Here is a 144,179-nt window from a genome sequence, read left to right as displayed (position 1 = left end):
TTAATAATGTCATGTAGGACTGAATAAGGCACTGTTAAGCAGTTGTAAATGTGTTTTTGTGACAGTAAACAGCAGGTACATGCAGCTAAAAGACATGTACAACTTGCAGTACACTTGAAATGCCTTTCTTTGGTAATCCTGCTGATGTCATTCATTGTGACATACCTTTGGGGAAGAAGTACTTTAGTAATGTCTGTGGTGCATACTATAACTGTGTACTAGTGTAGTGCAAGATATATAGTTAGGTAAGGGTTCAAATACCAAATATGACGTGTGTGTGTGTGTGTGTGTGTGTGTGTGTGTGTGTGTGTGTGTGTGTGTGTGTGTGTGTGTGTGTGCGTGTGTGTGCGTGTGTGTGTGACTTGTATCCTCTGTAGTGGTGGTTGTGTGTGTGACATCTGTGGGCAATGTGGAGGGGGTTTTGCATATATTTTATGTTGGCCGTACTCTGTATCACAATGTCAACCATACAGGGATAACAGATGTACATTCACTGTGAGGCTGGAGTGCAAAGCCATACCCATACATGTGACATCAAGGCCAGTCAATCACAGTTAGCAACCACACTATTACCCAGAGCACACACTCACCCATGTGTCATACACAGACACATACCTAGGCAACAGCCAATATGTGGGTAGTACACTGCATATTGGCCACTGATAGTAACTATGCAGTGATAGCTGTGGGCTACAGAAGGCATGTCATCCTAGCCATCTGTCCAATATGCACGTACATGCACACAGTGCACCTCCACCGTGTTCCCCAATAGACACCTGCACCACCTATGGTGCCTTCACATGTGACTCAACGGACATACCATGTCTGACAACATGCTTACAACCGCTTTACAGTGCCTTAATCACTCTGTATCCATTGGCCCTTGTTCTGCCTAGCAACAAAATAACCAACCTCTGCCAGGCTTGAACCTAGGACCATGCATACCATAGCAAATGGGGTTTATCTCTAAGCCACCTCTGATATGCATAACCCTGCTGAATTCACAAACATATCATCCGTCCCAGTCAATCAACAGTACAGAGTATGTATTCTAACATGCAGATGTATGTGTGTGTGAAAATCTATTAATGTTTACACAGATACAAATTTATGTATATGTATATATATATATATATATATATATATATATATATATATATGTATTTATATATATATATATATATATATATATATATATATATATATATATATATATATGCGAGAGAGAGCAAGAAAGGGAGAGATATATAGATAGCTATATATATGTGTAAGCAGATATTTATATCTATATAGGTATATATGGACATACATCTGTAGATAAGGTGAGAACATAGCAGAAACATATAGTGTGTCCTGTAACAGTGTGATACTGCAGTGTGATAAGCTAGTTTGGTCGGTGTTCTAATCCCAGACTTGCCAACTGTCTGTGTCTGTCTGTCTGAGAAGAAAACAATGCATTTTTAGAGTATACACACTCCTTACAATTCATATACTCAACTTTGGCAAGGCTGCTGATGTCACCCACCTAGAAATACAGCTGTGGGACTGCCATAACCTAGAAATCTCTGTAGTGCGCCCTGCAACTGCATAATGCTGTAGTATGATAAACTAGTTTGGTAGGTGTTTTAATCCCAGACTTGACAAGTTTGTGTGTGTGCATCTGTCTGTCTGCTGGGGAAGGGAACAATGCTTTTTAGTAGTACTCACACTCCTTACAATTCATATACTCAACTTTGGCAAGGCTGCTGATGTCACCCACCTAGAAATACACCTTGGGAATTCTGTAACCCAGTAATCTCTGTAGCATGTCAGGTAACTGCGTACTGCTGGACTGTGATTTAGAACTGTGGTAGGGTTCCATTCACAACCGTGGCAGTTATGTGTGTTTCAATTTCTGTGTAGGGAGAAATGCATTATAGCCTACTCACTCACAGTACATTTACAAGGCCCTACTTTCGTAATCCTGTTGATTTCATTCCTTGTCAAATACACCTCTGGGAAACAACTTCCCTACTAATCCTCCTGGTGCATCCTATAACTTCTCCATGCAGTAATATGATGTAGATCTTGGTCATGGATTCTATACCCACACATGTCAGTTGTGGATGTTTTGTGTGTGTCTCACTGTCTGTTTTGTGAGCAATGCATTTTGGGCTACTCACTTGCAGGAAATTTGAAATGCCCTACTTTTGTAAACCTGCTGATGCCATTCCTTCTGAAATACACCTTTGGGGATGTGCTAGACCAGTAATCTCCCTAACACATGCTACAACTGCGTAATGCTGTAGTGTGATAAACTAGTTAGGTAGGAGTTCTATTCCAAGACATGGCAGGTTTGTGTGCGACTGTTAGTCAGATCCTGTGTGGATGTGGCTGTGAGTGTCTAGTCACTGGACATGTTGAGGAGTGGGTTTTGTAGTTACCCTATATGGTGGCCATATTATATGTCACAATGTCCACCTCACGAAGAATACAGATTTCAATTAGTCAAGAGACTGGGGTGGCAAGCCATTCCCCTACATCTGGCAAAAGGCCTGGTGAACAAAGTAAGCAACCCTACTATTACCCAGAATATGGTCTGAACCCATGTGGCATACACAATCACACTTGTCTAGAAATATCCCGCTATGTTGCTAGTATCCTGCACATTGTTGACAGATAGTAAGCATGGTGTGATTGCAGTGGGCTGCAGAGGGCTGTCCGCCAGTACAATAGGCACATAATTGCAGACAATGCACCTTCACTATGTTCCCCACTGGATGCCTGCAACATATGTGGTGCCATCAAATGTGATCCACAAAAGACATACAATGCCTTACACACATGCCCTGTATGGACAGATGCCACTGACACCAGGGAATCCCTTTAGCATTCTAACAATGCAGGTCATGGTCAACCTGCTGTCTATTAGCAGGTCCTGCCACACCAGGCCAGGATTGGCACATCTGATGATAACAGTCTGTGTACATAACATGTGCTAGGCATACCAGGTACACTTAAACATGTCACTGTACATTCATGTGGAACGTACACATCCCAGGCAATGTCCATGTCAAGGACTAGCAAAAACAGACACAATAGTAACCAGGATGACAGGATGGTTAATACAATACCCATCTGTGTGGGACATTGCAGACACTACACCCTTGAACCACACTGCAGACCATTGTCAGGTGGCCTGATGCCAAGGATTACCTCTCACCCAGCCTTGTACAGCCATCTTACACAGCCAACCATTACACACACATGAAGCAATGCACACATGCATGTCAGTATTTGCACCTTGTGTCTGTGTGTGGGGTATGATGTTCCCAACCACAGTCACACCCAGTATAACTACCATTGGCATACTGATTGATGTCAGACACGTTCACATGCCCTAGCCCATAGAACCTCAGGATAACCCCTGTGGTGCATGTAATACCTGTGCATTACTGTTGTGTGGCAAATTAAGTAGTTAGGAAGTGTATTTGTGAGCCTGCCAAAGTGTGCCAATGTGTCTGAGTCCCTTATTCAGTGTGGCTGTGTTGACAATGACATCTGTTCATGTGGACAGCCATGTGTGCTACACCTAATGTATGTCTACTATATCTCTATTGCAGATGTCGCTCACCAGCACACATATATGTTCTTACAGCATGCCATGTCAGCTATGTGGCACATGGAGTAACTGCATGCACTTGTAATAGTAATGGATAGTCATTCAGGGGTTTGAACCCCTGTATAAGTAGGTGTGTGACAGAAGATGCTTAGGATTTAGTCTCCTAGCCCTCCTCTGATGTACTTTGCCTCTGTCTGTCCCTCCCACACACTCTCTGGTGGATGTGGAGATGTACACCTGCTCAGCAGCAGCTTGTGTTTTGTAAGTGATGGTCATGATCAGGTAATGGCCTCTGCACCTATTGCAGTCCTCCTCTAGCTGATTACATGTGGAACAGCTGTGGTGACATTCCAATAGACAATTGCATGGAAACACAGTACATTATCTAGGAACATCATGTTGGGGTTTGCCCATGACATCGCTGTTAGTGGAACCTTGATCTGGTGTTTGGTAAATAGCATCACAGATGAAATCTGGATATTCCTCAAACAACATACACAGTGGAAAATAGCTTAAAGACAGGCGGGTGATGTGTCAGACATAACTACAGCATGTGAGTGTAGCTATGCTTCATTCAGACTACTGCCAGTTTAACAGGTTGTGTGTGGTAATGGCTAGTCTGCATGTTTTAATAACTGACAAGACAGTGCTTTATTTGTGAGGAAACCCCCATCTGTAGGGTTATCTCTGGACTGGTCAGTGTATGGAACTATTTGTTTCTTGTGTTACTCACAGAACACATATCTGTGAACTGCAGAAGCATAGTGTGAGGATTGCAGTCAGTACACGGTGACAGTGATGAGAGTTATTGCCATCGCATCCCTGACTGGACATACGTAACATGAAACAGTGGTATGACAGTCATTGTCTGAGGTTATCACAGTGACATGCCAATAATGGGCCACTGTTCATAGCTGCAGTCACAAGTCATCTACGCTTTGGATAGATGTCATGCAGTATATATGCATATGTTGTGGTCCCTCTGCAAATGTGTGTCATCTATTGTCTTGGGTTGATGGTAATATCTATGCAAGCTGTTATAAGTTCATAGGTTCATAGGTTCATAGGTAGGTCCTAGGCTATTGGCCCTGGGGCCTATACAAGCCCAGCCAAAAAGGTACCCTGGCTTTTGCTACCGAAGAAAATAATTTTCCTGTGCTACTGTCGAGCAGAGCCACAGAGGTGATCCCTGGGGTGAATTTCCTATTTCCCATCCAATCATCAAGATTTTTCTTGAAGAGTGCTAATGAGGAGCTTTGTTTGATATAGATAGGTAGTTTATTCCAGAGTATGGGAAGTCTCTAGGACAGGAATCTATCCCTCCGGCATGTTCTGTTTATTGTGGTGACAAGGTTTAGGTCCCTAGAGCATGTAGCTTGGAGGGATTGGGATTTCTTTAAGTGGAGCATGTCCAACAGCTCTGGGTTTGACATAGCTTTGTATGTTAGGCAGAGATCACCTCTGAGTAGGCAATATACGAAGGAGTAAAGCTGGAGTTTTTTGAAACGGTCTGCGTAGGGCATCTGTTTGTGGCTGGTAATCCTCTTTGTGAGGTATTTCTGCGGCCTTTCCAGTTGTTGTAGATATCATGTGAGGTACATACCAAAAGGGGTGTTGTACTCTATAATGGGTCTAATGAGTGATGAGTAGAGGGGAACAATGCCCTCTTTTTTTCTGGATGAGAAACCTTTTGCGATGAGGTGTGCCATGTAGAAGGATTTCCTGACTACTGTGGCGATGTGATTATCAAAGGAGAGACTACTGTCCACCTGTGTCCCAAGGTCTCTTATCACACTTTCGGTGTTAAGTATACTACCGCCTATGCTGTAGTTCATGGGTACAGAGTTTTTACCAAAGGGGATGACAATGCACTTTTTGGCATTGATCTTGAGGCCATGGCTTTGACACCAGGCATCTGTCTCAGTGAGGCCCTTTTGTAGGATGTCCACATTGTTAGGAATTTTGATTATGGCACCTAGTTTGCAGTCATCTGAGAACTTCATTAGGCAAAGACCTTCTGTGTTAGCCTGTACTTCAGAGAAGTAGATACCAAACAGGAGAGGACCCAGGACTGAACCCTGTGGTACTCCACTTGTCACTGGTCTGAAGTCGGATTTGGAGTCTGCTACTTTCACAGTGTGGGTTCTGTCAGTGAGCCAGTTGGCAACTCATCTTGTGACATAGGGATTTATACCTAGTTTAGTGAGTTTATCTATAATTCCAGAGTAGGGGTTGGTGTCAAAAGCCTTGGCAAGATCTAGATAGGCTGTGTGTACCACCTTACCCTTGCCTACGGCTTTGGTGACTGCTTCAAAGAAGTCTGTCAGGTTTAGGAGACATGATCTGCCTTTTACAAACCCGAACTGGGTGGGGTCCAGAGTTTGGAGATTACCAATGTCTTTGTTTATAAGTTCCATGATGATACATTCCATGGCCTTGCAGACCAGGCTTGTAATGCTAATGGGGTGGTAGTTCCCAGGGTCTGTGGTGACTCCCCCCTTTTGGAGTGGGATAACCATCACTGTGCACCATTCAGCAGGCACAAAGCCTGAGGTGAGGCTATGATTGAACATTGTACTTGGGTGGTGTGCCAGTTCATTCTGTAAGTAATCCTGAATGCTGCTGGCTATTACTAAGCCTTATCTGTGTTAAAACTGCAACACCATAGGCTGTATGGGATTGGAGGTCCCGGCGGAACCACCTGTCCCACTTCAGCTGGGCATGGCACCGGGCACCTGCATGTCTGGGGCCCAGCCTTGGACCTCCACCTCTGTTGGCTCTGCACTACCTTCAGGTGGAACCACCACTGAGGATGTGGCTTGCCCCTACTGGGAGCAGGTCCAGACAGGAACTTGTCAGCCATTGTACGGTCCAGGCTGTGGTGCACAGGGAGATCAGTAAGGGGTTTCAAGGCCAGCTACGCCAGCTCGAGGGCAGAATGGCACATTTGGAGGGTGAGCCTGCCCCTTCTAGACAGCCCCCAGCACAGCCACCTTTGGGGCTGTGAAGGTGCAGTGGTGGCTGCCCATGGGTGGGGACCTTTGTCCCACGGTTTCCATTTGGGGGCTCATAGGCTTGTGACTGCCAAACACCCCTCCCTGTCCAAGATGTTCTCCCCCACATGTGTCATATACCACCCATGTATGCTGTCTTGTCTGTCATCCTACCCAGCCTATCATCCATGAGCATACCTACTCTCCTTCCCCAACATCCCACTCTCACCTTACAAAACTGGAAACAAAAGGCCAATCTGTTCCCAGAACAATTTCTGCCCCATACATAGCTGTCCATTTCACACACGTGTCGATTGGACACATGTAACCTTTTTATTTGCATCACAACATGCTACTGTTGTCCTCACCCCTCTCTCAGGCACACGATCCTGGTATGCACATGACTCCTAAATGTTCCAAGTACACGTAATGCAGATGAATCCAGTGTACACACAACACTACTGGTCCCTCTATGGTTACCCCATTTAACTTTTTAATGATGATGTTGCATACAGCACCTTGCAAGAGTACTGTTCTCACATAATACTTGGACAGGAACTGCTTTGTTAATGTAAATAAAATGCTCAAAGTAATGTATTTGGGCAATGTACAAATGTTTGCGTGTATTAATGACACATGTCTGTCTGAGGGAGTCTTGATATTATATAGGACACCACTACATAATAAAGGAGTTGTTGGTGTTTTCCTTTTTATTTTTTTTTAATGCTTTGTTGTCACATGGTATGTTCTTGATATATCTATATATATATCTATATCTATGTATGTATATATATCTGAACATAAACACACACACATACATCTACATAATGAAATGCATTTCCTATACTGTTGAATGACTGTGCTGGATGATATGTTTGTGATAACATCCGATGTCTGTATATCTGCCATGGCGTAGTGGTAAATCACATTGGCTCTGGTGTGCAGGGTCCTTGTTTCGAGCCTTGCAGAGGCCATTTATTTTGTTGCAGGGCAGAACAAGGGCCATTGGATATGAAATGATTTAGGCACTTTTAAGCAGTTGTGAGCAGGTGTGCACAGGTTTGCGTGATGGTAAGCAGTGTTTACTTTTGGTTATAGTTACTTACACTCAGTCACCTTCTTGATTGCTTAACCTGTGTAGGCAGTGCTTACCCCATGCAAACAGGTTGAACCCCGCTCACTGCTGCTTAAAAGTGCTTACTCCCACTTACCCCCGTGCTAATTTGTTTAAAAGAAAAGAAAAAAGGGATGATAGGAAAGTGGTGAAAAAGGGGAATAAAGACGGAAAGACAGTAGGCAAGGTAGCTTGGGATGTGCAGGAAGGGTGTAGGGAAGGTCCATAGCTGTCCATTTCTTCTACAGCAACGGCTGTGCATATGCAATAAATTTGGCGGTACATTTGGACACTCACAACCCTGAGAGAGGGGTGAGGACAACAATAGTATGTTGTGATGCCAGTTAAAAATGTTTACATGTGTCCAGTGGACACGTGTGCGAAATGGACAGCTATGTATGGGGCATGTTTTTTTGCAGGAACAGGTTGCCCTTTTTTTCTTTTATGTTTAGGTGAGAGTGGGATGTTGGCGAAGGAGAGTAGGTATGATCAGGGAGGATAGGTTGGGTAGGATGACAGACAAGACAAACAAGACGCATACAGGGGCGGTATATGACACATGTGGGGGGGACACCTTGAACAGGGAGGGGTGTTTGGAAGTCGCAAGCTCATGAGCCCACAAATGGATAAAGTGGGACTGAAGTCCCCACCCATGGGCAGTCACCACTGCACCTTCACAGCCCAGAAGGTGGCTGTGCTGGGGGCTGTGTAGAAGGGGCAGGCTCATCATCTAGTTGCGCCACTCAGCCCTCAAGCTGGTATAGGTGGTCTCAAATTTCTCTGTCAAGCTCCCTATACACCATGGCCTGGACTGTACCATGGGTGACAGGTTCCTGTCCGCTCCCGGGGGGGGGGGCAAGCCCCATCCCCTGCGGTGGTTCCACCTGAAGGTGGTGCAGGGCCAACGGACAAGGAGGTCCCAAGCTGGGACCCAGATGTGTTGGTGACCGGTGCCATGGCCAGCTGAGGTGGAACAAGTGGGTCCACTGGGACCGGCCTTCCAATACATGCTATGTTTTAGCATGTTTAACACAGATATGGGTTAGTAATAGTTAACAGCATTCATGATTAGTTATAACAGCATGCATAGATATTCCCATTATCCGGGTCACCAGATATAAAATAGCTGCTGAGCAGGCAGAACACATGCATATATGGGTAAACAGTGGCCATTACAACAACATGCAGGTTTCACTGATGACAACAGGCCACCAATATGGGAGTATTTTAACATGGCACATGCATAGAAACAGATGTGAATATTTAAATACCAATAGGACATATGTCCCAACAAAGGTTAAGAGTGCAGACATAGCAAATGAGTTGTGTAAATTGATTATTTTTGCACATATGCTAGGGGTGAGAGAGAGAGAGTTCAATTAACAACTAATAAATCATTGTAGTTTTCACAACATTCATATTCACTGCAGTGGTCTGTCCCTTACATGTATTATTACACTACCCAATGGCGTTATATTTTACAATGGTATGTTTGTAGATTAGCATGTACGGGACCTGTGTCTTACGTACAGGCTTGACAAGATGCAGTTGTTAAAGCAACATGTTTTGAGACTGCTGTCATACACTTTGGGTTTTTCCTATCATAGCTGTATATCTGTGTATATCCACGCACACTCACACACACACATATATATATATATATATATATGTGTATATATATATATATATATATATATATATATATATATATATATATATATATATATATATGTCTGTGTCTGTAACCTCTGGTTACAGTTTCTTACACTCAGTTAGCTTCTACTTTGCTTAATCTGTGTAGGCAATGCATACCCCCCTGCAAACGCACATAAACATGCTTACTGGTGCTTATATATGCTTACTACTGCTTATGCTTAAACCTGCTTACTAGTGCCTTATTCATTATGACACTGACACTTCACTCCAGTTCACTTTTAATTGATATTATGCGGGTTATACAGCAGACAGATGTCAAAATATGTTCATATACAGATTACCAATGGAAAATGGTATGTGCTGCAGTGGGATTCAGAACGGGAATGTCTGTTCGTTATGTGGATGCTCTAACCACTACACTATTACTGTGCTGCTTCACTTGCATATATACCCATATACCCATGGATCCTAGTTCCCCAAACACCCACCCCAACACTTCACTGACACAGCATTCATCCATTTTCCAGTTGGATACATGGTGTATCCACACCACTACATATTGGCCACTCCCTATTCATGTACACCCATCCCATGGGTTGACTCACTCCACGTATCCTCAGACATCCCAAACTTTTGTCCACAAACATGGGTGAAATGAATGACCAATAGGACACTATTCACAATTTTTGGGTTGTCCCACCTGGGACACACAAGTCTTTATTTCAAGATTAGACTCTATACTTCTTGCATCATTACTGTCATTAACAAGACACTACAAATAAATTAATAACTATGACTATGTGGTAACACACATGTTACACATGAGAGCTATTAATGTACGAGTTTGGCGAAATTATATTACAAATAGGACCGGTTTAGTTAATTGTGTTGCCGTAGCAGTCAGATCACAGGAATGATTCCACTATTTCATAGTGAGAAAGCCCTCACATTTTATTTTTAGAGAACAGCACTGACTTCGGACAAAGTACACACTTATGCATTTTTGTAGATTAATCCCTTCCCTCTTATGCACAACCTATTATTCTATCTACTGTCAAGGTTTGTAGGGGCACATTCATGTTATTTATGGCTGCAAAAGGAATGAATGTGTTACAAGGAATGTACATCTACATATAGATGTATGCATGTGTGTATGCATATATACTTTTAACAAACTCGCTGACCTCCACGAGGCAGTCCAGTTAGAACCAGGCCAATAAAACCCTGACATGCCTGGATCCATAATTTCATACCCATGGTTCCTCCATCCCACCCGAGTTCGACATACACGCAAACCATCCATTCTCTGTTTGCTAGCACGGCCATAACACACCTCCACACATTGCCCTCTCCTCAGCGTTAGGGACCCTACACATATGTTGTCCCAACCCATGTATCATCAGGCTCTCCCACCATTTGGTCCTTGAACATACTTGCCCTTGTTTGTGTAATGGTCAGAAGTCCACACCACCTAGCAATTTTTGGGTAATCCCACCAGGGACTACTTTGTGACTGTTTGTAAAGTAGACTTAGCAGATCGACAATGTTCCTCCCACTGGAAGTATCCTGCCTGTGGTGTGAGTAGCAGTGATTTGCTCACCCCTGCCCAGCTTGATATGACATAAGCTGATGACACTAAATAATACTGGAGTTGCTGTTGATTTCCTTCTCATTCTTTTTGTATGCTTTATTGTCACTGTGTTCATTCTTCATATATATATATATATATATATATATATATATATACATATATATATATATATATATATATATATATATATATATATATATATATATATGTGTGTATATTATATATCTGTACCTATGCATGCACATACATCTACATAATTATATACATTTCCTATGCTGTTGCATGACTGTACTGGATGGTATGTTTGTGATAACATCAGATTTATGCATATCTGCCATAGCTTAGTGATAAATCACATTGGCTGTGGTGTGAAGTGTCATGGGTTTGACCTTTGCAGAGGCCATTTATTTTGTTGCTGGCCAGAACAAGGGCCATTGGATAAAGTGTGATTAAAGCACTTTTAAGTGATTGTGAGAGGGTGTGTGCGTGTGCTATCTTCAAATTAGAGTTTCTTAAATTCAGTTAGCTTTTACTATGCTTAATGTGTGTGGACACTGCTTACACCCACTCAAACGCACTTAGACTTGCTTAATGGTACTTCTATATGTTTACTATTGCTTATTTGTGCTTACACCTACTTACTAGTGCCTTATTCATTATGACACTACCATTTTGATTGAATGACATTAGTTAAACATTTCATGCAGTACTCCAGTTCACATTTACATGTTATTATGTAGTTATACAGCAAAAAGATGTATAAATATGTGAATATACACATTCCACATGGAAAATGATATGTGTTATAGTGGAACTTGAACCATGAATGTTTGCTTGTTAGGCAGATGCTCTAACCACTACGCTATTGACGTTAACGTTGTTTCTGCATGTTTTTTACTATTAGGATGATTTTGATGTGTAAGCTATGCTAAGCAGAGGGCAATGACGTGCAAATATGCTGTGCTTCGCTTACACTTTCAATAATGAAGCAATACAAATTTAAAATAGGGACTCGGAGAATCTAATTGTGATAGTTTTAGGGACGGGGCTCAACATTCCATTATATGCTTGTGTGTTTACTACTTTGATTTTATTTCAGTATTCGTGGACACTCTTGTATGCTTAGCATACATTTCAGTATCCACGGACACCGAATTAATTGCTTACTATTAGAGGCTGGCTCTAATTGTAAGCATTGTAGGTTGTGCATCTGTGGGGGTATGTTTAAGCCTCCATAGAGCACTTAAACACACCCCCTGCACTCGCACACATTTCCTGTGCACGTCAAGCGTGCGGCAGCGCGCCCTCATAAATATTCATATGGTGCTACTGCACCATCTGTAAGGAGGATGCTCGGCACAAGGCTAAAACCGTCCTTGCATCGAGCTTCATGAATCCTGGGGACAGAAAATGTTAGGTGTAACTTAGCAAAAATGGGAATATTAACCATTGTATGTCTACAATGGAAAGAACAAGTATATAAAATTATAACATTATATGTTTCTACTAATTGTAAAGAAAGAGAAGGCTTATTTAATCAGATTTTTAGACTATGCAGTGATAAATATGAAAATTACAAAAACAGAAAACTTTAATTGTGATTTAAGAAGCAAGCATCAAAAGAAAGGAAATGATATAACAAAAATGTTAGAAGTTATAGGATGTGGTTAAGTTAAAATGTTAGGCAAAAATTCATGAAAGTACAAAAGGGTATGTATAGAATTGAAATTGATTGTTTTATAGTGTCAGAAGGTTTTGTTTAAGAGAAAGGGAGGTAGTTGAAAAGAGATTATCTGACCATCTTGCAACATGGCTAAAGATAAAGGAAAAGGAGGAATATATAAAAATAGGCAAGGGAATAAAAAGGATAAATGAGAAAGCATGGAATGAAAAAGAAAGGAGATTAATTATACAGTTATGGAAAGACCATATTACTATGATCATATTTTATAAAAAATGGTCTGAATGGTGGATGATATTTATGGAAAAATATAAAAAAATGTTTTGCAGTGGCAATATGATGTGAGAAAACTAGAGGAAGAAAATATAAAAGAACATATGATGTATTGGAAGATTTAGAAAATAATGAATGAATGTGCTTTGACAGAGAAAAAGAAAGACATAAAAGAAATCAAGAACAAATTCTACAAATATTATATAAGCAAAGATATTTTTACAAGGAAAAAAGAGAAGTATTGAGTTACTTACACAGATTAGCAAAGGAAGATGGTAGTGTAATGAGAGAGAGAAAAATGTAAAAGGAGAAATAGAAAGAACTCAGGAAAAGATTAGTGGAGTGTAGAACAAAATGTACAAGAAATATTTAAAGGAAAAAAAGAATGTAGTAAAAAAACATGGAAAGTAAAAAAGTTAACAGAGGAAAGAGAATAAAGAGTTGGAAAAGGAGATTTCTTTAAATGAGCTAAATAAAGTATTAGGACAAGTAAATGTAGATGTCGCTGCATGCCCAGATGCAATAGGGTATGAAATCTTTGAAATGTAAACAAGTGGCAAAAATATTTTTACGATTTTGAATGAATGGTTAAATGAAGGTTTTATTTACAAATAATTATGTAGTGGAATACTTCATTTCATATGGAAGAAGGAAGATAGAAGAGAATTAAAAAAAAAACTGGAGAACAATAGTACTGACTACCAATGATTATAAGATCTTTACAAAAATAATACAAAAGGGATTTGAAACTAAAATGGAAAATATGGAAGATACCATTGATAGTATAAACAGGAAGGGCTGTCAAGTATTATTAATGATAGAGAAACTGTGGATAATATTATGAACAGAAAGGATGAAGCAAAAATCATGATAGGAGACCTTAATAATGCATTTGACAGAAATGGACATGAATCTTAATGGTAGTAATGAAAGAATATAAGTGGGAGAGAGAGAGAGAGAGAGAGAGAGAGAGAGAGAGAGGAAATTATGCATGTCATTGTATAGTAAAATACTTGTAAATAGCTGGTTAAGTCAAGAGGTGCATATGAAAAGTCATGTAAGACAAGGATGTCCAATGAATTGTGTACTCTGCATTAGTTATGAATGTGACGGTATGTGAAGTAAATTACAAAATGAAGGAGGCGAGACATATAACACCTTAAGGAGTAAGAATTCCAGTTCTGTTAATATATGCAGATGACATTATAATAACTGAAAAAAAAGAAACAAAATTTAGATAAGGGAAGTAATAATTTGCTTGTAATAATCCTGTAACATTGCTGCTTAATGCTAATTTATAATGACAATTGTATAATATGTTGGAGCTTTTCTCCCTGGGCCTCCACTGAAAAAGGGCTCTTTGGCTCAGTCGGACAATCCTGGTCAACAAATGTAAAAGAAATAAATAAATAATTTGCATAAATGAGTGTCTAGGGATGATATCAATAACTTTAAATAAAGAGAAAAGTAAAGGTTTAGGTTATGTTGTAAAGATCAGGGGTATATGTTTTTCAATAAATGAAATTTCTGTGTTAGGTATAATATTTGGGAATAAAGATGTAAGCATTTTTTTTTGTGGAGAAAATGAACATTTAATTAATGAATGTGATAAACAAAGATATTTCATTTGTGCAAAAGTGGGGCATGATACAAAAGATATGATTTCAAATGTTTTAAATTAGAGAAGTCAGGAGATGTATGGATTGATTGCAAGCAAAATATAGAAGAATATAAAACAGGAGAAGAGAGAGACCTAGAATTTGATAAAGAAACTAATCAAAATGAAGCAATAGAAATAAAACAAGAAAAAGTGGAAGAAAATCAAGTAAATAAGAATGAGATAAAGAAAGTACTAGAACTAAGGAAAGAAAAAGTGATAAGCAAGGAAGTGGAAGGATGTCAGATATAAATGAAGAAGAAAAAAATAATTGGAGAGCAATGAAAGGTAGGACAAATTCAACTGGAAAAAAGTAAAAGATAGGAAAAGAAAATTTCTAGAGGTAAGCATAAAATAGAGTTAGAAAGGAAAAGGGTAGTTTTTTTTTAAGAGAGTGCAAATATTATAAAAATGTATCACTGGTAATATTAGCAGTACATTTTAATAGCATTAATAATATAAATCATTGAATAGGTGTATTAGAATGGTGTGCTAAATTAGATATGAATATATCATATTAGAAGCCATAAGAATATTGTCAGAAAATGAGAGACTACAAACAGAAAGGTTGTGTGGGGTGAAATCATCTGGAATATAGGTATAGAGATATGTTCAGGTATAATAGTATTATGTAAGTCATCAATCAAAGTGTTGGATTTTATAGTGATAATGGGGAAAATAATAGTTATAGATGTAAGATAGGAAAGGCAGGTGTATAGAATTCTTGCTATATATGCATCTGTTAAATGAAAGCAAGAGAAGAAACCTTTATTTTTTATTATGTAAGTGCCATTACAGACATAATGATGGTAGGTAATATCAATTCTGATATAAGGAAAAAGGGGAAGGGAGAGTGGATGTAAAAGCATTACTGGAAGTAATAAAAAAGAAAGTTGTATGTATAGAAGAAAAATCTATGGACATATGAAAAAAAATAAGTTTAAGGCAGAAATAAATTATTTCATAATTTCAGACAGCTTTAGTATCATACAAGAAGGTACAAACATTTGAAGTTTTTCTGATTATTTAACAATTTGGTTATAAATTAAAAAAAGGATTATATAAAATTTGGAAAAAGGTATAAAGAGAGTAAATGAAAACAAATAGATGAAGAAGGGGGTCAAATGATTAATTAGTTGTGAACAGATGATGTAGAAATGAGAGATTTATCTGAAGTGGACAGCATGGTGGACACATTTCAAAATCCAAAATGTTTTGTGGAATGGTAAAAAGTGAAACGATTAGAGGGAAAGAAAAAAGTATAACAAAGTAAGGATGCAAATGGAGAAGATAAGAAGTAATAAGAAAGAATTGTATAAAGAGAAATATGTGAGTTAAATAAACAAAGATTAAAGAACATTTATATAAACAAACAAACTTCTTACAAGGGAAGAAAGAAGATGTGGCACCATGTTTGGGTGGGTTAATAAGAGAGGAACATACAGTAATGAGAGAGTTAAAAAATAAGAAAGGAGAGAAAGTAAGGAGTCAAAAGGTGAATGCAGTAAAGCAGTATATAGAACAGAATATTAAAAAATATAAGACAGATTGAATATATATGTGAGAGATTAGGGTCCATATCATTTCAGTGAAAAATCAGTTCAGCAAATAGCATTTTCATTCTACTTACATCAAACATGCCATTTGTTGAACTGTTCATACTGAGATTACGGTATAGTGAGGATAGGGAAATTTGCCCTTTCCCCACTGTAGTACGATCTTGGAGTTGGTATATATAATTAGTGGGGGGTGGGGGGGCACAGACCACCACATGTGCGGAATACGATGAATGGCATTTCTGATGAAATGATACTCATTGAAGTGTCACTTCGATGAAATGATATAGACCCAGAAGGTTAAAAAATTAGCTGAACAAGATAATACAGCAATAGAAAAAGCTGCAACAATGGAAGAATTTAATAATGTGTTAAGAATGGTAAATTTAGAATATGCAATGAGTTTAGATGGGATATAATATCATATGTATAAAGATATGAAGGATTCCAAAAAGAAGTATTTATACAAGTGTTAAATGAATGGTTAGAAGAAGGATTTAGGGAAGAGGAGATATGTATTAGAGTGATGAAATTTATGTGGAAGAAAGGGACTCAAGATGATATAAGAAATTGGAGGTCAATAATACTTAATAAACTGGATTATAAAATATCTATGAAAATATTACAGATAAGACTGGATACGAAAGTTGATAATATTATCAGAAGATACTATATTTGGATGGAAATGGAAAAGAATTCAAGAATTATTAATGATAATAAAAGAAATTGTACATGACATTTGTTATAGAAAAGTGGAAGCAAAAAGTATGGTAAGTGACCTAAATAAAACATTTGATAAGATACAGCATGACATATTATGCAAAATAATGAAAGAATATCAAGTAAGTGAGAGACTTCTTAATATTTTTAAGACATCATATAAAAACAATAAGGTAAAAGTGTTACTGAATGGAAGGTTAAGTCAAGAAGTATATATAAAAACTGGGCTAAGGCAAGGATGTCCTATGAGCAATATTTTATTTGCATTAGTTATGAAAGCAATAGTTAGTAATATAAATATGGCATTGGAAGAATTAGAATATAAGACCATAGAAGATATAAGGATACCAAAAATGCTTACTTGTGCAGATGATATAATCATAGCATTAAAGAATAAACAAGAGATAGAAAAACTGATTAACAGACTTAAAGGAAAGTTAAAAAGTATAGGAATAACTATAAACAGATACAAAAGCACAGGACTTGTTGAAGAAGTTAAGACATAGGACATTAAGTTTAACATGAAAGAAATAGCATTATTAGGAATAAAATTTGGAGATGACATAGTAAAGAATAAACAATGGGAAGACACAAATTTGAGAAATACATGTCTATTTTTAAAGAAGCATTGGATGTCTTATAAGAAAAAGGTGTATTTATTAAATGCTCCTGGGGATTCAATAAACTCTGTGTAGACTTTGTGCAAAATGTACAGAGTTTATATATTTGTGTGATGAGCAGCAGTGCTAATCACTGGTGCATGCTGACCATCAGACTTACACAAATGCAAGCAACGTTTCATGGCTAGGAAACCATGCAGGGAACATGTATAAAAGTTTGCCTGTGCCAATTTTGCTTTGTGAGATTGCTCTGACAACCTCAATGACTACCAAGGGTGAAATTACTGCAATGACTGCAGTAAAAGCACTACCAAAAAATGTACTCAGTGCAATGTACACTACAACAAGTTTTTGCATAATGAAATATTGGTTGTTGGGGTGATCAGCAGCGGCAAATACAGTCCAACATTAATACACTAGGCAGGGAAAGTGTGCTGATTAAAATGGCCACCGACATAAATGATAGGAATGAAGAAACAGGAAGAGAGCATATGAAATATGGCATTGTATACAATATAGGATATGTCAATGTATGTATGCTTCCAAGACAAGTCAGTAGCATAACATTAAGCACATATATACATAACACAGTATGTACTGCTGTTCACAACTCCTGAGCAAGTATATTCATATCATCACACATGATAGTATTATATGTGATTCCCACACAAGGGTACATGTCAATGTAGATGAATGATTGTGATATAAACATTACTGACATGCTCACTAGAAAGGAATTTAACAAGTATGTTATATGCAATAAGGGTTTTTTGCATGTTGTGAAGATCTGCAAAATGATTTGCTTGAATATGACTATAATGTCAGCATACCTCACAAACAATCATAGAGAAATAGGCATGGACAACTGCTGACAGAAGCAAGCAGAATCAGAAACAATTTTAAAATATTAAAAACATCATTCTGTGATATTGCCAGAATATGTGAGTTTATGTTATTATGCAAGTTCTGCAGGAACAGATGTGTACAATTATAATGATTGCCAGTATTCTACAAGGGGAAATTACCACACCTTTTCCAAAAAATAAACTGTCTTTGGAGGGGTTAAGTGGGACAGTGTTACACCTGGAGTTGAAATCAGAGACAATCCTGACCATTTCAGAAGTTTGCATGACACACAATTCACAAGCCACACATGCACGAATTAAACCTATGCCAAGAATGTTGTCAATCACCCCTGTATTTACTGGGTGTAGCACATAAATACATATTACACCTTCATCTTGTATGACACCTTAAATGGAAGTCTGCACGTCAATTCGTAATCGGAATACATCCCAAAAAAAAAGTTCTGTACGGGCAACAAGATGTGCGTAAGCTTACTGTGCCAAATGTAATAGACATGTCTAAAACATCCCTGGCTAACATAGGTATTGACCATAAGGATAACAACACTTACAAACAGCACACCATTATGAGTGGATTCCATACACACAGCTGGGTATTGCATGCATCTGCCACATGTAATAGCAATGGATATTGTTTCAAGCATCTTGCAATTGATGAGTGAATTAAGCAGTAGTGTGTTATTATGAATTGTACAGCAGTATGTGAGACTGATGGTAATGCATAAACTATGGCCATGTGCACAGAAGATACAGTAATACAAAGTCTAGTGTTAATGAGCAAGGAAGCTGTCGCTGTGATATTGTTCACATACTAAATAATGCATGGAGCACAATGTATAAGTACATGTCAAACCTCAATACATGTGCCACATGATCACTGTCCCCCTGACATTGTCAGTGAACATTTTATACTGGCATGAAATCCTAACATGCATGCATATGTGTTCATGAAACCTATCTTGTGGTAATACTGATGTGGTATACTGTTACAACTATGATGCAGTACAGTCATACTATAACTGTACCTAGCTTACAATTGGACTTCATAGGTTCATAGTACCATAGAAGAGTACTAGGCTAATGTTCCAAGATGACATAAAATCCTAGCCATATTTTACATGAGTTTCACAATTTTAAATAGCTATGTGAACAAAGTTCACACAGTTATGAGTCTATGCTATGTTATCTAAGGCCAACTGTCTCTGTCCATGAGGGACTTAGGTGTAACACCATGAGTGCAATTGCCGTTAATCATCCATTGATGTAGATTGCACATGAATAGGGTCAGGAAAGTCCGGTGCTTTATGTGAATAGGAAGCTTGTTCCAGATAAGGTATAGTGTCCGAGAGATGTTTCTGTCTGTCCAACATGATTTATTATGTCAGAGGGCTAGGTTAAAATCCTTGGAATAAAGGATTCTCTTGCAGTTTGCTTTAACAATGTGTAACATTTCCATCAGGGCCGGATTATAGTATGCCCTGTAGAGCAAACAGAAATAATTTCTCAGTAGTCTATAGGCAACAGAATACAGTAATATGGCTTTCAAACTTTCCCCATAGGAATTGTCTTTTATACCCTGTATCTTCACTGTGCAAAATCTCTGGTGTTGCTCCACCTGTTGCATTTGTCTGGTGAGTTACATGCAAAAGGGTGCATTGTTCTCAATTACTGTTGTTATAAAGGCTGAGTACAATGAAATTATAATGTCCTTTGATCTGGGTGACATACCCATGTTTATTAGTTGTGCCACATAGAAGGGATTTGTCACCACCGTGGACGCATGATGGTCGAACCTCCAGTTACTATTTGAGTATGCAGATCATGTGCCATTGGGTCCACTCACTGGGGTGTGCTGTCTATATTGTAATTAGCTTGGATATTTGTTTTAGAAAAGGGAATACTTATGCTTTTTTGGACATTTTAGAGTGTCTCCATGGCTCTGGCACTAATCATTTGTGTTAGTTAATACTTTCTGCAGTATATCAATACCATTACTGGATTCAAGGATTGTCCACAATTTGCAGTCATCTGCAAATATGGTTGGACAAAGGCTGTCTTTCTTTCCCCTGACTTTTGTGAATTGAACATCAAGCAGATAAAGGCCTAGTATAGCAGTACACTGTGGTAATGCACTGGTCACTGGCCACTTGGTAGAGGTGAATTCACACTCTTTGACTGTGTCCTGTTGGTGATACATTATGCTACCCATTTGATGATGTAGTGGTTTACGGCCATTTGAGACAGTTTCTCTGTGATACCTGAGTGTGGAATTGTGTCAAGTACTTTAGCCAGGTCAGGTTAGGTAGGATGCTCATTCTGTCCCTCATCCATGGCTTTGTTGACCTTCTTGAAGAAGTAAACAAGATTTACCAGACATGATCTAGCTTCAAAAAATAAAAAAATAGGTTGGTTACACAGCTGAGAGATTATCTATGTCCTTGTTGATAAGGTCCATAATGATTCTTTCTATTGGCTTACACAAGAGGCTAGTCAGGCTTATGGGTCTATAATTACCTGTGTTGGGTGATGAACCACACCCCTGTTCAGACAGATGACTGTTGCTGTCCACCATTCAGCAGAAAATAGCCTGTTTGGAGGCTGTGGTTAAGTAGGGATACAACTGTGTCTGTTAGGTCATTTTTTTAAATTTATTAATAAGGCAAACTGTGGGGCGGCCATGGTGGTGCAGCGGTTAGCGTTGCCGCCTCACAGCAAGAGGTTCTCCGGTTAGATCATCAGCTGGGGTGCCTTCTGTGCAGAGTCTGCATGTCCTCCCTGTGCTGTAGGTGGATTGGACACTCTAAAATTGGCCCTAGGCATGAGTGTGTGTGTGTGTGTGTGTGTGTGTGTGTGTGTGTGTGTGCCTTCTGTAGAAGGTTGGGCACCAGACTGGCAACTCAAAACTGAAAAACTCCACTGCCAATCATGAGCAGACAGGTGATCCGCTGTGGTGACCCCTAACCGGGAAAAGTCGAATGATGAAGAAGAAGAATAAGGCAAACAATAATGTGGTCTGGTCTCATTGATGCCATATGTTTTTAGCCTTAGAGAGTACACAGATGAGAAGCTCTCTTGAGAAAATATGCTGAGTAATGTGTGAATGCATACACTGGGTGATGAGCAGTGGGGTCAATGGGTGAAGTTTGATCCAAATCCGTCAGATAGCAGGTTGAGTATTGGTAGTGTCATACACAACCACACATGTGTATAACTGTGTATTCCCCTTAAGATTTTGTACTTACTTAACAAAAAAGATTTGTGATAACACCTCCAAATACAACCTTGGGTATGCATCACATGACACAAAGTGGAACTGTTAACACAGTCGTACAACTCTACTTAGTTCATGTCATCAGTTGTATATCATATGCCTATATGTTTAACATTGGAAAGGTATGTGCGGGACTCTGATACCATATACGAGCACATTACAAATGAGAGGGAAATGGTCCATGCAGAACAGTTAATGATACAAATGCTGACAGCCACACAATGCTGTAGTGCAACACTTGAATAATTCTTGTGACTAGCAATGCAATTGTGCATACAATGAATTCCCCAAGGTTGCAAGTGAATCTGACCTGGTTATATGTTTGTGTATGCAACTTTACAATATATGGATGAAACAAGGCATATGCTCCCATGTAATCAGTATGATGTAATCATCTCATGATGGTAGGTATATACATGCACACATGTAGCATACTGAAAGTGTCACTGTGATGGCTGAATGAGAAATGTGTAGAATGTTTATATGCTCCATCAGCATCATCCCATGTCAATGGTTTTCAAGAGGTACATTACTACAGGTGTTATGGAAGGAACATGTAATAAAATGGCAGTAGTGTCCATCAATACATTACCTTAAATCATAGACTGGAATAGACTGTTGTAGGGCTACCATCCATCCAGAGATCAACACAGGACATGTGGATGACAGCAACATTGACACGTGCAATCTTCATAGTGTTATATGACAGTATATGTCTAATGGCTAATATCACATAAAATTCTAGCCATTATTATAGCATTTAAACCAAGATTGCCATATCTATATGATGGTAGATAGTAGGATTACATGCATATGGGTGTATATGTGGGATTGTATTACATATTACCTCTGTCCATATGTGATATGTGCACCATCTCATGACAGAATTAGCAATCACACATCCAGTGGTCTGCAGATAGCTTTCAGAGGGACCTAGAAGGTCTGTGCTTCATGATGCATGTATGCCTCTATGAGATGATGACATCATCCATGGTTCTGCTGGAAGCATGTCATATTGACAGAAGGAGTTATGGTATCTTAGATTCATGGGTCTATGTTAAAAGTTCTCCTGAGTGGGACTCAAATGAAAAGAGATTCAAAAAATCACACACTTGCAGAAATATACCGCCAACCAAATGCACAGCAGTTGAATGAGGTCAGATTTGAATACTTGACCTGTGTTGGCATAGATATTGGATTCCATATGACACAGCAGTAACACCACCACAGATGTCTGGCTTTACATTTTTACAGTGCACTTTATATAGGATTACAGCATCATTGTATGCTGAGAAGAAGATGAGAGGAGTAGTCACATAGATGTAGATTCAAATCTTGGTGTAAAGTTGTCTCCCACTAATGTTCAAATGAACACACACACATGTTTTCTGCTGTGAGATTAGAACCACAAACTATCTACCTACACAAGCTAGAGAACACAGTAGTTAATGCTCATGCCAACACAGATGTCTATGTGTATTACTGTCTATGTGAGCTTTAGAGGGGATCACATCATAAGTGTATGTTGGTAATAAGAAGTGGACAGGAGTGCATAACATAGCTGTAGTCTCACATGCAGTTTTAAAATTGTCTCTGGACTGATAGCAGTATTAGCATACACACACAGGTTGACCTTAGTGAGATTAGAACCTCTGCTTAGTTATTTACACTAGCTACAGAACATAGTACTTAACACAAGTGCCACAGCACAAGCTTGGCTTTTCTATTGTCAGACAACACTTTATAACAGACGACATCATCAGTGTCTGGTGAGAAAAAGATTGTAGCACGAGTGTCTCAAATGCTATTCTAAAATGGTCACCAGAATGATAGCTAACTGGACACAAACACAGACACAAGTTAACCGCAGTGAGATTAGAACCCCTACCTAGCTATCTGCACTAACTGTAGAACACAGTACTTAATACAAGAGCCACAGCACAAGCCTGACTTTCATACTGTTAGACAACACTTTAGCAGATGACATCATCAGTGTCTGATGAGAAGAAGATGGTAGTAGCAGTGTCTCACATGCTGCTCTAAAATGGTCTCCAAAATGAGAGTTAACTGAATGCACACACACAAGTTGACTGTATTGAGATTAGAAACCCAATCTTAGCCTTACTACAGGATATGTACCCAAAGAGTGGCGTACAGCAACAGTGGTCCCTCTCCACAAAGGTGGTGCCTCAACGAATCCTGGAAACTATCGCCCCATAAGCCTGACTAGCTTGGTCTGCAAAGCTATGGAAAGGATCATCATGGACCTCATAAATAAAGATATTGGGGACCTACAGACACTGGATCCTACCCAGTTCGGCTTTGTTAAGGGCAGATCCTGCCTCTTAAACCTGGTCGATTTCTTTGAAACAGTCACCAAGGCCATTGACGAGGGGAAGGTGGTCCACACAGTCTACCTGGACCTCGCAAAAGCCTTCGATACAATACCCCACTCGGGCAGTATAGATAAGCTCACCAGCTTAAATATAAACCCCTGTGTCACTAGATGGGTTGCAAACTGGCTCAAGGACAGAACCCACATGGTTAGAATTGCTGGAGCCATGTCAGACTCCAAACCAGTTACAAGTGGCATCCCACAAGGCTCAGTCCTGGGACCTCTCTTGTTTGGTATATATTTCTCAGAGGTACAGGCCAACACGGAAGGACTGTGGCTGACCAAGTTCGCAGATGACTGCAAACTAGGCACCATAATCGACTCTCCAGCTGACACAAGCATCCTACAAAAGGGCCTCATAGAAAAAGACAACTGGTGCCAAAGCCATGGCCTCAAGCTAAATGCCAAAAAGTGTATAGTCATCCCCTTTGGCAAAAACAAAGTGCCCACAAATGACCACATAGGTGGTAATCCATTAAGTACGGAAGAAGTAATTAGGGACCTGGGGACCCAAGTTGATAGCAATCTCTCATTTGAAAACCACTTGGCCAAAGTGGTTAGAAAAACATTTTATATAGCCCACCTAATCATAAAGGTATTCACATCTAGATCAGGGAAGGTCACCGTGCCTCTTTACTCATCCCTCATCAGGCCCATAATTGAGTACAATGCCCCTTTTGGGATGTACCTTACCAGACACCTGCAGTAACTGGAAAGACCCCAAAAGTACCTCACCAAGAGGATCAAAGGGCTCAAACAGATGCCATATGCTGCCCGGTTAAAGAAACTCCAGCTCTACTCAGTGGCATACCGCCTGCTCAGAGGCGATCTGTGCCTAACGTATAAAGCCATGTCCAACCCAGAATTAATGGACATGCTGCACCTCAGAAAATCCAAATCCCATCGAGCTACGTGCTCGAGAGACTTGAACCTCAGCACTGAAATAAATAGGACATGCTGGAGGGACAGATTCATAACCCAGAGGCTGCCATCACTCTGGAATAAAATCCCAGTCCAGGTTAGGCAGAGTCCCTCATTGACTCTCTTCAAGAGGAATCCTGATGAGTGGATGGGAGATCGTAGGCTTACCCCGGGTATCACTTCTGTGTCACTGTTAGACAGAGGCACAGTATACTAACCTCGAAAAAGGGCATAGCAAAATTCATTTAAAATGGGTGGTGAAAGCCAAACACACTCTGGCTAGGCTTGTAAATGCCCTAGGGCAGACAGCCTAGTATGAACCTATGAACCTAGCTATCTACAGTAACAACAGAACACAATACTTAAATAAAGCACCACAGCACAAGTCTGACTATTATACTGTTGCAGATCTCTTTATAGCAGATGACATCATCAGTGTAAGCTGGGAAGAAGATGTTGGGAGGGATGTATGAACCTGCTGTTTAGTCACATATGACTGTAAAGCTATTTTATCAATGAGATCTAAGTGATGTTAGTAGGACACAGATTAATGCTGTTCTGCCAATGAGCACACATGCACACAAGTTGCCTGCAGTGAGATTAGAACCCCTACCTAGCAGGTTGCACAAGTTAGAGAACACAGTACTTAATGCAGGTACCATAGCACAAGTCTAACATTTATACTGTCATCAAACACTTTACAGCAGATGACATCATTGGTGTATGTTGGGAAGAAGAAGTCGGGAGGGCTGTATGAACGTGCTGTGTAGTCATGTATGAATGTAAGGACATTTTCTCAATGAGACCTATGAGATATCAGTAGGACACAGATTCATTCTTTTCCACACAGGTCATCCAACAAAAGTGAAAGTGTTTTCCTTCCAATTAGTGATATTGCGTGTTACGGCCAGTGTGCAACCATGCACAACCATGCCAACCACATTTGCTTAATGTTAACAGAGAGCATCATTGTCAAACAAAGTGGAATGTGGTTTATGAAATATGAAGGACAATGTGATAGTTGGCATTAATTTATGTCTTGTCTGCTGCTATACCTGACACAAGTTTGTCCAGTAGTCAGTGGTGATATGTTAAATGACTTGACTTTTAAGACCTGAATTGAGGGATTGGTTTTATGACTTGACACATATTTTGTGGGGTCTTACACACTGATGAAAATAATTTGTACAATGTGGAATTCAAGCCTATGTAAAAGGGAAAATGCATATACATGCACAAAGCTGTTTTTTCTCTCATTTCCACAGAAAAAGTGTTTGTCAAACATGGTCATTATAATATGTACACATTAAAGAGTGAGTGGTGCTATACTTCAATTAACCATGTATGTGTGAGACCTAACAAAGTCACAGTTTATGTATTCTCAGGTGTGATGCAGGAATAATGTATAGCAATATATTGGAAATGCATATACTTATATTACATTCAAAGCAGATTTCTGAGTTCTCAGTCAGATCACACAATAAATTCTGTTTAGAGCTATACTTGTGTTATATGAGTTGTATAGATGACTGTCAATGAAGTATGAAGTTCATCCCAGGGCAGAAAAAAATTAATTACAGAGCTGTAATTGTCATGCTACCCACACATACAATTCATATGGCTACCCACACATACAATTCATATGATATCATGCATATGCTCAATTAGCCTATTATTATTGTTATGCATAATTATCTTTATATTGATATTTTCAATATAAATTACAGTGGAACACTATTTAAAAAAAAAATTGGAGTGTGCTGGTGCCACAGAGAATGCAAGGCAGCAGGTGTATTTTTTTGTACTCAGTACTATCCAGAGTGCTTACCACCGCACAATGCCACTTTGCTTGTTTGCGCAAAGGAAGGAGAAACAAGTAATTATGTAAAATAGTTGCAAGCAACAATGTTTCTTTTTTGTCTGCAGCAGTGAACCATGTTTATGCACAGGTTAGCAACACGCAAATACTACATGTAAAAGCTACTATACATAATTTTGTAAAGGATGTTTATGATCATTTATCAGTAAAAAAAATGTAAGACTTGAACCACAGTCTACCAATCTTAAGTATAGGTTCATAGGTTCATAGGTATGTGCTAGGCTAATGGCCCTGGAGCCTATATAAACCTAGCCCAAGAAGATTCCCTGATATCATGCCACCCAAAGTTAGTTCCCAGTGCCCCTGTCAAGCAAGGCCACTGAAGTGATCCCCAGGGTGAACTTTCTATTGCCCATCCACTCGTCAAGATTACTCTTAAAGAGGGCCAGTGAAGTACTTAGGTTGACGTGAATGGGAAATTTGTTCCAGAGTATGGAGAGTCTCTGGGTTAGGAACCTGTCCCTCCAGCATGTTCTGTTTATTGTGGTAATGAGGTTTAGGTCCCTGGAGCATGTGGCATGGACAGATTGGGATTTCTTTAGGAGTAGCATATCCAACAGCTCTGGGTCAGACATGGCTTTGTAGGTCAAGCAGAGATTGCCTCTAAGTAGGCGATAAGAGACAGAGTATAGCTGGAGTTTTTTGAGTCTGTCCATATAGGGCATGTGTCTAAGGCCTAAGATCCTCTTAGTGAGGCATTTTTGTGGTCTTTCCAGTTGTTGTAGGTGTCTAGTGAGGTACACACCAAATGGGGCATTGTATTCTATAATAGGTCTAATGAGGGATGAGTAGAGAGGGATTATGACCTCTTTTTTCCTGGATAAGAAACCTTTGGTAATGAGATGTGCCACATAGAAGGACTTTCTGACTACAGTGACAATGACTACAGTTATCAAAGGAGAGGTTGCTGTCAACCTGTGTCACCAAGTCTCTTATCACACCTTCAGTGTTTAGTTGACTACCACCTATGTGGTAGTTCATGGACAGCGAATTTTCCCCAAAGGGAATGACAATGCACTTTTTCACATTGAGCATAAGGCCATGGTTCTGGCACCAGTCACTGGTCTCAGTGAGGCCTTTTTGTAGAATGTCTACATCAGTTGGAGAATCGATAATGGCTCCCAATTTACAATCATCTGCAAACTTGGTCAGCCAGAGCCCCTTTGTGTTGGCTTGAACTTCAGAGAAGTAGATGCCAAACAGGAGAGGACCTAGGACCGATCCCTGTGCGTCACCACTTGTAAATAGTCGGTAGTCAGACTTGGAGTCCGCTACTTTCACAGTGTGGTTCTATCAGTGAGCCAGTTGGCAACTCATCTTATGACATAGGGGTCTATGCCTAGTTTAGTGAGTTTTTCTATGATTCCTGATTGAGGGATGGTGTCAAAGGCCTTGGCAAGATCAAGGTAGGCTGTATAAAATACCTTGCCCTCACCCACAGCACTGGTGACAGACTCAAAGAAGTCTGTCAGGGTGAGCAGGCATGATCTACCTTTCACAAACCCAAACTGCATGGGGTCCAGAGTTTGGAGATTCCCTATGTCCCTATTTATAAGATCCATGATGATGCGCTCCATAGCCTTACATATCAGACTCATCGAGCTAATGGGGCAGTAGTTCTCAGGGTCTGTAGCTGCTCTTCTTTTGTGGAGTGGGATGACCATAGCAGCGCACCATTCCGTAAGAACAAAGCCTGAAATGAGGCTATGATTGAACAGGGTACTCAGGTGTGGTGCCAGTTCACTTTGTAATTCATGTAGAACACAGCTAGGGATATCATCAGGTCCCATGGAAGCTGTATTCTTGGCTTTGGACAGTGCAGTTTTCACGTGTGTAGCTGTGATAATAGGGACTTGGCATTCCTCAGGTATTGTGATAGGCCCTTTAGGGGGTGATAGGGAGGTAAAGTTTGCACTGAACCTGTCGGCCAATATGTTGGCAATATTAGTTGGTTCTGTATATGTATTGCCATTGTGCTGTACTCAGAGCAGATCTGCATATTGCCATGTAGATTCTTGACATAACTATAGAATGCCTTGTAGTTGTCTTTAGAATCTGCAGCAATTTTGTTTTCATAGCTAGCTTTAGAGGATTTGATGAAGGATCCCAGTTTTTTGCTGAGGCTAACAAGGGAGTTTTTCCAGTCTTGGGACTTCAACCTTTTCTGAAACAGTTTTTTCGTTCTATTGTAGAGTTTGTTTATGGTAGGGGACCACCAGATTGGCTTCCTTTTTTTGGAGGAGAGTGTCTTGGTTCTGTTTGGTATGGTCGGTTCCATGCACTTGTGTATGTGCTCATACAGTGCATTGGTGTATGATTCAGCAGTCATGCACCTATTTTCCATTTGCATGGGTGTCATGAAGTTAGCCACCTCTGTTTTTAGTAGCCCAAAATTGGCTTTGGAAAAGTTTTTTATGGTGGTTTCCTTTGGGGGGGGGTGAGAGTGGGATGTGGATATCCATGGTGGTTAGCTTGTGATCAGATCTGACCAGGGAGGAGTTGATTACTGATGTAGAGCAACAATCGCCCATGTTAGTAATGACCAGGTCAAGGATGTTTCTACCCCTGGTGGGGATAAGAATGAATTGGTCTAGGGCATTGGAATTAGTGAATTCCAGAAAACATTGAGCAAGTGTGTTGGTACATGAGTAATTTTCCCAGTTAATGGAGGGGTAGTTAAAGTCTCCCAGTATAAGGGTATTGGGTTGTACCCTAATATTTTCCAGTGTGTTTAGGAATGTGGAGTGGGAGTCTTGGGACATGGTGGGGGATCTATAGCAGGCTACAACCTGGATTTCAGTTTTACCCAGTGTTAGTTGTACCTGAAATATCTCTGGTGTGTTATGTTGGATATCTTATGCCTCAATGTCTTTACAAGGTGTGCTACATACACAGTTGGTTCATAGGCATAATTTATGCTGTCATTATCTTAGATGATGATTGCCATGCAATGCCTCTAAAAGCAGGATTGTGCTTTGCAAGTCAACTGCCATTAATTTTTGAATATTTACATGTTTTACCATGTGCATGCTAAGCCATATGCTATGCAAATATTAATAACAGAAAAAAAGCAGTTTAACACATGGTAAGGAATTACACAGCTCTGGATTTGATTTCACCTATCATAGTAATGAAATTTCATAACACAGTGGGAGTGTGTTATCTTTCTTTTCCACAGACATAATTTTGCAACAACAATCAAACCATGTGCTGCAAGCAATTCACATTTCCTCTACAGTATTAACAGGACATACACTTGTAATTCTCAATTGGTTGTACATATGTGCCTTACATATTTAGTGTAATGAATGATCACGCAAACATTTATGAATATGTTTGCACAACTGCAGCTCTGTCTTCTCTTTGTACTGTGTTCATTCGTCCATTATCTCTGCTGCAGTCTCAGACATGCAGTCTATAGTGCATTGCATATCATTCTTCTTTAACTGTATGATAAAAATACATAACAGTGAAACACGGTTTTCAGTAGGCAGTAGAGTTTGCCTATTATTGAACAAAATGATAAATGTGTGCTGTATTGCTTCATTTAAAAGCTTGCTGAAGCTAGTTCCACACATTGTAAGTGTATCCTCACTGACACACCTACTGCTGGGAAGGTTGTCTGAATTGCTGCTGTTTTTTGCATTGTCTTACACTAATCATTCACAATTGCAAGCCATTAGCAACTAACAGTGGCACAGAGCCTGCACTCTGGTATTCAGCAATTCTAATGATTTGACACTTTATTTGCATCTTCACCATACTCAGACAGCTGAATCTACACTATGAAAAGGTAACCGTGTAGCTAGGGAACTTGAATTGGAAGATACTTGTGTTTTTGGACAGAACAGAAGATTGGTATTCCTTTGAAGATGATTTATCTTTATAGAAAGCTTCTAATTTGGCTAAGGTATGCTTGTATTATTCAAGTACATTTTAGATTTAGTAAAATGTTACAACTCTATTTTATATATCCAGGGGGACAATGGAACTTTTATCTGTATGCACTTCTTAATACTTCACTGTTGGTATATGTATTTTTAGCAGACATTTACATCTCACAGATAGACAGGTTATAAACTTTCATCACCAGTATTATTTTTACAATTTGATTTCACAATATAACCACAAGCAATCCTCAGCGTGTTTTTATTTTTAAATAAATTGTACTACATTTATGATAACTTGGCAGCATTTCAATTATAATTTGATTTCAGAGTATTCTATGCTATTGGAGAGAAATGTAATGTACGTGTCACTGATACATGTGTTATGCTTCTCAAATGAACAACAGCCACCTCCAGGAGAGTGGTGGGCACAGTGAGAAGTAGCTGCCAATCATAAATTAGCTTTTCTGTCATAAATGTGATCATCCATATAATTGTATGGAAAGCATACATACAATTAATTCTGTGGTATTCCTTGGTTTGGACGAAACTTCATTAGTTTGTTATTTTGGGGGTTATTCTGTATTGCAAGAACAAAAGTGTGCTTCAAGTGCTTGTCTGCTGAAAATGTGTAGGCATCCTGATATTTCAATGTGAAACATAATACATTACTTAAGTGGTATTCCTTGATTTAGTCAGTCCTTGGATTGTGGGAAGGTGGGACAACCACATGACCTTCAGTTTTACTAAATGGAAAGTGTATTTCCAGTGCTTAATGTTGACAAATGTGTATGCAACCACAACACTAGTTATGTGATATTTATTTTATTTATCCTTCTCTGTTTTACATCACAATAGATTATGGCACTCAAGCCTACAAATCTACATAAACCCCCTTTCAGTGACTGTGAAAATGAAGTGATAATTCAGGCTTTTAGACACCATGGGGGCTTTCTGTTTGAGAGATAATGCGGGGATATGGCTGCCAGAATGCAGATTAGGAACTAGTTAGTAAATGATGTCAATACAGTAGGAGTTCACAGCAGGAATTATGATCAGGTGCATCATTGAGCCACTGATATGATTTCATCAGCCTGGAGGAGAGAGGCTTGATTTTACCAAGGACAGCTGACTATGGGGGGGGGGATCCTGTTACCAAGTCCCACTGACAACAAATGAAGAGCTCCTGTACACTGTCAGAGATCCAGACAGCTCAGTGGAAACTGCACACCATGTGCTTGATATCGGTGCTGATATGGCTGGGCAGACAAGTGTGTCCCAAGAGCAGTACCATGTAAGCCTACATATGGCTTGCTTTATATTTGCTTGCATACTATTTTTTTTCTGTACCTATTGATAAGTTAATAGAGTTATATGATACAGATGTTCACTACACATCGGGGTGGGTTGATGTATCAGACAAGTTTCAGTTTTAGGTATTTCTTACAGGACATATAGGCGATTGTGTATTTATTGACTGTCTGTGTTATTCCCATTGTGATTGTTAATTGCCATCCTTTCCTTGCTTCATTTCTTCCAGCACTATCCTCTCAATAAAGTGTGGAGACATCTGCACATGGTAAGGAAATGTTTATTTGCTTATTAATGACCATTCTTTAGATATATAAATGATCTCTATGTGTGAGGTGGGTGTATTGAGTGTCTGCATTGCTGTACCATTTGTGACTCTGTGACCAGTGTTACTTTGTTAACATATAAATTGGTTTAATATTTAGTGCAGTAGCAATTTTTTTCCTGTATTTATTTCTTATTATCACAGGTGATCATGACAGTGGAAGAGTAGGACTACTACCACTTGATGTTGGGATATCAGTAGGCTTTGATGATGGTGGTGAAACACAGGCAAGGTTGGGTGGCACAGAGGTTGAATCTGACACTGACATTGTGACTCACCCATTCCCTGTATTTTCTTCAGACAGTCAGTATGCCTGTGCATACCCATTCTACTGAGTCCTCAGATATTGGACAGGTTGAGGGTGACACACCTGATAGGGTCAGTGTAGTTAATGAGGCTTCAGTGTCTGTTGACTCTGGCCATAGCTAAAGTGTGGGCAAGGTGGCGTGCAGGAGGGTTGGTAGGTGTGCTCAAAAGAGGCCTGCTGCCAATCATCCACCTAATCCTGATGCCATTACTTGCCACTCGATGTATGTTTAGGGCCATCAAGGAGACACAGGCATGTTCCACTAGGGCCTCCGAGAACATCTATATGTGGCACAGGCTGACGTGAGAATTTAGAGAATAATACAAGATACAACTAAATGAATGGCAAACAAACTCCAGCAATTAAACAAACTGCCACACATGTCCAGTACCCCAAAAGAAAACCTTTCTCACATTAGTTAAGAGCTTTCAGTCTTGTGTTATGCTAGGAACTTCAACAGAACCAAATAAAGACAAATACCACTCTCCTTTAAAAATGTTTCATATGAACATATTTATGATATTTGGAAGTGAAATTTGAATAATGCACTATATAAGCACACAATTGTTTGTGAACACTTTCAGTCATTCAGAGTTAGGGTCTTAGAAAAGGTAACATCAAATCCCAGTGGTGGTCCTTGGGAAACAATTTTAGAAACTAGGGAATTGCAGTGGCAACTCCATTTAAACTCAAAAGACCCACCTGATCTGAAGAAAAATGTTTCAATTGTAAGTATATCAAAGCTTAGAGCTATGAATTTATAGGCTTATTTAATAGGTCTATATATTGTTTTTATGTAGTATGTTTTATATATACTAAAATGTTCCAATGTGATTTTATTAATTTCGTTATTATGAATATTTAATACTTATTTATGGATACATTTTTAATGTTATTTAGTTATGCAGGTATTGGTAATATGCCATTAAGATAATTGTATGACTGTTGAGAAAAAAGTTTTAAAAGGAGGGTGATGTTTGTCTTTATTTCATTCTGATGAAATTATTAATACAACACAATAATGAAAGGAGTACTGGACATGTATGGCTGTTGTTTAATAATACAAGATAGTATTATGATATGAAAAAATTAATATATAAAAGAAATTAAGAAAAAATACATCATTACTGTTTAGGCAGAAATATTATTTGTAAGGGAGAATTTAGGAGATATCTGCATATTTGGGTAACATAGTAAAGGAGGATATTAGTATAATGAGAGAAATTAAAAATAAAAGGAGAAGTATAAAGAACACAAGAACAAATTATGAAGATTGTAGTACAGCATGTGGAAAACATGTATAAGAGCAAAAAGGAAGAAAACAAGATGGAATGAAAAGTAAAACAATTCTCAGAATGAGTTAAGTAAAACAATGAAAAATATATTACTATTAGTGAATTTGGATGAAGTACTTATAGAAGTAAATACTAATTCAGTATCAGACCCAGATGGTATAGGGTATAGAATGTACAAGAAATTAATGGATTATCTAAGAGAGTATTTTGTAAATGTTCTGAATTTATGGTTGAAGGATCTGGTTATGAAGACTTATGTAGTGTGATATTACAATTTATATGGAAGAAAGATGAGAAGTGGTGCAGTGGTTAGCTTTGTCACTACACAGCAAGAGGTTCTTCAGTTCGATCCTTGCCTGGGATGCCTTCTGTGCAGAGTCTGCATGTCCTCCCTGTGTTTGTGAGGGTCTCCTCTGGGCACTCTGGTTTCCTCCCACATTCTAAAGACATGTGTCTGGAGCATTTGTCCCCAGGCCTCTGCTGAAAATGGTTTCTATCCTGGTCAGACTTTTTCTGTAAACAAATGTTAGATAAATAAAAAAGTAAAAAAAAAAATGGAGGCCCATTACATTAATAATGCATATTATATTTTAATAGGTAATAGAAGTAGGAGTGTGTATCTCAGCATATTAAAATTATAAAGTGAGTGTGTTAGTGAATGGGTGTCTCAGTTAATAAATATACATTGTGTTTTATAACACGAAGATATCTCATGAGCAGAATATTGTTTGCGTTAGTAATGAATGTGACAGTGAAGTAGCTTATAAAATAAAGTATGCTAGATGTGTGATGCAGAAGGAGGTGGTGATACCAGTAATTTTGACATACACAAATGATAAATTTCTAGTTGCTAAAAACAAACTATTGATGAGGGAAGTGTCGGTTTGTCTAAATAGATGTTAAAAGGAAATGGGAATGACCTTGAATAAAAATGGAAGTAAGGGTTTGGGTGATGTGTTGAAAACTGGGTTGCACATTTTTCAGTGAATGAAATGTCTTTGCTAGGGATAAAGTACTGGAAAAAATATGTAGTTATGATGCAATGGGAGAGTTTGATGAAAGAAATGAAAGACATATGTTTTCTTTGGATGATATATAAATCTGCATTCAAGAAAAAGGTTTATCTGGTCAATTCTGTATTAATAGGAAAAAATAGCACATATATTAAATGTTTATATTATCCCAGAAAAATATGAAAGAAACATTGTGCAACTGGTGTTTTCTTTCTTATGGTGTTTAAGATTAAATCCAGTAAAACGAGTTGTGTTGCATATGAGTGAAGTGAAGGGGGATTGGGGTTCTGTTTCTTTAAACTTAAAGTGGGTAAATGAAGAGAATGATAAATTAATGAGAGTGTTTAAATATAAGTACAAAAAGTTCTACAAGATTATAAAAATAAGGAAGAAAAGAAGAATATGTAAATGAAGAAATTAAAACTTATCAAGAAGAAATACTAATATGGAAAATAAAAATTAATATAGAGAAAGAAAGAAGAATATTGTAAAATAATGTGATAAAACAATATTATTATATAAATCCATGGAAATGTTACCAGAAAAAGTAATTAAAGCCATTAACATTTGGAAAAAGTGGTGTACCATGATAATAGAGCATCTGGATTTCATATGGTGACTGCTGATAAATAAGTTACTTGTAAAGGGGCATATGCTATATAAAAAGAAACTTGAAACAGTGTATTCATTTAGGAGGAGACAATAGGGCATATTTTTTAAATGCAAAAGACTGTGAAACTCTGGAAAAAGTTATATGAAGAAAAATGTTGTGAGAATATTATTAATATGGATATTATAACCCAGCCACTGAGGATGCATAAGCCAGTGCATTTCTTTGTGCTGGTCCCAAGCCCAGATAAATGGGGAGGATTGTGTCAGGAAGGGTATCCAGCGTAAAACCTCTGCCAAATGACTTATGCGGAGAACATTTCATATTTCCATACCGGATCGGTGGAGGCCCAGGTTAACACGACTGCCACCAGTACTGTTAGCCAACAGGGTGCTGGCGGAAATTGGGCTACTGTTGGCCGAAGGAGAAGAGGAGGGGGAAGGCATGCCCGAAGGCAGGAAGAGAGGAAGATGGTTAGGAGTGTAGTAGTGAGGGTAGGAAATTTGAATGTTGGCAGTATGACTGGTATAGGGAGAGAGATAGCTGATATGATGTAGAAAAGGAATGTTGATATATTGTGCATGCAAGAGACCAGATGGAAGGGAAGTAAGGCAAGGTGTATAGGAGGTGGTTTCAAATTGTTCTATCATGGTGTGGATGGCAGGAGAAATGGGGCAGGGGTTATCCTAAAGGAACTGTATGCCAAGAGTATTTTGGAGGTGAAGAGAGTGTCTGATAGAGTGATGTTTATGAAGCTTGAAATTGATGGTGTAATGATGAATGTTGTTAGTGCATATGCTCCACAAGTTGGGTGTGCGATGGATGAGAAAGAAAATTTTTGGAGTGAGTTGGATGAAGTGTTGGTGAGTGTACCCAAGGGTGAGAGACTAGTGATTGGAGCGGACTTCAATGGGCATGTTGGTGAAGTGAACAGAGGGGATGAGGAAGTGATGGGTAGGTATGGTGTTAAGGAGAGGAATGCAGAAGGTCAGATGATTGTGGATTTTGCGAAAAGGATGGACATGGCTGTGGTGAATACGTATTTTAAGAAGAGGGAGGAGCATAGGGTGACGTACAAGAGTGGAAGAAGATGCACACAGGTGGATTATATCCTATGTAGGAGGGCCAGTCTGAAGGAGATTGGAAACTGTAAAGTGGTGACAGGGGAAAGTGTAGTTAAGCAGTATAGAATGGAGGTTTGTAGGATGACGTTGATCAAGAAGAGGAAGAGGAGTGTGAAAGCAGTGCCAAGGATTAAATGGTGGAAGTTAAAAAAGGGTGATTGTGAGGTGGAGTTCAGGGAACAGTTAAGACAGGCACTGGGAGGCAGTGAAGAGTTACTGAATAGCTGGGTAACTACAGCAGAGCTAGTAAGGGAGACTGCTAGAAAGGTGCTTGGTGTGACATTTGGACAGAGGAAGGAGGACAAGGAGACCTGGTGGTGGAATGAGGAAGTACAGGAGAGTATACAGAGGAAAAGGCTGGTGAAGAAGAAGTGGGATTGTCAAAGAAATGAAGAAAGTAGACATGAGTATAAGGAGATGAGGCGCATGGCAAAGACAGAGGTGGTGAAGGCTAAGGATAAGGCATATGGAGAGTTGTATGAGAGATTGGACACTAAAGAGGGAGAAAAGGACCTGTACCATTTGGTTAGACAGAGGGACAGAGCTGGTAAAGATGTGCAGCAGGTAAGGGTGATAAAGGATAGTGAGGGAAACGTACTCACAAGCGGGGAGAGTGTGCTGAGTAGATGGGAAGAGTACTTTGAAGGGCTGATGAATGAAGAGAATGAGAGAGAAAGAGAAGGTTGGATGATGTGGGGATAGTGAATCAGAAAGTGAAACAGATTAGCAAGGAGGAAGTAAGGACAGCTATGAAGAGGATGAAGAATGGAAAGGCTGTTGGCCCAGATGACATACCAGTGGAAGCATGGATGTGCTTAGGAGAAATAGCAGTGGAATTGTTAACCAGATTGTTTAATGAAATTTTGGAAAGTCAGAGGATGCCTGAGGAGTGGAGAAAAGTGTTTTGGTACCTATATTTAAGAATAAGGGAGATGTGCAGAGCTGCAGTAAATACAGAGGGATAAAACTGATCAGTCACAGCTTGAAGTTATGGGAAAGAGTAGTGGAAGCTAGGTTAAGAAGGGAGGTGATGATTAGTGATCAGCAGTATGGTTTCATGCAGGAAAGAGCATTAAAGATGCATTGTTTGCTCTGAGAGTGTTGTTGGAGAAATACAGAGAAGGTCAGAAGGAGTTGCATTGTGTCTTTGTGGACTTGGAGAAAGCATATGACAGGGTACCTAGAGAGGAGTTGTGGTATTGTATGAGGACGTCAGGAGTGGCAGAGAAGTATGTAAGAATGGTACAGGATATGTACAAGGGTAGTGTGACATTGGTGAGGACTGCAGTGGGAGTGACAGATACATTTAAGGTGGAGGTGGGATTACATCAAGGATCAGGTCTGAGCCCTTTCTTATTTGCAGTGGTGATGGACAGGTTGACAGATGAGATCAGACAGAAGGCCCCGTGGACTATGATGTTTGTAGATGACACTGGATATGTAGTGAGAGTAGGGACTAGGTTGAGGAGACCCTGGAGAGTTGGAGATATGCTTTAGAGAGGAGAGGAATGAAGGTCAGCAGGGCTAAAACAGAATATATGTGTGTAAATGAGAGGGAGGGTAGAGGAATGGTGAGGATGCAGGGAGTAGAGTTGGTAAAGGTGGATGAGTTTAAGTTCTTGGGATCAACAGTTCAGAGTAATGGTGAGTGTGGAAGAGAGGTGAAGAAGAGAGTACAGGAAGAGTGGAATGGGTGGAGAAGCATGTCAGGAGTGATTTGTGACAGACGGGTACCAGTAAGAGTGAAAGGAAAGGTCTACAAGAGGGTAGTGAGACCAGCTATGTTATATGGGTTGGAGATGGTGGCATTGACAAAAAAGCAGGAGTCAGAGCAGGATGTGGCAGAGTTAAAGATGTTAAGATTTGCACTGGGTGTGACTAGGATGGACAGGATTAGGAATCAGTATATTAGAGGGTCAGCTCAGTTGGACAGTTTGGAGACAAAGCAAGAGAGGCGAGATTGAGTTGGTTTGGACATGTGCTGAGGAGGGATGCTGGGTATATTGGGAAAAGGATGCTAAGGATGGAGCTGCCAGGTAAGAGGAAAAGAGGAAGGCCTACGATAAGGTTTATGGATATGGTGAGAGAGGACATGCAGGCAGCTGGTGTGAAAGAGCATGATGCAGAGAACAGGAAGAAATGGAATCAGATGATCTGCTGTGGCGACCCCTAATGGGAACAGCTGAAAGAAGATGATGATTAATATGGATATTATAAGAACAAGAAGAAAGACTGTAAGAATGGTAGATAAGAATTTATTTTATGTACTATGGGTTATTTGGAATGAAAGATTGAATGGGATTTTGTTTAATTGGGAAATGATTTGGCCAGATATAGTGCAAGTGATTAGATTAAGGTTGTGGAAAAAGGATTGTGGGCAGTTATGGAAGAATAACAATGAGGATGTTATAAAAAAATGATTATATATGTGTGTGTAAATATGTACATTTTGTAAATATATGAATAATGCTTTTATTTTGTGTTAAATAAAGGACCCCTACACTTTTCAATAAGATCTGTGAGGTTGAGGATTTCCAGGATGGCTGCAGATTGATCAACAGGTTAATATCAGCTCTCCCTTTGTAAAAACAGAAACTGAGAATCTGTAGCCAGTGATACTGTCAGCTTGAGTAAAATACAGTTATTGGCTAGTAAGCACACTGTGTGGATCCCAGCAAAGAAGAAACTAAAATATCCTGAAAGCAAATCAACTAGAAAAGGTAAGGAGAAAACACTGATTGGAAAGAATTTTGCAGCTATTCTGCAAACAAGCAGTTCAAGCTCCAGGTTTGGTGTAAAACATGGCTTCCAGTAATCTAAAAGAAAAAATAAGTCAAATATGCTCATAGCTGATTAAAATAGACAAAACACTAAAGGAGTATATCACCTCAAATAGCAAAAGGCTGGAAAATGGAAGGAGCTTTAAACAGATTCAGATGAGCTGATAAAAGTGCAAAAAACAGAAGTCAAAATGAAGAAACGACTGGCTGAGTATGAAACTCTTCAAGAAGAGATGTTTCAAAAATGGTAGAATTAGAGAACAGAGCACAAAGGGAAAACCTGACATTTTCTGTTGTATAAGAGAAACTAGAAGAAACAGACTGCATTAATTTAATTAAGAAACAAATAAGCAACTGGACTGGTATTCAACAGCAGGAATTGATAATTGAAAGGGCACACCATGTGTATGTTCCAAATCTGGCCATGAGAAAGCAATTAAGACCTTCATTATTAAAGATGTAAACCTACTAACAGAAAGACGTGATCCTGACAAAACCATGGGAAAAGTGCAAAGCATTAAAAGTTGGAGACAGTAGAGTGTTTATGGAAAATGATTATTCACTGTAAACCAGGCTGAGGAGAAACACATTTTCCAGTAATCAGAGAATGTTGATAAGAGCAACAGTGAGATTCAAGCTGCTGCATCTAGCTTTCTGCAGAATATTTTTTTTCCTGGAGGATCAAAGTAATTTTTGAAGTAGAACAGGCTAAGGAAGAAATGCAAAAGCTTGTCTAACAAAAAATGAGTCATCAAGCAGAAGGGGACTCTGCTTCTCATTCTTCTGATAATAAAGCATATAGAGAAATTTTACCAGTGAAACATTTTCCATTGTTCTAAAGGAAAATGCTTGAGAGACAGATAACAGCATAGGAATTCACCAGAAGAGCCAAAAGTGCCTTGGAATTAAATTGGAATCTGGAGTTGTGAGAATATCATCAACATAGAAATTGGTGAACAAATGTGAGACTGCAAAGCATCACTTGTATTTGTGAAATATGGCTTTATAAGAATAAGTGGAAAGAGTGGACTTTTGTTGACTTTCTTAAACTTGTGGGGAAGTGAAAATTATTTGCTTCATTTCATGTCATTAATGTTTGGAAGTACTCTGAGGGGAGGGAAGAAAAAGGAAAAAGGTAACTGTATATAAACATTTCTGTTCTTAACAGTATTTTTATGAAACTTTTCACAATACAAATGGCATATTTTATAGTAAAGTATTTTAGTTGTTCTTGTATGTGATAAAAACACTAAAGAGATGCCTGTTTTTTTTTTGTTCCTCTTCTCTTTCTTTCTTCTTTTTTGTTATTAAGAGATGAAAGCATTACAGTGCAAAAGCTAGACAAAAGCATATTTAAGTTAGCAGGTTGTAATGTTGGATATAAAAGTACACAGATCATAATATATGTAGAGCTGTTATTTTTCCCTTTTGCACAGGTGAACGTATGGATTAATAACACATTTTAAGTGGAAACAAGGAAATATGAAAACACTGAATATAACGAAAAGATTTCCTTAACAACAAAAGCTTCAACTTGTCTTTTAGGCTGCATCAGAGGACTACATTTTCCTTTCTTCTCTTACATCTCCATGGAGACAAGCTAATAATAAAACATAAAAGACAGAACATTGGTTTCTTCAAGGCAATAAGTTAATGATTTCTGAAAGTATGCAAGTTGTTTTCACATCAGGGAGTTACTAAAGAGAAAAAAGGCACAAACACCAATTATTGTAAGTAGAACCACAGGCAATAACATGTGTTAGCATATGGATGACCTCAGTTTCAGATTAATTAGGTCCTGTGTTAGCAGCTGTCTATTTGGTAGAAATTCATTTTAGGAGAGTTAAAAATTTTATTATTTGAAGATGTAAATAGTTGTGTGTGTTTGTATTAAGTTATCAGATTATGGGGGTTTCTGTAGGTATATTTTTCTGAGGGTTTATATTAAAACAAAAAGACTCATAAAATGTGACATGGGTTCTGATGCTGATGATAAGAAAAAAATGTACAAAGGATTAACCTGCCAAACATTAATGGGTGCATGTACCATAAAGGCCAAAAATAGACATTTAAAAAAGCTGTCATATATAATAGATGGGAATAATGACTTCTTACAATAATGGTGACACCTTCCATATTATTGTGGAATGTGAATGGCCTCACAGGTATAGACAAAAAGGAAAGAATACTTAATTATATTAAGAAATACAGAGTACAAATAGCAATGTTACAGGTGATAGAGTTGGAAATGGCTGAGTATGTGGATTTGATAAAGAAAGCATTTCAGGATGGATATTCTGCAGAATATAAGGGACAAAGGAAACAAGCAGTACTTATATTAATTGCTAGAGGAGCTCTGGTAGTGATAGAAGAGGGGGAAATATAATAATGCCAGATTTGTGGTAGCTAGGGGCTGCTGGTAAAGGGTGAGGATTACACCTGCATATATTTATATTCCACCTAAAACCACTATTATGGAGCTTTAAAAATTGGGAGAAGTAATCACCTTTCAGAAGAGAATATTACTTAAAGGAGGGGACTCGAATTTGATTTGCATCAATGAGGATGTATTTGGGGGTCTAGAAGGAAAATATAATAAAAAGGGTAGATTTCTGAAGCAATTTATGGAAATATGTGCTATGAAAGATGTGAATTCAGAAGTATGAAATTTGAGAGAATTTACATTTTTTTTCACAAAGGTACAATAACTGGGTTAGATTAAAGAGAAAATATATTTCATAGGAAAACATAGATTGAATTAAGGACATTGACACACACTCAATCACTGTTTCAGATCATGTGCCAATAATTACTAAGATAAAAATGTACAGTAATGAAGTAAAATGAGGCACTAGCACTTTACCACCTACCTGTTAAAAAGAGAGGAATTTAAGGAATGAGTAGAGGAAATTATCTGGGGGCTATTAGGGAAGATAGAAAGTACTCCAGAAGTTATAGCTAATGAGTGGGATAAAATGAAACTGGAGTTTAAACATGTGGAAGAAATAAAAGAAAAAGAGATCTGGTTAAGAAGTAATATGAATTATTTAGAGGGCCTGACAAAAGTTAAAGTATTACAAATTAAGGGGAATCTCACAGAACAAGAAGAGGCACAACTGCAGTGTTCTAGAGAGAAAATAAGTGAGTACCTGGATAACATGCATGAGTTTAGAAAGATTGCTGTTAAGCAACTGTTTTTTTTAGCTTGTTTGTTTGTTTTTTGTTTTGATAATATCTCCAGAGCACAAATATTTTTATTACAATGACATAGGCAACAGAAAGTAGAATGGGTTGTTACCAAACTTGACACTATATAACAAGAAAAAAAAAACAACTAGGGGTCCTATAGATGTAATAGAGATATGTTGGACATTTTATGAAAATTTGTATAAAGCAAAGACTTTGGAAAAGCAAGAAAAAGGACAAATGGAAATATTTATGGAATACGAGATAAAAATTGTGATTATATAACAAATCTGCAAGAAAGTCTCCATGAGTAGATAGTATTTCTGTGGAAGCTTGGAATCTAGGAAGGAAGAAAGTGATAATAATCTGAAAGATTTTGTTTAATGGTATTTTAAAAAGAGGAGAAGCACAAACATCCTGGAAAAAAAGATGTGGTGACTGTAATACTTAAATATGGTAAAGTTCCATCTTATCCAGCTTCATATGAGTCCATTTAAATTTTAAACCTTGATTGTAAGGTGTTTGTGTCTATAATGGCTATAGGAATGTCAAAGATGATGCCAAATTGATCGATATGGAAAAGTGTTTTTTGGAGGGGAGGTAAACATTTGAAAGCATTAATGGACCAATGATGATCCAGAGGGAAGCAGAGTATGGGAGAATACCACTGTTGTTGGTGTGTCTTGATTTGGAAAGAGCATTCAACAGAGTGGACTGGGATTTTGTGAGTGGATAGTGGGAGCCATTTACATGCCTTCATACAATAGGGAGATATATTGGATGGATGTGGGAGGTAGGAGTCAAGGTAGGAGAGTTCCTGTCTGGTGAGCTGGATCTCAACAGAGGAATCAAGCAGGGGTGTCCTCTTTCTCCTTTGTTATTTGCATTATATTTGGAACCATTGGTGGAGAAGATAGGAGACTCAGGGATTCGAGGATATAGTTGGTGTGGAGTTCAAGAAAACGTGGCTTTATTTGCAGATGATATTATTTTGCACCTGATGGAACCAGAAAGGATGCCTCAGTATTGTGGAATATTCTGAGAAAGTTCTGTTTTTTTTTTTTTTTTTTTGGTATATGAAATTAATGAAGATAAAAGAAAAGTTATAGCCATAAATGTATATCCACACATGAATTGGTTTAGCAATACACATATTTATGGGAACGTCACATGATAAAATTAAGTATTTATGAGTATGGATTAAAAATATTCTGTTACGGCAGCTAAGGATATGTGGGATGAGACTAAACAAAAGGTAATATAAAAACTGAGAATCTTGAAGTACTTGGCTATGGATATGGATAGCAAGATACAAACTTTACAAATGTTTTAAGTCACTTTAATTTTGTACACAGGTCAGGCATATTTTATCTAATAGAGGAGAAGTTGTGGATAGTAATTAATAAAGAGTTGAATGACTTTATTTAGGAGGGGAAGAGAGCAAGAGTCAAGAGAGATAAGTTGATCATCCCAGCAGAACAAGGAGGTTTAAGATTACCTGAACTGAAGGAATATTTTACAGCTACACAGTTAAGGCTCCTATATACAATGCAAGTAGAAAGCTACAATTCAAAATGGAAAGGGATGATGAAGCAGCAAGGGGTTAATTTAAGGAATAAGGAAAGAATGGGATTTTGAACACAGATCCTTAAGGAGAATAACAACAATCATGCAGAATATTATATTCATAAAGTAGCAAAAGTATACTAAGAACTAAGCCAACATGGGAGTGGAGAAAGGGGATACTGCAGATCAGGATGACTGCAATTAGGGGAACAAAGACTAGGCAAGGAGGGCCTGTAATTTACTGGAAGAAACTGGCAAAGGAACCAAGGTATTGGGAACAAATAATTAGAGATAGAAAGGTAATAGGATGGGGAGAGACCAAGAAGACATTTGGATGGCAGGTTAGCAACTGCCTTTCTTATAGACAGACAAAGATGGATGGGGAACCCTAAATGAAAGACCTGCACTTGTTGAGTGTTTAACTGAGTCTAGAACAGAAGCTGCTGTTAAAAAGGCACAATAAAAATAGGAATCAATCAGAAGAGGTCTGAAAAGATTGAAAAGAGAGATTAGATATGAAATTCAAGAAGAAACAATGGGAGGACACATGTATGGCTCCCAAATATGAAACTACATCTAGAAGATTTAAGATTTTTCCCTGGAAGTGTTTGCATAGATACTTTTATACCTCAAGCAGACACTGAAGAATTTTCCTCAGGTAGATGACAAATATATGTGTAATGGGGAAGAAAAAGATACATATAAGCATATGTTCTTGGAGAGTAATGAGTTGGCAGACTTTAAAAGTTCCATACATAGTACTCAGTCATGAACACTGGGAGAACAGATGAGTATAAATAAGGAAATTCCTGTTTTTTAGCTGGGATAAGGGATCAGAATTACCAAGACATAGTAAGGCTGCCAAAAAAACAAACAAAAAAAAAACAAAGAAAAACAATTATTACAAAATGGAAATCAAACTCTAAGCTTATACTTGAAGTAGTGAATATTGTAAAAGTGATAATTAGAAAAGGGTAGAAGTAAATTACATAGAAAAAAATAGCAATTGTGGGAATAATACATACAGAAAATATTTTGGAGGAGGAATGAGGTTTAAGAGAAGACATGAATTAAAACATTTTTGTAATATTGCTTTGACTATATGATATATGTGATGTATGATATTTGTAAATGTGAATTTGTTAATATGGTTTATTTCATGTAAATGTAAATTTGATTATGTCACAAGTGAGAATTCAATAAAGGTGTATAAAAAAAGATCTGTGGAATCATTAAAATTTACCTAAAGTGCCACCAACTCAGGCAGATGGGGCCTCAATTTAAACTCTCATCAGAAATATGGCATAATCAGGAGTGCAGTACACTCCTATTCCACAATGCAGCATTGAATAGTGGATCAGTCTAGTTGGTGTGAATTTAGAACTCACAGTCTTTTGTACCAAAAGCAAGTATGCTCCCTCTGCTACTGAGACTTGCGCGCGCATGCACACACACACACACACACACACACACACACACACACACACACACACACACACACACACACACACACACACACATATAGATATTAAATATATTTTCATGTATTTTTTAAAAATGGAAGTCACCTAGTATGGCTCTAAGTGACTACCTCCCCAGCATACAAAAAGATTTGTCTTCATTAGGAAAAAAAATGGAACTGGTGACAATAATCGTGTATATGAGCCTCATATAAACAGACACTGTAATCCTTTATGCCAAATAGGAAAAGATTAGTCTTTCATAATGTATTTCAGGAAATAAGTGCCCCAGAAAAGCGGGCATAGCCTCTCATATTACAAATGATACAAACAATGATAAGAACAAGTAAACTGTAAAATGGTCTGTAATAATATTTTCATAATTTATTTCAAGGAATATGAGCCCCAAAAAGGCAGACACAGCCTCTCATATTACATGTGATACAAACTAATAAATTCTGATGATAGCTGTGACAAAAGGAGGTACTGCCAGTGCAGCTAACAGCTGGAATTTTGTAAATTATTATATGTCATTTGTGAATATCAAACTAATTTATATAAGATACTTGTGTTACAAATGGATTAGAATTGTATGTCATGTGTATATCAAACTGCTCTGTACAGATGTTTGTGTTGATAAGGAATTTGTAACAGTGTTGTGTTTAAAATGCATCCACAGTGTTCCCTACTTGAAAAGAACATAAATGTACATGCACTATTGTAACTGTTTAAATGTATATATTTTAACAGTGGAAATGTATACAGGCGGTTAACCTCAGTCCAGTAAACTTTAGAAAAATATATGAAATTAAATCACTTTACATGCTATGCCATAAAGAGGGTATCTCTCAAGTTTTCAATGCAGCCAGAGACACAAATTATGTACTAGAAAGCTTTCTGTATTGTCCATGGAGTGAACTAATTGCTACATTTGAAGCATGAAGGAATGCAATTGTTTTATGACTTCCATCATCTGCCAAAGATCTGAGTAAAAACCCTTGTCTTTATATTTTTACAGGGAGATGATAAATGCTACCAGCTTCTAGCAATGGGGGGTTTGGCCTGGGAACTAGAAGTCAGATGACCAGAAATTATGTCATTCTGCAAGCTATCCCAGCAGTAATATTATAGATACTAATTTGAGAAGTCTCTTAGTGAGACAGACCATTCTGTATTCTGTCTTGGACCTGACAAACAAGAAGACCCATTCACCATACATCTGTCTTGCTCTAATGAAGTAAGTTTCTAGGGAGTAGTTTAATTCTCTTAGATTCAGTCAGGAATATAGTGAAGTTTAGTTTAGATATTTTTCTTTATTTGTGTGAGACTGTACTGCAATGTTATTTTAAATATTTCCTGTGGTTTTCAACTGTGATGTCACTATGAATATATATCCAGTATTGTCTTGCACTTGCGTTATTTATTATTAAATATATTTAAATATTTAATTGTGGCTGATCTGTGTAAAGATATTTAAGCTTTGAGAGTACTTGAATATTTATTTGGTGACACTGTGTGGGTCACTCCTAATAGCCTTGCTGTAGGTCAAACAACCATTTGTATTTATATTAATATTACACAGTAAAATTGGTCACACTTTGTTAAGGGCCTTAACATAGCTGATAAGAAGTGACTGGTGGCAGTGGTAACTACCTTACAGTCTAGGCAGAAGGGGGGCATAGATAGTAAACCTGTGCCGCCTTTCCCAGGTGTGTGTGTGTGTGTGTGTGTGTGTGTGTGTGTGTGTGTGTGTGTGTGTGTGTGTGTGTGTGTGTGTTTGTGTGTGTGTGTGTAAATCAAACCTCTAAGAGTGACTGTGTCAGCTTTTTAGGCAGAGCCATGAAGCACTGGCTGGACAGTAAGGGTGCTGGAGGTCTTGGCTTGGTCACTCGGCTGAGATCTCAACTCAATAGCTGTACCAGTGGAGAGTCTTATTGGGGATCTGAAGAATGGAGAACCAGCCCAAGACTGACTGTGGTCTCTGTGTGCTCTTGAGGGAAATTGCACTTGATGCAGAGAGCTACATCTGGAAATAATGTGCGTGTACCTGCCATCGTCTCAATGAACGTATTCCACTGTTGCCAGTGGTGAGCAAAGAGGCTCCTTAATTACTGGTCCAGTGGAGGGTCATTACAATAGCCTCATAAAAGAAAGCTTTTTCAATGATCAAACTGTAAACTACTCTATAAATCACTCTTTTAGTGCTACCTGATGAAGGTCAGACAAAACTGCTTTGTTAAATATAGCCCTACCGAGGTAGCTCATGGTGTGTTGTCATTATTTGGTTGACGACAATAAAAATAAAAAGAAAAAGAAAAAGAAAAACCTTTTAACTAAGAATGAGGTTCCACAAGGTGCTGAGATGATAATCCCTCAAAGGTCCTTCAGGAATATTCAAATAACGGACTAACCTCTAAGCTTTGGGATTGGCCCAATTTTCCATCTCCCAAATTTTCCTCCAATCAGCTTTCTTGGACCCACCTGTTGTCTGTAACTGCCTTTAAATAACTGACCTGCTGAATGTAATGTATTTGACAAGAACACTCATCCCTCTACCTACTTAACTGAATAAACTACTTGAGACTTCTACAAGGTGTTTTTATTGCTCACACTGGGAAGCATCATAGAGAGAGAGATAATTGTCTAGATCTGCTAGCTAAAGTGATTTTATCTGGACTAATCCTTTGTAGTATGATCCTGAATATAGTGAAATGAGTAGCAGAAAATGAATATACATGTGTGTGTGTGTGTGTGTGTGTGTGTGTGTGTCTGTGTGTGTGTGTGTGTGTGTGTGTGTGTGTGTGTGTGTGTGTGTGTGTGTGTGTGGGTGTATACCTATTTCTATCATATATATATATATATATATATATATATATATATATATATATAAATATATGTATATGGATCTAGGAATTTTGATTGAAAGATCAAAAGCCCAAATCCATTACCACCAAACACACTAACAAAAATGCTTTAATCAAAAAAGCAGTTTCGTTAAAGTATGTAAAAAAAAAAACAAAACACAAAATCTACTTGAATGCAGGTGGTCAAGCCCCCCTGCACCCCCGATGTAGGGGGCAAGGCCCCACACCCCCTCACTTTAATATTCTCACTCTGAGGTCATTCTACAGTGGGAAAAAGGGAATTTTCCCTTACCGCACCGTAGTACGACCGGAACAACAAGCATACTTACGCAAAAGTGTTGCTTCGGTGAACAGAACTTTCGCGCAAGTATGCTCACCAAATTGGGATTCGGTGAAAGATGCAGTCGAGTATCTGTACGGATCCCATATATGTATATATATATATATATATATATATATATATATATATATATATATATATATATATATATATATATAGGTCTACTTCAGTAGACCAACAGGTCACTTACCCGACACCCAGTTGCTGAGGACGACAAGACTGACACTTTCAGAAGACTGACATCCGGAAGACTAACGTTTCATGAGAGGTAAGTAACCGCTTGGCCATCCTGTTGAGCTTTGCCCCTTACCCCCGGGTTAGTGAGTTCTCGGAGTTGATATATTTAGAATGAACAGAGAGATCCCAGCAGCAAACCACTAACAAACCAGCAAAGATATGGAAAATACACTAAATACCCAGTCAAGCAGAAGAAATGCACATAATTGTAAAAAAAACAAATAAATGTTTTTAATGAAATGTGAGCGCTTTCGCAATAGTTAGTATTGCTTCATCAGACCTGGTCTTGTCATCTTTGGCAACTGGTTGTCTGGTAAGTGAGCAGTCGATCTACTGAAATAGACCCATATGTGTGTATGTATATATATATATATATATATATATATATATATATATATATATATATACACACACACACACACACACACACACACACACACACACACACACACACACACATATATATAATGGTTATATGACAGAATGAAACATCTAAACACTGACAGCCTAAATGTTAAAAAAAATGTCTAAAGTTCAAAATATCAACAGTGAAAATATCTAAACACAAAATACTGACAAAACTGAATTTACACCAGGGAAAGGCACATATGCTCCTTCCCCACTTATGTAGAACCTCAGAGTTGGTATATATAATTAGCAGGGGTGTTGGAGGGGTAGAATGCCAGTTTGACCCCCTATAAAAAACATTGATTTGAGATGTGGTTCAGTTTTGTCAAAATTTTACATTTAGATATTTTAACTGTCAATATTTTGAACATTAGATACTTTTGTCAATATTTAGACTGTCGATATTTAGGTGTTTCAGTCAGTTGTCATACACCCATATTTATTATATATATATATATATATATATATATATATATATATATATATATCTGGGTCTATATTACAAATGTGAAAAACTGTATGAGCGAATACGGAGACGTCGACATGTATTGCGCAAAGTATGGAAATCCCGAACGTACAAATCCACGAATTCCGAAATGTCGAATTGTTTTGGTTGGCCAATCTGCAGTATAGCTCCGTAAGGTAAGTGTGCGATAGATAGGACTTTTGTGTTAGGATTTGGGTTAAAGTAAGTATATAGATAGGTAATGTATGTAAGGTTTAGTGTAGTGTTAGAAGTAGGGTTATTTTAAGTGTATGTATGTGTATTGTTTATTTTGTTTTGGTATATGTCTGTAGGGGAAGTGTGCGGTAGTTACGGACCTTAGGTTTAGGGAGGGGTTAATGATAGTGCATAGATGGTTGTGTTTGTGGGGTTTGGTGTAGTGTTGGAGGTAGGGTTTTGTTAAATGTATGTATGTGGGTTATTTATTTTGTTTAGGTGTATGTGTGTAGGGGACGTGTGCGGTAGTTACGGACCTTAGGGTTAGGGAGAGGTTAAGGATAGTGCATAGTTAGTTGTGTATGTGGGATTTAGTGTAGGGTTAAAGGTAGGGTTTTTGGTGCTTTACCTTAGGTTAGAAGTAGGGTTTGGTTAGTGTATGTGTGTGGTTTATTTATTTTCTTTGGGTAAGTAGTATGTAGCGGGTGGTGGGGTTGGCCAACTATGACAGTTCGATATTTTTTTTTCGCGGTTTAGTGCATTCAGGATTTTCACAGTTCGTGGTATAGGTGTTGACGTTTAGGTATTTGGGAATAGGGTTTTTTGCTTTGGTAATATAGACCCATTTTATATATATATATATATATATATATATATATATATATATATATATATATATATACAGAGAGAGAGAGAGAGATTTTACATATAACACACTCCAAATTATGTATGAGTAATGCCTGCCTTTAAATAACTAACACATACACACACACACACACACACACACACACACACACACACACACACGATAGATGAGTGTGCAGTACAGATCCTTATAGTAGTCGGTCAGTCAGTAACTCCCCCACAAGTGCCTAACATGCCAGAACCTTGAGTAAAATTATCTTATTATTTTAAAGTTCTCAATCATCTCACTGCAGCAATTTTTTTATAGCAAGGTTCTTACATATCATCCTCACTGTTATAATTTTTTTTAATTGGCACTGTCTGAAGGACACCATTCAGTAACAAACTACATCCTCAAAAACAAGTAGGATGTTTAAAAGCTGTAAAACTCTTCACTATGGCACACTTGTATGACATGCAAAAAACAAAGTGCATTCATTCATACATTCATTTTTGGATTTGGAGACTCACAGAACCAGTCTACAATTCTAAGAACGTATTAGATGCAGAGCCTATAGCACAGTTTGTGCTGCCTCAGGCATAATATTTAGATCCAAAGACATCTGTGCAGCTTGAATTATTAAACAAAAGTTGATGCAAACTAGTAGAATAATACATCACAGAGCATCAACTTTAAAGGCACTAATAAAACTGGTCTAGAAAATAAAACAAATGGAAAAGCCTAAACTTATCAGAGTTACTCAGATTTACAGAAAGGTGTAAGACACCTGGATACACAGAGTACTGTCAATTAACATTCAGTTAACAGTATGTTGCAAAATATTAAGATGGTCTGTCTCTTCATTACCAGTACAAGTTATGCACTTACCAGCACTTGTTAGGTATTCTCCAAAAAGAGGTAAAAAAGTTGACCTACTAAGCTTTCCTGTTGAAGTGATTTTTTTTTTTGTGTATTTTCTTTTCTCATGTGCCTGCTAACCATCAAACCCCCTCTCAATCAGGTAATACTGTCTGAGAGGAGAGGGCTGTCATCATACCTTTCAACCTCTTAGCACAAAAAATCTGGCCAAAAATAATGGGGGGGGGGGTCATAGGGACAATTTTTAAATAGTGCTCCTATAAAACTAGAAAGTTGATAGGATGACAGCGTTTGCATTAGTATGCATTTTCTGAAGGATTGAAGTCTGAAACTCAAACTTTTGTCATTATTTAGTGACTTTAATCCTCAATGATTTTCCAGAACACCTCAGATTTTATGAGGAACAGACCAAAGATATGAGGCAAAAAGTCGGACATTCTGCAGAAATCTGGACATTTGAGAGGTATGGGTGTCATCCAGTCAGCCATAAGAGTGCTTTGTGCTCTTACTGGCATCCCAACTAGAGTGTTTTTCTTTTTGACCTAATCCTATTCCTGATAGTAATATAAGCACTTGTGTCACCACAGGGGTGCCTTTTTCCCCTTGTCTAATCTTGCCTGCTTCTCCACATGCTCCGACAGAGGCTAGCATTACCTCTTTAAACAGCCATGCCCTTGTCTTTCACATCATCAGGACCCCACATCATGATGGACCTCTAATCTCCAGCAGAGCCCTTTCATTAGACCAATAGTAAAAGCTGGGCAACACTAATATCTCTCCCTCAAAAGATGGGCTCAGACATTCTCTCTGCTTCCATTGTAAAGATGCAGAGCTGATGACTACATTGAGGTCACCTGGGCTGTATTAAGGGATTCATCTCTCTATTGCAGTGGTGCAGACTTGAGGTGATTTTCTTGATCTATTTAGTGAAACACAGAGACACAATAAACTGATTATGATCATAACCCTGACTACAATTTCGTTATATGTTGACTGTCTACTCAGAGGTGATCTCTGCTTAACATACAAGGCCATGTCAAACCCTGAGCTGTTGCACATGCTCCACTTAAAGAAATCCCAGTGCCTCAGAGCCACATGCTTCAGGGATCTAAACCTTGTCATCACAACCAACAAAACATGCTGGAGGGATAGGCTCCTGACCCAGAGACTCCCCATACTCTGCAACAGACTGCCCATACATGTCAAGCAGAGCGCCTCCTTGGCCCTCTTCAAAAGGACCCTTGATGATTGGATGGGAGATAGGAAATTCACCCCGGGGATCATGGTAGTCGCTCTGCTAGACAGGGGTCCAGGGATGTAAATATTGTGTGAAGAAATATCCAGGGAATTGTTATGGCTAGGCTTGTATAGGCCCTAGGGCCAATAGCCTAGTACCAATCTATGAACCTATGAACCTATGAACCATTATAGAAATGCATTGCTTCATTATTAACCCGAAGACTGCAAAAATTTCTAAGGAAGTTCTTTTAAAATGGGGTTTCAACCTGCATCCAAAAGTTTGGGATCTGCAGCCCCCACTTGCACTAATTTATGCTCTAAGATCAGTGTATACGTGGCTAAGGAAAAATCGCCAAATTGCCACAATCTCAATGTATTAGTACAATTCACAGATTCACGCATTAGTAATCATACATATCAGAGTGTCCATCACTAATGTAGCACATGTATGCCTAGCACCTTTCTCTTGGTCTTTATATGGCTTAGATTCTGTTATGCTGTGCACAGTTATAGAGCATTATAACCCCCCCAACACATAATGTGATATGAACAAATAGGACAGGCAGGTTGCTGTGCTATATATCATGATACCCCCTCCCCCTCCCCAGACAACCCTATCCTTGTTGATCATCTGTAGAGGATGTACATGCCCACCATTCCTTGTATCAGTGATGCTCAGCAGAAGTTTACATCAGCAATGCATAATGCTGCTATTCTGTGCTCTGTTCATTTCACTGTGGTTTGGAGTGAGCACCACAGAAAGGTGAAATGAACATATTTCAGTGATCTGGAGAAGATACTGTTTACATTATGACTACATTAAAATATGAGCTGCATATTTAAATCTAGATGGTTGCTGCTAAATCTCACTCAAGACAACTAATCTGAAACTGAATGCAAGAGCAGCATGATATTTGTCATCCCAAAGAAATACATCCATCATGTGCACAGCATAAAAGTAGGAATGTAAACCTATAATATGCATGTAATCATTCTTGCTGCATTTCAGATCTCTGTTGTTTGCAATCCCTGCATAAATGGAAAGGAAATGTTTAGGGTCTTACTTCCCTGTCCCCATTATGTAGAAGCCCAAGATTCAAAACTGAATTTAGGTTTGAACCGCAGTCCTGTTTTGAGAGTCAAACACAAATGTAAATACAAAGCATGCCAAGAACAATCAAAAAGTAGCAGGGGCATCTGAAGCAAGAACAATAGTTCTAGAAATAAAATCTACTGATTAAAAGAAGAAAAAATGCATACTTGAAAATAGATACCACAGGCATGATATGTGTCTGTCTGAATTTCCAGAAAGAACAAAGATCAGATGCCTTCAATTTAACTTGGACCATTAGCAAGACAATGCCCTCTTAAAATATCTAAGACTGTATGAAATTTAAAAAATGCTTCCTGCTGTTACTGCACAACAAAAGGCTCTGAGGTAAGAATTATGTTTACAAAGTTTCTTTAAGAAGTAACAGATCTGTAAAAAAGCACAGCCTGATATCTCAAGGATTATGGTCTACATAGAGACAATATTATGTTCTTAACATGTCAGTCATGATTGCACAACAAAAAAGCATTTCTATCTGAAAAAAAAAACAAAAAGAAAAATGTAAGGACAAACATTATTGTTTTATACATAAGGAACTTTGGCATCCAGACTAATACATTTTATGGCTTTTTAATCTGTGGAAGAAATCTAATAATGTTTGTATAAAAACAAAACTCGTACCTTGTTGAAAAAAGTCAGAAATATATCTCACTAGAAGGAAAAATGTACACCAGTCTACATGCAAGTCCTAGCTATCCTAAGTGATTTTAAAAAATAAACACTCTGAGGCTTTGCAAGACATTTGATTATCTGCATGTAGGTATCTAGCTATATGTGTATCTAGGTTCCTTCAGAATTATTGAATGCTTGCTTTGCTGACAGTTTTTCGAGTTATTCCATTTGGTTGGAAGATCAGTTGACCAATATTACTTGTATGAGACCTCCATGACAGCAGGGTTGGGGAATATGACTTTTCCATGCTAGTGTGCAGTTAGAGAGTTCTTATCTATAAAATAGCAGGGGGTGGGTGTCCCAACATCCCCATGGGAGGTACCCCCCATAAAATTCTATATTTTGTGATTTGCATTCTCCAGCTTTATGTCTTAGAGCATGCATAGTTTGTTGTCTGCATTTTGATGTTCAATAAACTGTGGTCGATATTTGGTGCTACAATGTTTTGCAGCACACTGATTATTTGACTTTATAGATAGATAGATTCAGGTATACAAAATGGGTATTCTAAATAAGATACATATTACAAAAAGTAGACATGAAAACATTTCTCTGAACCTGTTAGAGCTAAATATCTGTACAAAGCCCAAAATAATGGATGGTAAAGACCCAAAAATAGGGACAGATTTTAAATATTGGTCTTACAAGATTAGAAAATTGCTAGAGTAGTTATGCATTAGCATACATTTTCTGAAGGATTTGAAGTCTGAAACTCAGATGTCTTATTTAGTGACTTTGATCCTCAATAGTTTGCCAGAAAAACACAAATTTTACAATGTTCAGACCAAAAATATGAGTCAAAAATCTGGAAATTCAGTGGAAATCTGGACAGTTGAGAGGTATGAACATATATTGAAAAAAAAACTGAAAAAAAACATCAACAGCTCACAGTGCAGACTCCGAGACATAAATATAAACAATGAAACAAAGCTTTTGCAGGGAATAAGTCACTGTACACCCCATGTTAAGTAACTATATCAGCTCTTAGGCTGCACAGTAGGAAAGGGCATAGGCATATTCCCCAACCCAGTAATAATGGGGTTCTTTTTTATCTATCTACAACTTTCTTGTCAAACAAATTAAGTTGTCAACTAAATCTTATTTAGACAAATTTAAGGGCTCCTATTTATATAAATATACTATGTGTGTGTGTGTGTGTGTGTGTGTGTGTGTGTGTGTGTGTGTGTGTGTGTGTGTGTGTGTGGGTGTGTATAAATAGATAGACAGATATGGGTTATTTATAGTTGGTCACGTTACTCTCCTAAGGGTCAGTTTTTGAGACAGAAAAAGTCATCACTTAGCATTATTAAATTATGCTATAATGAGCCACAACATAATTCTTAGTATTATTTATATATAAGTAGATAGATAGATATGTGTGTATACAGGTCTACTTTTACTCACCGAATTTAAACTTCTTTGAATCGTAGTTGGCCAACTCCACTTCAGCGAAACAGTATTCCACTGAAAGCACGGACTACTGAACTTCTTCCCTGGGATACAAACTACTTGGCCACCAGGGTGAACTTTGCCCTTTTTCCCAGTGTAGTGTTATCTCAGAGTTGGCATATTTAGTTAGGGGGGTGGGGGATGAAGCCCCCCACTTGGGTGGGTTTAGTTTCTTTTCTTTGAGGTTTTGTCCCCTGGTGGTGAAGTGGTTTGTTTGCCAAGGGAAGAAGTTCGGTAGTCCATGCTTTCAGTGAAATGCTGCTTCGCTGAAGTGGATTTGGCCAACTATAATTCTAAGAAGTATAAATTCGTTGAGTAAAAGTAGACCTGTGTATACATATAACTAGATTGATGTGTGTGTGTGTGTGTGTGTGTGTGTGTGTGTGTGTGTGTGTGTGTGTGTGTGTGTGTGTGTGTGTGTGTGTGTATCACAGCAAAACAGCAAGCATAAGAAGCAAAAACCTAAGGAACTAAGATGAGTTTATGAATTTCTGCCTATTTGTGATTCTGGCATGAAGCTTCTTTACAAAAGCGGAAGAATTTAAAGCTCCCGTTCACCAGATAGTCTCCATTTGAAGATGAAATTGAAACTAGTATGTCATTCCTTTTTATTTTATAAATGTTTAAGAGTAAACAATCCAGTGGAATGATAAATCGCAGAAGTCATTGGCATCTACCTGATACAGTGCAAGACCTTTCAACAGTGGCAGTAAAGGAGTAAATCAGTAAGAAAATAACAGAGGGTTACTAGTATACATTTTATTAAAAAATAGGTGGTAGGTGGTCTCTGTAGAGGAAGAACCCTCCTCCCCCCAATACAGCAATCCCACGGTGTTTTTTTAATTGTTAAGGGACTGCAGAGGGCACATTCCACTTTAAAACAATGTGGGAATGCCTTATATTTACACCATCCCAATGAATATATTTAAAGGTTGCCAGTCGGAGACCCATTTTAGCCATTTTAACACATCCAGCACTCTCTAGAGCTGCATATCACCAATATTGTATGGGTGTTGTCATTAAACTACAAAAACATATAGGTTCATAGGTGTTTACTAGGCTAACAACCACAAGGGCCTTTTTGAGCCTAGCCATACATCTCAAATCTCTGACAAGTTCTGGTAACCTTGATAAGTGTAAACAGGGCTTTTTAGATGAAATATTTACAAACAAGGGCCTGGGAGATAAACTGTTTATAGGCTACCTGTGTCCATTAGAGATACAGGTGCCAAACCAAGGATGAATTTCCTGTTCCTCATCCTATCGTCCAAGTTACACATGAACTGGGTTAGGGAGGAGCTCTACTTCACATGGATGATGAGGCTGTTCCAATGAGGGGTTAGTCTCTGGGATACATACCTGTCTCTCCTGTAGGTCCTATTTATATCACAGGCAAGGTTTAAGTCTTCAGAATGGGTAATTCTGCTGCTGTTTGTTTTGCGGATATGCAGGAGGTCCATCAAGATGGGGTCTGACAATGTTTTGCATGTCAGGCATAGATCTTCCATCAACAGGCTGTAGAAGACATAATACAGGGAAAGGGCTTTAAGGCAGTCTGCATAGGACATGGTACTTATGTCCTATATTATTTTAGTGAGAAACTTTCATGGACATTCCAGTTGTTGGATATGCCTGGCTAGGTACATAGCAAAGGGGGGATTGTACTCAAAGATAGGTCTGATGAATGCTGAATACAGTGAAACAATGACTTCCTTGGACTCTGATGTCATACCTTTGTTTATACGTTGCACACATAGAATGATTTCATCACTACCGTGCAAGACTCTTTAGAGAGTGGTAAAGGCAGCCAAGAGGATCATCAAGATCACCCTACCAGCTATCCAGTACCTGCACTTATCCAGATGTCTAGCCATGGCCAAAAGAATAATTAAGGACTGCACCCACCCTGCTCACAGACTGTTTGTGTACCTATCATCTGGCAAGCTCTTCCATAGCATAAGATATTGAGCTACAAGATTCAGAAACAGCTTCTTTCCACAGGCAATCAGACTGTTGAACTTTTGCAACAATCATGCTCAATGCCGTCCATTAGGGCCATTAATACAATGTGGAAGACTGTCTTAAATTGTGCAATAACTTGACTGCCTGTCTCAATCCAATATTAGTGTAATACTCAGTAAGGCGAGCCAATTCACTGGTCATCAGGGATAGTAGTAAAGCCAGACAAATGTCTCATTATAGTTCAATATCGAATGCTAGTCTGTAACTCAGCCACAGTGCAATACTTATGAATGTCTCATTCTGAGCAATACTCAATGTAAGTCTTAATGCGATGTCGTACCTCAGTATTCTGCAATTCTCAAGCAAATAAAGAGATCACTGTATAATAAATGTTGAAGTTAGCATAATGTATGCAATATTAGGATTATCTAGTTAGAACATTATGGTATAGAGTAAGTAGTTATTTATGTATTAATATCTTGTCGTAGTAAGTCTAGCTAATATCTGCACATTTGCGTTTGGAGATATGGAATTTCGTTCAGTTTTTGCACTTGTGTGATTCTGAATGACAATAAAGTTTACTTTGACTTTGACTTTTGACTTTGATGGGATGGTCAAAGGCTAGATTACTGTCTATGTGTGTCCACAAGTCACTGATTCCTGGCTCACCTCTTAGTGGTGTGTTGTCAGTATGATAGTTACAAGGGGTGGATGACTTTGTGAAGGATGCTGTTGTGCATTTCTTGGCATTTAGCTTTAGTCCATGGCTCTGACACCAGTTATTTGTCTGTCAGCCCTTCCTGAAGAACATTTGTGTTGGTGGGGGATTCTGTGACTGCTCCTAATTTGCAATCATCTGCAAATTTAGTCAGTCAGAGTCCATTGACATTGGCCTTGACTTCAGCGAAGTAAATTCCAAAAAGGAGTGGTACCAGGACCAATCTCTGAGGGACTCCAATAGTGACTAGGCTCTTTGTAGAGGTGGATTTCCCAAGTATAACTTCCTGGATCCTGTCTGTGAGGCAGCTGGCTATTCAGCAGGTGACATAAAGGTTTATACCTAACCTCTTGAATATGTCAACAATGCTCAAGTGAGGTATTGTGTCAAATGCCTTGACCAAGACATGGCAGGCAGTGTGAACCATTTTGGCCTCATCCATATCTTTGCTGACTTTATCAAAGAAGTCCACCAGGTTCCGTAGCCATGACCTGCCCTTGATGAAACAAATTTGGGTTGGGTCCAGTGTCTGGAGGGTTCCTATGTCATCACTGATTGTTACCATTATCATTCTTTCCACGGCTTTACATATGAGACAAGTGAGACTTATCCATCAGTAGTTTCCAGGATCTGTAGATGGCCAACCTTTGTGCAGAGGGATGACTGTTGTTCTTCTTCATTCATAAGGCATGAAGCTTGTTTGGAGGTTACAGGTAGATAGCAATTACAGAGGGCCAGACAGGTCATGTTCCATGCTTTTTAGAAGGCATCCTGTGATATTGTCTGGATCCATTGATGAGTGTTCTAGTTCCTAGAGAGAGCATTAAGGACCTATTCCTTAGTAAATGTAGGGGAGTTATAATTGATTGTCTTTCCTGAGGGGAGGTTGAGGGGGAGACAGAAGTGAAGCTGAAGCTTTATTTGTCTGTAAATAGCTTTGCTATATCTTCTATATCTTTTGGCTCAGTATAGACAGCTCCATTAACAATGAGCTCTGCACACAATTGTGTATTGCCTTTGAGGTTGCAGATGTATCTAAATAATGTTTTCTAGTTGTCCTTGAACTGGGAGACCAAATTTACCTCAAATTTGGCTTTGGTATACTTTGTTTGTCCTCTGAGTTGTTTGTATAGTTTGATGAGAGTACTTTTATCCTAATGGGTGCTACACCTTCTGATTTTTGCCATGATTGTCTTCCTTCTGTTATATAGCCTACTGATGTTGTGATTGCACCAGGGTGGTTTGTTTTTTGAGTTAATTCTGCACTACTTTCTGGTGCGTATAGCTACCTCTATGTAGCCATTAACATGCTTGTGTAGGTTTTCTATGAACATTTTCGGGTAGGCAGCAGTGTTCTCATGGTTTATGGTTGCTGAAAATTTTGACAGGTAATACACAGTAATAGGAAGTTAGACTTAAAGTAGTTCCTGAATATTCCAGGGTTAGCTGGGGTTTCAGGTTTTATTTTTACACCAAAGGAGACTATTTTGTGGTCCGACTATACCAGAGAAGATATTACACTAGGGGGTGTTCATAGGTTCACAGGTAAGTATTAAGGTATTGATCCTAGGGCCTATATAAGCCTAGCCAAAAAGGTACCCTGGCTTTCGCCACCCAAGAAAATTATTTTCCTGTGCCCTTATCATGCAGAGCCACAGAGGTGATCCCCGGGGTCAATTTCCTATTTCCCATCCAGTCATCAAGATTTTTCTTGAAGAATGCTAATGAGGAGCTTTGTTTGATATAGATAGCTAGTTTGTTCCAGAGTATGGGAAGTCTCTGGGACAGGAATCTATCCCTTTAGCATGTTCTCTTTATTGTGGTGACAAGGTTTAGGTCCCTAGAGCATGTAGCTCAGAGGGATTGGGATTTCTTTAAGTGGAGCATGTCCAACAGCTCTGGCTTTGACATACCCTTGTATGTTAGGCAGAGATTGCCTCTGAGTAGGCGATATGTGATTGAGTAAAGCTGGAGTTTTTTTTAGACGGTCTGCGTAGGGCATCTGTTTGAGGCTGGTAATCCTCTTTGTGAGGTATTTCTGTGGCCTTTCCAGTTGTAGATGTCTTGTTAGGTACATACCAAAAGGGGCATTGGACTCTATAATGGGCCTAATGAGTGACAAGTAGAGGGGAACACTGACCTCTTTTTTCCTGGATGAGAAACCTTTTGTGATGAGGTGTGCCTTGTCAAAGGATTTCCTGACTACTGTGGCGATGTGATTATCAAGGAGAGACTACTGTCCACCTGTGTCCTAAGGCCTCTTATCACACTTTCAGTGTTAAGTAGACTTCTGCCTATGTGGTAGCTCATGGGTACAGAGTTTTTACCAAAGGGGATGACAATGCACTTTTTGGCATTGAGCTTGAGGCCATGACTTTGACACCAGGCATCTGTCTCAGTGAGGCCCTAGGTTGTCCACATCGTTAGGAGTTTTGATTATGGCTCCTAGTTTACAATCATCTGTGAAATTTGTTAGCCAAAGATCTTCTGTGTTAGCCTGTACTTTAGAAAAGTAGATCCCAAACAGGAGAGGACCCAGGACTGACATCAGTGGTACTCCACTTGTCACTGGTTTGAAGTCAGATTTTGAGTCTGCTACTTTCACAGTGTAGGTTCTGTCAGTGAGCCAGTTGGCAACCCATCTTGTGACATAAGGATTTATACCTAGTTTAGTGAGTTTATCTATAATTCCAGAGTGGGGGATGGTGTCAAAAGCCTTGGAGAGATCTAGATAGGGTGTGTGAACCACCTTACCCTCGTCTACAGCTTTGGTGACTGCTTCAAAGAAGTCTGTCAGGTTTAGGAGACATGATCTGCCTTTTACAAACCCAAATTGGATGGGGTCCAGAGTTTGGAGATTACCAATGTCTTTGTTTATAAGTTCCATGATGATACATTCCATGGCCTTGCAGACCAGGCTCATTAGGCTAATGGGGGGGTAGTTCATGGGGATCGTGGAGGCTTCACTTTTGTGGAGTGGGATAACGATAGTTGTGAGCCATTCAGTGGGCACAAAGTCTGAGGTGAGGCTATGATTGAACATGATGCTTAGGTGAGGTGCCAGTTCATTCTGTAGTTCATGCAGAACGCAGCCAGAGATGTTGTCAGGTTCCATGGCTGCTGTGTTCTTGGCTTTGGAGAGTATGTTTTTTACCTGTGCAGCTGTGATTACAGGAACTTTGCATTCTTCCAGTATAGAGATGGGCCCTTTAGGGTGTGAGAGGGGGGTAAAGTTAGCACTGAACCTATCTGCCAGGATGTTGGCAATATCAGTTGGTTCTGTATATTTAATGCCATTGTGCTGTAACTCAGAGCAGATCTGAGTGTTGCCATTGAGATTCTTGACATAGCTATAGAATGCTTTGTGGTTGCCTTTAGAATCAGTGGCGATTTTGTTTTCGTAACTAGCTTTGGAGGATTTTATGAGGGATCTCAGCTTCTTACTGAGGCTGACCGGGGAGTTCTTCCAGTCATGGGATTTTACTCTTTTTTGCAACAGTTTCTTTCTTTTGTTGTAGAGTTTGATTATGGCAGGGGACCACCAGATTGGCTTCCCTTTTTTTGGAGGATAGCATCTTGGTTCTGTTAGGGATAGCACAATCCATGCACTCATGTAAGTGCTTATAAAGTGCATTTATGTAGGATTCAGCAGTTGTACCTCTATTGTCCATCTGCATGGGTGTCATGAAGTTTGTCACTTCTGTCTTAAGAAGCGTGAAGTTGGATTTGGAGAAATGTTTTACGATGGTTTCCCTAAGGGGGTGGGGGTGGGATGTGGATGTCTAGGGTGATTAACTTATGGTCAGATCTGACCAACAAGGAATTGACCTCTGGTGTGGAACACCAGTTGCCCATGTTGGTGATGACCAGGTCTACGATATTGCTGCCCTGGTGGGGGTGTAGATAAGTTGATCCAAGGCATTGGAATTTATGAGTTCCAGAAAACATTGAGCAAAAGAGTTGGTATATGAGCAGTTTTCCCAGTTAATGGTGGAGTAGTTGAAATCACCCATTATTAGGGTTTTGGGTTGTACCCTAATATTTTCCAATGTATCAAGAAATGAGGAGTGGGGATCCAGAGGCATGGTGGGGGATCTGTAGCAAGTTACAATTTGGATTGCGGTTTTGCCCAGAGTTAGTTGCACTTGGATAATCTCGGGTGCATTATGCTGAGCAACTAGCTTGAAGGTGTGGATATCCTTAATGAATATGAACATGCCTCCAACTTTAGTGTTTCAGTCCAAGTTAGGTGGCTGAAAGGTCTGTTATGAATTATAGCCTGGTAATGTAGGGGTGCTCTCTGGTGCCTTGAACCAGGTCTCTGTCACTGCACAGATGTCGATGTTCTCCATTTTAAGGAGTGCCTTGAGTGACTGCATTTTGAGGTTTAGACTACTAGCATTGAGTAGCATTACACTCAGATTTTGCTTGCTTGTATCTGTTACGGTTGTGAATTTGTCATTTGAACCTTGCCTAAAAAGGCACTATAGGGTGGCAAGAGCCTTAGCCAGTATCCAGAATCCCAAGGTAACAGGTGCAGGCCATCTCTGGCAAAGCATTGTGGTCTGTCGATCATGTCATTCCAGGCTGACAGATACTGGATCCCCTTAGAATGACACCAGAAGCTTAGCCAATTGTTGAAGTCAATCATTTTGTCCTTGTACTGTGGTATCATTCTGGGTGATGGCAGGATGCTACTCAGGGCTAGGGTCATACCAGCCTGGGTTACAAGATTGGAGAGCTCCTCCATGTCTCTTTTCATGTAGTCCAGGGAGTATGTCTCAGGTCATTCACACCAACATGGACAATGACAGAGTCATATTTGTACTTGTTGTGGAGTGACCTGAGTGTGTGCATTATGTGGTGGTTTCTGGTACCCGACAGGCAGCTGACAGTAACTTTTTCCTTGTTTAGCCTGGTGAATGGAACATCAGTGTACCTGAGTATAGAGTCACCTATGACTAGAGTGTTGGGTACGTTGTTATGCCTTATGGGCTGTGGTTGAGTGGCACACTCTGCAACACTCTCTCATATTAGTGCGGACCAGATCCAGTATGTTTGCACCCCTGGTTGGTGTATTGACAATCTGGTCCAGGGAGTTTGTGTTTACAAATACATGAATCTCTATTCCTGTACATTTGACATTGTATATAATTCCCAGTTAATACTTGAAAGCCTAGAGGTAGAAGATGCAGACCATCCCTGCAAAGAAGCATGGTATGTTGACCATCACCTTCCATGCTGGCAAATATTACACCCCCTTAGAATGACACCACAGACTAAACCAATTATTATAGGTTCATAAGTTCATAGGTAGGTACTAGGTTATTGGCCATAGGGCCTATATAAGCCAAGCCAAATGGTACCCTGGCTTTTGCCACCCAAGAAAATTATTTTCCTGTCCCCCTGTCAAGCAGAGCCACAGAAGTGATCCCTGGGGTGAATTTTCTTTCTCCCATCCAATCATCAAGATTTTTCTTGAAGAGTGCTAATGAGGAGCTTTATTTGATATAGATAGGTAGTTTGTTCCAGAGTATGGGAAGTCTCTGAGACAGGACTCTATCCCTCCAGCATATTCTGTTTATTGTGGTGACAAGATTTAGGTCCCTAGAGCGTTTAGCTCAGAGGGATAGGGATTTCTTTACGTGGAGCATGTCCAACAGCTCTGGGTTTGACATAGCTTTGTATGTTAGGCAGAGATCGCCTCTGAGTAGGCAATATGTGACAGAGTAAAGCTGGAGTTTTTTGAGACGGTCTGCGTAGGGCATCTGTTTGATGCCAGTAATCCTCTTTGTGAGGTATTTCTGTGGCCTTTCCAGTTGTTGTAGATGTCTTGTGAGGTACATACCAAAAGGGGTATTGTACTCTATAATGGGTCTAATGAGTGATGAGTAGAGGGGAACAATGACCTCTTTTTTCCTGGATGAGAAACCTTTTGTGATGATGTGTGCCACGTAGAAGGATTTCCTGACTACTGTGGCGATGTGATTATCTAAGGAGAGACTACTGTCCACATGTGTCCCAAGGTCTCTTATCACACTTTCGGTGTTAAGTAGACTACCGCCTATGTGGTAGTTCATGGGTACAGAGTTTTTACCAAAAGGGATGACAATGCACTTTTTGGCATTGAGCTTGAGGCCATGGCTTTGACACCAGGCATCTGTCTCAGTGAGGCCCTTTTGTAGGATGTCCACATCATTAGGAGATTTGATTATGGCTCCTAGTTTGCAGTCATCTGCGCACTTTGTTAGCTTCTGTATTAGCCTGTAATTCAGAGCAGTAGATACCAAACAGGAGAGGACCTAGGACTGAACCCTGTGGTACTCCACTTGTCACTGGTCTGAAGTTGGATTTGCAATCTGCTACTTTCACAGTGTGGGTTCGGTCATTGAATCAGTTGGCAACCCATCTTGTGACATAGGGATTTATACCTAGTTTAGTGAGTTTGTGTATAATTCAGTCAATTGTCTTCTGTTTGTATCGTGGCATTATCCTTGGAGAAGGTAAACGTTACTTTTTGCTAGGATCATACCAGCCTGGGACACATATTCCAAGAACTCCATGATGTCATTCTTCATATAATCTAGAGAGGTATGTCTCACGTCATTTACACCCACATGGACTATGACTCAGTCATACTGGTACTTGTCACGCAATGATCTGTGTGCGTGGGTAATATACTGGCCCCTGATAACTAACTTTCTCCTTACTTGTCCTTGTGAAAGGAACATCAGTGTGTCTCACAATGGAGTCTCCAATGATCAGAATGTTGGATTTTTTTGCAGCTTGCCTTATGGGCTTAGAAGTAGAGGCTCCATGAGATGTGGCTGTATGTGTTTCTGTGGGTGGTATTTTGAAAGAGTGCATTCAATGGTGCTGAAGGTATTTGCTATATGTACTTTGTCTATTAGGTCTTTAGGGTTTAGCAAGGTGGGTGTTTGTGTCTGCTTTGAACTGTCTGTGATGGGTGCAGTGTGTGTACTAATGACAAACTGATTGACATTAGGAGAGCTTTTATGTGAGAGCTTTGCCTCCACTGACATTGTGTAAATACATCTCTCACATACCATATTAGTTTGAGAATTAACTGGTTGACAGTAAACATGAGGCAATGTCCACATTAACTCATGATGACAATATCCACCAAGCTGGTAATAGAGATAGTGGGAAAGTTCATATCCATGGCAACAGGCCCTTTTTTATAAGATGGTTGCAGTGAGAATATAAAGTAATGGCAAGAGTATCTGGTTTTCAGCTTTGGGGGCAGTACTTGTCACTGCAAACTATTTGCTCTGTGTGCAACTAGGTATTGGTGAAATCTCAAGTGTGCTTTTATGGAAATATGTCAACACAGGGTTTTTGCCTCTACACAGGACACTGCTAAACACTTTAGAGGAAACTAATAAATAGATCCTGATGATTTATGTATGAAGTATTTAAGGACATTCTAAAATTAGGTTAGACAGCAGAATATAAAGCAGTTCTTATTGAAAAGAAAGAATTAGCTTTGTCAAGAATGATGAAAAGAGAGAATTTGCCTGAATGATTACTGCCTGGCTACTACTAATGCTGTTCTCACCACAGCTTCACGCTGATGGGATACAATGCTACTTTGCTTCTTATTTCACCATAAGCAAAATAGTAGGACCAATCCCAAGATGAGAACTAGATCACAGTCTCTTTGTTGATCAACAGTCTTGCCCAGATGATGCAAGGTTTTGTAGGCCTTTTGTAGCCTTCTCATGATATATGCTATGAATAGTAACAAGACCAATCAGGAAAGTCCAAAGCATACATTCAATTCCGGATCAGAAATAATCAGGAATTAATGCACTTTGCTCATCTCAAGGAGGAAAATACAAGCACATATTACAGACTGGCACTTATTTAGTATTTATTAGGCTTCCTGGGGATCAGCAGTCACTAGGAAATAATGCCCCTGTGCTACTTCTTTCACCAGGAGCAAAACAAGGATATAGGTGACATCATGGGGGTGTATGTCAGGCATACTGTAAGTGGATTGGAGCCCTGTGGCTCGAGATTGCTCCTAGCTTACCACAGCTAAGCTAGGGGTGTGTCTTAACCTACCTAGCATTTTTTACAAAGTGTAAGCGGGTGTGCGCGCTGCGCACCGGGTTTTACAGGAAGAAAAAAGAAGTTAAACCAGGAAATAGTAGCTCTGTGCACATCTGAGCACTGCGTTTGCACGGCGCACACACAGGCTTAAACAGGAAGGCAATGGGAAGGGAAAACAGCTGTAGGAAGGTAATCAAGGAGAACTAGCTTAGCTGACAGGTGAAATGTATCAGAATCAGCCAATTACACAGGCAGCAGACCAGCCCAGCCCAGCACACCACTATAAACTATGCAAACACCCTTCCCCCTTGTTTTTCCCAAAAACTCTGCACCACCGGTGTATACAAATGGGGAAATTTTACAAAACGAAAGCAAGAGAAAAAATGTTAGGGGTTGCTTTTGCTATCATAAATCAGAATGTGCAAGAGGCTGAGGGTGGTGAGGATGTGAATGCTGCTGAGCAACCCACAGTGAGAAGATGGAGAAGAGTGTACAGACCCAGGGTAACCTACCAAGGGCTACATGAGCTGGAGGTAGTGGAGCACTATATGGTGGACAGGGACCTCCTACAGCAAATTGTTGAGCTGTGCCGGCCATGCCTCACACAGAACTAACAGAGGGGAATCCATCCCAGTGTATACCAAGGTATGTGTAGGCCTAAGAATACTAGCTACAGGTACCTTCCAAAGGCCATCTGGGGATATGATGGGGATTTCACAGACATCATCATCTGGGGTACTCCACCAGTTCCTGGATGCCATGTCAGCACATGTCAGTGAGCACGTATATTTCCCCATCACCCATGAGGCGTTGGTCAGCAATCTGCATCTCTTCCACCAAATAGCAGAATACCCTGAGGTAGCGGGTGCAATAGACTGCATGCACATATGCATCAAAGCACCACCTGGTGAGCGGGGTAGGGTCTACATCAACTGCAAGGGCTTCCCCTCCATCAACTGCCAGATCATGTGCGATGCCCAGGGCATAATAATGAATGTGTGTGCTGGCTACCCTGAAAGCTGCCATGATTCCCACATCTGGCATCTGACACAGCTGTACCAGACATTTGCCAATGGGGACATCCCACACGGTCACCTAGTGGGGGATGCTCAATACGCACTGGTGTCATGGCTGATGACACCCATCAGAAATGCACACACACCCGAACAAGAACTCCATAATGAGGCACACTCACAAACACGAATCATAATAAAGTGTGTGTTTGGGATGCTCAAGTCATGGTTCCAGTGCCTGGGCACATCTGTTGGAGTCTTGCAGTACTAATCAACTACATGTACCCAAATTGTCCTGGAATGTGCCATGCTACACAATATGATCCTGCAGAAACAGCTGCAGCAGGAACAGCATGGGGCAAGGCCACACAGCCCCCCACCATTACCAAGGCCTGTACAGGCACAGAGTGACTTGGAGGAGGAACAACCTGAGCCTGCCTCAATAGGCAGAAGGAGGTGTGTGCAGTATATCCTGGCCTTGGCAAAGAGGCAACGCATAACACATGCACTGACACAGTAGGGACCCAGGGAATGACACCTCTCTCTGACTCGCACATACAGTAAAAGGGATGCCAAACATGACACTACCTGTGCTCCACCATGTATAGGGAGTGTACTATGTGCATCCGACATAGGCAGCTCTGCAGCACCACCCTCAATACTGGGACACCCACAAGATAAGTGACTCACACATGCCAGTTGGGGGGGGGGCACATACCCAACAACAGTTACAGCCAGCAGGATAGGTGTAGACAAACACAAACAAATGCTGTATTATGGCCTCTGAATGAGCTCTATGGGTAACCCCCACCCCCAGGCCTACACAGACAGACTATAGCAGGCCAGGCAGTTGGATGTAAGTTATGAAGGCTAGGAAGTCAGAAGCTAATATGTAGGTAATAAAAGCTAAGATATGTAGTACACTGGTATGCCTCTAGCCAGCACAATAGGTAAGACTACAGACTGAAATGGAGTACCTGACATACCAGTACAGTCCTAGCAAATGTGTACAAGTGTCAGGTGTGCCCCCCATCCTACGTACACTTATAGTAACAGTCAGGTGTGTCCCCTCCCACTCCTGTGTAGAAATGTAGAAACAATCAGGTGTCCCCCCTGCTATGCAGAAATATAGCAACAGTCAATGCCAAATGACCGATTGACACCCTCCAGACACAGCATGCTACCTGTCAGTGTACAACACAAATGTCAGCACCACAGTACACACTTCCTGGACTTGAGCCACACAGTCAGTACAGATGGCCATACTGGGCATGCTCATACACTTAGAGGAATGAAGGCAATGTCAGTGAACAACATACTGAAAGTCATACTGGGCATGCTCACACACTTAAACACATGAAGGCCATGTCTGCAAACACCAGTGGACCAGACATATCTGGCAGTCGCAGTTCTTAGTGCAGACACATGTCAGTATGCACCACTCCTGCCTTGCACACACAGTGGATTGGAATACAGACATATGTGTAAGGACAGCACACTATAATAAGCCAAAGGTAGACAGACATATATGTGTGGAAGAGGGTGACTGTGACAAGGAGCCATCCGGGCCTGTCCCACCCAGCACCCAGCCAAAGGGCCCCAAACACATGAGGTGCAGATGTTACTCACTGCAGATACTAGCCACCAGTAACTGTCAGCATGACAGAGTATGTGGTGCATGTGCCAGCTGTGCAACATGACTGTACAAGGAAGTAGTCATCTAGTAGCTGTATACACGTACCTGTGACATATGACCCCGTGTGTGCCCGCATGTGGCATGTCAACCCCTACATGAATGGGTTATGGCCCATGCACACACTGCTCTCCCCATAGCAGTATTATGACAAGCCTGCTGATGTCATCCAATGTGAAATACACCTTTGGGAGAGCTGTAGCCCAGTAATCCCCATGGCGCGTCCCATAACTGCGTACTACTGTAGTGATAAACTAGTTAGGTAGTAGTTCTAACTCCAGACTTGGCAACTGAGTGTGTGTTTGTGTGCATGTCTGTCTGTCTCTGACTGTGTAGAGAGAAATGCTTTTTAGGCTACTCACACTCCGTACAATTCATATACTCAACTTTGGCAAGGCTGCTGATGTCACTCACCTAGAAACCCACCTCTGGGAAAGTCGTAACCCAGTCATCTCTGTAGTGCATCCTGTAACTGCGTATTGCTGTAGTGTGATAAAGGAGCTAGGTAGGTGTTCTAACCCTAGACTTGGCAACTGCATTTGTGTGTGACTGAGTAGAGAGCAATGTTTTTTAGGCTGCTCACACTCCGTTCAAATCACATACTCAACTGTGGCAAGGCTGCTGATGTCACTCACCTAGAAATACACCTCTGGGAAAGTCATAGCCCAGTAATCTCCATAGTGCATCCTGTAACTGTGTAGTGCTGTAGGGTGATAAAGTAGTTAGGTAGGTGTTCTAACCCCAAACCTAGAAACTGTGAATGTGTGTGTGTCTGACTGAGTAGAGAGCAATGCTTTTTAGGCTGCTCACAAATCTCAAACTCAGCTGCGACAAGGCTGCTCACTCACCTAGAAATACACCTCTGGGAAAGTCATAGCCCAGTAATCTCCATAGTGCATCCTGTAACTGTGTACTGCTGTAGGGTGATAAAGTAGTTAGGTAGGTGTTCTAACCCCAAACCTAGCAACTGTGAATGTGTGTGTGTCTGACTGAGTAGAGAGCAATGCTTTTTAGGCTGCTCACAAATCACAAACTCAGCAGCGGCAAGGCTGCTGATGTCACTCACCTAGAAATACACCTCTGGGAAAATCATAGCCCAGTAATCTCCATTGCGCATCCTGTAACTGCATACTGCTGTAGTGTGATAAATTAGATAGGTGTTTTAACCCCAAACCTGGCAAGTGTGTGTTTGTGTGTGAATCTTTGTCTGTCTGAGTAGAGAGCAATGCTTTTTAGACTACTCACACTCTGTACAAATCATGTACTCAACTTTGGCAAGGCTGCTGATGTCACTCACCTAGAAATACACCACTGGGAAAATCTTAACCCAGTAATCTCTGTAGTGCATCCTCTAACTGCATACTGCTGTAGTGTGATAAAGTAGTTAGGTAGGTGTTCTAACCTCAGACTTGGCAATTGTGCGTGTGTGTGTGTGTGTGTGTGTGTGTGTGTGTGTGTGTGTGTGTGTGTGTGTGTGTGTGTGTCTGATAGAGTAGAGAGCAATGCTTTTTAGGCTACTCACACTCAGTATAATTCATATACTCAACTTTGGCAAGGCTGCTGATGTCATTCACCTAGAAATACACCTCTAGGAAAGTCATAACCCAGTAGTCTCCATAGCATGTCCTGTAACTGCGTACTGCTCTAGTGTGATAATGTAGTTAGGTAGATGTCCCAACCCCAGACTTGGCAAATGTGTGTGAGTCTGTGTGTCTCTGACTGCATAGAGAACAACGCTTTTTAGGCTACTCGCACTCTTTAGAATTCATATACTCAACTTTGACAAGGCTGCTGATGTTACCCACCTAGAAATACACCTCTGGGAAGGTTGCAGCTCAGTAATCTCGGTAGCACGTCCTGCAACTGCGTACTGCTGTAGTGCGATTTAGAACTGTGGCATTGTTCTATCTTCACCCGTGTCAGTTCTGGATGATTTGTGTGTGTTTCAATGTCTGTGCATGGAGCAATGCATTATAGGCTACTCACTCGCAGTACATTTCAAATGCCCTACTTTGGCAATCCTGCTGATGTCATTCATTGTGAAATACACCTTTGGGGAAGGATTCCTCTAGTACTCACTGTGGTGTGTCCTATAACAGCTCCATGTTGTAGTGTGACGTAGACCTCGGTCAGGGGATCTATACCCACACATGTCAGTTGTGGATGTTTTGTGTGTGTCTCACTGTCTGTGTAAGGAGCAACACATTTTAGGTTAATCACTTGCAGTACAGTTGAAATGCCCTTCTTTGGTAATCCTGCTGATGTCATTCATTGTGGAATACCCCTTTGGGGAAGAATGACTCCAGTAATGTCTGTGGTGCATACTATAACTGCGTAGTGCTGTAGTGTAATAAACTAGTTAGGTAGGGGTTCTATTCTCAGACATGACAGATGTGTGTGTTAGGCAATGTGTAGGGGTTTTGCTTATTTCTTTTATGGTGGCCCTACTATATATCACAATGTCAACCATGCAGGGATAACAGATGTTCAATAGCTGAGAGGCTGGGGTGCAAAGCCATACCCATACATGTGATATCAAGGCCAGAAAATCACAGTTAGCAACCTCACTAATACCCAGAACACACACTCAACTCATGTGTCATTCGCACACACATGCCAAGGCAACAGCCAATATGTTGGTAGTACACTGCATATTGGCCACTGAAAGCAACTATGCAGTGATAACAGTGGGCTACAGAGGCCATGTCACCCTGCCCATCTGTCCAATATGGACATACATGCAGAGAGTGCACCTCCACCATGTTCCCCAATGTACATCTGCACCACCTGTGTTGCCTTCACATGTGACTCATAATGGACATACCATGCCTGACAACATGCCCTGTATGGACAGATGATACTGACATCAGGGAATGCTGTTAGCATGCTATCAATGTAGGTGCAGGGCAAACTTGCTGCCCGTTACCAGTTCCTGCCACAGGTGGCCAATACTGGCACATCTGATAATAATATGTGTTCACAGCATGGGCTAGACACCCCAGGTACAGTTCCACATGTCACTGTACATGCATGTGGGAGGTGTGCACATCCCAGACACCATCCATGACATGGACTAAGGAACACATACATGGCAAGTGATGCACAGCATTGGCCACACACAATAATCACCCAGGTGACTGGATGGGGGATGCAATACCCACCTGTGTGGGAAAATGCAGAAACTACAGGCCTGAGCCTCAATGCAGACCATTGTCATGTGGCCTGATGACAAGGTATACCCATTGCCTACCCTTGTACAGCCTGCTGGCACAGTTGACCACCACACACCCGTGCAGACATGCACCCATGCATGTCAGAACTGGCACCCTGTGTGTTTGTGTGTGTGTGTTGTATGGTGTGTATGTCCACATCCACACTCACTACAACCCCCCAGGGCATACTGAAGCATGCTGTCTGATGTCTGACACCTTCTTATACTCTTTGCCCATACGTCCTCCATATGACCTGTGTGGTGCATGTGATACCTGCACATTGATGTGTTGTGGCAATCCCACTAGTGGTGAGTTGCACTCCTGGCCCTGCCAAGTTTGTTAATGTGTGTGCGTCCCTGTGTGAGTGTGCCTGTGTTGATGCTGGCACCTGTTCATGCAGACAGGCACGTGTACATCACCTACCGTATATCTACCGTATCCCTTTGCAGATGTCACTCACCATCACATATATGTTCTGAGTGCTCAACAGCAGGTAACCCATGTGGTGCATACAATAACTGCATCAAACTGTGATAGCACTACATAGTTGTTGGGGTTTGATACCCTGTGCTGGTAGGTGTGTGACACAAACATGCTTCAGTTTTACTCATCCATCCCTCCCTGACATGTATTTGCCTCTGTCTGCCTCCCCCACTCCCTCTCTGGTGAATGTGGAGACCCACACCTGCTTTGCTTAGGCAGCAGCATGTGTATTTTAAGTGATGCTCATGATCAGCTGATGGCTTCTGCAAGAATTGCAGCCCTCCCCTTGCTGATTGCATGTGGAGCAGCTGTGGTAACATTCCTATAGCCAATTGCTTGGAATCACACTCCAATACCTAGGAACATCATGGTGGTGTTGGCCCTCTTCAGTCACTGTGAGCAGGAACTAGATCTGCTGTTTGGCAAACAGCATCTCAAATGGATTGGGGATTTACCTCTAACAACATACACTGTGGAAAGAGGCCAATAAACAGGAGGGGATGTGCCTGACCTGACTACAGAATGTAAGTGCTGCTATACTGCATTTAGAGTAATGTTGGTTTAACAGTGTTTGTCTGGATATGCCTGTCGTACATGTCGCAATACCTGCCATGTCAGTCCCATGTATATGTGGAATCCCCATCTGCAGGGTCATCTGCAGACTGGGCAGTGTTGTGCCTTTGGTTTCATGTGTTAGTCGCAGTGCATCTATCTGTGGAATGCAGAATGTAGTGTGAGGATTGCAGTCTGTAGATGGTGAAGGCCGTGACAGTTACTGACTTCATATCCCTCATAGGACATATGTTGCAACAAACCTCATTACAATGGTAAATTTATAAGGTTATCACAGCAACATGTCTATACTGGCCCTGTGTATGTGCTGTCAGCCACACCTCTGTCAACCTTTGTACATATGTCGTGCATGAAGTGGTGCATATGTGCTGCACACCATAAATAGTGTCATCATTTCTGATAACAAGCTAGTGATATATCAGATTGCTGCACATGTCATGTACAGTATTATATTTCATGACATAACCTGAACATCCTGTGGATGTTTGTACAGTACTGAGGTCTGTGTAGTGATGGTGAATGTCAGCAGTGTGTGTACTGTTAATATGTACTTTAGCTTGTGTACAGACTGTGGTAGATGTCATTGTTCTAGCTCCCCTTCTATGTGATATTGCATGCTGCCCCTCTGTATGGTACCATTTTGACTTACATGTTTGTAGGGCCGGACACACACATGTCCCATATCACAGACAGCCATCAGACCAAACTGTGTAGCAGCCAGTATATGTAGGGTCATTTTGTGAGTGGCACATATGAGGATGTTGTAGAACAGATAGTTCATATGCTGTAATATTATGCTAGCTTACCATATGTGGCTTTGGCTGTGTTCACATTGGTTGTGGTTATGCACTTTCACACAGGTGTATCTTACCCTGTGCTGTACATGGCTGTTGATCCTGCTATATATGCAGGTACATGTGCATTCCCCCATACGAGATGTAGGCCAGTCTTTAGCCAGTCTGCCTGTAGCCTGCACAGTGTATTGTTACATGCCTAGCAGCTTAGTGTACTTACCAAGTCAGATGTCATGTGCAGATACTTGCCAGATATACTGCTGCCGGGCCTCCCTTAAAAGTCATGTATGTCAGACAGAGCAGTGGGATGCTGTACAGATGTATGTCAATATCTAGTGGGTAGTATGTGTCCATGGTACCCCTGTACCAGCAGTCATTATGTGTCAGGCCAGACAGGAGTGTGTGAATCCAAAACCTATGGTGGCAAATGTATACCAGTCGTTATCTGTTATACCCGTTTACATGGCTGTCTACATCCATATTGTCATACCTGGTATACATGTTGTGCACTAAAGGATTGTGTGTAAACCTCTGGACTGTACAGGGTGTGTCCGAAGTTCCACATATATTGACCAGTATCTCTGCTGCACTCCACAGGGGCATTACATGCTAGCGGAGGTACTTTACAATTATTTCCTTAGGATGTCCGTCAGTAGCCAATGGCACACATGTTATAAGCAGATGTCACCTTCCACACACACCATGTCTGTGAAGACAATCCCAGTGACAGTAGCAATAGTCTAGTAGTATACCTGTTATACATACCTGACATCCCCTTGCACTATGACTTTGGGACTATAGGGGCTGGGGTAGGTCTACACTCCAAGTCCAGGACATATGGCAGAAATATATGTACATATACTTATCCAGATAGCCATATATATATATATATATATATATATATATATATATATATATAATTATACATGTGTACTACTTCCAATTATCACTGTCATGGCAACCACCCACTATAAATCCCTACAGCATGTGGGTGTGGTCCCTTTACATTTCCTGTGTGATGGACATCCTTCCTGTGTGTGGGCATCAGTGTTACAGACAGCAGGTAGCAATACCTCTTACAGGATAACCTGCACACTCAGAGTGGCCACATATTTGTAGGAGGATCAGAAACTACAGACAGACTGTGAGTAGAGTTGTGTTATGCTTTGCACAGGGTGTGTGTGTGTACATAGTAGTGTACCTTGGAATGCAGTCTGTCTGCATAGCTCACTACTGTGGGCCTATCCTCTTGCTGGACAGAGGTATTCCTATCATGTGTTGTCCGTCCACCACACATGTCCTGTGCTATAGGGATTGGGAGGGTGGCCTAATGGTTAAGGTGTTTGCCTTACAAACACAAGGTGCTGGGTTTGAGTCTCACAAGGGATAACTGGCTAGGCTTAAAATGGCTCGCAAGGGCAGTTAGCCTAGTACTAACCTATGAACCTAGATATTGCACTGGCAGTGTGTGTGCTGCGTGCTGTCAGTACATGGCTACATCCATTTCTGTGTCTAACCTCAATTCCCTGACTAAGGGTATGTTGCAGACTATCCTGTAACACCAGCACCTTGCTTAGTGTATGGCAACAGTGTTCCATATATGTGCCTGTGTTCCAGCCTCTGTCCTCCATCTACATACCAAGCTTTGCACGTATGTCATGCTATTGGGGGTTGTTCTGTAGTGGGCTGTGAGTATATCACACTGCCATTGCTGCCATTAGTTCACTGCTGTTGTATCCCACACACATACAGTTGGGATGGGGCCATATATGTGTGGACATCACCTACACAATACATGTGTCTCCTTATACACTCCAGAGGCCAGTGTATGTAACAGTGGTATATGGGTCTGTATTATTGAGTGTAAGTGGGGAGCACCATAAATGACCTAGGCTGTTACAAAATGTGGGGGTATCAGGGGTGAGCTGCCACAAGGTATCTGGATGTACTGTACCATATACTTCACCTATATTGACATTACTTACATGAATTGGGGTACTGCAAGCCTACTGCCTCCTGCCATACAGACTGTTCTGTTTGTTGGTGTGCTCTTGATGGTGTCAGATTTGCCTTGTTATGTACCAGTTACAACCCATTTGATCACAAAACGTCTTTACGTCCTACTGTGTTTGTACAGAGTGTACATAGAGGCTGCTAAACTATACATCTGCAGTACATACTTTTGATTGTCTGGTATCCTGTGGCCCAGTCTGTCTTCACTATTGTACAATTTGAAGGGCTTGGCCTGGACAGCAGCAGTTGTGAACCTTTCAAAACTACTGTATTAGTGTAACTGTTTCACAGTTGCAGTACTCTGTTTATATGATTGTTAGTATCTGAGCAGCTATATGACATGGCATATAGAACTGTTATAGCACACAATTAAAGGATTCCCATTTCTGCAAACCTGTGTGTGGTAACTTTCCTATGACCTTTCTATGAGTATATGTTGCAGGCAACGATTGACATTGTATGGGTGGCCCATACAGTGTCAAGTTGTTCAGGTGTTAACTGTAGCCATAGTGGCTGTTACATAATGTGTGCACCTTCTACATATGTACATATATTTGTGTGTGTATGTGTAGTCACATGTGTATATATATAAATATATATATATATATATATATATATATATATATATATATATATATATATATATGTATATCTGTATCTGCATATCTATGTCTGTGTATCTTTATCCTGGGGATGTTGATGGCTTCCACATATTACATGTCCTATGGGAGGCAGACTGTACTTGGTAGTGTATTGCAGGGTGCACGTGTTTGGCTGTGGGGGGATACCTATTTGTATAAGACGTATAGTGTGTGGGGAATCTCAACCCTATTAACGATGCATGTGGACATATGTGTGTTTGTTAATCTGCTATTACTATCTACAGATGTATGGCCATATATACCTATATAGATATATATATATATATCTGCTAACATATATATAACTATGTCCGTATATACCTACATAGATATATATCTGCATACACATATGCAATGTGATGTGTATAGGTAGACATATGGCTGTAGACACATATATGTGTTGATTTAGGCATAGGCATGTATATATGTGCATATATATTGATATATATGTATATAGTTTTAGAAATTATATATATATATATATATATATATATATATATATATATATATATATATATATATCTAGATATGTTGTATCTGTTTAGATATTAATATATTTACACACACATACATCTAGATGTTGGTATACATTCTCTGTACTGTTGCATGACTGGACTGGATGATATGTTTCTGAAAATATCAGAACTCTTTCTAGCTGTCATGGCTTAGTAGTAAATCATTTTGTCTATGGTGTGCAGGGTCCTTGGTTTGAGCCTTGCAAGAGCTGTTAATTTTGTTGCTGGGCAGAACATGGCCCGTAGGATACACAGTGATTAAGGCACTTTAAAACAGTTGTAAGCAGGTTTGTGCGGAGCTAAGCAATGCCTAAACAGATTAAGCAATTTAGAAGCTGAGTATAAGAAACTGTAACCAGACTTTAGCAGTGCTTACCTCTGCGCAAACCCGCACAAACCCACTTACAACTGCTTTAAAGTACCTTAATCAGTCTGTATCCATCGGCCCTTGTTCTGCCTAGCAAGAGAATAAACAACCTCTGCTAGGCTCGAACCCAGGACCATGCACACCATAGACAATATGATTTATCTCTAAGCCATCTCAGATATACATAACCCTGCTGTATTCACAAACATATCATCCAACCCAGTTATTCAACAGTACAGAGAATGTATTCCAACATCTAGATGTATGTGTGTGTGAAAATATATTAATGTTTAAAGAGATACAACATATTGATATATATATATATATATATATATATATATATATATATATATATATATACACACATATATGTAAGCAGATATTTATATCTGTATAAGTACATATGGACATACATCTGTAGATAAGGTGGGAACATAGCAGAAACATATATGTCCACATGCACCATTAATGGGGTTGACAGGCACAAACAACATACATCATGCACGAATAGGTATTCCCCCCCACAGTCAAACACATCTGCCCTGCAATACACTACCAACTGTTGCAGATCCCATAACCAGGACCTTACACAACAAGGGCACAGGATGATAGTACTCCATCCCACCTGTATGAAGTCAGGCTGGTATCAATAACATATCATGCAGTACAGTCAGGCTCATAATAGCTCCCATTTTGCAGTCATCTGTTACCTTTGTTAGCCAGAGTCCCATACTGTTGGCCTGTACTCTAGAGATGTAGATGCCAAACAACAGTGGTCCCAGGACTGAATCCTGAGGTACTCCAATTGTCACTTGTCTGGAGATGGTTTGGAGTCAGTTACACCTACAGTTTGGGATCTGTCAGTAAGCCATGTGGCAAACCATCGAGTGGCATAGGGATGTATGGTCGGATTAGTACATTAATCTATGTTTCCAGACTGGAGGATGGTGTTGAAGGGCTTGGCAAGGTCTGCATAGGCTTTGTGGACTGCCTTACCCTCTTCAACAGCTATGCAGACTGAGTCAAAGCAGTCAATCAGTTTCAGGAGTCAAGACTGGCCCTCCATGAGCCCAGTCTGTGTGGGGTCCAGTGTTTGAGAGTTGCCAATGTCTGCATTCAAAACTTCCCTGATAATGCATTCCGTGGCCATGCAGATCAGGCTCATCAGACTGATGTGACAGTAGTTCCAGGGATCCAAGGTGGATCCCCCTTGTGGAGTGGGATAACTGCAGCTGTGTGCCACTCAGTGGACACCAGGCCTGATGTGAGACTATGATTACACATGACAGTTAGGTGAGTTGCCATTTCATTTTGTAGTTCATGTAGTACACAGCCCAGGATGTCATCTGGTCCAATGGATGCTGTATTCTTAGCTGTGGATAGTGCAGTTTCTGCCTGTGTGGCCATGAGTACTGGGCAATTTAACTCTTTTTGTATTGACATGGGCCCATTTTGGGGTGAGAGGGGGTGAATGTGGCACTAAATTAATCTGCCAGGATATTGGCACAATCCGTGGGAGCAGTCTATGTAATGCCATTGTATTGTAGCTCAGAACACTTCTGAGCATTACCAGTTAGATTCTGGACATAACTATAGAATTATGTGTGGTTGTCTGTGGAATCTGTGGTGATTTTAGTTACATAACCAACTTTGGAGGATTCCATGAGGGATCTCAACGTCTTACTGGGGCTGGTAAGGGAGTTGCTTGCATCCTTGGATTATCCTTTTTTCTTCAACAGTGTCTACCTTCTGTTGTATACCCTGTTAATGGCAGGAGACCACCAGACTGGCTTGCTTATTTGGGAGGTGAGAGTCGTGGTTCTATGTGGGATGTCAGGAATCATGCACAAGTGGATGTGTTCATACAGTGCCTTAGTGCAGGATTCATCAGTTGAACTGTCAGCTCCTGTCTCCATGGGTGTCACAAACATTGTCACTTCTGCCTTGAGTAGCATGAAGTTGGCTTTGGAGAGGTCTTTTACTGACAACTGTATATACATTCGTTTCACATGTTCAGTTTGATTAGCCTATGGTGAGATTACTTTGGTGAAATCTCAGTCTCATGTACTGTTGTGATGGCTTAGTCATTAGTTACTGTCACTATAGTGTATAGGGCCCTGGGTTCATGACCTGCAAAGGCAGGTTATTTTTGTTCTGTCCAGAACAGCGGTTAATGCATACAGACTAATTTGGACAATTGGGGTTAGTCACACTCAATTCAGATTCCATACTTTGGCAATCCTGCTGATGTCAGTCACTTAAAGTACACCTTTGGGGAAAGAGTACTCCAGCAATCTCTGTGGTGTGCGCGCTATAACAGCATAATGCTGTAGTGTAATATTGAACGTTGGTAGGGATTCTATTCTCACACATGGGAGTTGTGGATGCTTTTGTGTCTGTTCCTATGCCTGTGTAGAGAGCAATGCATGTTTGGCTAGTCACACTCACTGCAATTCATTTGCCCTACTTTGGCAATCCTGATGTCAATCATGGTGAAATAAACCTTTGGGGGAAGAGCATTCCAGTAATCTCTGTGGTGTGTTCTATAATTGCATAGTGCTGTAATGTAATAACTAGTTAGATAGGTGTTCTAATCCCAGATGTGATGTGTGTGTCTTAATGTGTCGATGTTTGAAGTTCATGTCCTGTGTGGAGGTGGTTGTGAGTGTGTAACAACTGGACACCATGTTGAGTGGGTTTTTAAGATTTCTTATATGGTGCCCCTAACATAAATCACAATATCCACCATGCAGGGATAACAGATGTGATATCAGTACATAGTCAGGGGTTCAATACCCTGGACTGGTAGGTGTGTGACACAAACATGCTTACCTTTTACTCTCCCAACCCACCCTGACTTATCTTTGCCTCTGTCTGCCTCTCTCACTCCCTCTCTTGTGGATGTGGAGACTTACACCTGCTTTGCTTAGGCAGGTGTATTGTCAGTGATGCTCATGATCAGCTGATGGCCTCTGCATGGATTACAGCCCTCCTCTAGCTGATTGCATGTGGAACAGCTGTGGTAACATTCCCATAGCCAATTGCATGGAAACACACTCCAATATCTAGGAACATCATGTTGACATTGGGCCTTTTCATTCACTGTGACCAGGAACTAGATCTGTTGTTTGGCAAACAGCATATCAGATGGATTGGGGACTTACCTCTGACAACATACACTGTAGAAACCGGCCAGCACACAGGAGGGGGATGTGCCTGTCTTGACTACAGACTGTAAGTGCTGCTATACTGCAGTTGGGGTAATATTGGTTTAACAGGGTGTGTGTGGATATGGTTGTCCTACATGTTTTAATACTTGCCATGCCAGTGCTATGTTTATGAGGAATCCCCATCTGTAGGGTCATCTGCAGACTGAGCAGTGTGTGGTGCCTTTTGTTCCTTGTGTTACCCACAGCGCACCTATCTTTCAAAAGGTAGTGTCAGGATTGCAGTCAGTAGATGGTGACAGCCGGAAGAGTTACTGACGTCATATCCCTCATAGGACATATCTTGCATCAAACCCTGTTACGACAGGAAATGTATGAGGTTATCACAGCGACATGTCAATATTGGCCCTGTGTTTGTGCCTCCAGCCACAACTCTGTCAACCTTTGTTCATATGTCATGCAGTAGGGGGTGCATATGTTCTGTACACCATATTCGTTGACAGCATATCTGATAAGAAGCCAGTGAGATATCAGACTGCTACACTTGTTATGTATAGCAGGGGTTATATTTGAGGACATAGCCTGGGCATTCTGTGGTTGTGTGTACAGTACTGAGGTATGTGTAAGTCTAGTAATTATCGACAGTGTGTGTATAGTGAATATGTACCTTGGCCTGTGTAGAGACTGTGGTAGATGTTATTGTTCTTGGTCCTGTTCTATCTGATGTTACATGCTGCTCCACTGTTTGTCATCCTATCAGCTTACATGTTTGTAGGGGTGAACACACACATGTCCCAAACCACACACAGCCATCGGACGACACTCTGTAGTGGCCCAGTATATGTAGGGTTGTTTTGTGAGTGGCTCATATGAGGATGGTGTACATCAGATAGTCCATATACTGTAATAGTATGCTAGCTTACCATATGATGCTGTGTTCACATTGGTTGTGGTTATGCACTTTCACACAGGTGTCTGTTACTCTGTGATGTGACATGCCTGTAGAGCCTGCTATCTATGCAGGCCCATGTGTATTCCCACATATGAGATGTAGCCCAGTGTTGAGTCAGTCTGCCTGTAGTGTGCACTATGCTTTGTTACATGCCTAGCAGCTTACTGTACTTATCCAGTGAGATGTCATGTCCAGATACTTGCCAGATGTACTGCTGCTGGGCCACCATAACAGTCATGTATGTCAGACAAAGCAGTGGGATGCTGTTCAGATGTATGTCACTAACTAGTGGATAGCATGTGGCCATGGTACCTCTGTACCAGCGGTTATTATGTGTCAGGACAGACAGGGGTGTATGAATGTCTAACCTATGGGGGCAAATGTATACCAGTATGTACGTGTTATACCCATCTACATGGCTGTTAACATCCACATTGACAGGCCTGGTCCACATGCTTTGTATGAAGGGGTTCTGTGTATACCCTGGACTGACGTGAGTGTGTCAGACTGTTCATATATATTGGCGATATCGCAGCTGTAGTCCACAGGTGCATTACTGTGCTAGCAGTGGTACTGTACTATGATTACCTTAAGATGTCTGTAAGTAGCCAATGGTGCACATGTTAACAGCAGATGTGGCCACCCACACACACCATTTCTGTGAAGACAATCCCTGTTACAGTAGCAATAGTCTACAAATATGCCTGCACTACATACGTGACATCCCCTTGCACTGAGAGGTTGGGACTTTTGGGGCTAAGGTAGGGCTGTACTCCATGTGCAGGACACATGGTGAACATATATGTATATATAAGTATACATATATCCATATAGATATATACACATATACATATCTTGCTTACTGTATGACAACAGTTTTACATATATGTGCCTGTGTTCCAGCCTCTGTCCTCCACCTATATACCAGGTTTTGAACATATGACATGCTGTCATGGGTTGTTATGTAGTGGGCTGTATGTATGTCATGCTGTCATTCCTGCCATCACTCCACTGCTGTTGTGTCCCCCCACACATACTGAGGGGTTGGGGCCATATATGTGTGGGTTTCACATACACAATACATATGTGCCCTAATGCACACCAGAGGCCAGTGTATGTAAAAGTGGTATGTGACCCAGTATTAGTGAGTGTGGGGGTGTGCACCATGACTAACCTAGGCTGTTACAGCATGTGTGGGTATCTGGGGTAAGCTGCCTTAAGGTATCTGGATGTACATTACCATACAATCTACCTTGGATAAATGCAAGCCTACTGCCTCCTGCCATACGGAATGTTGTGTTTGTCAGTGTGATTGTGATGGTGTCAGGCATGCCTTTTTATGTAACAGATACATCCCATTGTGTCAGCTTGGGTCTGTACCCCCTAGGGATTGTGTACAGAGTGTAGATAGAGGCTGCTGATCTATTCATCTGCATTATGTACTGTTGATTGTCTGGTATGTTGTGGCCCAGTCTGTCATTACTATTGTACTACATGAAGGCCTCGGCCTGGACAGCAACATATGTCAACTTTTCCAGACTGCTGTCTTAGTATAACTGTTTCACAGTTGCATTACACCGTTCATATGGATGTCAGTATCTAAACAGCTATATGACATGGCATATACAACTGTCATAGTACACAAATAAAGCTTTCACATTCATTTATGCATACCTGTGGGTATATGTTGCAGGCTATGAATGTCATTTGTATGGGTGGCTCATACAGTCTCCATTTGGTAAGGTGGTGACTGTAGGAATACTGGCTGCTCCATATTGTGTGCACGTACTACATATGTATCTTACTGTACATATCTGTGTGTGTGTACGTGTAGTTGCATATATATATATATATATATATATATATATATATATATATATATATATATATATATATATATATATACATATATACACCTGTATCTGCATATATGTGTCTGTGTATATGTCTCCTAGGGATGGCCATATCGTGTCAGGTCCTGGTTATGGGATCTGCAACACTTGGTACTGTATTACACGGGGGTCGTGCTTGGTGGGGGTGGTATACCAGACGTATATTGTGTGGGGCCTCTCAACCCCATTAACGTTGCATGAGGACATATATGTTTTTGTTATTTCCCCATTGTTATCTACAGATGTATGTCTGTATATACCTATATGTGTGTGTGTGTGTGTATATATATATATATATATATATATATATATATATATATATATATATATATATATATATATATATATATATATATATATATATATATATATATATATATATATATATATATATATACATATCTGCTGACATATATATATAACCTGCTGTATATATTTAGACATGTAGATGTGGACATATATATCTATAGATGTAGGCATTTGCATGTTTATATGTTTATATATATGTATATATATATATATATATATATATATATATATATATATATATATATATATATATATATATATATATATATATATATATATATATATATATATATATATGTATACACACATATATATCAATATGTTGTACCTGTTTAGACAATATATTTACTCACACACAAACATTCTCTGTACTGTTGAATAACTGGGCTGGATGATATGTTTGTGAATACATCAAAGCTATGTATATCTGAGATGGCTTAGTAGTGAATCACTATGGCTATGGTGTGTAGGGTCCTGGGTTTGATCTTAGCAGAGGATGTTTATTTTGTTGCTAGACAGAAGAAGGGCTGTTGGATACAGTGTGATTGAGGCACATGTGAGCAGTTGTAAGCGGGTTTTCGTGGGTTTGCATGACGGTAAGCACTGCTAAGTTACGGTTACTGTTTCTTATACTCGGTTAGCTCCTGGATTGCTTAACCTGTGTAGGCATTGCTTACACCCACGTAAACAGGCTTAATCCCACTTACTGCTGCTTAAAAGTGCTTACTCCTGCTTACCCTGTGCTAATTTCTTTAAAAGAAAAGACAAAGGGGTTGATAGGAAAGTGGTGAAGAAAGGGGCACAAAGAGAGAAAGACAATAGGGAAAATAGCTAGGGATGTGCAGGAAGGGTGTAGGGAAGATCCATAGCTTCCCATTTCTTTTACAGCAACAGCTGTGCATATACACTGTATTTGGAGGTAGATTTGGACACTCGAACCCCTGGGAGAGGGGTGAGGACAACAATAATTCATTGTGATGCCAATTAGACCAGATTACATGTGTCCAGTGGACATGTGTGTGAAATGGACAGCTATGTATGGGGGGAGATATGTTTGTGGGAACAGATTGCCCTTTTTTATTTTTTTCTGGTGGGAGTGGGATGTTGGGGAGGGGTAGTAAGTTTACTTGGGGAGGTAGGTTGGGTAGGTTAACAGACAAGACACACAAGATGCATTCAGGGGCAGTATATGACACATGTGGGGGTAAACACCTTGATGGGGAGGGGTGTTGGGATATCGGAAGCCCACAAGCCCCCTAGTGCTAACAGTGGGACTGAGGTCCCCACCCATGGGCAGTCACCACTGCACCTTCACAGCCCCGAAGGTGGCTGTGCTGGGGGCTGAGCCGCAGAGCCAGGCAGACTCTCTAATTGTGACACACAGCCCTGAAGCTGGTGTAGAAGATCACCGACCTGGTCATTGATCGCTCTACGCCCCACAAACCCAATCTGGCTACAGGTGACAGGTGCGTGTCCACGTCCACTCCGGGGGGGGGGGCGAGCCCCATCCCCTGAGCCGGTTCCACCTGAAGGTGGTGCAGGACCAATGGACAGGGAGGTGCGGGGTTGGGCCCCAGACATGCTGGTGCCCGGTGCCTCGGCCAGCTGAGGTGGGACAAGTGGGTCCGCTGGGACCAGCCTTCCCAAGCGTGCTAAAGTGTTTAGATTTCAACATCATATATGGGTTAGTTATAGTCAACACATTCCAGGATTAGGTATAACCGCATGCATAGATATTCCCATTAACCCAGACACCAGATACGGAACAGTTGCATAGCAAACAGAACACATGCATATATGGGACCACATTGGTAATACGAACAGCATGCAGGTACGTTGATGGCACCGTGCCAACAATGTTGGAATAATTCAATATGGCACATGCATGAGAACCATTAGAATATTTATCAAACGATTGGCCATTATCAGAGTCCGTACTTACCAGTTGGGGTGGTTATGTTGATTATTGTTGGAGATAAGGTGGGGGAAGTGAAAGTTTGCAGTTAACAAGTACTATATTCCTGTACTCCACATTCCTTTCCTAGTCAGTGCTGTTATCTGTACCTTACAAGTGTTACTATACTACCCTATAGACCTATATTGGAGACTGATATGGCTGTCAACATCATTACACATGAACCGGTTTTACCTGCAGTATGGACCTCTTACCTGGTATACCTGTGGAGGGAATGTTTGTTAACACTGACTAACTGTTTGTACACATATGGTGGGATTCTGGGTTGATGTTTTGTGCTATCCTATCCAACTCTTTCTTACAGACTCTGGCCATGTGTTGACCACATGCTGGTATGCCTGGACATATCTAGACTATTGCTGTCTTCCACCTTTAGTGACCTGACACACACATATACATGCTTTTCTACACCGCTATATTATGTAGCACAGTGTGGCCGACTGTGACCACAGATACTTTATTAGTCAGAGAAACTGCAACACTCACAATCCCCTACAATACCAGGGTGGACGGTACCAGTACAGGTTATATTGGTCTGTATTTCACAGCACAGTATTCGTATCCAATGTATTTGTGGGAGCAATGGTTGTTAGCACTAACTGACTGCTGCCACACAAGGTTCCAGATTACACATTAGTATTATGCACATACATCTCACTCTGTTACTGTACAGACTCTGACCACAGCTTAACAGGTTGGGGGGTAAATGAGACATACGTGGCATCTTAGTCACTTAAGGTATTGGGGAGTTGCTAGTGTGCCAGGTTTGTTGTCATAGATGTGTGTCAATCAGTTATATTTCCTGTTTGCTGCCTATATGTCTGGGATCATCCCACTGATTTCCCAGGGGGACTTGTTGATAGGCATTAGATATGGGTCCCTTTAATAGACAGTCTGGACATATCTGTACAGTCGTGGTGTATATTTCTGTATGCAGACTACTACCACTGGCAAGATTCAGACTGTGGCTGTGTGTGCTAATAAAACAGTTCACATCTCAGTTGCATGTGCTATTCAGGTTTTGTTGTCTGCATTTCCCCTGTTTACTGTCTATGTGTCTCTCAGTTGTACTAAATGACCTCTGTGGATTACACCTGTCATATACAGGCATTCCTACACATTTACATTATGGTGCATGGTGTGGGTAACAGTGCTTATTACTACAGTAGTATTACATGATTGCAAATCTACATTACCATATGATACCAGAATATACACATACAGTCCAGCTGTTAGACCTGCTTTGTCAGGGTATTACACTTTAATTGCCATACTAATAATAATAGACTCTTCCTGCCATATTCTCTAGTGTATGCACTACTTGCCTTGAACAATACAGGTTTTATACTAGCAATTACTTTACCACTACTTTTATTTTTATTTCCTATGACAGTAAAGGTATGAGTATTACTGACCTGCCTCATGTTGCAACCACGCCAGGCAGGAGATGTGGGCCTCCTGGTTCGCAGTCCACTCCATTGCAGCTGTTGGGGACATAAGAGGAATATTTAGCCATACATATCCATGATATACCTGAGCTGGCCATTATTATACAGGTAGTGGGCTGATGCTTACACACAGCTGGGACATCCTCTGATGCTCTTGCCTCTTGGAGCCACTCCTCCAAGAGGTCCCCCTTCTGCCGCTTCAGGTCTGCATAGTGGTGCCTGACCTGCTCACCAGTTTGGGATATGCCAGTGGCACTTTTGAGGTCACGGGTGAGATGATTCCAGGCCTGCACATTATATTGGGAGCCCTGGTACTGGTCCTGCAGCAGTCTCTGTGCATGGTCTTTAACTAGGAGTCCAACCATGACCTTGGACTCCTGGATGCACCAGCACTGCACCTGGAAGCGCACTCCTTCTCGCCTTACTACCATAGTGTCTGCAAGGGGAAGCTACAACCAGTTATGAGCTGTATTCCCACCTCTTGGGTTTAAGTAGGGCTGATTTCCTGCACTTTTCCATGATTGGCCAGTTTTGAAAAGGCTAAGCTATGGGCAAACCTGCTTACCTAAGGTTGTCATTGTTTAAAGAGGTATACCACTGGGCAGATTGAATTAGCTTCCCTACACATTGCTTACACTTACTAAGTTGAGCTGTGCTGTGCTTGGCATTGCTTAATAGTTAATTAGCACTATATTTGCCTTTTGGCAGTGATTTATTATTCATTACAGGTTATATATGTGTCTGGTATCTGTGATTCATCTGTACATACACTGTATGGGGACCTAGGGATTTCTACACTTTATTACAATAACACCTCAAATCTATGCTTACTGCAGCACTCCAGTTCACATATTTATGTTCTGTGGTAGATTATACAACATCACACTGTACATAGATTCAGTTCGCATGTTTGATTTGATTTTCCTATGGTGAGGATTAGTTTGCTGATACCTCATTTACATGCATTGCTATGATGGCTTAGTGGTTAACGACTGTAGTGTACAGGGTCCTGAGTTTGAGCCTTGCATAGGCTGTTTATTTTATTGCTGGGCAGAACATGGGCCAGTGGGTACAGAGTGATTAAGGAACTTTAAAGCAGCTGTAAGTGGGTGTGCATGGGTTTGCACGGAGCTAAGCAATGCTAACCTCTGGTTGGAGTTTCTTATATTCAGTTAGCTTCTACTTTGCTTAATCTGTGTAGGCAATGCTTACCCCCATGCAAATGCACTTAAACATGCTTACTAATGCTTATATATGCTTACTAATGCTTATTTCTGCTTAAACCTGCTTACTAGTGCCTTATTCATTATGACACTGACACTGCACATGTGCATTTAATGCAGTACTCCGGTTCACATTTAAATGTTATTTAGTAGGTTATACTGCAAAAGAATGTCAAAAAATGTTCATATACAGATTTCACATAGAAAATGGTATGTGCTGCAGTGGGACTCGAACCGAGAATGCCTGCGTGTTAGGCAGATGCTCTGACCACTATGCTATTGCTGTGCTGCTTCATTTGTATATATCTTTCTTGTTATCCTCTTCAGACTTTTAAACTGCTTTAACCGTAGCTAAGGCAAACCCCCGCACCTATGGTTAGCTGTACCCGCGGTTTTAAAAAAAAAAATAAAAGGGTTTCTTCATTTTATTTATATGTACTGTTCCTATTGTACACATGGGGGACTATTGGTGGGGATATGCAGACACCTATAAGTGGTCTCGCTCATTTATTTACAGTTTCTGCTGTTCTACTTTGCAGGGGCGTGTTTATTCTGAGAGCTCTGCTCTCAGACACGCCCCCTGCACTCGTCCACGCTCCATGTAGGATTAGGTGGTCAGGCAGCGCGCCTTCATTAATATGCATGGCATGCTGCCGTCCTCCTAAACTGTCGCTTCCATGCAGGACTAGATTAGTCCTGCATGGAAGATTAGTAAATCTGGGGGAATTTTTCTTCAAGAGCATCTAAGGTTTCCCCTGATGCCATGCAATAGTTTCTAAGTCTTTTTTTTTTTTTATGTACATAGTGACATTGCTTATTTTCATAATTCACAAACACCTAACAATATCTTCAGTGTAGTGTGATATAAATGGATATTAACAATGAATGTTCTTACCCCCCCCCCCACCATGGCACTACATACCATACTCTTCAACAGTGTGTAGATCTCTCAGTTATGAAAATATGAACAAATATATGAAAATATGAATAAGCAGTAAACAGTAATTAATTTCACAACTGTTGGAGATCCTAAATGAACAGTCTTAGTGACATTTTGTTAATACCTCATTAGCTTTTCTAATTCTGCCTATTATTAGCTGATAAGTCATTTAGTTAGGGAAGTCATTCCCAAAAAAGGTCTGGATGCCATAAGGAACTATAGATGTTAACTGAAAATATACAAACAAGGTGCTACAGGCTTGAGCAAGTTAAGGACTGTTTTTTTTTTCATAAAACTGTTGATCTGGGCAAATCTACCTATGATAATGGGAAGATAAAAGGTAAAAGAAGGGTTGTAGACTTGAAATGACTTGCTTTTGTTCAGGTCTTGATAATGCATACAATATTTGTAAGTGTTAGGCACAGTGCACCAAATCTCTCAGTTATTCAGTGCATGGCTTGGGAATACCTCAGCCTGTCAGCTCTCAGAAATCATAGTAGAAACCATCACAGATAATAGCAGGAGGTCTAAAATCAATTCAGTTAAAATATTTGCAATTTCAGGTTTATCGATTTACAAGAAACACAATGTCATGTACTACATAAAATCATAATGACAGAGAACATAAGAGTAATAATGTACAGAAATGGGAAAAGTGCCGAAAAAAAGTATTCCAAAGATTTAGAATAAGAAAAAAAAATAAGTAAATAATAATGATTTATCAAATTTAAAAAAGGTAAGACTCACCAATGAGGTGGATTTGGCCTGTTGCAAAATAATTAGGTTCCTAGGTAGATACTAGGCTATTGGCCCTAGGGGCCTATATAAGCCTAGCCAAAAAGGTACCCTGGCTTTCACCACCCAAGAAAATTATTTTCCTGTGCACCTATCATGCAGAGCCACAGAAGTGATCCCCGAGGTGAACTTCCTATTTCTCATCCAATCATCAAGATTTTTCTTGAAGAATGCTGATGAGGAGCTCTGTTTGACATAGGTAGGATGTCTGTTCCACAGTATGGGAAGTCTCTGAGACAGGAATCTATCCCTTCAGCATGTTCTGTTTATTGTGGTGACAAGGTTTAGGTCCCTAGAGCATGTAGCTCGGAGGGATTGGGATTTCTTTAAGTGGAGCATTTCCAGCAGTTCTGGGTATGGCATAGCTTTGTATGTTAGGCAGAGATCGACTCTGAGTAGGCGATATGTGACGGAGTAAAACTGGAGTTTTTTGAGACAGTCTGCATAGGGCATCTGTTTCAGACCAGTAATCCTCTTTGTGAGGTATTTCTGTGGCCTTTCCAGTTATTGTAGATGTCTTGTGAGGTACATACCAAAAGGGGTTTTGTGCTCTATAATGGGTCTAATGAGTGATGAGTAGAGGGAAACAATGACCTCTTTTTTTCTGGATGAGAAACCTTTTGTGATGAGGTGTGCCACATAGAAGGATTTCCTGACCACTGTGGTGATGTGATTATCAAAGGAGAGACTACTGTCCACCTGTGTCCCAAGGTCTCTTATCACACTTTCAGTGTTAAGTAGACTACCACCTATGTGGTAGTTCATGGGTACAGAGTTTTTAACCAAAGGGGATGACAATGCACTTTTTGGCACTGAGCTTGAGGCCATGGCTTTGACACCAGGCATCTGTCTCAGTGAGGCCCTTTTGTAGGATGTCCACATTCTTAGGAGTTTCGATTATGACTCCTAGTCTGCAGTCATCTGCAAACAGTTAGCCAAAGACCTTCTGTGTTAGCCTGTACTTCAGAGAAGTAGATACCAAACAGGAGAGGACCCAGGACTGAACCCTGTGGTATTCCACTTGTCACTGGTCTGAAGTCAGATTTGGAGCCTGCTAATTTCACAGTGTGGGTTCTGTAAATAAGCCAGTTTGCAACCCATCTTGTGACATAGGGATTTATACCTAGTTTAGTGAGTTTATCTATCATTCCAGAGTGGTGGATGGTGTCAAAAGCCTTGGTGAGATCTAGATAGGCTGTGTGAACCACCTTACCCTCATCTATGGCTTTGGTGACTGCTTCAAAGAAGTCTATCAGGTTTAGGAGACATGATCTGCCTTTTACAAACCCGAACTGTGTGGGGTCCAGAGTTTGGAGATTACCAATGTCTTTGTATATGAGTTCCATGATGATACATTCCATGGCCTTGCAGACCAGGCTTGTCAGGCTAATGGGGCGGTGGTCCCCGGGGTCTGTTGTGGCCCTCCCCTTTGTGGAGTGGGATAACCATCGCAGTGCGCCATTCAATGGGTACAAAGCCTGAGGTGAGGCTATGATTGAACAAGGTACTTAGGTGGAGTGCCAGTTCATTCTGTAGTTCATGTAGAATGCAGCCTGGGATGTTGTCAGGTCCCATAGATGCTGTGTTCTTGGATATGGAGAGTGAGGTTATTACCTGGGCAGCCGTGATTACGGAAACTTTGCATTCTTCCTGTATAGAGATGGGCCCTTTAGGGGGTGAAATGGGAGTAAAGTTATCACTGAACCTATCTGCCAGGATGTTGGCAATATCAGTTGGTTCTGTATATTTAGTGCCATTGTGCTGTAACTCAGAGCAGATCTGAGTGTTGCCATTGAGATTCTTGACATAGCTATAGAATACTTTGTGGTTGTCTTTAGAATCAGTGTTGCTTTTGTTTTCATAACTAGCTTTAGAGGATTTTATGAGGGATCTCAGCTTCTTACTGAGGCTGACCAAGGAGCTCCTCCAATCATGGGATTTTACTCTTTTTTGAAACAGTTTATTTCTTCTGTTGTAGAGTTTATTTATGGCAGAAGACCACCAGATTGGCTTCCTTTTTTTGGAAGATAGCATCTTGGTTCTGTTAGGGATAGCAGGATACATGCACTCATGTAAGTGCTTATAAAGTGCATTTGTGTAAGATTCAGCAGTCATACTTCTATTGTCCATCTGCATCGGTGTTGTGAAGTGTGCCACTTCTGTCTTAAGAAGCGTGAAGTTGGCTTTGGAGAATTTTTTTACAGTTGTTTCCCTAATGGGGAGTAGGGGCGGGATATGGATATCTAGGGTGATTAGCTTGTGGTCGGATCTGAACAACGAGGAATTGACCTCTGGTGTGGAACACCGGTCACCCATGTTGGTAATGACCAGGCTGGGATATTGCTGCCCCTGGTGGGGGTGTGGATAAGTTGATCCAAGGCGATGGAATTTATGAATTCTGGAAAATGTTGAGCAAATGTGTTGATACATGAGTAGTTTTCCCAGTTAATGGTGGGGTAGTTGAAATCACCCATTATTAGGGTGTTGTGTTGTACCCTAATATTTTCCAGTGTATCAAGAAATGAGGAGTGGGAATCCTGTGGCATGGTGGGGGGTCTGTAGCAAGCTACAATTTGGAATGTGGTCTTGCCCAGTTAGTTGCACTTGGATAATCTCAGATACATTATACAGAGCAACTAGCTTGGAGGTGTGGACATCCTTAATGAATATGGACACACCTCCGCCTTTAGTGTTTCAGTTCGGGTTAGGTGGCCAAAAGGTGTGGTATGAATTATAGCCTGGTAATGCAGGGGTGTTCTCTGGAGCTTTGAACCAGATCTCTGTCACTGCACAGATGTCGATGTTCTCCATTTTAAGGAATGCCTCGAGTGAGTGCATTTTGAGGTTTAGACTTCTAGTATTGAGTAGCATTACCCTCAAGTTTTGCTTGCTTGTACCTGTTACGGTGGTGAATTTGTCATTTGAACCTTGCCTAAAAAGGCACTATAGGGGTGGCAAGAGCCTTTGCCAGTATCCGGAATCCCAAGGGCAACAGGTGCAAGCCATCTTTGGCAAAGCATCGAGGTCTGTCGATCATGTCTTCCCAGGTAGACAGATACTGGATTCCCTTAAAATGACACCAGAAGCTTAGCCAATTGTTGAAGTCTATCATTTTGTCCTTGTACTGTGGTATCATTCTGTGTGATGGCAGGATGCTACTCAGGACTAGGGTCATACCTGCCTGGGCTACAAGATCATAGAGCTCCTCCATGTCTCTTTTCATGTAGTCCAGGGAGGTACATCTCAGGTCATTCACACCAACATGGACAATGACAGAGTCATATTTGTACTTGTTGTGGAGTGACCTGAGTGCGTGCATTATGTAGTAGATCCTGGCACCTGACAGGCAGCTGACAGTAACTTTCTCCTTGTTTAGCCTGGTGAGTGGAACATCAGTGTGCCTGACTATAGAGACACCTATGACTAGAGTGTTGGGTACGTTATGCCTTATGAGCTGTAGTTGAGTGGCACACTGAGTTTGTGGGCTATGTGTCATTTGGGTTGTGTTGGGGGGGTGTATGTTGCTTGCATTTCTGCTTTGGAGGTCTCAGTTGTTTGGGCAGATTTTTATTGAGAGCCTCCGCGAATGTAGGCGTGTGTTTTGTGCTTCCATGTGTGTGTTTTGGTGGTGTAGGTTTTGAGGGACTATGTGATGAGTGTGGTTGGTGTGTTTACCTTCTCCTCTTGACTGTCTAGTCCAGTCTTCTGTGGAGAGACCTTTGCTTCCAGTTTGGCTATATAAGGTTGTAGTGTTGGGTGGTAGGAGGAGAGGGTTGTCTGTGTTCATGAGGCAATTACTGCATTGCCCCAAGATGCCCAGATTCATCAGGTAGACAGGAGAAAACACCGGGAGCTGAACTTTAGATGTGCAAATAAAAGGGTCATTTCTGATACTTGGAGTTAAAATTTGCTTATTCTTCCAGCAGTTCTAGCTGCCACAAAGGTGCCAATAAAGAAATCTGTGTTTTATTCAAGGCAATACACAGAAACAACATATTAAGTTTTGTGAAGGATAAGTCATATGCATATATCTGTTTCTTTCACCTGCGGCACCCCTTGTATATTTCTACATGCATATTCATTTCTGTGTGATGGTGTTCACAGTTTACTAGAAGATGGGAAAAGCACAACACTTACAATAGACTAAACTTACAGCAAGAACAACTCTTTTTATACAAAAAAGATTACTCCTTCATTTTTTTATAACAGATTTCATATATCAAGTCTGCTTTACCTGCTTCATTTAAACAGCCAATCCTAGCTAATCCTGTATCAATTAATTTCTGTGGATCTTTGATGAAGTCATATGAATGTTATAAGGTCAGGAAATCAAACTGCTCATATTATGACACACTCCAGGAAGTTGGTCTGTCACTGGTTCATTGTAACTTTTCAGCTGAACTAATGGCATAGCAAAAACTGGATTGTTTATTTGTCTGCTGCCATGACCCTGAAAATCTGAATGTTCCATTCATAGAGGTGCAGTTGAGAGGTGTGTTTTGGGGCCCTTAGGACAGATAGTTCTTCTCTTGGCAATTGCCTTTTTGACCTCTCCATCTGCAGGCCCCACAACTATTTTGTTGAATGTCATTTATATATAGCTCTAAAAAACTAATTTCTCGATGTGGCTCAAAAAATGGCCTAGTGTCCAAGAAAGGCTTTATATGTCATCATCGTGAAGATTGGCATTGAAAAGTTATGGAAGCCATATACTAATAACCAGCCTTATGCATAGGCCAGCTAGGAGGCCGCTTATGCTGCTGTGATTGTAGAGACAATCTTTCTATATTTATTTATTTTTTAGAGGAAAGGATACTTTGTAAAAAAAATAAATAAATAAAGGTACCCTGTTAAAACAAAAGATACATGTGGTGATTCAAGCACTTCAGGGTGGTGTTGGTCTACTTCATTTGACCATGCCGGTCACATCAAGTTAAAAATTAGCACTGCGAGGTCATGGAGCAAAAATGTTGCACCATTCAAATGTAGGTGCAAAACATTTCAAGTGTCAGCTTATATTTTTTGAATAGTAAGAAATATAAACTTCTAATGTCTGGCTTTATTGACTGACTGAAATGCTTGGCAATATACCAGAAAATCAAAAATTTTAGGAGAGATAGAGGTCAGAAACATGGAGATAAAATCAAGGATGTTCTGCAGAATTCTGGACAGAATGAGGAATGACATACTGTGATTGAAGACAGTGATGTAAGTTTTATTTTTACAGTGATGCTAACAATGATCAACCAGATATTTTTGGCAATATTTCTGGTGTTATGATTTGTGTAGAACAACTTGGAATTCTTTTATGTAAGGCAAAGTATTTGTATGGAGGTGAACTAATGTTTCATAGTTATCAGGCGCCATTGCTATAATTTCTATCTCAGAGGCTGGGTTGGCTGGATGAAAATAACTGAACTTATTGTCATTTGTTCAGTTTAAACAGCCACTGTCTGTTTTTATAGGGCTAGTATACATTTGTGAGAAGCAAGATAGACCCCTTAACTGGACAACTGATATGCACAGACAGAGTAGGTATAACTGGTGGGCCTGCCTGTGGAAGAAACTGTCTAGTTGTCTGCTGCTGTTTGCTTATTATTCTGACTTTGCATGAGTAATGTGATTTATGTGAAGTAATGTGTAATATTTTAATATGTGTTAACTGATTGTCTGGAACAATGGTATAAAACAATAAATGACTATCCTTGTTTATCCTAATTCGACAGCTGAATTGTACATAGATATGGCTGTAACCGCTTGGTGGAGGTTATCCGGATGAAAGCAACTGATCTTCTTCTCACTGCATCAGTTTAACAGACATGTCTCAAAACAATAAAGGACAGAATGCATCACAGAATACCCAAACTTTCAGAGCTTCTGGAGGCTGATGGCCTCCACACATCAAGGCTATATAAAAGGCTTTTGATAATGCAAATTAGTGGTCACCACAAAACTAGACCAAAAGCGAACAGCCAGCAACAAAGAGCTGTGGAAATAAGATTTATTAGGTCATAACTTCAAATAACAGACCAGTTTCGGCTTGGATTTCACCTAGCCTTCATCAGTGTACCTTTACAAAAAACAATTGAAGTCATATATACCTTTGAATTAATAAGCAACAAAAAGTGATTGGAGAACTCATGAATATTAATATAACTCTTCATAAATATTCATACATATTCATAAATGTTCATTTAATCCAGGATGAAAAAGCGAGCCCAGTTTAACAATCCATTTTTTCTCCTTAATATTCAGTTTGTTATGCCAACCAGATTTATGCGAACGATCACCAATGATCTTGTTAATAACCAAAAAATGGAATTTAGCTGTATTATGTTTGTGTGTGTTTGTGAAGTGCATTGCTTGTTCTTTTGCATTTGATATCACTCAGATGTTCTGAAACCCTTAACTTAAAAGGTCTAGATGTTTGACCAATATAGAAGGCATGACAGCTGCAACAAGCCATGTAGATGATCCAATCAGAGTTAGAGTTTGCAAAAAACCTGATATCATATACAATGCTGCTGTTACTGCTAGAAAAATGTTTAGTTCTTAATACATGTTTACAATTGTTACAATGGCCACAGGGCATACAGCCAATGAGCTTATCACCCATAATGGTAGTCTGTGCCAGCTGTAAATGCATGGAATCAGAATGGTGCTTATGATGATTAAAATAAGCACCCACATTTTTGCCCTTCCTGAAAGAAAAGGAGCATGTTGGAGCAATAATGGAAGACAATGTAGGATCCACTGAAAGAATATTCCAATTGCTTTTAATAATGTCAATAAACTTATTGGTATTTCTCCCATAGGTGGTGCTAAGACGTAAATGTTGGATTTATGTACTTGTTTATGTTTGTATTTGAGAAGTTCCTCCCTGGTTAGATGTGATGCATAATTCCTGGCAGTGGAAACGTATCCTGAACTGTAACCTCTATTTTTAAACCTATCAGTCAAATCCTGGCTATAAAGGCGAAAAGTATCATCATCAGAACAATTCCGTCTTACCCTAATAAACTGTGATTTAGGAATGTTTCTGGCTATATGTTTTGGATGAAAGCTGGATGCATGGAGCAAAGTGTTATATTCAGGAAATTTCCTGTATATTTGAGTGTTTAGTGTATTATCAGGATTCCTGGTTACCGTGATGTCCAAAAAGGTAATCTGATGTTGATCATAGGTAATGGTACAATGAAGTCCCCATTTATTATCGTTAAGATAATGAACAAACTCATGTAAGTATTCAATGTCTGCCCTCCACACCATCCAACAATCATCCAAATATCTTCGCCAAATGTCAATCTCCAGTAAATAAAGATAATGTGTATCATCATAAATGATGTGATACTCAGTAAATGCCATATATAAGTCGGCATAAATAGGGGCAAAAGATGCCCCCATAGCAGTACCCTTAATTTGGAGATAGCATTGCTTATCATAAAAAAACACATTTTTGGTAAGCACATGTTCAGTCAAGATTATCAAGAAAGTATTAAAGCCAGGTTTGTACATATTGGATTTGTGAAGCCAGTATTCAATAGCATCCAAACCAGCCCAGTGGGGTATATTCGTGTATAATGAAGTCACATCTAATGTACATAACCACCAGTCATTCTCAATCTGCATTTCATTAATAATACCCAGAAATTGTGTGGTATCCTGTATTCTAGATCTTACCCAGGAAAGTAGAGGTTTTAGATATTTGGTCAAAAATTCAGATAGAGGTTCAGTTAAAGAGCCAGTCCCTGCCACAATAGGTCTCCCTGGTGGATGTAATAATACTGGAGCAGGGGAGAGGAGTGTGTGTGTGTGTGTGTGTGTGTGTGTGTGTGTGTGTGTGTGTGTGTGTGTGTGTGTGTGTGTGTGTGTGTGTGGCACTGAGATGTATAATTTTGGGCATTTGTGCCTTAATTTTCATCCATATTTACACTAGAGGGGAATACACAGAAAGTGACTATTTTGAGTCAGGTACTGTTCTCACAAATAATTTCTGTATCGTCATAAGCATTTGTTTTCTCAGTTCATTGTGAAGTGGAGTAGTGGAGTTTGTTCAGCTTTCACCATTAAACTTTGGAATCAACTTATTTCTTCCTTGAAATAAAACAAAATAAGATTAAATGTGTTTCCCTTACATGTGTTTTTTGTTCATGCCATCACTGAATCAAAATGATAGAAAAAAGCTCTAAACTGCACTTCAGAGTATCTATAACCACAAACACCAGATTAATGCAATTCTTTTCACTGCACTTATTACAGAGGAGTATTTGTCAGTTGGGGTGTGCTGAAAAGAAGCAGGAAAAAGCAAAGTTGAAGAGTAATTTCTTTCCTTAATCATGGTTTTCATTTAGGTCATCATTGGAGAAAAACAAATTGTTTAAAAAAATCTAAAATGCAGTTTAGGCATTTAGAACCGTATGGTTTCCTGGCTTAATGCAATTATTTCCTACACATTTGTCAGCGTGCAGACTTGCCTGGACAGAACATGTTGAATGAAAGAATGAATAACCGCAGAAAAAAAACTGAAGAGGTGACAAACTGTAGGGAAAAGGAAGAAAAAAGTAATCTGGATGGTGTTAGCAGGTCAGGATGTTGGGGGGTGGGGGGTGGGGTGGAGGCACCAAGTGATGTGCATAGGGTAGGAGATGGAGCAGTAGGTGGGGGGGCACCATGAAGTCCTTCACCTAGGGTGCCATGCATATACTACATCAAAAATATAAACATCCTTCATTAATTTAAATGTGGTTTAAGGTACACAGTACTAGTGCTGTGAACTGTCTTCTGTTCAAAAGGTAATCAATTTTAGTAGGAAAAAAATTTATTCTTTCACTGGCATAAAATCATTATTTAAATAAGTAGATAAACACAAATAATACCACACCACTGAATACATATAAATAGTGCATATATACTTTCACTTTTAATGCTATGTACTTGCTTAAAACAATAGCATAAGTAATCACACTGAGTAGTAGTGGAATTACTCCGTGGTGGAAAGGGATAGAAATATGAGACTTCCTTAGATCATGGGTGGTCTACCTCCTCCTCAAGTAGCTATGAAGATGGACAATATTTCTGGAACTCTATTGTAAAGATTTTTTTCAGTGATTTCATAAACATTTGGAGAAATGCAGCACATTATTTGGGTTGTACTTGATAGGCTAGCTGAAGTTCACCAATTACACAATGTCATTTAACACCATCATATTTACCAGTCTGGTAAGTTTAACTCTGTTTTTCTGGCACTGGAGGATATACAGTTGTGGGAGTTATGCCATTGCTATGGTTGAGTACTTACATTGCTTTCTAGATTGTTGTCTGTTTTTTTTTCCCTTACTGGTAATATTTGAATTATTTTTTACACTTAGTAGACTTTTGTAACTGTTGTTTGGTGAGAAAATAAAATATCTGTTTTGCTTTCATGTTTTTGAAAGTTGTTGGTTGGTCCTGCTTCATAATCTTGTCTCACAGGACTGGAAATGTATAATCATCAATGTTGAGCCAAGGAAGGAAGCTTTATAAAAATGTCATATGCAAAAAGAGTTTTCACTGGAGCTTGTGCTGAAACAAATAGTCTGATGGCTGGGAAAGCAAGTTTGGGATGTTAGCACCACATTATTTTTCACAGTCGCTTTGTCCACAAATAATAAAACTGATTTTTTTGTAGAGTTTCTGTCAATGGACAAAACAAGCTGTGTGTTAACATAATGGTTAATGTGTTTACCTCAAACTGCAAGGTTTGATTCTTACCTTTGGTTACTTTCTGGATATTGACTGGGCATTTAATGGTCTGTGGATGCATTTGCCTACTATGAGCCTAAGTCAATGTCCTCATAACCTCTGTAAAAACTGTGATTCATATCTGTCAGTCTGCAAACATCAAAAATCTGGGCAAAGGCCCATTATAAATAGGATACATGAACTAAAAATCCAGACACTAGCATAACATTTGCATACCTAATAGTGTATCTTCCCCCACCTAATCAAGATTGTAGGATACCACCAGTCAAAAATGCAAAACTGGAAAAAAGAAACAGAAGTGACAAAATATATAACCAGAATAATTGTGATTTATTTATATTAAAATTTAAACTTGGCAACTTATATTCAATTAAAATTCATTTTTATAAAAACAAAATTAAATTAACTAAATACTAAATTTGTATAAAATTTAAATTAATATTTTTTATAAAAAATAAAATGGACAAGTAAATGAAAGCTTAGGGAATCAAGCCCTGCACCAAGACAGGAAATGGCTTATTAAGCTCATAGCCTTAATCCTCATTCAGTGCATTTTTACAGTGATAATTTGTTTTACCATTTCCAGCTACTCACAAGCCAACGACCCAAATATGAAAATTAATATCTTTAATTGCTGCTGTTTGAAAAATAATGTTCTACCCTTTGTATTATGTTTACATTAACACAGCTTTAACTCAGTCAGTAGTGCCAGAGGGAAGCCAGAATACGTTAGCAATGTGTAAACATTTGCCTCTTCACTCTAACTCTTTAAGTTCAGTACTGTACAGCACAGTACATCTGTTAAAATTCTCTTCAGCATATGCTGTTCTTACCAAACACATCCTGCAGGTTGGTGCCCCATCGTGCCCATTGAGATGCTGAGAATAGGCTCTAACATCAGACCTAATCTAGCGATCCCATTTAAGTGGTATTTTCTGTCACTGTAATTCTGTCCAGTCATCACAACCAGTCTCAGTAGTGACAGTAAGGGAATGGCGTCCTTCAGATCATGCTCATGTTGGTTTAATAGTAAATAATGAGCATGATGGAGTATATAGAAGATGATGGCGATGGAAGGAAAATCTAAACCTTACCTCCTCCCTGCTTAATCCCATTGAGGAGGAGAGAAGTTTTGATTAAGGGAATGGAACTTATGGAGGGTATTGTTTTTGTTGATGGAGGTAATCTTAGTCTAGACGACTGGTGGCACACCTTGAGATGTGTTTTTAAATGGCATTTTATGGGGATGGAAGGTCATTGGGAAAGAGAAGAAGGAAAACCTCATTAAGAACTGTGGAAAGAAACTGAGAGTACTGCAGAGATAGAGTTTTCAAATGATGAAGGTGGGTCATTTCTTAATAGGACCAATGAGAATGTGGATGGAAAAATTAAAATGGAGTATAGCTGAAATGGAATCTGCAATAGTGGAACAAAGATGGCTCAGTGTAGAAGATTTCTATTGGTGTAGAAATGAGAAAGTGGGGAAATGGTTGGCAGCAAGGGATAAAGATAAATAGTTGGAGTTGGTAGTGGTCAGGATGCAGGATAAGGATGTAGGGTTGATATATGATTTAAAGGGTATTAAGCTATTTTCTGGGAATTTTTTAATAGGCTATATGTATCACAAAGAGGTAATATAACTGATGGTACAGAGGAGGTCATGTTATTTGATTGGAAAGGGAACAAGCTAATGGTGGATGAGGTCACTTTATTAAATGAGAATATTTCAAATTTCTGAAATTAAGAAAGCAATAGATATATTAAAATGAGGGGAAATCACCTTGACATGATTGGTTCACAGCAGAGTTTTACAAAATGTTGAAGAATATTTTTACACCAATCTTGGCTCGAGTATTTAATGATGGGTTAGAGTGGAAGCTTAACCGGTTTCATTCACATAATCCCTGGTGGTGATGTTGAATAAGACAGGACAAGATCCCACTCTTCCTGGGAACTGTAGACCAATATCTTTGAATAATGTAAATGCAATGATTCTGGATACCATTTTAGTCAAGTGGTCGGCAATGTTTTCTGAGGCTACTTGCAGAGAATCAGAAGAGTTTTCTTAAGGAATGTATGGTGAAATTTAATTGGTATTTATTGAGATATTTAGTTGGTCAGGTAGAAAATGAAACTGCAGCAGAACAATTGCAGTATCTTTCAACATCAAAGAAACTTTTGACTCATTGAAGTGGACATTTTTATTTCAGGCTCTAGAAAGGGTGGTATTGAGTCAGAAGTTTAGGTATTGGGTTTGGGCTTTATATAGGAATGTCAGAACTAAAATATATGTGAAAGGTCAGCTCACACAAGAAATTAATATAGACACATGCAGTAAGAAGGGTTGCCCTCTCTCGTCAGTATTATTTACTTTTGCCAGGTGGAACTTTAGCCCAACCAACAGATTGATGTTTTACGGTATACTAATGGAAAATACATTTTCTGGGGTGCTTGCTAATGATTGGATGTCGGTTACCAGTGGCTTGGATATAGTGATGACTGAAATAATAAATATTTGATCAGTTTAGGTTGGCCTCAGGATTAGAATGGACATGGTCAAAGCTAGTGCAGATAAGGCTGGGTAAGGTAGAGTGCCCCACTGAGGAAGAAAGCGTTATTAGGAAGTAGGTGGCTAAATACATTGGTTTAACTATGGTAGGTACAGAGGAAGAGTTAATAAAGGTAAGTTTCTTAACTCTTAGGAATAAGTTTGTTAGAGAAGTGGTCTGCCAGAGTCTCCACCCTCTGTGGTAGGATTAATATTAAGCAGATGAAGGTCTTGCCTAGAGTTTTGTATACTAGTGAACATATCCTGGTATGGTGTAAGGATATAGTATGGATGAGGAGGATACAAAGTATACATGATACATTTGTGTGGAATGACAAGAGATGCAGGATTGGAAACAGTAGATTGAGACTACCTAGGGTTTTGGAAGGATGCATGGTACCAGATTTTAGGTTATATGTTCTGGATGGGGGTGCCATATTTTAGGTTATATGCACTTGATGGAGGAGCCAGATTTTAGGTTATACGCTCTGGATGGCGGTGCCAGATTTTAGGCTATATGTTCTGGATGGAGGTGCTAGATTTTAGATTATATGTTCTGGATGGGTGTGGCAGATTTTAGGTTATATGCACTGGATGTGGGTGCCAGATTTTAGGTTATGTGATCTGGATGGAGGTGTCAGACTTCAAGTTTAGGTTATATGCCCTGGCTGCCACAGTAGTTGTGCTTTCCTCCAAATGTTCTGTGGGTCCAGTGAAGGTACTGTATAAGGTATGGATGAGGAAGCAGAGAGTAAGATATCAAATGATTACTTCATAATTTATTTATTTATTTATTTATTCCAGTTTGGTGACCGGGGAGGTCCACTGGGCTTGAGAGCCCATTTTCAGTGGAGGCCCAGGGAGAAAAGCTCCACATAACTAGTTACATAATAATTTTTACATTGTTAAGTTGTGAAGGTTTGCAAGTTACATTAACATATAGAAATTCTTCACATTGATAAGTTACATATCATATTGAAATATCACATCAAAGAAATTATTTTACACTGCAAAACAAGATGCATAAACATATAGAAAATATTTTGCATTGCTAAGTTGTGTATCAAATTGAGATATGACATGAAAGATTCTTTTACAAGCATTCAGTATGGAGTTGTAAACAAGTTTTTACTAGGAAGTGAAGTGGATAGAGGAGGAGTCTAATACTTGGTAGCTAAGAAGATTAAGTAATTATGAAAGGACTGAAATTAGAGTCAAAGAGTGATATGCTGGTAGGAGATAGCTTATGAGTTGTAGTCGGAGTATAAGTCAGTAGTTTGAAAGGTAATGAGTTTAGCCAGGAGAGAAGGAAGGGGGTGTTTGGGAGGTATGGGGTGTGGAGTGCAGTTACATTTTCTGTGAAGAAGCAGGTAGGAGTGAAGTAGACTTTTGAAGGTATTTAGGTTGTCACAAGTTCTCAGGGTGGAGGGCAGGGCGTTCCATTTTTTAGCTAGGTTGGAGGATAGTAGAAGCTGACCAGCAGGACGCTTTGGTTTGTGGATGGTAATGAGGCTTTGGTGAGTGGATCTAAGGGGTCTTGGGGGGCTGTAAGGTTGGAGGATATTGGATAAAGCCGGGCAGCTGTTTGGCTGAAAAAGTAATTTGTGGGCTAAGACAATTTGAAGGAAGTCTAGTTGATTGGGGAGTTCAAGCCAGTTTATGGTTAGTAGGGAGGTGCAGTGGTGGGAGGAGGCTTTTGCTTTTGTGGCAAACCTGGAGATTTTGTTGTAGCATACTTCTAGCTTGGAGGTAAGTGTGGAAGATAGATTAGTAAGCAGAGGAGCGCCATAAAGGAGAGATGGGAGAAGATAAGTTGTGGCCAGGGTCAGTCTAGTAGAGGGATAGAGGAAGTGATTATTTCTGTATAGAAGGCCGAGTTTTGTGTGGGTTTTCTTGATGTTGAGTTGGATATGGGTATTAAATTTTAGGTGTTCATCAATGGTGACCCCCAACAGTTTGGCGGAGGGAACAATATCCCTAACAATAATAATTATGAAAGATTTCCCATTCTCTGTTTTGGAGTAATAAAGGCTGGATTGTGGAATATCCAGAACATTCAAATAGCAGGTCAGGTAGTGAACTGAGATAAGGGAAATAAGGAATTTGTTTAGCTTTAGAGAGGAAAGGAAATGAACACTTGAGGAATGGTCACATTTTAAGGAGAAATGTCAGTTGTGTGTGAGATCATGGCTTCAATTTGAGCAGTTAAAGAGTGCTGTCCACCAGCGACCTAGATTATTGGAATGAGATTGTTAGCCAGTGGGGGGTTATGGTATAACAGAATTATTTAATGTGTGTAAAGCTGGAAATAGGACTTTAAAGTGTAAGAGATTGCATAGAGTGTTTGTTAATTAGGCAGATATGTGGGAAGGACATGAACAAGTTAAGAGAGAGATGGGAGAAGAATGAAGGAATAGGTTTGAGTAAGGTTGAATGGAAAATTGTTATTGGACTGGAGACTTAGGTTAGATCCCTTCCTCTAATATGGAATCACCATTTGAGGTAGACTGAGGTAGATTCATAGATGGTTTATTCCTCACAGCAATTATTAAAAGGTTGGAGGATTGTTGAGGGTAAGTATTGTAGATGCCGAGTCAGAGGCAGGCCAGATTCATATGTTCTGGTGCTATGACAAGGTTAGGATTTGTTGGCAAAATGTTAGTCTGGAGTGGGAGGAAAGTTTCATGACAACATCCACAAGCATTGAGAATGTTATTTATTTGGTTTGGGTGAAGAGGAATATGGATGGGTGGAATCTGAAAAATTGCTACCGCTTAGGTGGTTAGGTAACGAGTTTTATAGCTAAGGCATGGAAAGGAGATGGGGTATGGGTAAGGAGTAACACAGGGAAGAACAATATAAGGACTTACCTAAGGCATGGAAGGGAGATGTGGTATGGGTAAGGGGTAACACAGGGAAGGACAATATAAGGACTTACCTAAGGCATGGAAGGGAGATGTGGTATGGGTAAGGGGTAACACAGGGAAGGACAATATAAGGACTCACCTAAGGCATGGAAAGGAGATGTGGTATGGGTAAGGAGTAACACAGGGAAGAACAATATAAGGACTTACCTAAGGCATGGAAAGGAGATATGGTATGGGTAAGGAGTAACACAGGGAAGAACAATATAAGGACTTACCTAAGGCATGGACAGGAGATGTGGTATGGGTAAGGAGTAACACAGGGAAGAACAATATAAGGACTTACCTAAGGCATGGAAAAGAGATGTGGTATGGGTAAGGGGTAACACAGGGAAGAACAATATAAAAACTTACCTAAGGCATGGAGAGGAGATGTGGTATGGGTAAGGAGTAACACAGGGGAGAACAATATAAGGACTTACCTAAGGCATGGAAAGGAGATGTGGTATGGGTAAGGGGTAACACAGGGAAGAACAATATAAGGACTTACCTATGGCATGGACAGGAGATGTGGTATGGGTAAGGAGTAACACAGGGAAGAACAATATAAGGACTTACCTAAGGCATGGACAGGAGATGTGGTATGGGTAAGGAGTAACACAGGGAAGAACAATATAAGGACTTACCTAAGGCATGGAAAGGAGATGTGGTAGGGGTAAGGAGTAACACAGGGAAGAACAATATAAGGACTTACCAAAGAATAATATGCTGTCAGTAGTCTAGGTGTAGGAAACTGCAGGTGTGTAAGGGATGCAGCAAGGTTAGACAATATCACCATTTAAAAAATTCATGGATCAGGGAATCTTAATTAGAATGGGTCTTTGAGCTTTTTCTTTGCCTTTTATTTTGGAAGAGGAAGAGAGAGGAAGGGAGGGAAGGAAGGAGTGTTTGAAGTTTTATTAATTAAATATGCACATATTTATTGATGCAACTATGCTAAATTTCTGATGTATGTTGGTGTACAGTTGTTGACTAAACATTGTACTGTGTTTTATGTATTAAAATATAATATAAAGAAAGATCCCAGTACTGAAAAGGTAAAATTACTTAAATGTGTTAATCATGGAACAAATTGTTAATTGAAAGTATACCTATATTAGCAGCTTGCTTTAGTAACATTCAGCATAGTTTGTTCATTTATGGAAATTGACAAAATGTTTGTAGTAAATGAGAAAAAGTTTGCAGAAAAAAAAACTGTCACACCTGCAAACTCACCTACTCTGTCCATAATAAAAGTTTCTGCTACCCGGCTGGACTGGTTACTCTACTAAATTCTCAATTTTCACACACACACACACACACACACACACACACACACACACACACACACGCACGCACACGCACGCACACAGACACACAGACACGCGCGCACGCACACACACACACACACACACACACACACACACACACACACACACACACACACACATATGCTGTTATTTTTGCTTATTTACTTAGAACAAAGTGGATTTCAGCACCGTCAGCATAACAATCTTCTCATCCTTCCTGTTCCTGGTGATGGCTAGGGTGTGTGGCTTATGGCTTACTGCTAAGGCCAGTGCTGCTGCCTGGTATTTCTGCAAACTGTAGTTCTGCTTTCCCAAAGTATACCTTCTGTTCCATTCCATGTTCTTCCTCCATCCTGATTGAGTCTTCTTCTTCAGCAATAGTATTGTTTATTTACTTTAATTATCAGTACTCATTTCACTTCACTTCAACTAGTTCTTATTCATGTCATTACAGTTAAGTTGTAAATTTCAAATCAACCCTCTCCCTCTCCCTCCCTCACTTTGTGCAGTTTTATGCTGCAGTTAAGTAGGTGGCATCGCAGCATCACAGTTACACCGCTATGTAAGTCATAATGCAAATGAAAGGAAGTTGGGGCGTTTGTTATTTCCTGGGTTCATGTTGAGCTCGCTCACAGCACCATTAGCCATGACCTCATTGCATTCATCCTTCTACATTGATGATGCCACAGAGTGTGCCAGGGCTGGGTGATAACATCAGCGAGTGGGCAATTGAGAAGTACAGATAAAAATGAAAAAAAAAATGGAATTTAAAAGGGCTAGTTTGGAATTTGTGGCTACCTCTTTTTTAAGCCCCAAGGTGGAAATTTTTGTCAAATCGGGGGCAAATGACAAGTATAGCAGCAATTACACAGATATCTTGCATCGTTGAACTAAGTTTACTTTTGTCACCTCCAGTGTGCACTGCTTAACTGTTTGTGGTACAAGCTGTTGTTTTATCCCCAGTATTCACTGCTTTATTGTCATTTCCACTGGGCAGATCAAAGCACACCTTCAAATACCATATTTGAGAATGAGCTGAATGTCTAACTTTTTATGTTTTCATGGAATCAAGCTGAGAGAAAAGTCTGCAAGAGACATTCGAAAGGTTATTTGCAGTAGCTCACTAGATGAAAGACTGGGTGGTATATAACACAGCCAGCATCTCTTTCTCAGGTTGGTCTCTCCACATCTTGGACACAGTAATAGAATGGTCATGGCTGCCATTTAAGGCTGCAGTTTAGAACATAAGGAAAGAGGAGTGTAGGACCACTGTGTAGCAGAAGTATGACAGAGTCAAGGACACAATTTTAAAGCTACCTTTTATAGCCATGATATCCTATGTATACTCCCTTGCTTTTGTGAAAATACACTGAATGTTTCTTTGGCAAGGAGAAAAAAATGATGTGACTTTTGAGTAAGCTTTTAGATTCCTTTCAGACTTTATGTGAAGCATTAATTGGCCACCTACAATGAAAAGTACTTAACACAAAAAACAGCTTTATGCTGGTACCCAGGAATGTGGATGAGAAAGTAAGCAAACATTCTTTCCATCAAAATGTGTTTCTTTCTGGAACACATCAGAGCCATCAGCCTGTTGACTTAGCAAAACAACAAACAGTCTAGTGCAGAGAAACCACGGCTTGTCAAAACATTACTAAGAATTTATTGTTACTGCCAGTTCTGTGGCTCACCACACTAGCATGGTGTGGTTACATTTTACTACAGCGAACCAAACACTTAAGCACTGATTCTGAAGGCTGAATCAGAAACTGCATTTTACATTTCTCTCATTTAAGGCTGATTTCATAGCATTGCAATGCAAGATAAGAGATATTAGACCATCAGATCTTTTACAGGAAGAGAACACCTCCACCTCAGACCTAGCTATTATCCAAACATTTGGCCAAGTATGGCCAAGTAATTAGTAACAGGAATTACAAGAATGGGAGAGTAAAAGTAATGGAAGTTAATGCCAAAGCTGCTAGTATTTCTTTTTCTATAGTTTTTATTGTTGCATATTTTTGTCAACAATTTTCTGAAATGACATTGCCACTTAATTTTCTGTCAGAGCAACTAATATCCATACAATACTGTGGAAGAAAATACACAGATTTATCTATTCAGTTAAAAGTTATAATGTCCCTACCTCTCCAAAATGAGAACCTTTACATCTTTCATGTATCTTCATTTTATTCATTACTTTATAAGACTGTAAAATAACAGAAGTTCACTTGGGTAACTACTATTTATGTTTTTGTGTAAAGTGTCATATTCTGAGCAGTTGCAGTTTATATCAAAGTGCATACAATTGTAGGAAACTGTATTGTCCTTTTTCATTTTTGCATGCTCAAAAGATGCAGTGAGACTAGGTGTACATCACTTTTTTTAGCTAATTAGGCATATGCACAAAACTGCTGGAGTGTTTCTTCTTTTTTACACATCTACTAAGGATGTCTCTTAGTTAGCTACAGTACTTCTCTGACTGGCACAGTTGGAAAAAACAGGACTGTAGCACTGACTTTTGGGGGGTGGGGAATGGGGTCATACTCAAAGACATATGTTTTTTCTGTTTTTTTTTTTTCAGGAGAATGTTATAAAGTTATAGAATATGGACCTCTTTCTTTACTAGAAAAATGTTTCATGAAATTTGGTGCTTTCTGTCAGAACACTCATTTATCCTACCTTTCATTTCTTCTTATATGTACTACTCATAAAGAGGTCAGTTTTGTTTGCTTAGTATAGTCAATCTTTTACAGTTAGAATCTGTTTACATTTTGTTTATTTATATATATATATATATATATATATATATATATATATATATAAAATCCCTTTTAACTCTCGAAATACTGAAAGATCAACTTTCAGTATCTCGAGACTAAAATATCGAAAATGCAGTTAATCAAAATTGCACTTTACCGAGGGTTATATTATCAAATCTGCTGTCGGTGCGGTGTGTTGTGTTTATGTTTGTAGTGCATTTTGGTCTGGAAGATGGATATGACAGACGATGTGTGGCTGTGTACGGAGATTCAGGTAGGCTGTAAGTGTTTAAGGGTTTGGGGTTGGGTTTTTTGTTTTTTAGTTTTGTGGAAAGTTTTGGGAGTTGGATGGTTTAGATAAGTGAGTTTGTCTGTGTGTTAGTGTTGAAGGTGGTGCGTTTTTTGGATGTGTAGTATGTGTGTTTTTCGTGTGTATGTGTGATGGTGTGTGAAGTAAGTGTAGGGTGCATGAAGGTATTTTTTTTTTTTTGTACTTCGTGGTAGTGCGACCTCGGAGTTGATATATATAAGTAGCGGGGGGTGTGGGGAGGCGCAGGAATGCTTAACCCCCCCTGCTTATGCATAGGGTTTGTAGGTGCGTGTGTTTAGTATCTTAGATAGGGTTTAGTGGGGGAGGTGGTGTTTGTGATGTTCTGATGGAGGTTATATTAAAAAACTGAATATCACTTACTGAAAATTCGGTATTATGACTTTTCGGTATAGTGACATTCGTATTTTTAATAATTCAGTATAGTGGGTGTTCTGTGTTTAAGGCTCGAGATATTGAAAGTCGGCCTTTCAGTCTTTCGAGATTTAAAAGTAGATCTAGATATATATATATATATATATATATATATATATATATATATATATATATATATATATCTTTATATAAAAAGCAGATAGATATAGGTGTATATTTAAAATGACTGAATCTAAATAATAAGAATTAATAATACCAACACATCAAAATAAAAACCCACTATACCTCCAAAAATAAAACAAACAAACAAAAAAAAAGCCCAAGACCCTAACGGTATCATAAGGCATAGTTTGTCTGAGTAGTGGTAGCACTAAGGAAAAGTGTTTTCTAAAGTAAGGAGCAGAGTAAGGGTTAGGAGCAGGGAGCTGTTGGATGGAAGCTTTGCCCTGTGCATGAATTAACTAATGTGTGCAGACCCTAACCCTGCACCTTACTTTAGGAAAAAAAAAAAAAAAACATTTTAATATTGCCAAGACACACAATAGGCTCAGACACACACTTATGCACAAAAAAAGAAAGAAAGAAATAAGAAAACACATCACAACACTAAAGCTATACACTCGTACCTCTCAAAAGCCTGGATTTTTGCAAAATGTCCAGATTTTTGCCTTATATGTTTTGTCTGTTCCACATAAAATTTGTGTTTTTCTGAAAAATAATTAAGGATTAGTGTCACTAAATAATTACAGAGATTTCAGTTTTAGCCTTCATATCCTTCAGAAAAGGTATGCCAATGCAAAACCTATTATTGTAGCAATTTTCTAAGATTATAAGATCAATATTTAAAATCTGTCCCTATTTATGGGCTTTGTCCCCCCATTATTTTTGCTCTGTCCAGAATTCTTGTGTTAATAGGTTGTGAGGTATTCTCCTTACTTAACTCTCACTCTAACACAAGCCTGCCAGCACTCACAAAAGCACATTCCCACCTGTAATATAACCCACTTACATGTGTCTACAAAATGAAGTATGTGATGCCAAGGTAGAAAAAATACATGACATGATCAACACATGATGCCATGGGTGTCTTTGAAGTGAAAAGACAGACTCCTTGTGAGGATTGGGTATTGCACTGACAGAGTACATGGCTCCATTGGTAGTTATGAGCACAAGACTAACAAGTCCTTAAATAAAACAAGCAAAAGAAACTAGTGCAGCAGGCGGTACATAACTTTCTATTAATCAAAATAGTAACGGGATCTGTGTGAGTAATGTTTAAATGGGAAAACTAAAATCAAATAGATATTGTGTAAAAGCACATTTAAGGTTGCTTGGCAAATGGCTGGCAATAACATACCTTCAGTCATAGATTAAATCTCATGAACCCTAGAAAGGGTGATTTTCTTTTTTTGTGTAACAGCAGTTGCAACCTTTTAAATGTGAGCGCAATGAATTAACCATTAAAATTTCAGTTATAAAGACCACTGTAATGAAGACAAACAGAAGTAATTAATCGGTGAGTTTATTTGGAAATAATAAATACATTAAGAATGAAATAGTATGAGAGTGAAATACAGGATGATTACCAAACAAGGTCAGCTTACCAGACACGGAGGAAATTTTTGGATCCTAAATACCGAAAGCAAAGAGCAACTAATTGATACACAGAATGCTGAGGAAATGAATACCATACTCTGGACTATCTATAATGTAAAAAAAATCACTGAATAGTGTTTCTGATTAGGAAACAATGTTATTGCATTTGGGACCAGCCTTATTCTGTTTAATGTATGTGCATGATGAGCCCCGATGATTATTAACAATGATTGTGGTTTGATAAGAGTGTACAGACAACAGCTTATTAAATATGCCTGTCACGACTGCAGCATGGACTGCAGGACCAGCAGGTACTAGCATGATGCAGATGCAGGGAAATATGAGCTCTTGCAGAATTTGTTGATCACACCTGCCAGTCGATTATGTTCTGTGGGTTCCTGTCTGCACAGTAGCAGCAAGAAGAGTAAGTCATATAACAATTTTAAAGGGCTTTGAGGGCTATGCTTTGATTTGTTTTTTTGGTCAAATTGAAGGTTGGAAATTGAAAGCCAGGTAAATGCTGAAAAGTGGGAAGCGAACAAAGGATATAACATTAAGTAATGAATTAAGAAATGAGCAAGAAGGAAGTGGGGAAAGGGGGATTTTTTTGCGGGGGTCAGGTGTCCATTTAATATCTATGAAGAGAAGGTAAGTTGGGAAAGGTAGTAAAGGAAGTACAAGGAATGTAAGGGGGTTAGAGTAGGAAGCAGGGGCAGACAAGCAAACACAGAAGACATACAAGACTGACAGGGAGGTACTGATACGATCAGGGATTGGGACTCAATAGAGAAGGAGGCATCAGACAGAGGAAAAAGACAGGTGATGAGGAAGACTGGACAAGGAACAGGGGTAAGAAGTGATATAAAACTGAGGGGGGAACTAGGATGAGGATATGCTGGAGTGCATAGCTGCAATCGATGTTAGGCACAACCCTGTGGGAGTTTATTCCCCACTGTGGATTCCTTCACAAATGGGACCTAACTATAATGTTAATGCCAGTATGGGGCAGTGATGCAATTCCATGAGCCACAAGGAGAAGGTCACAAACCAGCTGATTTGAGCATCCAGCTGACTGTCAATAATGTCTCCCACAATTTTCTCAGCACCAGCTGTGTGACATATGTGTCATGTCCACTGTTGTTGCTTGCTGCCTGTGTTATTCTACCACCTTCCTGAATCAAGGCTGGTCACAGTGGCCACTGTTGGGGTGTAGGTGATAGTAGCAGCTGGGATTACTGCTGTATGTTATATTGCTTGCAGTGATACTATCGCCACTGTTGGTGTGGTGACAGGTCTAGATTATAGCAGAGGTTCTGTCCTGGATGCTGCTACATATAAATGCAAAAGAAATGGAGAGAAACAAAATAAGAAAACAAATAAATGTATATAATGCAAAGAATAGTGGGAACGAGGACGGAGGAAGTAAAAGTACAAATACAGTAAAAAATGAAGGTAAATTATCCGAGTGTGATTACTTTACCTGTACTATAAAATGATGGCCATGAAACAACAAACCCATTCTAACATTGATATGCAAATAACCAATAGCTAGAAGACTTGAATCTACTACCCTCATCACCTTTAATTACAAAGGCACAGACTTTACATGCTGCACTATATCAGGAGCTCAAATGAAGACTGCTGCGAAACATACACTAACAGAATAGGTTCATAGGTTGGTACTAGGCTATTGGCCCTAAGGCCTATACAAGCCTAGCCATAACAATTCCCTGGATATTTTTTCCCACAATATTTACTTCTCTGGACCGCTGTCGAGCAGGGTGACTGACATGATCCCCGGGGTGAATTTCCTATCTCCCATCCAATCATCAAGGTTCCTTTTGAAGAGGGCCAAGGAGGTGCTCTGCTTGACATGTATGGGCAGTCTATTCCAGAGTATGGGGAGTCTCTGGGTCAGGAACCTATCCCTCCAGCATGTTTTGTTCATTGTGATGACAAGGTTTAGATCCCTGGAGCATGTGGCTCTGAGAGATTGGGATTTCTGGAGCATGTCCAACAGCTCAGGGTTTGACATGGCCTTGTATGTTAAGCAGAGATCGCCTCTGAGTAGACGATATACCACAGAGTATAGCTGGAGTTTTTTTTAGACAGTCACCATACGGTATCTGCTTTAGGCCTGTGATTCTTTTAGCGAGGTATTTCTGTGGCCTTTCCAGCTGTTGCAGATGTCTTGTGAGGTACATACCAAATGGTGCATTATACTCTATAATATGTCCAATGAGGGATGAGTACAGCGGGACAATGACCTCCTTTTTCTGGATGAAAAGCCCTTAGTAATGAGGTGTGCCACATAGAAGGAGTTCCTGACTGTTGTGGCGATGTGGTTATTGAAAGTGAGACCAGTGTCCACCTGTGTCCCTAAGTCTCTCATCACACTTTCAATGTTTAGTGTACTGCCACCTATGTGGTAATTCATGGGTACATGTTTTTTCCCAAAGGGGATAACTATACATTTTTTGGCATTAAGCTTGAGCCCATGGCTCTGGCACCAGGCATATGTTTCTGTAAGGCCCTTTTGTAGAATATCCACATAATTTGGGGATTCAATAATGGCTCCAAATTTGCAGTCATTTGCGAACTTTGTTAGTCAGAGTCCATTGGTGTTGGCCTGTACTTCAGAGAAGTAGATGCCAAACAAGAGTGGTCCCAGGACTGAACCCTGAGGTACTCCACTTGTCACTTGTCTGGAGCTGGATTTGGAGTCAGCTACTTTTACACTCTGAGTTCTGTCAGTAAGCCAGTTGTCAACCCATAGAGTGATGTAGGGATTTATGCCCAGCTTAGTAAGTTTATCTATGATTCCAGAGTGGGGGATGGTGTTGAAGGCCTTGGCAAGGTCCAGATAGGCTGTGTGGACCACCTTACCCTCATCCACAGCTCTGGAGACTGACTCGAAGAAGTCAATCAGGTTCAGGAGACAAGATCGGCCCTTCACAAACCCAGACTGGGTGGGGTCCAGTGTTTGAAAGCTTCCAATGTCTTTGTTTATAAGTTCCATGAAAATGAGTTCAATGCCCTTGCAGATCAGGCTCGTCAGACTGATGGGATGGTAGTTCCCGGGATCCAAGGTGGATCCCCCCTTGTGGAGTGGGATAACTGTAGCTGTGCGCCACTCAGTGGGCACAAAGTCTGAGGTGAGGCTATGATTAAACATGACACTTAGGTGAGGTGCCAGTTCATTTTGTAGTTCATGTAGTACACAGCCTGGGATGTCATCTGGTCCCATGGATGCTGTATTTTTAGCTTTGGAGAGTGCGGTTTCTACCTGTGTGGCCGTGATTACTGGAATTTGGCAATCTTTTTGTATTGAGATGGGCCCTTTAGGGGGGTGAGAGGGGGGTGAAGTTGGCACTAAATCTATCTGCAAGGATATTGGCAATATCTTTGGGATCAGTATATTTAATGCCACTCTGTTGAAGCTCAGAGCAGGTCTGAGCATTGCCATTTAGATTCTTGACATAACTATAGAATGCCTTGTGGTTGTCTTTGGAATCTTTGGCAATTTTATTTTCATAACTAGCTTTTAAGGATTTTATGAGGGATCTCAGCTTCTTACTGAGGCTGGTGAGGGAGTTTTTTGCATCCTGGAATTTTCCTCTTTTCTGCAACAGTTTCTTTTTTCTGTTGTATAGTTTGTTTATAGCAGCAGACCACCAGATTGTCTTCCTTTTTTTGGAGGAGAGCATCTTGGTTCTATTTGGGATGGCACGATTCATGCATGAGTAGATGTGCTCGTACAGTGCCCTAGTGTAGGATTCTGCAGTCGAACTTACAGATCCCGTCTGCATAGGTGTCATGTAGTTTGTCACTTCTGACTTCAGTAGAATGAAGTTGGCTTTGGAGAAGTTTTTTAAGGAGGTTCCCTTACTGGGGGGTGAGGGTGGGATGTGGATGTCAAGGGTGATTTGCTTATGGTCAGACCTGACCAATGAGGGGGTGACCACTGGTATGGAGCATCTATCTCCCATGTTGGCAATGACCAGGTCTAGGATATTGGAGCCCCTGGTGGGACAATGGATTAGTTGATCCAAAGGAGTTGGTACCCGAGTTGTTTTCCCAGTTAATGGCAGCGTAGTTGAAATGACCCAGTATTAGGGTGTTTGGTTCTATCTTAATATTTTCCAGTATGTTTAGAAAGGTGTAGTGAGAATTATGGGGCATAGAGGGGAATCTGTAGCTACAATTTGGATTGCAGTGTTACCTAGTGTTAGTTGCACCTGTAAAATTTCAGATGCATTGTGTTGGGCAACTAGTCTGGAGGTGTGAATATCCTTGGTGAATATGGACACTCCTCCACCTTTAGTGTTTCAGTCTTGGTTTTGTGGCCAAAAAGTGTGGTAAGAGTTGTAGCCTGGTATTGCAGGGGTGCTCTCTGGAGCCTTGAACCAAGTCTCAGTTACTGAGAATGAAAGAAGCAATGCAATACAATCTTTGTGGGACTTGAACTCACAAACTTCATCACATGTAACTTCCAAGCCATTGCATTTATATGCTAAACACTATGAGAAAAAATAAGAGATACCTCTATTGATGCACAGATTAATGTAATTTGTCACATGCTTTCTGAATGAAAGGGGCAAAAGCAATCAACCTCAAGAAGTCATGAACTACCAACCTTAATCACCTGAAATCCCCAATTCACTGCATTTACGTGCTGAGCTAGACCAGGAATTTGAGGGGAACCTCTGGATAAATATACACTTACAGAGTGAAAAAGATAACAATAACCAACTCGTAGCAGACTTGAATCCACAGCACTCATCATTTACATCCTCAAAGGCACTTTATTTACATGCTGAGCTACATCAGCAGGGTAAGATTTCCAGCACTAAAATACATACTAGTACTTTATATCACATTGTGACACTGCTAACCCAGCTACCTGAAATTTTGTAAATAATTCTTTGGCATTTGTAAATATTGGCATGGTTTACACAGAACTATATGTTATGCACTGAGCTTCAAGAATGTAACCACAGCATACCCTGCTGGGACACAGAAGATTAACTTACAAAACTTCAAGAAAATAAGTCAAATTAAATGCTTTATGATGTGCTATAAAAGTTAGTTTCATTGCAGCAAGAAGACAGGATGTCTAGAGCTAGAAGTTTTTTCTCATGTCTTGGAGAGAAGCATTTACTATGTTTAAAATGTAAAGTGTTTTATTGCTCTATGACTTCCTAGCAGCTGCACTTCTGAAAGTTATGTACTTCTCACACACATATGTTAAAATTCTGTTAGTATCTATTAGCCTGGGAACTGAAGGCAGGTGACAAAGGATGATGTCATCCAAACTGACCCAGCAGTAATGTTTGATAGTAACTTAAGAACTCTCTCAGAGAGAGACTGTGCACATTTTGTATTTTGTCTTGGACCTAGCAAAAGCATTAACTCATCTGCATTTGCCTTGTTCTGTAAGTAAGTTATTTAGGGCATGTTATCTTTTAGATATAGATAGGAATATAGTAAAGATTAGTTTAGATGTTTTCTATAGTTATTTGAGACTGTCCTTCAACGTTGTTTAAAATATTTTCTGTGATTCTGAACTCTGCAGTTACTATGTTGATTAAGTGTTGTTTTGTTCTTTTATTATTTATTATTAATATATTTAAACCTATCTTTGTGGCTGATATTTGTGAGGCATATTTAAGCTCTTAGAGTATTTGCATACAGTATGTATTTGGTGACACTGTACATGCCACCCCTAAATAGCCTTGCTCTTGGTCAGACTACCATTTCAATAATAGTAACATTACACCATTGGATTTGTCACCCTTTGTAAGGGCCATAAGTAGCTGATAAGTAGGGGTTGATGGCAATGATAACTACATTATAGTCTGGGCAGACGGGAGCATAGCTAGGAAGCATGTGCCAGCCTTCTCCAGGTGTGTGTGTCTGTGTTTGTATATAAATCAGTTCTCAAAGTGTGTGTGTGTGTGTGTGTGTGTGTGTGTGTGTGTGTGTGTGTGTGTGTGTGTGTGTGTGTGTGTGTGTGTGTGTGTGTGTGTGTATGCGTGTGTGTGTGTGTGTCAGCTACTTGGGCAGGGACATGTAGCACTGGTTGGACAGAGAGGGTGCTGGAGGTCTTGGCTTGACTCCTCAGCTAAGATCCTAACCCTATGGTTGTGCCAGTAAGGTGTCTTATTGGGGATCTGGAGAAAGAGGGAGAAAGCAGCCCCAGACTGACTGTGATTTCTATGTGTTCTTAAGGGAAATTATACTTTACTGTGTGTGTACTTGTCATCCTCCCATTGTGTATGTTCCTCACTGTTGCCAGTGGTGAGGACTGAGGCTCCTTGATTACTGGGCTAGTCCAGGGGCATCACTTATTAAGTGGTTGGCAGTGGTGGGATATCCACATCACATATTAATTGACTGACAGTGGTGAGTTAGCCACATCACGTATTAATTGGCTTGTAGTGGTGTAGATATTGAATTCTTGTAGCCTGTGTACAGTGGTCACAGAAGGTGTTTATACTCTCAATCAGCCATGCAGTCAACATTCAGATTTCATATCACAGCTGTTTTTTTTATTGGCTTAGTTAGTCAGAGAGAGCAGGCAACATGTCAGCAGAGGGGTAAGGCTGATCTGACAAAGGAGCCAGTTGGCTGAAATGTGCCAGGCTAAAGGATTGGTGCATCCCAACCTGACTAAAGCAGACATGCTTGCAGCTTTAGTCACAGCTGCATTGCAAAATAGCAACCAGGAGGACAATCAGACTGACCGTGGAGATGTAGACCTCTCAGAAAATGGACAACTCAACCTTTCCACAGAGGATTTAAAAATCCATCTGGAGTTAGAGACTTGAGCTGGAGGCCAAGCTTTTGGAAATAGAGGCAGCAGAGAATGAGACATCTAGGGACTGAGGAAAATGAGAAACTGTAATGTCTGAAGGCTGCGGAAAATGAGAAAATGTGACACCTGTAAGCTGAGGTGAAGGAGAAGGAGGAGAGGGAGAGGCAACATGAAAAGAAGATGCTGACTCTTTGCCAGAGTCATGGAGCTAATGGGGAAGGGAGTCATTGAGCCCCAGAAGCAACAAAGGTCAGTAAATTTCTTCCACAATTTGCAGAGAGGGATAATTTTGATAGTTTCATTAATTTGTTTGAGAGGGTATGTAAACAGTATAATGTTGACCAAGGGCTCTGGGTACAGTTCCTGACCCCCTTACTCCATGGTAAAGCTGTAACTGCAATTTCTAAATGTTCTGATACTGTTTGTTTAAATTATAATGTTGTAAAGAATTTTCTTTTTAGAATGTTTTAAGTTAACACCTGAAGCTTATAGGAAAACGTTTTGTGAGCATAGACGCAAGGCAGATGAAAGTGTGTGTGAATATGTTGATGAAATTAGCACTTGTTTTCATAGGTAGGTGAGTGGATGTCAGGTCACCACTTTAGAAGGGCTGGGAGACATTTTGGTGAGGGAAGAAGCCCTTAGCACTTTGCCTCAGGGCATGAGAACCTGGTTAGCTGATAGAAAATGCACTACTGCAGATGGGTTGGAGGAGAAGGGAGGCCTATATCTAGCAAGCAGGGCATCACTGCACAGGAAAATGACACTCAGTGCTGTCCATAAGTCTAAGTGTACCCATGGTGGGCAGCCCAGAATGCTCCAACAGAGTCTGTCAGTAGCAGGGGATGCTACTAGTCCAGGTACACATCCAGGACCAAGGGTTAAATGTTTTAAATGCAACCAGTGGGGCCATGTAGCATATAGATGTCCATGGAGGCAAGGTGGGGAACAAAATGTTGGAGAACCAGTAAGTGGGAATGACAAAATGCCAACAGTAAGTTGTCTAACTACCACAAGAGGTTATAGTATATCTTAGTGAATGGGAAAGAGGCCATGGCTAAGAGAGATGCAGCCTCTGACCTAACCATTGTGAAGCCTGCAATGGTTACAGTGGAGCACTACTTGTTTGGGCAGTCTACTACAGTAAGAGCTTTAGAAGGGACCCCATTCCAAATACCTTTGGCTAGGGTTTACCTTGACTGTGAGGACAGAAAAGAAGCAAGCAAGTAGGTGCGTTTGAGGATATCCCTGAAGATGTCCTGATAGGGAATGATTTTAATAATGCAGTACCGTGTGTGCATGCAGTTACATGCAGTCAGGCTTGGAGACAAGCACGTGGGACTGGTAATCTGGGGGAGACCCAGACAAACTGCCCACATGCAGCCAGGACTGGTGAGGTGGTTACTTCAGGGAGGGAGCTAATCTGTAGCAGTGAGACTGAAGGTGAGCCACAGCTGCTTGTGGGTACTGATGTTCCCTTGGACAATGTGACTGCAAGTGCAGAGGTGAATAGTAGTAGTACACAGGCTGACAGTGAGGCACCACTGTCAGTGGATACCAGACTTCCTGTGGAAGGGAAGCTGGGAAGGGTTACTAGGAGAGAGTGGAGTCAGGCTCAGCTCTCAGACAATACATTACAAAACCTGATTTTTAAGGGAAGGTGGAATCTGTATACGGGACAAAGGGTTACTGTATAGAGAGTGGACCCCTGAGACAGGGCTAGAGGTTGAGAGAATACAGCAGTTTGTAGTGCCCAGAGCCTAACATTTGGAACTTCTAGCCATAGCCCATGATATTCCCTTTCCAGGACATATGGGCATAAAGCATACAAAGAGACATAATATGCAGAACTTTTATTGGCCTGGGATTTCCAGAGATGTAACAGGGTACTGCAGGACCTCTGAGCAGTGCCAAAAGGTAGGTAAGGCAGGAGACAAGGTGAAAGCTCCTTTGATAACTTTGCCTTTGATTGAGGAGCCATTTCAGAGGATAGTTATGGATATTGTGAGGCCTCTGAGTACCCCAAGTCCACAGGGAGAAGGATATCCTAGTGTTAGTTGATTATGCTCCCAGATACCCTGAGGCAGTGGCATTTTCCTCCATTGAGACAGAAACACTGGCAAATGCTTTGTATGAGATTTTAAGCAGGGTACATTTCCCAAAAGAAATACTGACTGACGAGGTGTCAATTTCATGTCAGACCTCCTGCCTTGTCTGTGAAAGTACTGTGGGGTGAAGCACCTAAAGACCACCCCTACCATCCCCAGACTAATGGTCTTGTTGAGAGGATAAACACTACACTCAAGTCCATGCTACGGGCTTTGGCAGACCCATTCAAGAGGGAGTGGGACAAATATTTGCCCCATCTGTTGTTTGCTTACAGAGAGGTGCCCCAGGAATCCACAGGTTTTTCACCCTTTAAGTTGTTGTATGGGCATAGGGTGAGGGGACCTCTAGATTTGATTCAAGATGAGTGGGAGGGTAAGTGTGAATTCCACAAAGAGTTTGTTGTGGCATATGTCCTAAACCTCAAGACAAAGCTCAGGGAACACATGGGCTTGCCCAGGAGAACCTGGCAGAAGCCCAACAGCAGAAAATGGTCTGGTATGACAGGAATGCTTGCGGTAGAGAGTATGCTGCAGGGCAGCAGGTAATGATTCTCATTCCTGCCAGACACAATAAGCTGCTGTCAGTTTGGGAGGGACCCTACAAAGTAGTAAGGAAGGTCAATGATGTTAACTGCATGGTAGAACTGCTATGCAGGAGGCAGGGGCACAAATTGTACTGTGTTAACATGATGAAATCTTGCCATGACAGAAGGGCCTTTGTGCTAAATATTTGCAGTGGATGGCAGGAGGAGTTTGCCTGGGATCTGGTGACTGATCTCCTCGGGGAGCTCAAATTGACACCTCAGTTGAAGGGGTAGCAATGTCCCAGCAGTTATCCCCTACCCAGGTTCAAGAAATCCGACCAATGTTACAGGGGTTGGGAAAATGCTCACTGGGAAATCAGAGGGCACTCACCTGGTGCAGCAACATGTGGATATAGGGTCCCAAAGGCCTATTAAGCAGGCCCCTTATAGGGTGCCTGAGAGAGTCAAGCAGACTCTGAGGGAGGAGATACAGGAAATGGGTAACTCAGGAGTCCAGCAGTCCCTGGGTCTCCCCAGTGGTGCTGGTACCAAAGAAGGATGGCAGCACCAGATTCTGTGTGGACTACAGGAAATTGAATAGTCAACACAGAGTCAGATGCTTACCCCATGTCTAGGACAGATGAAGCCCTAGAGCAGCTGGTTGTGGCTAAGTATCATACCACCATTGATCTTAAAAAGTGTCACTGGCAGATACCCTTGACTTCCAGTACTAGAGAGAGGTCAGCTTTTGTGACCACATTTGGCTTGTGTGAGTTCATGAAGATGTCCTTTAGGATGAAAAATGCCCCAGCGCCTTTCCAGAGTCTGGTAGATCATATTCTAGTAGAAGCAGGAGATTTGGCCCTTGCATTCCTAGATGATATTGCCATCTACAGATATTCCTGGCAAGAGCATCTTCAGCATGTCAAGGAGGTGCTGGGCAGGCTACAGAGGGCATGGTTGACCATTAAGCCCAGCAAATGTCAGGTGGGTATGGCAGAGGTCTCCTACCTGGGACATTGAGTGGGGAGTGGTAAGGTCAGACCGGAACCTGCCAAAGTGTAAGCCATTAAGGCATGGCCTTCACCGGTTACCAAAAAGCAGGTGAGGGCATTCTCATGTGCATCAGGGTACTACAGAAAGTTTGTCCCCAATTATAGTACCATAGCTGCTCCCCTCACAGACTTGACAAGGAAAAACAGGCCAGATGAGGCAGTGTGAACCCCAGTATGTGAACAGGCATTCCAGAAGCTTAAATGACCTTTGGGTGGTCCCCGTGTTAGCCAGTCCAGATTACAGCAAATAATTTGTTGTGCAGGAGGATGCTTCAAACCATGGGGTGGAGTCTGTACTTCGCCAGGTCTCCTGAGAGGGAGAAGAGCACCCAGTGGTTTATCTCAGTCATAGGCTCCAACCCAGGGAGGAAAGCTATGCAGCTGTAGAAAAGGAATGCCTAGCCATAGTGTGGGCTCTGCAGAAACTTCACCCTTACCTGTATGGAAGGAAATTCACAGTAGTTGCAGGTCACAATCCCTTAACATGGTTACACCAAGCCAGACAGTAAAATGCCAAGTTACTAAGGTGGAGCCTAGGGTTCCAAGCATATGATATGTCTGTACAGCACTGCAGTGGGATTAGCAATGCCAATGCAGATGGGCTCTCAAGTCAAGGAATGGGTAAGGTATTCCTAAATAGACTCAATCCTCTTAAGCAACATTTCTCAAGGGTCACATGAAAAACTAACTTGAGTTTTCAGGGCGGTGGGGGATGTGACACTGCCAACCCAGCTATCTGAAATTTTGTAAATAATTCTATGTCATTTGTGAATATTGATATGATTTATACAGAACTGTATGTTATGTACTGAGCTTCAAGAATGTAACCACAGCATACCCTGCTGGAACATAGAAGATTAACTTACACATTTTCAAGAAAATAAGTTGAAATTAAGTGCTTTACAATGTGCTATAAAAGTTAGTTTCATTGCAACAAGAAGACAGGATGTCTATAGTTAAACGTTTTTTTTCAATTGTTTTGGAGAGAAGTATTTACTATGTTTAAAATGTAAAGTGTTTTATTGCTCTATGACTTCCTAGCAGCTGCACTTCTGAGAGATATGCTCTGGGATTCATGAAGCTTGCACCATACACCGGAGTAGCGTTGGTGATATAGCGCCAAATATGGCCATCGAGCAATTCAGGTAAGAGCTGTTTCCATGTGCACTACCAGCATACGCCAAAGCTGTACAGCTCCCAGCGCATGTATGCAAATTACCCCATGTGCAGCAGTTTAGCATGCAAATGAAGGTACATAGCAATTCATGAAGTTGTGCAGGCATAGTGTAAGCATGTAGAAATGTAAACCAAAAAAAAAAATGGTTTACATGTTGTCAAACATAAAATCGGAGCCATGAAAGCGGACCAAACTTACTTATTATAATGTTAATATATGCCAATGGCTAAATATATAGCCAATGGCATAAAACAACATGCACAACATATAAAAAAGTAACATTTAATTTCATGGCCACACCAACACAAAGTAAAACTGCAGTGCATTGGTGTGCAAATGGGATCATAATGAAAATATATTTAGATATCATAAAACTGTAATGTAACGCAATTCATGATATCCCCATAATAGTCAATGGCATGCATGCTACACCACAACCATAGCGCAAGGGTTGCTAAGAGTCTGTAACAGTGTTCCGTGCGGTAACTAGGAATTAGCAATCAATGCCATGCAAATGAGTCAAGTAATACTGAATCGCATATGTCCTGCTGACATAAGGATGTACCACACGGCATAGCATTACAACACCGAGGAGTGGCCTCGAGATAAACATGACATCAAGAGAGGGGCGAGCCACCATATCTGTAAGCACATTGGATAATTGCTAATCCATGTTGGGTGTTGCTAAGCAAAACCACAGGACAGGGGTGTGGACGTAGCCATAGCTTTGCTTAGCTGACAGCACACAAGGTAACCGAACGTTCATGTGAACATGGATGAAAAAGCGCACGAAACCCGGTAAACGGATGTGCATGGCGCGCACTACAGCTGAAATAAGGATACGGAAAGACAATAAGGAAATGATGCAGCATGGTAATTGTAGTACAAATGAGTAATTAACACCTAGAAACTTACAGTGGGCCATAGACAACAGCTAACAAGGCTGCCAGTAGCTACCAGCAGAACAGGAAAGGGGAGGTGCCGTACAGCAAAGAAAAGAGAACTGTGACAGCAGAACAAAGCAAACTTGCTGTAGATCAGCTATATAACACATTTCCCAACACAATCCTGGGTTGTGGAAGCACAAAACAAGAAAGGCGGCAGCTGGATGCATGCCTGACAATGGGAGGTGAGCCGGGTTGAAAATAGAAATAAAGTGCAATAGATGAATCACAGCAGACAAGCTTAAGTCAACACCAAAGGCCCCACAATAGCAGTACCTGCTGTAAAACCAATAATTAAGATACCCTGCAGCTGGAATAGCACAAACACACCCAATTACACCAGCATCATCCATTGCACAATAGTATAAGGTGTGAAAGCCCCCCCCACACACACTTGTGTATTCCCAGACACTCTGCACCATTGGTGTATACAGACGGGGAACTTTTAATATGTATATGTTAGGGGCTGCCATAGCTTTGATTCACCAGCATGTGTTGAAGACTGATGGTGGTGTGGAGGATAATGTTGACAACCATCTCAGGCACTGGAGGAGGAGACAAGTGTTCAGACCCAGGGTAACCTACCAGGGGCTACATGATCTGGAAATAGTAGATCGTTACAGGGTGGACAGGGACATCATACAGCAACTTGTTGGGCTGTGCCGGCCATGCCTCAGAGCCAGAAGAAACAGAGGGGAACCCATCCCAGTGGACACGAAGGTATGTGAAAGCTTGAGAATACTAGCCATAGGTACCTTCCAAAGGCCAACTGGGGATATTATGGGGATCTCACAGGCATCAGCATCCAAGGTACTCCACCAGTTCCTGGATGCCATGTTACCACATGTCAATGAGCACATATACTTCCACAAAACGCATGAGGAGTTGGCCAGCAATTTGTGTCTCTTCCACCATGTGGTAGACTACTCAGAGGTACTGGATGCAATAGACTGCACGTACATACACATCAATTCACCACCCAGCAGGGTAGGCGCTACATAAACCGCAAGGGATTCCCCTCCATCAACTGCTAGGTCATGTGCAATGCCCAGGGCATTATCATGGATGTGTGTGCTGGCAGTCCTGAAAGCTATAACGACTCCCACGTCTGGCATGCCTCACAGCTGTATCAGGTATTTGCCAGGGGGAACATCCCATATGGCCACCTGGTGGGGGATGCTGGCTATGCACTGGAACCGTGGATGATGACACTCATCAGAAATGCACACACAGCCACGCAAGAATGCCATAATGAGGCACACGCAGAAACCAGAATCATCATAGAGAACTTGTTTGGGATGCTGAAATCACGGTTCGGTTGCTTGGACATATCAGGTGGAGCATTGCAATACTCTCCAGGAACGTGTGCCCACATCTTCATAGTATGTGCCATGCTACACAATATGATCCTGTGAAAACAGCTGCAGCAGGGGCAGAATGGTGAAGGCCCTCACAGCCCACCACCACTGCCAAGGGGCCCACAGGCACAGGGGGACTCAGACCACGAACAGCCTGTGCTAGCCCCAGTAGGCAGACGGAGGCATGCCCAGTATGCCCATGCCTTGGCAAAGAGGGAATGCCTAGCACACACACTGACAGTGTAGGCACTCATGGACTGACACTCTTCTCCACCTGCACACACAGAAAACATGTATGGCACACACATATGTCATGTATAGGTGGTTTACTGTGTGCATACTACATAGGTAGCCTTCAACTATTGTACACACAACCGCCATTGGCACAAGGTAAGGCAATACCTGAACAGTATATTAAGCTATTAGCATGTGTCCATACTGTATGTACAGGATCATAGATACATAGGTAGGTACATGCCCAACCACTGAGGCCACTCATAAGCATAGGCAAAACATGTCTGCTGTCGCCACCCCATCGATCAACTAACTGTCCCTCTGTGGAACAGAGCCACTTGCGGGATCCCTGTGGTGTAGCTACTGTTCACCACCCACTCTGCAAGGATTCACTGGAGTGTCAGTGAGGGGTTTTGTACAATGTAATCAGGGATGTAGTTCCAAATAATGGGGAGTATCCCTGACAGGAATCTTCACAGATGTGTACATGTTACATAGTATACCTTAAGCACAGCTTGCATATATAGGTAATTCTCCACAGAATAATAAACATGTGGAACACACAACCATTGAAATGTGCGTTTATCACCCTTGCACTACCAGTGCCTGCTCTGAGAGGTAAGATATCACTGCCAAGATTAGAACACGCAACCATGTACACATTCATCACAATAACATACTACTAAGCTACCTGAGATGTACCATTGGCAGTCGTGTATACTGACAGGATAAAGCACAAAAGGTAGGAATGTGTTGAAATAGGACAAACCGGCATGTACTCAATGAAAGGTGTATGTATATATATATATATATATATATATATATATATATATATATATATATATATATATATATATACACATCATCATACATATATATATATATATATATATATATATATATAGAGAGAGAGAGAGAGATATGTCGATGTATGGGGATATACATATGTAGATATATAGATAGGTTAACAACATCTACATAACCATGGAGGTACATATAAATGGGATACCTACCACATACCAACTGCTTTACATACCAACACATGTAATCCTGAGGCTTAATGTCCAAAAGAACACAGTACCAAAACACCAGATGCGCGAGGTGTAATCTCACGATGTTAATGGACAGTCAGTGCTTCTGGTGTTGCGGTTTGGGTAGGTTACTGTGTGTACATGTGTTTCTTAGAGCTGTAGTGTGTGTAAGTGTGTGTTCTGTGTGTGGTGTGTGTTCTTGGGGGACTGTAATGTGTGGTTGTGGGATAGCTTTGTGCTCTGTTTGCTCGACCTAGGATGTAGAATATTAAAGTAGGGGGTGGTGTGTGGGGCGCAGACACCTACATGGGGTGTGTAGGGGGCTTGGCCACCTGCTCATACGTAGTGTAGGATGGTTTGTTTGGATGTGTTGGGTAGCAGTGTGTCTCTTTGTGCATGTGTGTGTTCCATGTTCGTGTTACCTTCACGAGTTACTGTTAATGTCGGTAATGTGGGGTATGGGAGTCTGTTCCCGGGACTGTGTGCATTGGAACACTGTGGTTTTGGGATTCCGTAGGTCTCCCGTATACAGTGGTTGAAGTGTTCACATATGTGTATAACATAGACCATAGCAATCACACATTCCGCCACTACCAACCTTTATGAACAAAGGAGTATATGCCTATACACCATTACAAATATGTGCTATGGACATGAGCCAATGATAGTGTTACCACTTGTTCCACTTTGTGAGGGACACTCCCTCTTTGGGCGGTTGTGTCCTGACCAAATATATTAAACATGACAAATGTCCTGGGATTGTAAGACATAATTATGTCCCATATGTACTGTAATAGTTGCATACAATAGTTCTTTCTGTATCTAAAGTACCTACATGGTACAGGAAACAGGATAAGCTACTAAACTGCTACAAGAATAAGCTTATAATTAGGCAAGAAAGGAAAGTTCTATCCCTTGTACTGACTGTGGGTTTGTGTCGGCCTGTAAAATCAGATGTGTGTCCCGAAAAGGGCCCACTATGGACATATGAAAAGGTGGCAACCCTAGCGAAAGAGGGTCAGTCATCAACACAACTGTGATGACTGCAAATACCTATGACAGAAATTCAGTTATCATGTAGCAACATGTTATTACATTCAGATGTATTACCGAAGGGATTCAGGGACTAACATCCCATGCATGCTAAACAGGAACCACATAACATTGCCTTAATGAATCAGCCTGAAAATACCATTGTATTAGTCCACAAAAGGATAGGTGTTCAAATAGGGAAGGAACCCTCACGCACATAGTGATTATGTATAAAAGCAGTTCCTACACACCTGCATTTGCTAAGCACACCCACCAACATCACCCCCACACCCAAACATATTACAATACAAACTGTAATAACATCACAAATCATTCACACACTGTACGACATCTGCAGAAGCCTTAACATACCTTGTCAGAGACACACTAACATGGCCCTATGTGAAATAGCGGCTGTTATACAATGGAACAGCTGCTGATGTAATAGGGTTTGTTTGCACTAATCCCGTTTCAGAGGGATGTGTGTACACTGGGATGTGTTAGCAATTAGTGAGTAACAGCACAGTATGCTACACTTGTACACCAAATCAAGGATGTCTGGTGAGCACACTGTACACCACATAACAATTCATGCATAGCCATACAGCCTTGAGCTGCCCAAACATCCTTGCCAGATTTAAACATCTGCAGACGTATCAGGTACAAACAAATCCTGCATAAGTAGCACTGTTCCGAAATATAACAGCTGTACTCACATGTAGAACTAAATCATCTAGCTATTACACACAGTCCATGGGAGTCATGAAGCTAATATATCATTGTGTCTCCATATAGCTGTTGAAATATATCGCAATAACACATCTAGGCCGTCTCCCTCGAAAGTAAGGCAAACGGACAATACCCAAAAGGAGTACTCACTTATACACCACTGTTGCCATGGTATCAGCTAATGGAGTAGCTGCACAGCTGATGTGGATCCAGTTAACTACTTTGGAGCAGGAATTGGTGGACAGGATCCTACAAGTTACCGATATGTAACTAGAAAAGGATGTGTTATCACACAGTCAAACCATCCATATATACCAGCGGAACGTTACAAAGAACATTGAAACACAAACCAAAAAGGATTGAATCAACTGTTAACGATACCTCGGGTTACTAATAAGGTATGTAGAACAGTCAGTATGTCTGTGTATGTAGTACTATTCTGTAGTATTTAAAGTGCACGCAATCCATATAATGGAAACAGTTATCTTGTAGTGATGTATTGTTGAGCATGGTAATGCTTGTAGTATTTGTGTGTACTGCTGTAGGTCACAAGGCAAACATGGCATACACCAAAAAGGATGCTATATAAGGGCTTTGAACAAAAATACTCCTCACCAGCCGATGTCAGTGGCAGGGCTGGTCCAACAAGTATGTGCTATAACAGGGGATAGTATATGTTGATATATTGTAACTGTAGCCATATGTATGGGTGCCATACATTGAATAACATGTGGAAGGTTGGGCCACTGTGCAAGTATGTTTTGCATTGTGGGATATTGTGCCAATAACTGTGTAATGGACAGTATTGTAGGCAGATATGTATTACAAGCTACATAGCATTACTGTAATGGTAGGCAAACATTAGTTATGTCAATTGGCATTTACAAAACACAGTAACAGGATACATATGTTTTTTAGTGAGCCACCAGTTTATCAGCATGATAGCAAAGTAAAATGGAAGAGCTATTTAACTATCCATGCATATAAGGCATGTAATATGTGCAAAGGTAGGTACTAGGCTGTCTTACCAAGGGTATCTGTAAGCCTAGCTAGCATGTGTTGTCTTTCACCACCCTCATAGGTTGGTTCCCTGTGCCTCTGAACAGCAGAGCCAATAGTTCCCTGCGCCTCTGTCCAGCAGACCCACTGCAGTGATCCCTGGGTACATGTCTGTCTCCCATCCACACATCAAGGTTTCCCTTGAAGAGTGCTCATGAGGGGCCCTGCCTGATGTACATTGGAATCACTTTCCAAAGCATAGGGAGTGTCCGGGTCAGGAATCTATCCGTTCAGCACATCCTACTCATCGTTGTGATTAGGTGTATATCCCTAGAGCATGTGGCTCTCAGGGACTTCTGTTTAGCTGGAGCGTATCCAGCAATACAGGGTTGGACATGGGCCTTGAGTGTCAAGCAGAGATCACCTGTGAGTATGTGGTATGCAACTGAGTACAGCTGGAGTTTCATAGGTTGGGCTGCATAGGTCATCTGTTTGAGTTCCGTAATCCTCTTGGTGTGGTACTGGTGTGGTCTTCCAAGCTGTTGCAGTTGTCTTGTAAGGTATATCTCAAATGGGGTGTTGTATCCTCTAATGGGTCTGATATGACATGTGTAGAGTCACAAAGGCCTCTCTGATCTGGATGCGAACCCATTAGAGATTAGGGGAGCCATGTAGAAGGATATTATAACCACCTTTTCATTATGGGTATCAAAGGAGAGATTGCTATCTACTGGTGTTTCCGGATCCTGTATTACCTTTTTTGTATGTAGGGGACTAGCAACTATGTGGTAGTCCATGGTTAATTAGTTATATCCAAAGGGGATGATTATGCACTTTTAGGCATTCAGCTTGACACCATGATATTAACACCAGGTATCCATCTCAGTGTGACCCTTCCAGAGGGTGTCTGTAACAGCTGGGGAAACAATTATGTCCCCTAGTTTGCAGTCATCTGCAAACCTTTTCAACCAACACCCTCCTGTGCTTGTCTGTACGTCAGAGAAGTATATACTGAACATGAGGGGTCCTAGGACTGAGCCCTGGGGGACTGTAGTTGTAACTGGTATACAGTCGGACCTAAGGCATATAACTCCCACTGTGTGTTTTCTGTCTCTGAGCCACTTTGCAAACCATCACATGACATAAGGGGTTAATTTTCAGGCGGATGGGTATGTTGATAATACCAGAAGGAAGAATGGTGTTGAAAGTCTATGAGAGATCTAGGTAGGCTGTGTGGACCTCCTTACCCTCAGGTTTAGGAGGCATGGTCCGGCCTTAACAATGCCAAACAGGGAGGGGTCAAAGGTTGGGAGGTACCCAATGTTTCTGTGACAGTGATCCATGATGTGCACCATAGCCTTGCACACCAGACTAGTCAGGCCTATAGGGAAATTGGTCCCATGGTCCGTTGTGGCGGCACCTTTGTAGAGTGGGATAACTGTTGCTGTGCACCATTCAGTGGGCAAGCACTATGCCCGATGTGAGGAGACAGTACGATCTGAAGTTCATGTAAAACACAGCCTGGGATGTTGTCCAGTCCCATGGATGCTGTGATATTGCCTTTAGAGTGTGCAACTTTGAGAGGGATCTGCCAGGATGTTGCCAATATCAATTGTTTCGGTAATGTTCATGCCTTTGTGCTGTAACGCAGAGCAGATCTGGTTGTTGACATTGAGACTTTGTGGTTTTTGTTGGTATTAGTTGTGTTATAGTTTTTGTAGCTAGCTTTGGAGGATCTTATAAGGGATCTCACCTTCTTACTGAGGCTGGCAGGGATCTCCTCCATGCATGGTATTGTACTCTCGTTTGTAACAGTATCTTCCTCCTGTAGTACAATATGTTTATGGCAGGGGACCACCGGATTGGTTTAGTTAATTATGAGTATAGCGTCCTGGTTCTGTTTGGGATAGCACAAGCCATGCACTCCTGTAAGTGCTTATAGAGTGCATTTGTGTAGGATTCAGCAGTTGTAACAGTACTGTCCATCTGCATGAGTGTCATGACATCCACCACGTCTGCCTTAAGAAGCATGTAGTTGGCTTTGTAGACATATTATACTAAGGGGTTCCTTTAATGGGGGGTATGTGCGGGATGTGGATATCAACGGTGTTCAGCACATGGTCTGATTGGACCAACGAGGAGTTGGATTCACGTGTGGAACACCAGTCACTCATGTTGGTAATGACTAAGTCTAGGATATTGTTGCCCCTGGTGGGTGTGTGGATATGTTGAGACAGGGCATTGGTGTTTATGAATTCCAGAAACCATTAAGCTAATGTGTTGGTACATGAGTAGTTTTCCCAGTTAATGGTGGGGTACATTCAGTAAGACTTATGTGATGAGTGTGGTGTTGTGTGACTGTGTACCTTCTCCGCATGACAGTCAGGGTCAGGCTTGGTTGGAGAGACCTTTACCTCCAGTTTGGCTAGATGAGTGCATTTCTCACAGGTTGTAGTGTTGGGTGGTAGGTGGAGAGGCTTTTCTGTGTACATGAGACAATGTGTACATTGCCTCAAGATGTCCAGATTCATCAGATAGACAGGTGAGAACACTGGCAGTTGACTCTTGGACATGCCTAAATATAGAACTACATTCACCTAGATAAGTGAGGAAAGTGAGTACAAGAGCTACATTACTCTACGCAAGTGAGAAAAGTATGTACAAAATCTGTTCACCCTTACCTGTAGGTGATGTAGAAGATTGAGTGCTATAGTAATTATTAGCTTATGTACTGTTTACAAGTCCTGAACAAGTGCCTAGCATGAATAAGCAATCCAGATAGGGTCTTGTATAATATAAAAACACGGCCCCTCCCCCCAACAGGTACACAAGCATATATCCATGTACACCACAAGGACCCTGTACCCACAACTATGCAGGTACAAGCTGCACTCAGTCTGCATGGGATCTGCCCACATCACAGGTTGTATCATACACATATGGCAAAACAAGATGCTCTCCACGTACACATCATGTAAAACATAGCTCCATGTCAGGTTGTGTACACATTGAATGGTGCACACCAAAAGGTATCACAACCCCCAAAGGGGGAGACACCACTGATAATGGGAAGAACTGCACTACTACCCTGCTGAGTCTGGTATGGAAGGCCATGAATCTTGATCACTTAAGTGATGTCAGTAGTATGGATGTAGATGACAGTACGGTTGATGTCACATGGCATATCATAACCTTGCCAGGTCATAGGACATCATCACCCATATTGTGTACCACCTACACTCAGTATACTAGATGTAAATTCCTATGTCACAGGAGTGTTTTGCAACAGGACTGCTGGCAGAAACAACACTACAGAAGGTGTCTGAATAATACGTGATCATCACACCGGTGGCAGCTACAGTATGTCAGGGTTAATGAATTCTATTCCTCCTCATTGTAGTCCATACCTCACAGACAAACAGAAGGTATCTGCCTATTGAAGTATGTGAATGACTATGACCTAGGAGCAATAGCTGACTAGCATTGTCACCCCTATGTTAATAACCTGTACCCATGAACTACCACCTAGTCAGCGGTCATCATAATGGACACTTGTGTGTGAGGGATGCAGCTGGGCAGTTGTCTTTCCTGTGATAGCTATGTCACCACACCTGTCAGGGAGTCATATGTGGCAACCCTAATAATAATAGGGTGCCATTCATGAATATAGAGATAATTATCCAGCCATACAGAACACTCAAGTGACCCATATCAGATCACATATTTCCTTTAAGGGGTATTGGCCATGTGCAGATGGCCTACACCAGCCTACCCAGTCCCCATCTCCACTATGTAGCATGATGCATACCCTGAATAAATCCATGTCCAACCCAGTGATGTCGGACATGCTACATGTACTCATCCTGATCTCAAACACATACTTCATGGACATCCACCTACCACATGCTGGACAGATCCTTGTCCCATACACTTGACATAGTCCTGCCATACTATGCATTCCTGTCCGTCAAAGCTGCACATCACACCCTCTCAGACATGGTGTGATGACCGCATAGTAACACATGGTATATGTATCATTAACGCTGTGGATCAGTAAAGCGGCACTGCTCCACCTGGCCCCACAGACCCGCCTGTCAGCTACTGACAGGTAACCTTTCATCCTAGATGCATACATGGCCCATGGCATATAGCCCACTAGTTGACTTTGACTGTACATGCCATAGTTGATATCCATCCCTGCAAATACCATCTGGCTAGCCAGTGTCCCATGTGTATCACATGTGCAACACAGGTGATACATGGCAGGATAATGAATTGCTGTACAGTGCCATGTAGATGTATATGGCAGGACACATACATGTAAAACCTTATGTGAGCATGTCTGCAGGGTCACATGTCATGTCTGTTAAGGCAGTGTAAGTCCTTATATGTGACATATATACTGCATCAAGGTCAACTGCATTAATGTGGACATATCCAGCCATGTGCTGATAGGTAGGAACACGAGTACAGGCAAACAAACATGCCCACATCAAGACAGCAACCACATGGAGTATGAGAAATGTAATCAGGTGACACACACACGCACATATATGGTGATAATATCCACTCAACATTGTCACATGTGTGTGACACAAACATGTCAGTATCATGTAGGTTTGCAAATACAACTATTTAAACTGAATTAATGTGATACACATGTATGTTCAGCTGTAGCTCTGTATGTCTCTGAGGTACTGTGACCTGTCTCCATCATTGTGTCTTCCAGATATGCCGCGTGCAAGGCTTCCCCCTTTTAAATGCTTGGAGGATGAGGCCCTCATCCCATACCTATTCGATAATCATGACATCCTGTTCAGCCATGTGCCACAGGATGCACAGCAGCGGGATGCCCTGTGGATGAAACTTCACAGGTGGGTTAATGATGTGGGTGGCCACAACCGCACATACCAGCAGGTGCTCAGACAGTTTACCTACCTCATTAGATGGGCAAAACAGCGTGCAAATGCAATTGCCAGGGAACAAGGTGCAACAGGTGGTGGACCACAAACCCAGCCCCCACTCACATGTACCGAAGAGCTACTGTCCCACCTGGGAACACCTGCAGAACCACATTCACAAACCTTAGCTGATATTGTGGAGGTGGTTGTCTCTCAACCACTGATCTTGGAGTTGCCTGGTAAGTCAGTACTGCACCTATAACAACTATATCCCATATAGCTGCATGTGTCACTGTACAATATGTAATGTAACATCATATGCAATGCATATATACACACCTGACGCATACTATAGTATGCTACTCTGTGTATGCACACACGTGCATACACCATAGTATAGTCTAATGTACTGATGTATGTGTTATGCAAATTGCTCCCTGTAGCCTTTATACAGGGGTGGATTATGCTCATACTGCTGTGTTACTCCTATTTAGGTACCTCTGGCATTCCGCTGCGACAGCAGCCCATTGCAGGTGAAAGTGTTATTATTTATCAGAAACTGTAATGCACAAATCTATCTGCCATGTGGCCATTCACAACATGTACACATAATGTATGGTCCTGTCACAATATACAGGTCGCACCTGCAATGCATCACAATGACTATCCATGTGCCACACTTGCAAACTATGTGAATCATCTCACTGGCATGAATCCTCACAAATTTATTGCCAGATGTGTTGACAGCTGTGCATACAATGGTGGAGGTGCTGTTCACTTTAGGAACATACAACAGATCTGATCTACACATGTGGTAAATACAAACAGTACTACACAGTGGGCTGGAGTATGACCAGCACACAGGTTTTACCAGTGTGGATCATAGCCCTGCTATGAATGTCACACAATGTGATGTGCTATCTTGACATGTCCATGACATCTATTGGCCTGGCTGCTACACTGCCTACCTAACCTGAAAACATATCCCACATACCACCCTTTATCTGCATAACCCTGTTGTCAGTGGAGCATATATGTCATATGGGACAACACAGACATGTGAAATAGATGCCCATCACTATAAGTTGGACAACACATGTACACACATAGCCATGGAGGATGGCCAGAGACATGGAGCAACACACACAGTAGAAGTGGTGTGCTTATGTGTACACCCTGTCATACAATGGCTACACATGGTACGGCCATGGCCTTTGTATAATGGTCATAATGTAGATGTGGAACACTAGACATTCTACAGGCCTGTGCACATCTTGTGTAGGCGTAACATCAATCCACCACATAGGATGTGTTGAACATCTTGAGGGTGTTGCAACATGACAGCAGTCACCTGTACAGTATCCACATCAGGCCACAGATACAGTACATTCCAGTTGCTGGTGATGGACATAAATGCCATACTAGCTCCTTGTGTGTGTGTGTGTGTGTGTGTGTGTGTGTGTGTGTGTGTGTGTGTGTGTGTGTGTGTGTGTGTGTGTGGTACACAGATGTCATGTGGGACATCGTGTATCAACGTGTTCGCCATGTCTGCCCATAGTTTCCAGGCTGCAGCAATATAGTTGCAGATATGCAGGGGTGTGATCCATATACCCATCAGTGACCTGTGTCACAACTTCAACATCATGGTTTAGTGTGTATACACCTCAGTGACGTGGGTCACATTCCACAGTATATATGTACTGTATCTGAACACAGTCATGGCTATGAACCCTGTCTGTAACTCACACTGTATAGCACCAGAGACTCCTCATGATTCCCTGCAATGGCCATGCACATCAGCTAAATTTGCAGTATATCTGTAGGGTGGACAGACAACAATAAATTGGTACACCATTGCCCCACTGTATATTCAACAGGACACCATTGTGTATGTATGCATGTCATTGCATACATCAGCAGATCACATGTCATACTACATGCGATTATCAAGGTCATATGCCACACATCAGGCAGGTGTACTGTTAACTTGTGCTGGTCCACATGGTGTAACACAGGGATCTATGTTAACCACTACTATGATTGTGTAATTTGCATGCCGTCTACTATCACACATGCATGCTGTTGTGTGCAACCTAGGGATGTATGATAACTATCACTATTATTGTCTGGGCTGCATGCCGTCTGCCATATCACATGCATGGTGCATGCCTTCTGTCATATCACATGCGTGTGTGTGTGTCTATTGTATAGATTGTAATGTACAGTTCTTGTCTGCTCTCACAGGTGATATAGGTGCATTGCCCTCCTGCGGTACATCAGATGTTAGTGCCCCACAGACTCAAGCAGTGATGATGACTGTATGATTGGGTCACAGGCAGAGTTGTCAGGGGCTGAAACTGTGCCATTGGTTGCCATTCCATATATGTCCACCTCATCCCTGCACACAGATCCCATACCTGTGCATACCCCATCACCAGTGGCTATAGAGGAAGGACAGTTGGCGCATGGTAGCTTGAAACAGGAAAGTGTGGGGGCTATGGAAGGTGTGCCTGCACACCATGGTGTCAGCCAAACTACTGGTGGTGCCCCACACAGGCACATGGCCAGTGCTGCTCATAGGAGGACCTCTGGCCAACATGCTCCTGCATCACAGAGCACAGCAGCTGGTGTCACCATACGCATGTTTCAGGCTGTAATGGAGGCACAGGCATGTGCTGAATGGTGCAACAGAGAAGATCAGGGCTGCTGTCCATTCTTTAAACAACAGCATCCAGGCAATGGTAAATGCTCAACAGCAGATTGCTGATGCTTTGGATAGACAGTTGGGTGACATGGTTGGAGTCCTTGACCATGGCATGAAAATCCTCGAGCATGAGCTGTCTGTGTTGGAACATCTGGTAGGAGTGAGGTGTCGGGCACGTGGACGTAGCCTGCTACACCACCTGTGTCAGGTCTACGTGTATAAGCTACCTCAGATGCCCACTCCCATAGTGGCAGTAGCAGCAGCAGTGCATCTGGTGCTGTGCTGTCCACACCATGACACAGCAGGCCATGTGCACGTGGCCCAGGATGGTCCCAACAGTGACACAGTTCCAGTGGACTAGTGACATCAGACAGTACCCAATTTGCACCTCTGTCTGGTAGTGCCTGTGCAACCCCTGGCAGGCACAGGTCACATATCTGTGGCTAGACACCGTGAACTGTAAAACCTCACCTGTACAGTCTGCAGCTGTCAATAATACCCCTGTGTAGGCCAGACGCATGGGAGAACTGTGTGCAGACATACACGCACACACTGGACACATATGTAGGGCACCGCAACACACACATGCATAACATCCACACACGCCCAATTAGATCAAAGGCCCAAACTCACACACATGATGTCATCCAATGGTGCAACCTAGGCCTCTGGCAAACATTAACACCCTGTGCATATGATGATGCCTGTGCCACATCCCTGAAATCCACACCATCGATGCAGGGACATGCTCATATGGTCTGATGCACAGGGTGAACAGACTAGGATGATATGTGTAGTTTACAAATGTTGAGGACTGTTGACAGTCAGCAGATATACCATGTAGTACAGGTATAAAATACTGTTAACAGTATGTGTCTTGTGTAACAACAGTAAATGCATGTTGGTCATGATGTTCTGCTGTCCTTCTTCAGGTGTAATTGCACGTGCCGGTGGATGTCAGTGTTTGCAGTTAAGTGTCCCATATGTCAATGTGGACTACTCACATGTATGTATGAATATACCAGCATGCACCGTGTAGCTGCCACATATCAGTGAGAATGTCCCACGTTACAAACACGTCTACCATTTCAAGAGCATGATAGCTGTGCTACTGTGGACACAGACGTGACATTCATAAAAGGTGACATCACAGGTACAGTTACATGGAGTGGTGAGGTAAGAGTGTGGTCTAGCTGATTACAAGGGTAGAGGCCAGTGGAAAGTGTGGTGCCTGAATGGGAATTAGTAATACACATTCCCATAACAGCTTGCCAACACACAACTGCACCCACACATTCTGGTATTGACACACATGTATTCAATGACACTGTAACAGACACACACACACACACACACACACACACACACACACACACACACACACACACACACACACAGACACACACTCACTGATTCACTGACACAATAACACACACTCGCACACAGTTGCTACTGGTGGGATGAGGACCCCTGCCTATGTGGAAATCATCATTACAGTATTGTGCACCTACATGACACGCCACAGAGAATACACATGTACAGGTAGTCAGTATGGCCTAAGATCAGGGACATCAGCATGGATAGTTGAATGCATCACCTGGATGGTGGGAGGGGTCCTATCAGTTCAGTATGGTAACATTCATCCTCACCCCAGGGACCAGTCAGCCCTACATACACACATTGTGGCATTCAATAATTAATACACCTATGTCATGCACATACAGATACCTCATATGTGTGAGATAGACACCCCTGCCTATGTCCTGCTTTCTACATTGCAGTCTGTACAGATGTGTACACTAGTGTACAGGAGAGTAACAACTGAGATGCATCCCCCACAATCCGTGACAAATATGAACACACGCAACCACACATGCCAGTACTGTGAATCTCAGATCTGCCTAGCTCATGTTATGTATGTCAGACGTACAGCAGTATTGCACGCATTACAAACTGTACTGATGTTTCCTGTGCCAACAGTGCTGATATATGCACTAGGGACATCATATCTATTAACAGGTGCCAAGTGATTTACCTTCGCTGTCACCCTGACCTTTGTCTAAGTTGGTGTTATGTCCTTCAATTAACAAAACTGTTGCTTAGTGGTTACACAGGGTATTGTAGGACCACTTGTGACACACCTGTGAGCTGTCCACAGCAAATATCCATCTGCAAAAGTGCCCCGCCACTTAGTTATTTCAACACATCTGTCCATACCTGTGATGCATCTTTCTGTACATTCAGCATATCACCATATACAGTTGGCAATGTTGAGGCTGCATTGCAGCTGCTTGATGTACTAGGAAACATGCCACCTGCATACATCAGCAACTGCACATGCATGTTATCTGAATGCACAACACTACGTGTACAGGTGTGTAGGTTCTACAATCCTGACATTTGGTCAGGTTTCTAGGCATCAAGCCCCACGTCACGAGATGGGTTGCCAATTGGCTCTCAGACAGAACCCACACGGTAAGAGTGGCAGGTGCCATGTCTGACTCTAAACCAGTCACAAGCAGAGTCCCACAGGGCTTAGTCTTGGGACCCCTCCTGTTCGGTATATATTTCTCTGAATTACAGGCAAAGGTGGAGGGACTGTGGCTAACCAAGTTCGTAGATGACTGTAAATTGGGTGCAATAATTGACTCTCCAGCTGACACAGACATCCTGCAAAAGGGTCTCACAGAGATAAACACCTAGTGTCAAAGTCACAGCCTCAAGCTAAATGCCAAAAACTGCATAGTAATCCCATTTGGGAAAAAAAAAGTACTTACAAACTACCACATAGATGGGAATCCACTAAGTACAGAAGAAGTAATTAGGGACCTGGGTACCCAAGTATATAGCATGCTCTCCTTTGATAACCGCATAGCCAAAATGATCAGGAAATCCTTCTATGTGGCACACCTGATCACAAAGGGTTTCTCATCCAGATGCAAGGAGGTGATTGTGCCCCTTTACTCCTCACTCTTTAGGCCCATAATAGAGTACAATGCCCCATTTGGTATGTACCTCACTAGACACCTGCAACAACTAGAAAAAACGCAGAAGTACATCACTAAGAGGATTAAGGGCCTTAAACAATTACCCTATGAAGCACGACTAAAAAAGCTCCAGCTCTTCTCAGTAGCTTACTGTCTGCTCAGAGGTGACCTATGCCTGACCTATAGGGCCATGTCAAACCCTGAACTAATGGATATGCTTTACCTCAAAAAAATGAGATCCCTCAGAACCACTTGTTCTAGCGACTTGAACCTATGTATAATAATAAACAGGACATGCTGGAGGGATCGATTCCTGTCCCAGCGACTCCCCTCACTCTGGAATAGAATCCCAATCCATATTCGACAGAGCTCCTCTCTGACCCTCTTCAAGAGAAATCTTGATGAGTGGATGGGTAATTGTAAGTTCTACCCTGGGATCACTTCAGGAGCCCTGTTGACAGAGGCCCAGGTTACTAATCTAAAGGGGAGGCAAAAGCCATCACTCTGTGGCTAGGCTTATAAATGCCCATGGGCAGATAGCCTAGTACTTACCTATGAACCTATGAATCTATTACAGTTGGTGGATATCTGTAATAACATACATGATACATGGACTGTTGTATGATATGATGGGTGACCAGTACAGAGGGGATGTTACCTCTGTCAACGTTGATATCACACCTTATGTACTGTTAGCATTCAGCAGCCATGGACCTACATTCCATGTGATTGTGTGTAATGGCTGTAGCCACCTGTTTGCACAAAGGACTACAACAGCTAAGCTATATACAGGTATGTTGTGTTTGTGACATGTACATACCCAGGGCAGGTACATGTATGTCATATCCATACATGACAGTGTGTACTGTTGTACAGCAACAGACATCTACTAATGGTGGACAGTATTGAGGGTCCTTGGTATGTGTACAGCTGACCTGGTCACAGACAGTGGTGTCATTGCATTGCATAACACATGATGCAACTATGTCAGTACGTGTACTGTCTACAGTTAATGTAGACCTTAGTACAGTTCACAGGTCAAGGGTTACATGGTGGTGTACTCGTCTGTCATACAACATGTATGGTTGTGTGGTGGTGGTCCGAGGGCATGGAGATGTCTGCAGTTTACATCCTAGAATGCAGCATGTGACACTGTGTCATGCACATGGCTCATCTGTGATGCCTTTCGTGGGGGGACCGGTCAGTACATGTGAGTGGCCTTTATGTATGTGGGTACGCCACCTGGAGCGGTCCGTACCTGTGTTATGGCCCACATGTCTGGTTCTGAGGTATATGGTGGTAGTGTTAGGTTCTGAGGTATATGGTGGTAGTGCTATTGTGCACTACAGAGACATCAGCCAGGTGTTCCTCACTGCACAGATTTCAGTACTCCCCATTGTCAGATCTACAGTGGCCAGCTGTGAATATGGACGCTACTGGTTAGCATAAGAAAACAATGCAGTTTTCCTGTAGGTGTATGGGAGTTAACCTGTGTTTAGGACATTTGCCTTGGAATAGCACTGCATGGGTGGATGCGACTTGGGTAATATCCACACTCCCTTGTGGATGCATGTGATATGTGACAAAGGCCTGCCTACTGTCAGCCATGTCATCCCAGAATGACCACTGATTTGTAAAAGACCAGTGTCAAATATATGTAGAGCAGCGTTCCTGGTAACAATGACAACTACTAACACCAGAGCCCATTACAATGTGTTCTTTATATCTACCTGTAATAGCATGGCCACTGTGGCCCTCCGTGTTTAGCATCAGAGTGCATCCCAGTCAGCCCTGTGCTACTAGGAGTATGAGCATGCCCAGTATATCCTTGTGTAGATGGACACATAGTAGTGCATTCCGACCAGCCCTGTGCTACTAAATGTGTGAGCATGCCCTCTGTGCTACTAAGTATATGATCATACCCAGTATATCCTTGTGTAGATGGACACATAGTGCATTCCGAACAGCCCTGCACTACTAAGTGTATGAGCATGCCCAGTATATCCTTGTGTAGATGGACACATAGTGCATTCCAAACAGCCCTGTGCTACTAAGTGTGTAAGCATACCCAGTGACACCTTGTGTTTGTTATGTGCCTCTGTGTATGGGCATGGCCATTGTAACCCTGTATAGTGGTAGTAGTCATCCATTCCACAGATGGGCATACTCCAGGTCAGGATGGATTCATACTTTAAACACACAGGTTCACAGGTATGTACATCTTAACTGCCAGCATCCCTGTTGATGTCCGCATTCCCAGACGGTCATAATGACAGCCTTGACATGTGTAGTCTGTGTGGCATGATTCGTATATATGTAGTATTGTAATAGTAATCTGTAAATAGGCAGGTGTTCCATACTCGACACTGGTGTGTGTGTGTATGTCTGTCCCTGTTTGACGGTGGACTCTAAATTGCTTTTAGACTGGCCACACTCCATATATTTCTTATACCCACTGTTAGCAAGGCCGATGATATCACCCATCTACAAATACACCTCTGGGAGGGCTGTGACCCAGTAATTTCGGTAGCGTGTTCTGTAACTGGGTAATATTTACTAACACAGTGTACCTGCACCTCTCAGCTTCTTTTAAGAATTCCATACCAAGCCAACAATAATAAAGTAGTTAGGTCGATGTTCTACTCCCACACTTGCCATGTGTGTGTGTGTGTGTGTGTGTGTGTGTGTGTGTGTGTGTGTGTGTGTCTCCCCATTTGGCTGAGGACTGAGTAATACCTTTATACTGCTCTCACTCCATACATTTCTTATACCCACCGTTAGCAAGGCCGATGATGTCACCCATCCACAAATGCACCTCTGGGAGTGCTGTGTCCCAGTAATCTCGGTAGTGTGTTCTGCAACTGCGTAATGATGTAGTGTAATAAAGTAGTTAGGTCGGTGTTCTAGCCCCACACTTGCTGTGTGTGTGTGCATGTGTGTGTGTGTGTGTGTGTGTGTGTGTGTGTCTCCTCATTTGCCTGAGGACTGAGTAATACCTTTATACTGCTCTCACTCCATACATTTCTTATACCCACCGTTAGCAAGGCCGATTATGTCACCCATCTACAAATACACCTCTGGGAGTGCAGTGTTCCAGTAATCTTGGTAGCGC

This window comes from Protopterus annectens, chromosome 2.part1 (genome assembly GCF_019279795.1).
Source record: "Protopterus annectens isolate FY-2018-M chromosome 2.part1, PAN1.0, whole genome shotgun sequence".
NCBI classification, from domain to species: domain Eukaryota; kingdom Metazoa; phylum Chordata; order Ceratodontiformes; family Protopteridae; genus Protopterus; species Protopterus annectens.
This window is presented reverse-complemented; position numbering follows the sequence as displayed.